This window comes from Leptodactylus fuscus, chromosome 9 (genome assembly GCF_031893055.1).
Source record: "Leptodactylus fuscus isolate aLepFus1 chromosome 9, aLepFus1.hap2, whole genome shotgun sequence".
In the NCBI taxonomy this organism is placed as follows: Eukaryota; Metazoa; Chordata; class Amphibia; order Anura; family Leptodactylidae; genus Leptodactylus; species Leptodactylus fuscus.
In genome coordinates, this window is record NC_134273.1 from 13,682,841 (window position 1) to 13,812,965 (window position 130,125).

General features: G+C 45.0%; 2 protein-coding genes across 3 annotated transcripts; one reads left to right on the top strand and one right to left on the bottom strand.

Annotated features, from left to right (window-relative positions):
• Nucleotides 1-2,208: 2,208 nt before the first annotated feature.
• On the top strand, nucleotides 2,209-35,393 carry TTC39A (tetratricopeptide repeat domain 39A). Of its 2 annotated transcripts, XM_075287673.1 has the most exons (18): nucleotides 2,209-2,313; nucleotides 15,168-15,272; nucleotides 17,577-17,708; nucleotides 19,445-19,521; nucleotides 20,243-20,310; nucleotides 20,812-20,876; nucleotides 23,423-23,522; nucleotides 25,488-25,553; nucleotides 25,815-25,923; nucleotides 26,049-26,116; nucleotides 27,101-27,160; nucleotides 27,586-27,747; nucleotides 28,569-28,660; nucleotides 29,802-29,922; nucleotides 31,175-31,298; nucleotides 32,465-32,579; nucleotides 33,473-33,589; nucleotides 34,972-35,393. In XM_075287673.1, the coding sequence occupies exons 1-18, from the start codon at nucleotides 2,291-2,293 to the stop codon at nucleotides 35,063-35,065; spliced, it is 1,698 nt and encodes a 565-aa protein (XP_075143774.1). In that variant the 5' UTR covers nucleotides 2,209-2,290; the 3' UTR covers nucleotides 35,066-35,393. The 2 variants fall into 2 exon arrangements, with proteins under 2 accessions (XP_075143774.1, XP_075143775.1); XM_075287674.1 differs by lacking the exons at nucleotides 2,209-2,313; nucleotides 15,168-15,272; nucleotides 17,577-17,708; nucleotides 19,445-19,521 and having other exon boundaries at nucleotides 20,298-20,319.
• A 5,609-nt stretch (nucleotides 35,394-41,002) lies between these two features.
• On the bottom strand, nucleotides 41,003-65,556 carry RNF11 (ring finger protein 11). Its single transcript, XM_075287678.1, has 3 exons — nucleotides 65,196-65,556; nucleotides 42,899-43,068; nucleotides 41,003-42,452 (listed from the first exon to the last, which is right to left on the bottom strand). Exons 1-3 carry the CDS (start codon nucleotides 65,316-65,318, stop codon nucleotides 42,281-42,283), a joined length of 465 nt encoding a protein of 154 aa, XP_075143779.1. The 5' UTR covers nucleotides 65,319-65,556; the 3' UTR covers nucleotides 41,003-42,280.
• Nucleotides 65,557-130,125: the final 64,569 nt, after the last annotated feature.

Sequence of the window (130,125 nt, forward strand, 5' to 3'; positions counted from 1 at the left end):
GAGTGCTGTTTTTAGTATGGGAGAATGGGAGTGCTGTTTTTAGTATGGGAGAATGAGGGCGCTGTTTTTAGTATGGGGGAATGGGGGCGCTGTTTTTAGTATGATGGAATGGGGGCGCTGTTTTTAGTATGGGAGAATGGGAGTGCTGTTTTTAGTATGGGAGAATGAGGGCGCTGTTTTTAGTATGGGGGAATGGGGGCGCTGTTTTTAGTATGATGGAATGGGGGCGCTGTTTTTAGTATGGGGGAATGGGGGCGCTGTTTTTAGTATGGGGGAATGGGGGCGCTGTTTTTAGTATGATGGAATGGGGGCGCTGTTTTTAGTATGGGGGCGCTGTTTTTAGTATGGGGGCGCTGTTTTTAGTATGGGAGAATGGGGGCGCTGTTTTTAGTATGGGGGAATGGGGGCGCTGTTTTTAGTATGGGGGAATGGGGGCGCTGTTTTTAGTATGGGGGAATGGGGGCGCTGTTTTTAGTATGGGGGAATGGGGGCGCTGTTTTTAGTATGGGGGCGCTGTTTTTAGTATGGGAGAATGGGGGTGCTGTTTTTAGTATGGGAGAATGAGGGCGCTGTTTTTAGTATGGGGGAATGGGGGCGCTGTTTTTAGTATGATGGAATGGGGGCGCTGTTTTTAGTATGGGGGAATGGGGGCGCTGTTTTTAGTATGGGGGAATGGGGGCGCTGTTTTTAGTATGGGGGAATGGGGGCGCTGTTTTTAGTATGGGGGAATGGGGGCGCTGTTTTTAGTATGGGGGAATGGGGGCGCTGTTTTTAGTATGGGGGAATGGGGGCGCTGTTTTTAGTATGGGGGCGCTGTTTTTAGTATGGGAGAATGGGGGTGCTGTTTTTAGTATGGGGGAATGGGGGCGCTGTTTTAGTATGGTGGAATGGGGGCGCTGTTTTAGTGTGGGGGAATGGGGGCGCTGTTTTAGTGTGGGGGAATGGGGGCGCTGTTTTAGTATGGTGGAATGGGGGCGCTGTTTTAGTATGGTGGAATGGGGGCGCTGTTTTAGTGTGGGGGGATGGGGGCGCTGTTCTTAGTATGGGAGAATGGGGGCTGTGTATTTAGTATGGAGGAATGGGGGTGCTGTTTTAGTATGGTGGAATGGGGGCGCTGTTTTAGTGTGGGGGGATGGGGGCGCTGTTTTAGTGTGGGGGAATGGGGGCGCTGTTTTAGTATGGTGGAATGGGGGCGCTGTTTTAGTGTGGGGGGATGGGGGCGCTGTTCTTAGTATGGGAGAATGGGGGCTGTGTATTTAGTATGGAGGAATGGGGGCGCTGTTTTAGTATGGTGGAATGGGGGCGCTGTTTTAGTGTGGGGGGATGGGGGCGCTGTTTTAGTGTGGGGGGATGGGGGCGCTGTTCTTAGTATGGGAGAATGGGGGCTGTGTTTTTAGTATGGGGGAATGGGGGCGCTGTTTTTAGTATGGGGGCGCTGTTTTTAGTATGGAGGAATGGGGGCGCTGTTTTTAGTATGGGAGAATGGGGGCTGTGTATTTAGTATGGAGGAATGGGGGCGCTGATTTTAGTATGGGGGAATGGGGGTGCTGTTTTTAGTATGGAGAAATTTGGGCGCTGTTTTTAGTATGGGGGCGCTGTTTTTAGTATGGAGGAATGGGGGCGCTGTTTTTAGTATGGGGGAATGGGGGCGCTGTTTTAGTATGGGGGAGTGGGGGCGCTGTTTTTAGTATGGGGGAGTGGGGGCGCTGTATTTAGTATGGGGGCGCCGTTTTAGTATGGGGGAATGGGGGCGCTGTTTGCAATTTAGTAACCAAACCTATAAATGAATTAAAATAAAACTCTTTACATTGAGCTTCATTTTGCAATAGATGTACTGGCTGCTGCAGAACCTCTTGTCACTTTATCTGTGAATCAGTTCTTCGAGTTGTTCTGGTTAGACCGCCTTGTAAAGAGGTTCTGCACAATCTGCCTTGCCAGGATCTTTGCTTGCAGTTGCTCTTTGTTTCTGGTTTTGGAAGTTTCTCCAGATCTCTCGGTTCCTCTTGCACATGCGGCGGGGATCATCTGACAAGTCACTGCTCTTTCTTGCTGCTGTGGCCCAGGAGCTTGCAATCTACGAGTAGGATGGAAGTGTCACCCAGCTGACGTCTAGAAGGCTGGCTGCAGACTGTATGTCAAGGTAGCTCCCAATCAGAGAGCCGTGAGAGGGCAGAGCCAGCCCTGCCCAAGCCCTGTGTGTGACAGTCACTCAGTCCCTGCTGCTGCTGCTGTGTATGTGTCTATCCTCTGCACTCATTTGGGGAGATTGTGCTCAGTGCCGGCCAGCAGCATGTCCAGGGATACAGGTGGAGGGTAAGTACAGAGACCCTACTTACTGACTGCACTTATAGGCTCCTCTGTGCCCTGCCTCGTGTGGGCCTGGGAAGCTCAGCTCTGCACCCTCTGGCATATACGGTGTTAACCCTGATTAATTCCCTGCACCAATCTTAATGTTTTGCTAGTTATTTATTTATTGCATTGCATAATAATAGCTGCGTTATATCCCAAAGCAAGTTTCTCTGATCCTGCGGTGTAAACTACTGCAGCTGGAACATAAACTAATGTCGGATGTATCAAGGATGAAAACTTGCACCATCTGTAACGTGTGGATATGCTGTTGCACGTACAAACGCGACATAAGTGTGCAAAACCATATGTACATTGTAGATTGCAAGCTCTGTGGTCGGTGATGTATTCGGTAGGACTGAACATCAATGATTTTCTATAACGTATTAGGTAGATTGCAAGCTTTGTAGACAAAAAAATAATCCAGATCCTAGATCAGAGCTAATACACACAATATTCTGTGTGTCAATGATAAGTCTCTTCCGAGCAGTTGTCAGGCCTGGGTGTAACTTGAAGGTCCTGGGCACCCAAGCACTGTCCTGTACTTAGGTCCCTACCTATCTCTGGAATAGTGGTATATTTTATGTGGAACAGGGATTTTTGGGACCCTCTTATAGTCCAGGATCTCCGCCGCCCCTTATAGTGACACCCCTGTTGTCCTGTACCATATAATCCATTCCTATAATCAGAGCGGTTAAAGTTATAAGATTTGGGGTCCTGGCCTCACCAGTACAACCCCCGCCTTAGAAATCACATTTAGATCAATGCAAATATTTGGCTGTCTTGGTTAATTTTACAAGAGGAAAATCAGATTGTAGGAAATTGTGTTTTCTGTCTTGACTAATATCAACTTTAAGGGGGTCTCTGCTGTTTGTAAGAAGGTTTCCCCAGCACTAATCTCATCTCAGGGTGTCCTGCTGCAAAGACCTCAAGCGATCAGTTGCAGTCTTTAAGGAAACCTTCAGCAGGTGTTCAATTTTGCTATAGCACCACCAGAGGTAAAATGAAGTATTACACAGTTCCCATTAAAATCCATAAACCTGTTGGGTCCTCCAGAGTAAGAGAGTTTCTATGTAGCTCTGACTAATAGAGGAGGGTCCAGAATTCCTGTTAAAGGGGATGTATCACCAATGACCTACTATTTAAACCAAGTTTCACGTATTTTTTTAAGAATTTTTGATGTTTGCTTTAGTTCACATTTTCCATGTCATTAGCTATAAGAAAAAAATTATTATACCCTGACCACTAAGCCTAATAACAGACAGACAATTGCCAATTCTGTAGTTGTCTTCTCTGCAGCAGTCACTTCATTCACATCACAGACAGCATTACAATAGAAGATAACACCACCGACCCATCATTGTATCCAGTACTGGCAACAGATGACGTCACAACTCATCGACAGAGCGTGTCCGTAGTCCTCAATGAGTCAACTCCAGACTGTTGTCACGAGACTGCTGTAAAGCATGTCACTAAATGCTGTTAACAAAGCTCAGGCAAGATGGCCGCTCCCATAATCATGGACAGAAAGTAGATTTTAAAAATTAAATTAAACCCGATTTTAATTTTTTTAGAATTTATTGTCCTATTTTAATAAACAAATTACAAATTAGCGACAAATTCCTAATAACGTCCCTAAAAGTGTCGCTGCCAATGGTTTCCCTATTCACTATCTTAGATTTTTTTGGAGCTATTTTGAGATGACTTGAGTCATCCCCCAGCCATTCAGGGTGAGTTTGCCCTATATTGCAGCCATACAATTTTCTACTTCGGTTCCTGTTTTCGGCCGTGATTGAGCGCGCTGCATAAACTACAAGGGATAATGTCCCTTATCTCGGTCTCATTAATAACATACGCTTGTGGCTGTCCTGGTAACGGTTCCTATCCCCGAGCCGTGTTGTCTGGTGGGTGTATGTGGGCGCACACTTAGGAGTAATAAGGTATATAAGTACAGATAATGATGAAAGACACCGAAGGGTCATCTGGTGCTGTCAACTGCAAGAGAAAAGTGGCAGCGTGCAGGAGAGCTTGCACTGGCTGCAATGGAAATCAGGGCGCCGGAATCAAGTTATAATCCTGCCGAGCGGCGCAGAATTTTATGTTACATTAAATATGGAAATGCAAACACATTGCAGAAAATATATCATTTTATTAATAAATATGTAAAGTATAAGGCGCTTCTCCAGGAAGATGGAGCTTAAAGGGAGTCTGCAGATAGATAGGTTAGTGTCTCCAGAACCAGCATACCACCCCAGTACTACAGATAGATAGGTTACTGTCACCAGAACCAGCATATCACCCCAGCCCTGGAGATAGATAGGTTAGTGTCACCAGACCCCAGTATATCACCCCAGCCCTGCAGATAGATAGGTTAGTGTCACCAGACCCAGCATATCACCCCAGCCCTGCAGATAGATAGGTTACTGTCACCAGACCCCAGTATATCACCCCAGCCCTGCAGATAGATAGGTTACTGTCACCAGACCCCAGTATATCACCCCAGCCCTGCAGATAGATAGGTTAGTGTCACCAGACCCCAGTATATCACCCCAGCCCTGCAGATAGATAGGTTAGTGTCACCAGAACCAGCATATCACCTCAGCCCTGCAGATAGATAGGTTAGTGTACCATAACCAGCATATCACCCCAGCCCTGCAGATAGATAGGTTACTGTCACCAGACCCAGCATATCACCCCAGCCCTGCAGATAGATAGGTTAGTGTCACCAGAACCAGCATATCACCCCAGCCCTGCAGATAGATAGGTTACTGTCACCAGACCCCAGTATATCACCCCAGCCCTGCAGATAGATAGGTTACTGTCACCAGAACCAGCATATCACCCCAGCCCTTCAGATAGATAGGTTACTGTCACCAGAACCAGCATATCACCCCAGCCCTGCAGATAGATAGGTTAGTGTCAACAGGCCCAGCATATCACCCCAGCCCTGCAGATAGATAGGTTACTGTCACCAGACCCAGCATATCACCCCAGCCCTGCAGATAGATAGGTTAGTGTCACCAGACCCCAGTATATCACCCCAGCCCTGCAGATAGATAGGTTAGTGTCACCAGACCCCAGTATATCACCCCAGCCCTGCAGATAGATAGGTTAGTGTCACCAGACCCCAGTATATCACCCCAGCCCTGCAGATAGATAGGTTACTGTCACCAGAACCAGCATATCACCCCAGCCCTGCAGATAGATAGGTTAGTGTCACCAGACCCCAGTATATCACCCCAGCCCTGCAGATAGATAGGTTAGTGTCACCAGACCCAGCATATCACCCCAGCCCTGCAGATAGATAGGTTACTGTCACCAGACCCCAGTATATCACCCCAGCCCTGCAGATAGATAGGTTAGTGTCACCAGACCCAGCATATAACCCCAGCCCTGCAGATAGATAGGTTAAGGTCACCTGAATCAAATCTTGCTTACCCATTATGAATCGCTGCCTCCATTAATGAAATTCCCCATGTTTTGTCAATAAGTGAGCCAGTTGGAGATATGATGGCACCGCCATTGCAGATGAGTACTTGGCTACAACCTCATTGTTCCAAAGAACTCATTTGCGTATTGACTAAAACAGATATCTTGGCCACAGAGGCAACAATTCTCAAGGAGAAAACACTGTTTGATTCAGGTGACCCTAACCTATCTATCTGCAAGTCTTAAAGGGAATCCATCAGCAGGTTTATGAAACTAAGGACAGGATACTCTGGGCACACATGACGTGCACAGTTAAGAAGGTGTGCAGACCTTGGCTCAATTGGAAAATTGCTCCCTATAACAATCTTATCTCTTGGTAAGTGTTTAAGTTTTTAATTCAAAGGGATTTCCAGGCTTGATAATTAGTGGCCTATCCTTAGGTCAGGTCATCAATTGAAGATATTAAATTGGGAAACTTACATAAGAAGATCCTCCGTGTGAACTTTTAGATGTTCAGCCCTCGTCCTACAGTCATGTGCGTCTTGTTAGAGCTGTGTATAGACTAGCCACACCATAGCTGGCCTTGTAACATATTTAGCTGGATATGATAGAGAAAAGTAACATTCCTGCCCTCCGAGGTCACAAGTCAATTTCATAGTATGTCCGTCTTGTACATCCCTGTATGGTTTTGTGTAATTTCAATTATGCAGCAGAAATAATGAAGTCATACATGTAGTGTCCTTCTGATAACCAGCCATGATGTCCTTATTGTGGTCAGGTTATCTTCTCATACATGTAGTGTCCTCCTGATAACCAGCCATGATGTCCTTATTGTGGTCAGGTTATCTTCTCATACATGTAGTGTCCTCCTGATAACCAGCCGTGATGTCCTTATTGTGGTCAGGTTATCTTCTCATACATGTTGTGTCCTCCTGATAACCAGTCATGTTGTCCTTATTGTGGTCGGGTTATCTTGTCATACATGTAGTGTCCCCTCCTGATAACCAGCCATGATGTCCTTATTGTGGTCAGGTTATCTTCTCATACATGTAGTGCCCTCCTGATAACCAGCCATGATGTCCTTATTGTGGTCGGGTTATCTTCTCATACATGTAGTGCCCTCCTGATAACCAGCCATGATGTCCTTATTGTGATCGGGTTATCTTCTCATACATGTAGTGTCCTCCTGATAACCAGCCATGATGTCCTTATTGTGGTCGGGTTATCTTCTCATACCTGTAGTGCCCTCCTGATAACCAGTCATGATGTCCTTATTGTGGTCGGGTTATCTTCTCATACATGTAGTGTCCTCCTGATAACCAGCCGTGATGTCCTTATTGTGGTCAGGTTATCTTCTCATACATGTAGTGTCCTCCTGATAACCAGCCATGATGTCCTTATTGTGGTCAGGTTATCTTCTCATACATGTAGTGTCCTCCTGATAACCAGCCGTGATATCCTTATTGTGGTTGGGTTATCTTCTTATACATGTAGTGTCCCTCCCTGATAATCTGACCACAATAAGGACATCATGGACAGGTATCTGACAAGTCCCAGACTATAGAAAGTTCCTGCATTCATGGTCTTGTCCATTGGTAACTGATCAAGACAGCAGATTTCACCACTAACATGGAAAGAAGAAACCCCTTTATGTAGGCACCATTATAAGTAAGCTGATTCCCTTGGATTTTCTGACTGCTCACTCTTTTGCTGCTGACATCTGATAATATGATCAATACTGATTAGATCATTGCTAATGAATGCATTAACTCCGTATAGTCATGTCATGCCCATATAAAAATCACTCGCTAAGACATTGCAGCATGGTCAGACCCCGTTCACTGATCAGAGGGGTGCTGTGATGCTCCTGGGTCCCAGTGCAAAATCTGCTATAAATAATACTAGTCTCCAGCACTATAGGAGAGGGGGCCCCCATCAGGCTCCAGGGCCTGGGGGTAGCCGCGGTCTCTGCACCCTGAATAATTACACCCTGGGCGGAGATCTGGAGGGATCTTTAGTTAATGTGATCGGGATGTTTGGTGATATCATGGTATCAGGACTGAGCTAGGCCTGTGCAGTACAAGACATCCTCCTCTTTATATAGCTGTTATTTAGGACTTAACCTTTGTACTCCTCTGTTTATACTGACAAGGAGCGAGAAGTAAGGAGCAAAGTAAATAAGACAGGGCACAAGGAAAGTGACTGACAGGAGACTGGAGATACTGAGAAGATATAACCCAACCATGACCTAGTTGTAGCCTACAGTCATCCAAACTATTCCTGAATACCTATCTACTGTATCTATCCAATATCTATCTATCTATCTATCTATCTATCTATCTATCTATCTATCTATCCATCTATCTATCTCCCTCCTATCTATCTATCTATCTATCTATCTATCTATCTATCTATCTCCTATCTATCTATCTATCTATCTCCTATCTATCTAATATCTATCCGTCTATCTGTCTATCTATCTATCTATCTATCTATCTATCTATCTATCTCCTATCTGTCTATCTCCTATCTATCTAATATCTATCTGTCTGTCTATCTATCCGTCTATCTATCTATCTATCTATCTATCTATCTATCTATCTATCTCCTATCTGTCTATCTCCTATCTATCTAATATCTATCTATCTATCTATCTATCTATCTATCCGTCTATCTATCTATCTATCTATTATCTATCTATCTATCAATCTATCTCCTATCTATCTATCTCCTATCTATCTATCTATCTATCTATTATCTATCTATCTATCAATCTATCTCCTATCTATCTATCTATCTATCTATCTATCTCCTATCTATCTATCTATCTATCTATCTCCTATCTATCTAATATCTATCTGTCTGTCTATCTATCCGTCTATCTATCTATCTATCTATCTATCTATCTATCTATCTATCTAATATCTATCTATCTATTATCTATCTATCAATCTATCTCCTATCTATCTATCTATCTATCTATCTAATATCTATCTGTCTGTCTATCTATCTATCCGTCTATCTATCTATCTATCTATCTATCTATCTATCTATCTATCTATCTATCCATCCATCCAATACCTATCTATTATCTGCTGTATCTATCTTCTTTCTCTTTCACATAGTATTCCTCATTTCATTGTGTACTTATATCACAGATGCCCCATAACTTTTTTACTAGCTCTGGGTCACATTGGGCACATTCAGTGCTTATAACAAGGGCTCGGCTCATTGGACATTTCCAGGTTTTATATGTAACGTGACATGAAGCACTTCACCAATAAACAGAAATGACCATTAAATGTGGAAATAAATCTGTACAAGACCATCATTGCATTGCCTGGACACAGAAAGATAAAGTGCAGAGTTATTGCCCCATGTGCCTTTATTCTTCCCTTGCTGATGGTTTCCGGGTGATTTTTTATTTTTTTTGCCCTTGTACTAAGTGAAAAAAAACAAAAAATGGGATTAAGTTCTTTTACAAGGTCACGAGATTGTACACTGGCTTCTATGGTGGGGGAAATTTCAGGAATAGTGAAACTCAAAGGTGATGTCTAACAACAGACATGTCCTATATGATGACCTCACCCTTTAAAGCTGCAGGGTTCCAATGCAAAATCTGTCATAGGTCCCAGGGCCATTATTTCAGGGGATGCAAAGGGTATACTAGCCAACTTTTGTGAAGTGAGACATGGGAGAATGGTGCAAGACTCCTATTGTCAGAGTTCTGCCTCTTTTGGGACATGGCATGCCCTCTTTTTGTGTATGTAAGGCCCCTTTTTTTGTGCAAGCAATGTGCTGGCCTTCCCCTTTTTTGGGACATGACCAACATATAAAGTGAAAGAAATGAAAGAGAGCCCAGTGGATGCTGAAGCTTGGAGATCTGTCCAATTTTGCGGGAGTCTAGGAGGTGCCCCCTATATTCGGCAGTCTCACAGACATTCTGGGAAAGTTGGCAAGTATGGCAAAGGGTGCAACGGGCCCCGGAGCCTGAAGATGCTCATAAGATGTCTCTTTCCAATATGAAGAGGTCCATACAATAAGTGACACATTACAACTGTGGGGCCTGGTGCAGGTTTTGCATTGCATGTTACACCTCGACCACTAACCATTCGTATGTGGTGGAGGGAACTTGCAGGGCCTGACTGTGATGGTTACTTCTGCACCCCATATATTCATACCGTATGGGCCTATTGATTTTGTTTTATTATTGAGGATTAGTACAGCATGGATCAGTAGTATGGCCATGTCCATAAGGCTTTATGTGCTTGGTATACAGTATATACCAGGGTATACATAGTTAATAGAACGTGTTGAAGGATCAGGATCTGATCCTTTAAGTCACATCTGGCATTGGTTCGCTTCTTTGTGGATAGTAGCATTATCTCCCTTCCGCATAGATAATATACTTCTGGCAGGGTTTTATTACTGCGGCCGATATACTAAGACCAAGCCAAACTCAGGCAAACAGGCGCAGTGTGTATATAGCCCTAAGTGCTCCGACCGTGCCGTCTCATCTAGACCGTGACCTAAACACAGCAACGAGACACCGTCTGTCAACTAAGTCTATATCATCGAAAATAAACAGGAACTGACTTTGTGACAGTTTTGTATAAAAAAAAATATATATAATTTTGTGTATACAGCTCCTATGCAAACTATGGTTACAGACTACAAACACATCTTGTGTCGTCTGATCCCGCAGTTGTGTGTTACTCCCTTCCGTCTTTAGATTGGGAAGTGGAGAAGACAGAAAAGCAGCGGATCACATATGGTAGCGGGAAAGGATTTGGGCACTTCTGGGACAATCCTGGTTAAGGTGTTATTGCTGCCATGTGTTTATTTTCTGCGGTGCACCCTCTTCGGACTGTCTCCTTACTCTGCATCTTGTGTTTTCTTGTAAAGCCCCAATCTGACATCCTTGATACTCATCTTGTGTAAGGAGTAAATCATTTCTGAATAAGCAAGAGAGTATTTGAAGGCACAGAAGCACACAGGTACAAGGCGCAGGTGTATATTTATACATGACCTTTGCTGACTGTCTGGGTGGAGTCGCTCCTTATGACAGGTCATCCTCTTATTTCACATTCACTTTATGTCGCTCGGCATTCTCAGGGCAGCCAGGGCTCCGCTGATCCCAAGTGCTTCCTTTTTACAGACCCTTATTCCTTCAATTTCGGATCACTAAGGAGTCGACCATTGGACTCCCACTGATCATGAGACCAGAGGCCTAAATGTCCCCCAAATGAATGAAGCATCAGTGTACTTGTGACCAGCGCTCAATTCACTTCTATGGAAATCCTGGAGACTGCAATCCTGGAAGGTTCATAGATGTGAATGGAGCGCTGGTTGGATAGTTATAGTATCGCAAACCCTACATAGATGTCAGCCCTTGTGCAGGGGACGTATGCCAGACTCTCACATACTCTGCTACTCAGTGCTATTGTCAGGTTGGATTCAAACCTGCGTACAGAGACTCTGTAGGAGGCTCCGCCATAGAGTCCACCTAAAATTGGAGGAGAGAAGAGTCCTCTTTGCAGGTTATACTGTTGGAAACTGAGTGGAATCCTGGCTGAATCCATTACAGTCTATGGAGTCTGCAGGTAACCACTTTTTAAGCAGACGGGGTCTCAATCTTTCAGGTCCTCATGTGGACCCGAACAACGGAAACCCAAACTCTAGTGTGAACCTCTCATCAGGTGTCTCCCCTTCTAGTTTTCAGGACAAAAAACCAAAGAAGAAAATTTCAGCTCACCATATTTTCACATGCACAAAGGAGCCTCGAGGGAGCCCGGCTTGCAGGTGACTCACAACCCGCCGTCCACAAGAAATATCCAGTACATAAAAATGCCAGCTACATCCAAGAGGTAATCCAAAAAATTCCGCGATAGTAATAAAATATAACTTTTATTGCATCTTCATCTTTAAAAAAGTTACAAAGTAACTGTAAGAGGGTACATCATTAACGCAAGGCAACGCGTTTCGGGAATCGCTGTTCCCTTTTTCTCAGCTCAACTTCCATACCCTCACTAACTCCTTATAAACAATTAGTTAACGAGTCCCCTCCCTTTCCTGTTACATCTCCACACACCTTCTCCAATTAAACTCTCAATAAAAACTTGATGTGGTACAATATGTAAAGATTATAAGCACAAAAAAAAGTTTTTATTGAGAGTTTAATTGGAGAAGGTGTGTGGAGATGTAACAGGAAAGGGAGGGGACTCGTTAACTAATTGTTTATAAGGAGTTAGTGAGGGTATGGAAGTTGAGCTGAGAAAAAGGGAACAGCGATTCCCGAAACGCGTTGCCTTGCGTTAATGATGTACCCTCTTACAGTTACTTTGTAACTTTTTTAAAGATGAAGATGCAATAAAAGTTATATTTTATTACTACCGCGGAATTTTTTGGATTACCTCTTGGATGTAGCTGGCATTTTTATGTACTGGATATTTCTAGTTTTCAGGATAGCCCCTGCTTCCACTGGACTAGCTTCCCTAGGCTTTGCAAAGGAAGGAGGGGTGGAGGGAGGATTACCATTTTGCAACAACAGCTCGAAAGGTTATATCTATGCAACAGAGGCAGCGATTCACAAAGGGAAAACATCATTGGGTTCAGGTGACCCTAACCTATCCATCTGCAGGGCTCAAGTGACGGAATCCCTTTAAAACCAGTTGTCCAAGTTGCACAGATCATCATAGGCCATCTTCCATTCTAAGCGTAATATAGGACCCAGTTCTGAATGTAATCTATGTATGTCAGGGACGTCGGTGACCTCAGGACGCAGTTATCTTGTACTGACCTGTGTTTACCAAGGGCTGGAGTACAGAGAAACACCAGATGACTGTTATACAGTAACATTATCCTGACCTGCACAGTAACATTATACAGCACAGTTATGATAACTGGGCAAACTGGTTTTACAGGAGGACTTATTTTTGGGCAATAGTGCAGAACTAGAAGGAGGACTATCACACCCCCTAGATCCCCTGTCTGCAGTCTGCGCAGGACCGGCACATATCGCGGTTACTATAGAACACCCAACACCGAGCTTGCCAATAGTAGACAAAAGCATGAGGAGGCGTAGCAGGTGACAGGTCAGGTGGCAGTGCCCCATTCTGCTATCTGCTATGACACATTGCAGCTGCCTCAGTTCACACACACCCTCCATTCAGCGCCTCCTCTGTGACGTGACATAATAACAGGTAGATGGTGCAAGGCGCAGACAAAGCAGCTCAGCTGTGATTGTGTCAGTGTTTACAGGAGACATTCCCTCGAGACTTCAATCCGTGGGGGACCGATGCAGCTTGTAATATTGTGTCAGGCACTGCACTGGTTGCCTGTCCACCACAGAATACAGTATAAAATTGTCACGCTCACCTATAAATCCGTCCATAGCGCTGACCTTCCTACATGTCTTCCCTTATTACTGTCTGCTGCCTTGACCGTCCTCTCTGTTGTGCCAACGACCTTAGACTTGTATCCGAACATCCTAAGACTTTGCTCAAGCTGCACCGGTGTTCTGGAATACTTTACCCTGGACAATCAGATTAATCCCCAACTACAGCACCTACAATATGTCCTAAAATGACATCTGTTTAGGCGGCTTATTACATGCCCGGATCATATTATTGCACACCCCGCACACTACACTAATATTTCTTATCCTATCCTATCCTTCCTCCTCTAATCCTCAGATCCTGTCCCCTCCATCTAGAAGTGACCCTGCACTCCCTGCACTTAGTAAATTTTCAGTCTAGATACAGGGGTGCATCATTATTTGCAGCTTGGAATAACTGGGTGTATCGAGGGTCATCTGTTACATGATGAACATGTCTTGTGCTTTGGCTCCCATTTTCGGACGTGACCAACACATAAAGTGCCCAAGTTACATACAAAAGTATGGACGTTATAAAGCAGGAGGAGCTGAACAGAGCCATATATAATTTATAGAAAAAAATTCAATATAACTTGTATTTTTCCATTAAAATTTTTGCTCTTTCTATGCTTAAGAGTCCTGTGGGTGGGGCTACCCAGTGACTGACTGCTATCAGCATGCACAGGGAAAGCTGTCAATCTCTGATTAAGACTGCCCACTGGACTCCAGTGATATAAATGCATCAAACAAGCTAGCCATCTTTTTATGGCACTGAATATTTCAGAGCCCACTGACGTGCCTTGGATCATATTCCAAAAATAATTGTTAAAAATATTGCAAAAACTCTTGACTATGTATATAAACTCCTCTTAAAGGGATACTCTCGCCTCCAACCTTTACGCCACATCCTTTAATGGTCCTTGCACTATAAACCTCAGTGGTATGCGCCGTACAGAATTGATGTTCCCATCAGGGCGTGACTAATCTCATTACACAGATCTCATATTAGTCAGGCCGGGCCGAGCAGGTGACGTTCTCTGTCAGTGCCAGCTTTATGGAACGCCGTCTCTGTCAAAAGATTTACCCTGCACCCTGTATAAATATGACAATGGTTCTGTCCAAGACGCGGCGTCTTAGTCGCAAAGACATTTAGGATGTCTGTTTTAATTGACGTCTACAAAGTGACATCTTGTAAATAATTCTTAATGATTTTTTTGGCTAATGAAGCTTTGCAGGTTTTACATGTGCTGCCATCTAGTGGCCATACGGGATATAGGTTCAACGAGAGCTGCTTACTTTATGGCGTACAGCAAAAGGAAATATTATCAATTTCCAGTAGTCAGTTATTGCCAGAAATCATCGTTGTCCATGTAACGTTACAGACTCGAGCATTGCCAGACATTGTTCTGCCATTAGAATTACATTTTTTACTTTTTCTTTCCAGAAACAGCGCCACTCTTGTCTGTTGGCTGTGTCTGGTATTGCAGCTCAGCCTCATTCAAGTGATTTTCTTTCTGTCACGCTCTTTCCCCTCAAGCCTTGCCCGGGAGGTGTAACTTAAAGCCCCAAAATATATGATGGGGCCCCCACTTACCATGTACTATGTATTATACCGGTGTAGAGATACTATTGGGCCCCCTGAGGCTCCAGGGCCCGGTAGAGATTGCACCCCCTATAGATAGGCCTCTGCTTAGCTTCAGTTCGGCAGCCTGTCACTATATATTGCCGGTTTTCAACGTACATTTCATCCTTTGCATTGCAATGCTATGAATTGTGCACCATATGGTGCGTACGGATTTTCTGCTGCGATATATCTGCAGCGTATCTGCCCTGTGTGGATATGGCCTTATAGTCATCTAATGAAAGTCGTCCATGGATTAGATGCTACAAAGCCCCTGATTTGACCCCCTTGGCCTTTGGCTTACCCATGGCTATGCCAAGCCCAGGATTACTATCAGTATATGATATATATGTATAATACATTTACATTGACCTTGTCTCACCTTGGACTGTCCAGGCAGCAAGACTCGGACCTGAAGGCCTCCTTGACAGAATGTATGACCGCTTTGGATATGTTCTTGAACAACAACTTCCAGGAGGCTCTCAGCTACCTCCAGGCCAAGTAAGTATTACCCCCGGGGGTCATTATAAGCCCAGCCATGTTTAAAGACTACTCAATATTTGTCTTATAGGGTTTATGTCTTCTCTGCATCGTGCACATAGGTCTCCAGTGATCTTGCTTGGCCTACGTCATACAGATGCTAGAATAGACAACGCACTATACTATTTAGGCCTCATGCAAACAACCCTATGCTATATGAACACACGCATGATCATGTGATCGTATATGACCCCATGTGGGGCTGTGATTCTGGGTCTCAAAACTTCTGTCCATTTTGTGGTTTCAGCTTATTCAGTGTATTGGCTGATGGAGACCACGGATGGCACATGGCTGCGATCTGTTCTGTTCTTCATGGTCCTATACGTAACACATGGTGGGGTGCGTGTGCTCTTATGGATGCTCCAGGCTATAATCAATAATGATCCAAGAGCTGATCTCAAAATTTGGATTAGTTCCATCCTTAAAGTGGTTGTATGTTACCTATCAACATTGCGCCACTACGTATCAATACCTATCAATAGGCGCCACTCTACAGATTCTGGCGCAGTTGGAATTTCTTTTCTAGCCCTTGCTATTCCCGAGCTATTAAGGGAGCCTGGACATGGAGTTACACTCCGCTCATTCTGAACGTAAAACTCGTTCAGAATGAGCTTGTTCAGATTGAGCGCGTAAAAACCAGATCCCATTGATTTCTATGGGTGCCGGTATACGCGCGTATCACAGTGAAAGCAATAGGGAAAAAAGCCTCCTATTGATTTCAATGGGGGCGCACGTTTGCCAGCACCCATTCAAGTCAATGAGAGCTGCTTTTTACGCGCTCATTCTGAACGTGTTTTTACGATCAGAATGAGCGCAGCGTAACTCCATGTGAAGCCTCCCTAATTCTGTTATTTTCAGCACCCAATATGGTCATTAGCTTTATCGCTGTCAGGAGGGCGTGTCCTAGACTATCTTCTCTAAAAACAGCACTGCCCACCTAATAGTAGAGAGCCTAATTAGCATATTGGGTGCAGAAACGAATAACACTGATTGCTCAGGAACGGTGTGGGCTAGAGAAAAAAATCCAACTGTGCTGGAATCAGCGGAGCGGCACCTACAGAAGGTTGCAAAACCTGCAGTTGTTTGATGTGGTGAATATTTACAAGGTAAAATCCCTTTAAACCCTCTTCAAAATAACGTCTGGCCCACTGTCCCTTTTCACGTATTAAGGCAGATGTAGGATGCCCCTCATACCTCATGCCCTTTGGAGTGTTTTTTTTGGTTCTAGGCTGTCATCATCTGATCGGCGTTGTCACCCTGAGTATTTTCTTTGGTTTATCCAAATCTGTTCAGCCATTCCAAAGATATAAGCCGTGTTCATATTGATGTAAATTATGGTCTACTAAACAAGTGGCTGGTAACACTGGATACAGTACACAAGGATCCCACACCTAGGGAAGCCACAGTGTTACCACCTGACCGGCTTTATATGAGGATTGTAAATGACCATTGTCATCTGTTTCCCTATAGCAATGCGGTATATTATAGCCTCAGGGACAGCTCCCGAATGCTAATATTAACTTCTTGTCCATACAGTCAGAGTTATATATCCTCATGACTCACTCGCAACTATGTTCCCACCCAAAATTACAGGTTCATTACCTCAACAATGTACATATGGCCCACCTAGCACCTCCCAGATTTGGTATGTGATAGTACGTAAGGCCCAGTCCATGAAGAGAGTGACTGAATAGAAATCCTCCACCAGATCTTTATAGTGAGGGTTGCGCGGCTGCAATGTCTTTATTGGCGAGGTGGCAGGGCAATTATAACACCTTGTTAGACTCGTTCTTAGTGCCCAACCCCACCTAAATCAGTGCTCTGTCCCCCAAACGTTATAATCTTCCAACATTATAAAAAACAATATAAAAACTTCTATAATTGGAATCATTCTTTTCTCCTTTTCTTCAAGTCTGACCCACATTGAAATGACGGCTTCTTCTAGCCACAACGTCACTTTGCAGAGTTCCGGCTTTCCTGATGTCTTTGTCTATTCCTCACCCTCGATATAATGTTACCATCCTTCTGCTTTCTCTGGCCATAATACCGTAGTATAATAGTATAATACATTGAAGATATTTGTCCATAGCCCCCGTGCCCATTGGAATTCTCCTCCTCTCTCTGTATTAGGGATGAATGAAAGTAGGAACAGAATAATAAAGACAATGTTGCGCCCGTTTTTTGCAACCTAAACCTATGGCATGTGAGTGTGACCCTGAGGCTTGTATTCTAATACCTTGATATAACTGTCTTCTAAATTCACAGGTCCAAGGACAGCATGTACCATGTCCTCACCTATGCCACCATACTGGAAATGCAAGCCATGATGACATTCGACCCTCAGGACATATTGAATGCCGGGAACACCATGAAAGAGGCTCAGGCGGTGTGTCAGAGGTCGGTATAAAAACTCAGCTATGTGCGACATATTACACAGGAATAACTACAAATAGCAGCCCATGGTGAGAGTCTGGATAAATGTCAGATTCTAGGAAGAGAAATCTCAGAATAAAAGTTAGGACATTTGCTTAAAGGGGATGATCCATCCTGGACAAAAACAGCTGCAAATAACAGTAAGAATCAGGACTCACCTCTAAGTTCCCTTGTGAGCCAGCGCTGGGGCTCTGATGGTCCTTCTACAATACACAGACTGGCCAGCGTATTAGAGAGCCCCCCCCCTCCCCCATCTGGTACTTTGTTGGGCTTCCTTTGGCCTTCAGAACCGGTGCAATTTGCTGTGGCATACACAGGTATCATCCAGAGGTATCAAAGGACCCAGGATGTGCCAAAAAAAACCTGCCCCCACCATTACACCACTTCCAACAGCTGGAAGGAGTTAGGATTCTCTTGGGTGGGGTTAGGATGCTCTTGAGTGGAGTTAGGATGCTCTTGGGTGGTGTTAGGATGCTCGTGGGTGGGGTTAGGATGCTCTTTGGTGCTACGAAGCTTTTGGGTGGGGTTAGGATGCTCTTTGGTGCTACAAAGCTCTTGGGTGGGGTTAGGATGCTCTTGGGTGGAGCTAAGATGCTCTTGGGTGGAGATAAGGTGCTCTTGGGTGGGGCTAAGATGCTCTTGGGTGGGGTTAGTATGTTCTTCAGTGGAGCTAGGATGTTCATGGGTGGGACTAAGATGCTCTTGGGTGGGGTTAGTATGTTCTTCAGTGGAGCTAGGATGTTCATGGGTGGGACTAAGATGCTCTTGGGTGGGGTTAGTATGTTCTTCAGTGGAGCTAGGATGCTCTTGGGTGGGGCTAAGATGCTTGCTATACAATAATAGTCTCTGTTCATGAAGAAATATGCAGCACAAATGGTTAAACGCTACAACCATTGATTCTATCAATGGCTTCTACATCTACCTTGTTGACTTGAGATGTGAGTTAATCTCTCGCTCTGTTTTTGAAGCAAAATCCCTGGAGAAAACAAAGTGACTCAATGCAATTATGTCATTCAGCTCAAAGACCACGAGAGGCGCCGACGCTCACTTTGTTTTCACTATGACACAGGGCTTTGTTCATTCTCTGCTGTGAATCACATGATACGATATAGCGGTATAAATAATGATACCTCTCATTCTAATAAGTGGATGTTTATATTACTCTATATAATGTCATTACATATCAGCCATACTGTCAATGTGCATTGTTACTTACGAGCCTTCACGTGGCTGATTCATGTTTTATGGATACATAATATAGTTCCTCGGGCTCCGGGTTCACGGGGCTCTGCGTGCAACCTCTGTTTTAGAGATCCGCCTCGCCGTTGTTCAGGTCCCCCAATGGACCCCATTAATTGTGAACCTGGTGTTGGATGGTTACCGAAAATCTTTAAAACTCTGCAAAATTTAGAATTACTTATATTTGCAACTTCAATTGTCTACAAATTCAAGACTTTCCTGAACTACCTTATGGCACGTTGTCCTGATCCGTCACACATGTTCTTGGCGCGTCGTCCTGATCCGTCACACATGCTCTTACAAATTGGATGGTGTCAGACATGGTGACTTCCTTCTTAGAGTCTTGTCCTGGATAAAATCCTGTTTGACTTTCCTTCCAGTGTCTTGTGGTGTTTGTGGAAACTTCAATGTGTGCACTTCACATATCAACGTGACAACTTTGTGTTTCATCTTCCCACCAGGTTCCGGAAGAAATCTACAGTCGCCGACTCCTTTAACAATTTAGTCCATGGCCAAAGTCTCGATCAGTTCACAGAAGGTAACAGTAGTTGAGGCATCCCATGTATCTCACTTGTCATCTCTCCTTCTTTCCCTGGACAGGTTTCTGTTGATAATTAAAGGGATTTTATGGGAATTCTCCTTTCTGACAGTGGAAGGCTGTGTATCATAAATCTTCTCACCAGAGGGAAGGGGGAGTAAACTTGCAATGCAAAGACTAACAGCCATCAGATCCATTCAGAAAGAAGATTACATAAGTTTATCTTTCCCTAGTGTAGTGAGGGTGACCAGTGGGCCCCCTTGGCTTCTGGGCCTGGTTGCCGCTGTGACCATTGCAATCCCTATAGTTATGCCATTGTTGATGTTCTATCCTTAGGACTGGTAAGAGTCTGGTCAGTAACTAAAGGAGCCAAGGCACTCCACTAAGGGCTGCATTCCCTCCGTTTTCCATGCATAGTGCCATTCATTTAGTGTGGCCATAGCTGGTAATGCAGCTCACTGTCACTTAGTCCTGCTTATCCTGGGGGCCATAAATGGCGCAGGACGAATCAGTTGGATCTTCATAGAATAATTAGTAGATACAAGGTTTCCAAAGATATAGAAGGTAGAAGACAATATATACTCATGTCTATAAATAAGGAGCATGGGATTGGCAAGTACTCAGGGCCCCGAGTTATATCCAGCAGATACAGATCTATCATATGATACAACTGGCTCTGATTCATGTAATAACATAATATCATAAATCTTGTGTATTACAGAGGAGATCCACGCGGAGGTGTGCTATGCCGAGTGTCTACTCCTGAGAGCGGCCCTCACGTTCCTGCAGGTCTGACATGTCAGTGTTATGTGTTAGTCATTGCAGATAAGAATCCCATGTGCAGAACTGTCAAGGTCCAAGGGAAGAAGACCCTTCTAGGGTTGTAGATATTAGGATGTGGCCCCTTCCTTCAAGTCATCGCAATCCAAAGGGCCCCAGAACTCAGAGCCTACAGCTTATATATACTATACTATTCTATATATACTATATCATACTATACTATTCTGTATATATTATATCATACTATACTATTCTATATATACTATATCATACTATACTATTCTATATATACTATATCATTCACACATACCGTATGTATGTGGAGCTGACGGGTTCTCTGTAAAGATGAAGACTTCATTACTTGTAATATTATAGCGTATGACAAGGTGAATGGTGACATGACAGATCAGAGGATTTCCCTCGATGTCCATGTAATTGCAAGCAGAAAAGACAATTAAAGTTCTGATGGAAAAAAAAAACATTAATTAATTGCTGATGTAATTCCTGCAGGATGAGAACATGGTCAGCTTCATCAAGGGAGGAATCAAGGTCAGGAACAGCTATCAGACGTATAAGTGAGTATACAGCCTGGACACAGAGCGGGCACAGACACCTAGTAGCAGTGAATATATACACTCACCGGCCACTTTATTAGGTACACCTGTCCAACTGCTCGTTTACACTTAATTTCTAATCAGCCAATCACATGGCGGCAACTCAGTGCATTTAGGCATGTAGACATGGTCAAGACAATCTCCTGCAGTTCAAACCGAGCATCAGTATGGGGAAGAAAGGTGATTTGAGTGCCTTTGAACGTGGCATGGTTGTTGGTGCCAGAAGGGCTGGTCTGAGTATTTCAGAAACTGCTGATCTACTGGGATTTTCACGCACAACCATCTCTAGGGTTTACAGAGAATGGTCCGAAAAAGAAAAAACATCCAGTGAGCGGCAGTTCTGTGGGCGGAAATGCGTTGTTGATGCCAGAGGTCAGAGGAGAATGGCCAGACTGGTTCGAGCTGATAGAAAGGCAACAGTGACTCAAATAGCCACCTGTTACAACCAAGGTAGCCAGAAGAGCATCTCTGAACGCCGCACAGTACGTCGCACTTTGAGGCAGATGGGCTACAGCAGCAGAAGACCACACCGGGGGCCACTCCTTTCAGCTAAGAACAGGAAACTGAGGCTACAATTTGCACAAGCTCATCGAAATTGGACAATTGAAGATTGGAAAAACGTTGCCTGGTCTGATGAGTCTCGATTTCTGCTGCGACATTCGGATGGTAGGGTCAGAATTTGGCGTCAACAACATGAAAGCATGGATCCATCCTGCCTTGTATCGGTAACGGTTCAGGCTGGTGGTGGTGGTATCATGGTGTGGGGAATATTTTCTTGGCACTCTTTGGGCCCCTTGGTACCAATTGAGCATCGTTGCAACGCCAAAGCCTACCTGAGTATTGTTGCTGACCATGTCCATCCCTTTATGACCACAATGTACCCAACATCTGATGGCTACTTTCAGCAGGATAATGCAATGCCATGTCATAAAGCTGGAATCATCTCAGACTGGTTTCTTGAACATGACAATGAGTTCACTGTACTCCAATGGCCTCCACAGTCACCAGATCTCAATCCAATAGAGGAGCATCTTTGGGATGTGGTGGAACGGGAGATTCGCATCATGGATGTGCAGCCGACAAATCTGCGGCAACTGTGTGATGCCATCATGTCAATATGGACCAAAATCTCTGAGGAATGCTTCCAGCACCTTGTTGTATCTATGCCACGAAGAATTGAGGCAGTTCTGAAGGCAAAAGGGGGTCCAACCCGTTACTAGCATGGTGTACCTAATAAAGTGGCCGGTGAGTGTATATATGTATATATATATATATATATATATATATATATATATATTAATATATATATATATATATATATATATATATATATATATATATATATATATATATATATATATGTCTTCCCATCAGTAAAGGATAAGTAATGTAATGTATGTACACAGTGACTGTACCAGCAGAATAGTGAGCGCAGCTCTGGAGTATAATACAGGATAAGTAATGTAATGTATGTACACAGTGACTGCACCAGCAGAATAGTGAGCGCAGCTCTGGAGTATAATACAGGATAAGTAATGTAATGTATGTACACAGTGACTGTACCAGCAGAATAGTGAGCGCAGCTCTGGAGTATAATACAGGATAAGTAATGTAATGTATGTACACAGTGACTGTACCAGCAGAATAGTGAGTGCAGCTCTGGAGTATAATACAGGATAAGTAATGTAATGTATGTACACAGTGACTACCAGCAGAATAGTGAGCGCAGCTCTGGGGTATAATACAGGATAAGTAATGTAATGTATGTACAAAGTGACTGTACCAGCAGAATAGTGAGCGCAGCTCTGGAGTATAATACAGGATAAGTAATGTAATGTATGTACACAGTGACTGTACCAGCAGAATAGTGAGCGCAGCTCTGGGGTATAATACAGGATAAGTAATGTAATGTATGTACACAGTGACTGTACCAGCAGAATAGTGAGCGCAGCTCTGGGGTATAATACAGGATAAGTAATGTAATGTATGTACACAGTGACTGTACCAGCAGAATAGTGAGTGCAGCTCTGGAGTATAATACAGGATAAGTAATGTAATCTATGTACACAGTGACTGCACCAGCAGAATAGTGAGTGCAGCTCTGGAGTATAATACAGGATAAGTAATGTAATGTATGTACACAGTGACTGTACCAGCAGAATAGTGAGTGCAGCTCTGGAGTATAATACAGGATAAGTAATGTATGTACACAGTGACTGCACCAGCAGAATAGTGAGCGCAGCTCTGGAGTATAATACAGGATAAGTAATGTAATGTATGTACACAGTGACTGTACCAGCAGAATAGTGAGCGCAGCTCTGGAGTATAATACAGGATAAGTAATGTAATGTATGTACACAGTGACTGTACCAGCAGAATAGTGAGCGCAGCTCTGGAGTATAAGACAAGTAATGTAATGTATTTACAAAGTTACTTCTGCTAGACCCTACATGCCATGAAGAAAGTGACAATTTATTAACTAGCTTCCTCTTGGTTTGCTCTTTTAGGGAGTTGGATACTCTGCAGAAATGTGCCAATTACATAAAAGGAGAAAATCATTGTCACTTTGAAGGTGGAGTGAAGCTGGGTGTTGGAGCATTTAATCTGGTATGTAAATCAGTGTAGCTCATATTGGGTATATATAATTTTGTGTATATTGGGTATATACAGGCAATACAGTTATTACCTCTATGGGCTGTTCATATAGAAGGAAGACTCCTTTACTAACCCGTCTCTATAGACGAGGATTGGGGGCACAATGGGGCACATTTTTACAAACATTCACGATGGTTAGGGTACCGCTGAGTGCTGTACTTGGTTACTATAGGGTGTCCATTAGAGTTTGACTAGAGCAGCAGTGAGCATGCTCAACCACTGCACCATTCAAATGGGGACAGTATTGTGATCGGAGGGAACCCTAGTGATTGCAGGATAGCAACTGGGATAAATTGCAATCCTGTTAAAACCCTTGTGAATGAAGTATTCACAACCAGATGCTGTTATATTATAAACCGTATGCTCCTGTGCGCCCCCTAGTTCTTTAGAGGTGCACATTGTATAGACTTTAGGGGGGTGCACATTGTATAGACTTTAGGGGTGCACATTGTATAGACTTTAGGGGGTGCACATTGTATAGACTTTAGGGGTGCACATAGTATAGACTTTAGGGGGTGCACATTGTATAGACTTTAGGGGTGCACATTGTATAGACTTTAGGGGTGCACATTGTATAAACTTTAGGGGTGCACATTGTATAGACTTTAGGGGGTGCACAGTGTATAGACTTTAGGGGTGCACAGTGTATAGACTTTAGGGGTGCACATTGTATAGACTTTAGGGGTGCACATTGTATAGACTTTAGGGGTGCACATTGTATAGACTTTAGGGGTGCATATTGTATAGACTTTAGGGGTGCACATTGTATAGACTTTAGGGGTGCACATTGTATAGACTTTAGGGGGTGCACATTGTATAGACTTTAGGGGTGCATATTGTATAGACTTTAGGGGTGCACAGTGTATAGACTTTAGGGGGTGCACATTGTTTAGACTTTGGGGTGCACATTGTATAGACTTTAGGGGTGTACATTGTATAGACTTGGCCTCTTCCCTTATGTAGTGGAGACTGGTCCTGGTGTATTATGAACGTGCATGACGGCGGCCATCATCACCATATACAGTATAAATAGTATCTGCTATGTTAATAAATAAACTTCTATGTGTACAAGGTTCTGCTCCGACGTGTAAAGCTCTGTGTATAGTGTGATGTCACCGCCATATACTGTGTACACAGATCACATGCTGTTGGCTTTTGTCTAAACATAGGGTGACAAGGGAAGAGAGATCTGGCAAACATTTACAGAGCTGGATAGTGATCAGGTCGGGGCCACGAGGAGTCTCTGAGCTGTGACTTAGGTGTCAGCGCAGTCTAAGGCGTCTCTTACGGTTATACTAGGGTTTGTTTTTGAGAATCTTTCAATCCGCCATTGTGTGTGTTATACAAAAACACTAAGCAACAAAAAGTAGAGAACCGCCATTTACATAAAGAACAGCGCAGGGAGGATATTAATTTTTTGGGGTAATAAAGCACGAGTGAGAACAGGCCCCTATTCAGCTCATACCCAAACCATTATTAAAGGATTAGTACATGGCGAGAAGTCACATTCACTGCCCTGCTCCATTCTGATGCAGTTAGAATTTTTTTCTCTAGCCCCCACCATTCCTGAGCAATGGATGAAGTCAGTTTCAGCACCTGATTTGCTAATTTGGCTATCTATTGACAGGTGGGTGGCCCAAGCCTATCTGATCACACCCACTTGACAGTAGAGAGCCCAATTAGCATATTGGGTACTGAAACTAATTGCACTGATTGCTCAGGAATGGTGGGGGCTAGAGAAAAAATTCCAACTGTGCCGGAATCAGCAGAACAGCGCCTATTTCAGGATGCAAACACTGTAGTTGGTGGAGGTGGTGAAGGGTCCTCTCTAAATCTGTCATTTTATTTGTTCATCAGTGTTCTCATATTCCATATGGGATGATGTCCTTATCTCACATGTGTCTTCTCTCCTCCTAGACGCTATCAATGTTGCCCACCAGGATATTGCGGCTCTTAGAATTTGTTGGATTCTCTGGTAACAAGGTGAGAGCGACTTCTATCAGATATGACAATCCCTCCACCCCACCAATATATACCCCGGGGGTGAAGCATGATAGTATTTGCCCCACGTTTATCAGGCCAAGGTCTGATTTGACAACTACATGGCTAAGTCAGAATTATGCTTAGAGCAGTTGTCACAGCCCTTCCCCAGCCCTTCTACTAAGTGTCATGTACTGGTGTATTGTGTATTCAGTGATGTTATGTTCTGTATTTGGCAATGACTTGTGTTTTATTATCGTGCAGGATTATGGACTGACGCAGCTCCAGGAGGGGGCAGCAAACCACAGTTTTCGCGCCTTGCTGTGCACGCTCCTTCTGCTGTGCTACCACACGTTCCTGAGCTTTGTGCTGGGTAAGCGGATATCCTTAATATTAGAGATACATTATTATGACGTCATGTCCCCAGGACAGTATAAAATCACTTTCTTTAGACCTTGCCTTTGTAGATTAAACTGGATCATCCTTCTGCTTCTTTAGGGACAGGCAAAGGAAACATCGAAGAAGCAGAGAAGTTGCTGGAACCGTATTTAAAGCGCTATCCCAAGGTACGGTCAGATATCCTGCGCCGCTCTCTGGGTCTCTTGGCTTTAGCCAGTCAAACACTGTTAGGTCTGGAACGTTCAGCGATCAGTTGTCAATTTCCCTGCAGCGCCATCACAGGTCATAATAAGAATTACACAGTTCTCAATGAGTGAACTGTCCTTGTAATGTAGGGACAGGTCATGTCGTGTAGATCTAGAGGATGCCCCTTGTTGTTGCTCTCTGCTCCGGCCAATAGATTGCAGTGTGATTAATACAGATATACAACCCCAATCTTATCTCACCCTGGATGTGTAGCTGTAGATTGTGCAGCAGTAGCAGCTGCCACCAGGCCCTGGACACTGGGGGGGCCCGGAGGTCCCACTGCCACATAATCTAGATGGCACAAGGTAGGTATGTACGGGCACCATGATAGATTTTGCACTGATGTGCAGGAACTTAAAGGTAAATCTCTGTACTCACCTCTCTCATCTGTAATGGGGTCGCACTCCGCCTCGTATCATACAAATCTAATTACTGTCATGTGAATCAATGTGGTTGGCAAAATGATGAGGCTTTGTGGTTGGCAAAATGATGGGGCATTGTGGCTGGCAAAGTGGGAGGGGGGGTATTGTGGCTGGCAATGCGGTAAAACTGAAGACAGCATAGGAAATATTGCAATACTAAACCTAAGTAAATATAATAGATAATATAATAAAGCTATGTACATATAATAATATATCAGATATGACGCATGTATGTATAATATAATAATCTAAGTCAATAATATAGAATATAATCATGTTATATGTGTATCTAATCAATAATGTAATAACTTATGTAAATAGAATACAACCACATTACAGATATTACCTAGATATGACGCTTATTACATTTTGCTCTTTTTAGTTGCTTTTATTGGCGTCGTTGTCCCGTCTGTGATGATTGTGCTGAGGATACCATTGCCTTCTATCTTCAGGCTTCTCACCGCTCCGTGTTTTTCTCCTCAGGGCGCCATATTCCTGTTCTTTGCTGGAAGGATTGAAGAAATTAAAGGCAATATTGACCTGGTAAATAATCAACTGTGTGCAACCCCATGGAGTCTATAGCTATAGTGAAGGAGATACGTCAGATTCCATCATCATGTATACATCCTGCTCCTACCACAGGGGGCAGCGTTGCTCTAGGGTGACATTCACCACATTGTAATCTCTTTTTTCAGCAATATATCTCCAGTCCTTTGGCAGCTCCCGATGTTTCCTGGCTCCCCTGCTGGTCCCTGTTATCCCGGCCTCTAGCAATGATGTCCCAGTACAGATATGTGACTGGTTGTACTGGAGCAGGGAGAACAGAGACTGGTGAGGGACCCGCGAAGTGTTGGAACAAGACTGGAGGAGAATGGCAAATGTCTAAATTACAAAGTACAATCTACGAAGCTCCAGAGAGATGAATGAGATATTGAGTGTCAGGGTACCGAGCTCTTTTCTTCTTCTAGGCTATCCAGAGGTTTGAGGAATGTTGTGAAGCTCAACAAAACTGGAAGCAGTTCCATCATATGTGTTACTGGCAGCTCATGTGGTGCTTCACCTACAAGCAGCAGTGGAAGATGGCCTATTTTTATGCTGATCTCCTCAGCAAGGAAAGCTCTTGGTCAAAGGTATGTAACGGATGAGAACGGAGACATTAGTCCTGGTCCGGACCTCATAGAACGGCCACATGGTTGTGTGTAATAGTGCACCTATACAATGGTCTTAATCTACTCGGAGTACCAAAGAGTCCTCCAGTGGGCCCATCCGTAAACCCGATAATGTCCTTCAAAGTCCCAGCAGAGGACAACCTCATATGGATCTGATTTGGATCCAGTCACCAGGGTCTATAACTTCTGGATTCACAAGTAACTTTTTAAGTGATGAAAACTTTTCAACAAATTATCCAGACACCATAGACTTCATAGAAAGGGAATCGAATTGTGAAACGAATAAACCCAAAAAAACTTCTTGACTTGGCTTGGCCAGTTATATCACGTCTACGACCTCATGAATTATTCCTTATCATTTAGGGTGCTCAATATAGATCCGATTTCTGAGACTATATAAACTATTTAGTATGATCCGTCTTAGGATAGGGTCACATGGCCAAAATTTTCCCAACTGAATAATTCAGATTCAGGAATTTGAAGCTGAATTTTTCCATTCGACCCCATTCCCTGTCCGATTCTGCACCTGCCAAGTTGTATTTTTCCCCCTCCCATTCACTTCAATTGGATTTATCAAGCATTACTGGCGTGTAGATTAAACATGGCGGTTATTTTTATTCCCCTAACTGGAAAAATCATCGTCTGCCTCCCATTGGAATCATTGCTGGTCTCAAGCAGAATTTGGAGCAGATTTCAGACAGAATCCACATCAAACTCAGAGCCCAATTCCGCCATATGGTTACTCTTATTTGGTGTGAAGACGTGTTATTTTTGCTCCGCAGGCTACATACGTGTACATGAAAGCCGCTTATCTCAGCATGTTTAAGGAAGAAGACACAAAGCCTTTTGGAGAGGACGAAAAGAAACTTTTTAGGTTTGTTTCAATATAACCATATCATTGGGAACGCTGCAGGATCGGGAATATTGGAGGTGATATTCCATCAGAGTGGTTTTACCCCAACAGATGAGTTCTGTTTGCTTTTCTGGGGTAGATCGGTGCCCTTTACTTTGTGCGGGCACTGCCAATATAGTGGGGGCGGCCATCTTAGAGATATGCTTTACAGCAGCCACAGGGACCATAGATAGTTGTGAATTGTTGTGAGCATGCTCTATGACCTGTGCAGAGGTCATTGTGCAGGGAGGGGGAGGAGCAGTCCTCTAATATGATTGGTCCCCTTGTTATCTATATAGATGTTACCTATCATTGTAATCCTGTCTATGCTGCAAAGATAGTCCCTATAGAACAGGAAGAGTCAGGTTATTATTAAGCCTAGTGGTCAGAGTGAGAAGTGCAGAAATGTTTGATATTTAAAAAAAAAAAAAAAATAATATATTTATAGACATGGAAAATATTTCGAAAATTATCAAAAATTTATTTAAAAAAATTATTAAAAAATATGTTTAAAATAAAAACATGATGTTATTTTCTGCTGACACATTCCCTTTAAGGGATTTTTAAGGATATTACATTGATAGCATTTATAGGACATCAATATATGATCCTTAGGGGTTCCCCCAATTTGATCCCTATTAATAATAGAGAGTGGTTCCAGGGCCGCCTGCACTGCCGCGCCTTGCTAAGTAATGTCCATATGAGTGCGACGTGTCCTGGTATTAAAGGAAATGGGTCTGAGACTGGTGGTGCCGCAGCAGTAGTGGGCACACGTATACCCATGTCACTAAAGTGCTGGCTGCCCCAAGTAAAGGGGTACAGACACCCAGTATACGGACAGACCACCAAGGCCCGGATTGTCCTCAGACTTGGCTATTTTTGTAACACTGCGCATGAAATGGTGTTACCGTCTCCGGCAGACGCCTGGTACTGAACGTGTCATCCAGAAAAGTAAGGAGCCGCAGCAAAATAGCTGAGGATTAAAGCAAGTGGCGGGAAGGACCTGGTGCCCTGGATCGTATGGCTGCCGCCTCGCCCAGGATCTCAGTATATTAATATGAGGAGAGGCCGTCCAGCCATGTCTGATGTATATTAGTAACATGCGCTTCTGTTTCCTCTGCAGGCAGGTGCCGAGCTTAAAGGTCAAAATAGCCGGAAAATCTCTCCCAACCGAAAAATTTGCTATAAGAAAATCTCGGAGATACGAAGCCCAGAATCCTGTGCTGTTACCCGTCCCTCCCCTGGTATGAGCTCCATCATGTTACATACAACAATGAACACTAATGGGGATGAATTATGAATTCAGCTCCGGGCAGTATTACAGCACATGTAGTGTATTTACTGTCTATGTAAATTACATCTATAGATTAAGACCAATGATACAACTTCTCGTCATATAGGTGAATATAAGAAACATTATAATATATGTGTCATTCAGTTATTGGCCTGAGTTACTTTTTACATAGAAGTCTATGGAGAGGGGAGGGGACAAAGGAGCTGTTGCTACATTGTGAGCATTGGAGATCTAACAGTGCTGTATGAGACTCTGATAAGATAAGATACTGCTGCACAGAATGAGTCAATATTCAATTAACATCCTCCCCTCTCCATAGACTTCTTTATGTAAGTTTGAGTTTGTGGATGGATTCTATACAAATAAACAGTCTGAGAGAATATAAGTAGTAAGAGGAAAAGGAGAATGAAACAGAATTCTATATAGGAGATATTACAAAGTTTCTTATACTCACCTGTACTATTCATATATGTATAGTACAGGTGAGTATGCGCGGTACATTCCTCGAAGTCTTCGTCGAACTGCTGATACTTACCTGTCTGTACAGACCCTCCAAAGCCTGGATGACTTCACTCGCACATCGGAGGGCCGTACAGATCTTACGGAGCATGCGCAGTATGCTCTGTTTGGCAAAGACTTTGAGGAACGTACTATGCATTGCAGCCTTGGAACTATGGTCACCGGCCGGCATGCGCAGTCGGCTCTACTGGTGTCTCACTGGCAGAGCCAACTGCGCAGGCGTCGGAGGTGACAACGAAAGAAGGGGAGGATCCAGCCGAAGATAGAGGCGTCGCTGGAGCCTGTTCTCAAGCAGCAGTGGGGACGACCCCTTTCGCATTTCCAGCAGTGGGGCCCGCCCCCATCGCTGCCAGAGAACTAATTTGCATACCGGTAAAAACCGGTATTTCTAAGGAACGGCGCGGTGGAGATCCCATCTAAAGGTAAGAGATGCATAGACTTTCTAAAGGCCATTCCGACGTCTTATCCACAAAAAAAAGGGTTTTAATGGTAGAATCCCTTTAAGCAGGAGGTAATACTCTACACCCCGGGCATTGATAGTAAAGACAAGGGTCTGCCCGCGCAGCGCTGTATTATACTACAGGGATTGGCAACCTCCTTGGCATGTTGGGATTCTATTTTAGACCTGGATTATTTTGGCTGCGGTGTCAGACGTGTGACTGTTACTTTCCTCCCTCGGTCAGGAGATGATGTACATCTGGAATGGATATGCTGTTATTGGAAAGCAGAAGGACCTCACAGAAAAGATGCTAGATACATTGTGCCAAGCCGAGCGGCATCTGGAAGCAAGACGGGAAGGATCTACAGGTAGCGAGTGATGTAGCTGCAGGCAAGCGCTCCTTGTCAGGGTGTTTGTGCATGTCGGGAAATGTCACCAACAGGAATCGCAAAAATCCATAGGATGGGGGATAAGTGGTGCAGGCTCACTGCTGGTCTGTATCATCTCTATGGGACTGATGAGGATAGCCATACAGCATACTAGTCTATATGTGTCCGTCCCATAGAGATTAGAGAGGGGGTAGGTGACAAATCGTGATTGAGACACCTCTTTAAAGGCGTTTAGGCCAAAAATATCTAATCTTGCATTGCCAATTTTCAGCTCCTGCAAGGATCATCTGTTTGGGGCTGTGCCGAATCCCCTTACTATACAGTGTACAGAGCTGGAGGCAGATAGACAGTATAATGGCCATGCGGCATTTCTGCAGCTCCCATTGATGTCAGATGTATTAGAGCTGTCCAGTCACTATACAGTGTACAGAGCTATGTCAGTATGACTGTGTACACTGTATGCAGCCCTGAACAGCTGATACTTGTAGGAGGCATTGTCACCCCCATGATCAGATATTTATAGCCCATCCTAGCCCAGCAGCATGAATGGGACTGAGTTGCAGTACCCGGTGGATCCTATGGACAAGAGTGGCGCTGTTCCTGAAACAAAAAGGCAGACCATTACTTTAATATTCCAAACCTCAGACTTCACCTTTAGTGTCCTTATCTCTATGTTTTTCAAAGCCTGGGCAAGTTTTCCTCCATGCCCATGCCTTTAATAAAGTCCCTGACTGGTGCGAGGTAGACCTGGATTATTAGGTGCACCAGTAGGAATGCCAGTCTTCTGATGCCAGTCTTCAAATAAACATGTTGGGCTGAGACGTTCCCACCCGTCTTGCTCTCCGCCCCAGGACGTAAGGTGCAGATTGAATAACTTGGTGCAAGAAAGGGCTGTGCCCCAGAAACGCCCCACAGCTCCCCCCATCTACACCAGCACAAGGGTTAATAAATCCCCCAGCATTGTCACAGTCTCAGATATTTGACCGTTTTCTTACCGTCCCGTAGACGAGTCTTGTAGACACCTCGGATGGCCTTGTAACGCCTCTCCATAGACAAGGCCTCGGCCCTCACTCGGGTACACGGCATTATTGAATGTCTCGCTCAGAAACATAATGGAAATAAATGTGTTTTGTTCTCTTCGGCAGAGCCCGACTTTCAGATGGACGATCAATGTCTGGTGAATCTGCTAAAAGGCCTTTGCTTCAAGTATCTGGAGGAGATCGACAAGGCCGAGAACTGCTTCTTATACGTCTCTGCAAAGTGAGTTATCAGGAGGGGGCGCCAAGGATGATATAGAAAGTGTATGTACGCCGGAGGCCGCTGCTGTATACCAGGTTGTGTAACATTGTGGCCTCCCAGCAGTTACACACAGACACGGCCGGGCCCTATTGACGATAATGGGGTCCCATAAGGTGTCGGCGTGTTCAAACTGAAAGTGATGGAGATGAAAGTCTTTTCTCTCAGCTGATTTTCAGCAATTGCTGCGACAGAGTTTCCGATTCTTAAAGATATCTGTCACCTACTCCACTAATTGGGCCCATTCTGACTGTTTGTATCCAGCCTTACATACAGAAGTCTATGGAGAGGGGAGGAGGAGGCAGCTAATTTATTGCCTCTTTCTATGCAGCGGTAGAGTCTTATCTTACTACATACAGCTCCCTGACTCCAAGTGCAGCAGAGTTAAGCAGTTGCAGCTATTTGTGTGTCTTTTCCTGCAGCCTCCCCTCTCCATACACATCTATGTAAAAAGTAACTCTGTCTGATGAGCAGAGAAGGAAACAGATTTCTTGGATAAGATATACATGCTAGCTAGATAAGCGGGGGGCAGGACAAGTTGTAAATTGCCCTCTAACCTTGAATCAGCCATATATGTATATATAGTTAGGTCAGGCAGCATCCATAAATTGTGTATTGTAATATATATATATATATATATATATATATATATATATATATATATATATATATATATACTGTAGATACAAGTCGCTGTCATTCTATATCAGGGGTAGGGAACGTACGGCTCTCCAGCTGTTGCAAAACTACAACTCCCAGCATGCATACTGGCTCTGCTGTTCTGGGAACTCCCATGGAAGTGAATGGAGCATGCTGGGAGTTGTAGTTTCTATATAATGAATACATTCCCTTTGCAGTGAGAAGAAGATTAAATATGACAACTACCTGGTCCCCAACGCCCTGCTGGAGCTGGCGCTGTTGTATCTTCACACAGACAGGAGGGAAGAAGCCATTAAACTACTTGAAAATGCAAAGTAAGGAGAAATTTATTACAATACCGACATAACACAGAGGACGGACTGACCTATAATTCCGTCACCATACAGCGGTCAGCCAGTACATTACAGTAAAGTGATTGACACTGATGGGTTTGTGACAATGGGGCCGGTCAGATGGTTGGAAAAATGGGCCGAAGTGCGATGGCGAGACGACTGCGGTCAGAGCATCCCCAATATGGCAGGTCTTAGTACCCTCTAGACCAGGGCAAACCTTGTACGGTTCATTTTGCGAGGTTCACCTATCAGTTATGTTTCTGGTCTGTTATTACATAATCTGGTTGTAATAGAGACTTCTGTCCATCAAGTACAAGCACTGGGTGGGAAGGCCGTCACTGGGAGGACAAGTCTCGTCAGACTGCCGAATATGAGCAGAGGACTCTCTTCTGGTGCGTCTTCTGACTTCCGGGATGACATCAGCAGCCCCGGGGTAACGGTGAGGCCTGTGATTGGGCCTCTGTAGTCACATGGGGCATGCTGATGTCATGACCAACGAGACCCAGCCACAGGTTTGATAGGGCCTCAGTGGATCCCCGAGGGTACCAATGTCCCCCCAGGAGACAACATCAGACACTGTAAGGCAGGGGTAGGGAACGTACGGCTCTCCAGCTGTTGCAAAACTACAACTCCCAGCATGCATACTGGCTCTGCTGTTCTTGGAACTCCCATGGAAGTGAATGGAGCATGCTGGGAGTTGTAGTTTCACAGCAGCTGGAGAGCCGAAGGTTCTTTACCCCTTCTGTAGGGAGTCCAGGAGAGGGATATGTGAATGGTCACATACCCTGGGCCTCCACTTATTATACTTTGGGTGCCAAACCTGACATTTTTGGAAAATTCATAATAAAACCAGTTTTTTTGCAAATCGGTTTGTGTGACAACCCGAAAATCAAGACTCAAAGAATCACATCTATCTGGACCCGTGCATAATATCATATAGCAACGGTCACATGATACGAGAGGAAAATCCTCTTGTGCTCAGCACCAGCTATTACTGACTCTCCTGTACACGCCTGATGGCATCGACAAGTGCAGAGATGTTATTAGACCTTGCACTAGAATGAATTTCAGCAGTGCCAAATCCCAAATCGTGACAGTGACCGCCATCGCGCAGGGCCCGGTACAATGCCCGTGAAGATTTACTTGTATCATAAGCGACATGATCTGAAAATTGCTCCTCAGTGCTGTCGAGTACAGAGACGCTGTGTTTAGATCCTCCATATAGGCCAGACCTAATACAACTATTTACAAGGTTGCTTCCTATTATACAAGCATTGTAGTGATACCGAATCTCCCTTCGCCCCTCTACCCCCCCCCCCCCCCCTGTATATGATATTTTAACCTATTTAATGCTTTCTCACCAGACAAAGTTACAAGAATTATTCCATGGAGTCTCGGACGCACTTCAGAATCCAGGACGCTTTACTACAAGCCAAATCCATCCCAAATGGCTGCTGACGAATATCTCTCCCCCCTCCCCCACCCCAGGATTATCCTCCTAGTATTTATTTATCAAGAACTGCTTGTCCCCACAAAGATGGGATAAAGTGAAGGACAATGGTGGGTTGTATGGCGGATTCTAGAAATGATGTGTCCAAAGGTGATTTCTATAGGGTACGTGGTAGCCACGGTCCCATAGGTGGCCGCTACGCCCTACTTTGATCCTACGTTTCATTCACAATTCGTGACGGAGGAATGTGCGCGTTTTATTGATCATGAATCAGGGTTTTCACAATTTATTTATAATGTTTCTACATAGAAAATGTTACTAGAGAATCTGCGAGCGATGAAACCTGAGATCTGCCCGAAAATGACTAAATGCACCGCAACAGGAATTCACAGAGTAGAGCGGGTGCATTCTGGAGTCGAGCACTAGATGGCGCCAGAGCACCCTGCTGACTAAAGTCTGGCCCAACTGGACATTATTCCCTTGTTATTATGGCCGGAGAGGTCTCATACTTGTGTTATGTTCTTAAAGGGGTTTGTTCGCATTAGTAATGGAATATCTGCCGGCACCCCCTGACCTCTCCTGACAATGAGGTGCATGCTCAGCACCGCTACTTTTTTGCAGGATGCACAACTATACTTTCAGCCTCCTGGTGCATGTAAAGCTACAAACACTGGGTTCTTAGAAGTAGCGGGATTCCTAAAAGTCAGACCCCCTCACCCAATATACTAGATCTTAGGATAGGCCATGAATTGATGACCAGTGGGAACTAGGACGATATTTAGCCGGTGCTGTGCTTCTACAAATACAGTAGCCCCTTCCGTCAGCTGATCAGTAGGGTGTCAGGAGAGCAGATCAGTGGGAGCCTGACACCCCAGAACCCCTACTGATCAGCTGATGGAAGGAGCTACTGTATTTGTAGAAGCACAGCACCGTATAGTGCATAGTGGCTGTGTCCGGTATTGCAGCTCAGCCCCATTCATTCAAGTGGGACTGGGCTGCAACATGGTCAGTGCAGATCACACACCCGCCACAAGCTTTGAACAGCTTATTCAATGGGGTGTCAGACTTTAGTGATCTAGTATCGATGGCTTAGCCTAAGAGGAAAGGTGGTCCTTGTTATAGTCGGGTAAAACCCCTTTAAGACATGGGAGATTCAGGCGAGGTCAGGGGACATCTTATTAGGCCGAGGGTATAACACGAATAGACTTCACCAAAAACAAGGCCCAAAAGATCAGCCATGGAGCAGACGATTCAGACAGTGAAGAGGGGCGAGATTATTTTGAGGATGGGTCTGCAAAATAAAATCCTCTATTGAGGAGAGGGGTGAGGCTGAAGAAAGTCACCTTTGCATAGCGGTGGGTAGCGAGGAGCAGGGGAACCTCCATATATACCGACCTGTTGTTTGGAAAATTCAGGGCATTTAACACGACCAACCGGCCCAGGAAGGGTTTGCACAAATCCTCGCCCCTCTTTGGGCTGAAACAAATTACTGGGACTGAGATTGCGACAATTCCAGCAAATCTCGGACTGCTGGCGATCATTGCAGTGTCCCCCGACGGTGGTCATGACTTCCCTGCCCTACACCTAAGGAGGTCGTCTACATGTGCAAGAGGTCACCACTAATCTGAAAAATGTTGCCAAAAATATTCCAAAAACTTTTACAAGTTTTTTAAAGTTTCTATAGAATGTGACGTTTCCTAATGAGAAAACATTCTGTATTTTTCTATTTGTGCAGAAAATAAATGGTCATTTTAATTAAAGTCGCCGCGTCCTCCAATGTGTTACATTATCCATAACAGGGCGGGTATTAACCCCATGCATTTACACAGGAGACTTCCCAGCCATCAGACACCCATCACCTAAACCTTGATAGGGATTACTGTCTCATATTGCACTGCAGCTTTCACTCATTTTTACCTCTAGATGAATGGGGCTGAGCAGCCAAGGATCTGGTGCTGCAGGTTCTGCACCAAGATCGCTGCCTCCCATTCACTACAATGCAAATTTCCTAATTCCATTACAGTGGCCACCAGGGGGCAGTAGAGAGGCTGCGGGAATCCGGCAGACAAGCAAGCAGTGCAGTGCAGTGTACAGTATGATGGTGCAAAGGAGAAGGAAAGCGCTACAATGGGGATGGGGGTCACCCTTGGTGCTGCAGCTGCAACATCTAAAAGCACCTTGGGGGGGGAGGGAAGGGGGGTCACAATGCCTCTCCATTCACTTGCATTGGAGAAGCAGTCACAAGGCGAAAAGGTGATCATTGGTCGCACCCAAAGTTGCCATATAGATCTAACCAAAATTATGCCAAATCTGAGGCAGTGAGGTTAGAACTGCACTAGCAATGTGTATTGACCCAATACCTAGCATGGAAGCCATAGGCTCCCTGCACGGTACACTATACATGTATGACACCATAGGCCTGACCTGTACACTATACATGTATGACGCCATAGGCCTGACCAGTACACTATACATGTATGATGCCATAGGCCTGACTAGTACACTATACATGTACGATGCCATAGGCTCCCTGCACGGTACACTGTACATGTACGACGCCATAGGCCTGACCGTTACACTATACATGTACGACGCCATAGGCCTGACCAGTACACTATACATCAGGGGTAGGGAACCTTCGGCTCTCCAGCTGCTGTGAAACTACAACTCCCAGCATGCTCCATTCACTTCCATGGGAGTTCCCAGAACAGCAGAGCAAGTATGCATGCTGGGAGTTGTAGTTTTGCAACAGCTGGAGAGCCGTACCTTCCCTACCCCTGCTATACATGTATGACACCATAGGCTCCGTGACCAGTACATTATACATGTATGACACCATAGGCTCCCGGACCAGTAGATATACATGTATGACGCCATAGGCTCCCGGACCAGTACATTATACATGTATGACACCATAGGCCTGACCAGTACACTATACATGTATGACACCATAGGCCTGTGGCTGTACATGTAATGTATGTATTCCCATATAAGAGCAGGATCTCCTGTGATCCCCTTCCATGGCGCCCCCTCCCACACCCGTCTGTCTCTCCCCCCGCAGTGATGGATTGTGATGTGCGGATTCTACAGGATTATGTTCTGCAACAGCTGATAATGAATAGACAGTCTAATGCCTGGCAGAGGCGCCCGCACCACTATATACATATATACCCTGTGAGTAGGGGGAGGGCATTGCTTCCTGCTCCTCCATATACTGCTCCTATAAGCCGTGCATGAAATAATCCTCAGGTCCCATTACCAGATCTATTAATGGCGGCCGGCTGGACATAGTCAGGGATAACAAGGCCGCCATCAAGTGGATTATCAGGGATTTAGCCGGACCACAAAGTAACTTTCACCCCGCGGTGATCACATCGCTGTGTACACTAGACTACAGATGCTTAACAGAGGGGTCATTATACAATCCTGCCCTCTACTGTCAGGTGGGCGGTGCTGAGCTGGAGCAGAAAGACAGGGACCGCGCACCTGACAGTAAAAGGCAGAACGGTGTTGAAACCATCTGCATTGATTGCTCAGGAATGGTGAGGGCTAGAAGAAAAAATTCCAACTGCGACCAGACTCCGTGGAGGGGGCGACTATTCTAGGGAGGTGGTAAAAGAGTCGTGGAAAGCCGTTCCCTTTAACAATCCTCCTTTGGTCAGTCAGTCACCAGGATGTCTGCCAGAACGCGCCTCCTGCTGGAAACCAATGCAACTGCACGCCATCATTTCTGTCCTGCGGAGCCTGAAAGACGTCGTCCTAGAGGTTTGTGAAGAAAGAAACCTGCGGTCGCCGACGTCTGAGAAACTCCCGACTTACACAACACGGGAACTTAAGAAAGAAGTGATGACGCAATGTCAGGTGATCACATGGGCACAATCGCAACAGCATACGGTGAAGGAACCTTCAATGAAGGGGAAATTCAGCAGCGGGAAGGTGCTACATACAATAGTGGTGTGCAAAAGTTTTAAGCAGGGGTACAAAAACAAATGGTGCAGAGTAAGAATGCTTCCAGAAATAGAAGGGTTAACAGTTTAACTGAAATGTAAATCCGATTTGGTGTGACCTTTGCCCTTTGGAGGCGGAGTCCTGGAAGTGATGATACGGCCCCCACAGATAGAGCCCTGACCTCATCATCATCCAGTCTGTCTTGGAAGAAATGAAGAGACAGACGGATTGGAGTAAGCCTACATCCATAGAAGATCTGCGCTTAGTTCTCCAAGATGGCGGTGGGAACAACCTCCCGGCCAAAATCTGTCTGATAAGAACTGACGGAGGGCAAAGGTCACACCGATTTACATTTCTATAGTGACAAAAATTATCCATGAACCCTTCTATTTATGAAAATTCTTACTGCACAGCATTCTCCCTTGCCTAAAACTTTTGCACAATACCGTATGTGACACTACATATAGACATATCACCGCTATATACCTACCTTGGTTTGCAGTCTCTGGCTCCTGCAATAGCGATAACGAATAATACAAAGCAGTTTCAATCTTAAACTACACCTTCACCTTACCGGGCATCAGAGGAGTTGTCCCACCATTAAATATATTGTTGTATAAATCAGAAAAATTCACCATATTTGCCTTTTATTTGCTGTTAATATAAGATCCAGTGAAGAGTTATGACATTTACTTACATAGTATGGCGCCACCTGGTGTTCATAGTGTATAGCAATGTGCACGTCCACCCAATGGGCTGGGTGCTGGTGGACGCACATGCTCAGTTGGTTTACTACAAACAGCCAATAGAAATCACTTTCTGCCCCGCTGGTCAGGAAGGAGCAGAGATGGGTACATGGTAAGATATCTGAGGAGGGAAGTAAGACGGGACTATATGGTCAGCTGCCAGAGGGGAAGGAGACTGATTGTGTCGAGAGCCTATTCCCAGCAGGACCGGGGAGACATGGGAATGCATACAATGGCGGAGAAGGTATTCTTTATGCTACAATACTGTTGCTACAGCTTTTCTGGATCCACGGGCTCGATCTTCAGTATCGGATCTTATGGTGGTCCGACACACGGACTCTGCACGGATCAGGACTCCTGGTGCCGGAAGCAGCTCTGCTCAATGTCAAGTAGGAGGTGCAGACCTGCAGTACCACTATTCAGCACATAGGGGTGTGACTCAGTCTCGTCCAGGGCAATAGCTTCAGGTGCCGGGATTAACTGATCGGTGCAGGTTCTGGTGTTGGACCTTCACTGATCAGATACTGGTGACCCCTCTGTACTAAAAGAAGATCTTTCATGTCCTCTAAGATCCGTACTAGGGTTCAGCCGATCTTGAGATTTCAGGATCGTTTTTGAAATCTGATTTTCGATCATTTTCCAGCCAATCCCGATCGTGAGATTTGCTCGATCGCTGATCGGGATCTGATCCTGATCGCTGAACCCCAATCCGTACCATTGCAAAGCTGACAATATACTGAATGCAGCGCACTTCATTCTGCCCCGGTTCCAGGGATGGTTTCGGCCACTAATACTGTCGGAGGGGCCGGTCTTACAGCTCTGCATCACCCATGGGTGGCCCATGTGACAGATCTATCTGAAATGGGGCAAATACAAACAAAACTGACAACGTGCAGATTCTTAAAGGACATGAGAGATTCTCAAGAATTTAGGCTTTTTGGTAAGATGACCATTCCTAGGACCGCCCCTTTAAGCAGGGTTCTGTACCATACGGCCTCCTCCACCTACGTGTAAGATATAAAGACCATCTCGGCTACACAAGTGCGGTCTATAGGTCGATATATGGGCGATCTATATTATACTAGTGATCCAGCCACGGCGCCCACCAGGCAGCGAGGACGCGGGATGTAAAAACGTCACCTACAAACAAGGCCGGGACTGTAACAGAGGCATCAGCACGAGCCGAAACGCTGAGAACGGCGACTATTCAGGGCAGGGTATTAGGCGGGTTGAAGCAGAGCCAAGTCAGGGTTTTAGACCTTCGGTATACACAGCTTTAATCTGATGCTGAGCTAGCAACACCACGCTGAAAGGCCGATGGAAATACAGTCTGATCGGAGACAAAAAAAACAGAAAAAGAGACATATACTGTAGTGATTACATGAACGTAAATGCAACACAAATGAAGGATAATCCCTCCGTAGTCAGCGACTGCCCAAGTCAGTGTGCGGCTGGGTGCCCCCTGACCGGGAAGGGGTTAATCGACACAAACTGGACGAGTGTCTAAAATAATAATAAAAAAAAGTTGACGTCTGGTTAATGGATCATGAATCTAGTCTGCAACACAAAAACCGGTGCTGGCGCTCTAGGGGTACGCGGCACGGCACGGGGTGAGGAGCCTGTCCTGCCATATCAAACTTCACTTTACAGAGACCTAAGGCCATGGAATTCCATTTCCAATGGAAAGAAATAATATAATAATAATAATTATAATAATAATAATAATAAAAGGTGCAAATATTTCCCCCTCCGGCTCTAAGGGAGGAGCCAGAAGCCCCTCCCACGGCGCAGACGTCTCTGGGAGCCAAAGGGTTAAAACCAGTTGCGTGCCAGTTCTCTGTCCGCCAGACCGATTTGGCACGGAGGTGCCCCGACCTCGAGGGCCGCAGTTCGTCCCCCACCCTGTCGAGAGGTACAGTACGATGTATAGGATGGGTCTACGATGGTTGGAGCACCCCCTATTGGCTAGAAAAGCAAGATGTTGGGATGTCCCCGGGTGGAAGAGCAGCTCCTCTGGTGAATGTCCGCGTTGGCGATCGATAAGACGGTGGTTTAGGGTGGATGGCGCCACTTGAGAATGTCCAGAACGAGGCGAGGCTTCACCCCAAACATCGACAGACACGAACCTCCACAAATTCACTTGGGACAACAGGACAGGTTATCACAGGGGGGGGGGGGGGGGTGGAAGGTGCCGAGTGTTGTGGAAAGACGACGGCAGGAAAGGAAATCGTGAGCAGCGGCGGCGGCGGCGGCGTATATCTGACTAGTCAGGCCTTGCGTCCGACACTTGAGGGAATGAGCGTCATAGCTCGTGCATGTGACAAGATCCGAGAGGAGTCGGCCATGATCTGGGTGACTGGAGCTGCTGAACCTCAGGGTCACGTCTGACGGCTCCCTCCAATGTAAGATATTCCGGGTTTGCCAGCAGATATGGGGGTTGTAGGGTTGGTGTGCGTTCTCCTAATCCCTATGGTGTGGATCTCGGGGCTCAAACAGGCCGAACCCTCAGCAGCTATGTCCAGGAGAGGCTCAGTTAGTCTCGTAAGAAGAAAGCAGCGCTGCATCGACCGGCTCCATGCAGGAAGGGCAAGTGAAGGAACGCATTAGCCAGTCGTCTATACAGTCCATGTGGTAAATGTGCATGCAGGGGAGGAACCGTATGGGGTCGCCATACACAAAGTCCATCATACAGATCACGCACCTGCAAACAAGACAAGAGTTAGAAGACAGAAGATGAGAATCTGTGCGGGATCTTGTATTGTCCATTAATGTGGATTTCTGGGACTTCTAGTCTAAGGACAGGTCATTGATATAGGTCCAGGATCTGCGCTGAAGGGGTCACAGTATTTGGCTGAGCGTTGTACTCACTTTACTACAGACCAAGCACAGCATCATACATATTATATAGGCAGCTCAGCCCCATTCACTTGTATAGGACTGAGCTGCTGCTGTACCATGTGATCGGTGACCATAACATCATCATATGTTATATGTTACGCATATGTTCGTTTCGGCTCTGTTCATACAAGTGCAATGAGTTGTAATGCTATAATATCTGGCAGAATACGCTGCCCATGGAGCCGACCTGGAGCGGGCACACTACAGTCACAGTACCAGTGTACATGGATGCTACATGAAGGCACTCACTCTCTTATCTTCTTCTCGGATCCGTCTCTCCCGGGGTCGTACACTCCCTTGGGCAGGTGCTGGATGAGACCTATTCGTTGCGCTATTCTGATCTGTTCCTCTTCTGTTAGCTGGGTCGCTAGTCGGGTCTGGCTTGGCGTTGGGTGATACACGGGCACCGGAGCCTGCTCCTGAAACACAAAGCAAATTATTACCAAATACTGAACAGCAATTGCAACGTTCTCTACTAAGATTTCTGCCACATGTTAAAGGGAACCTGTCTGGTCCATTTGGGATACTAGATCATAGACCGGGGGTTTAGTGTCGCACTTCGCCCTGTTGTAAAGCCATCCGTACCCGCATTCAATGTTATTTTCCATCTTTATACTTACCTGGAGAGGACACGAAACCCCCGATTCAGCAGGGACTGGGGCTGGTTTAGTATCCCAAATTGCTCTGCTAGGTTCTATAAGGCAATATTCACTGTATAGGCCTGCAAACTACCCATAGTATATATTACATCTATTCCCTGGGCAAAGGCCATAAGAGCGTCCCTAGTGCCACTGTGTGCCCATGTACTGGCATCCATTGTAAGTATAATTTAGGTAACCTCCCCACGTACCCCTCTGATGGACACGGCATACATAGTGTAAGTCAGACAAGGCGCCCGCTGCTGTGCACAACTAATATCCAGAATTGCAAAATTCAAGCAAAATTCTGCAGAACAGCCTGCTTGGAGCTTATGCCAAAAACATGTGAACCCGGATCAGGCTGCAATGGATTCTCCATGAAGAACGGCCAAACTGAACGATCCTTGCAATTATTTGCGACCCCACCCCCTCCCCCCAGGATCAGTCTCCGTTCATCACATGGTATGTGTAAGACGTCATACACACAGCACAGCGGCACAAGGCCGTACTTGCACTATATGACGTCGGATGGCGCACACATGAAATCTTAGGCATAAGGAAATACTGACTTCAACTCTGAAAATCCCTGTTCTATAGCTGCAAGACGGTCTGCAGGTCACGTGTTTAATGAAGTCTATGGAGAGGGGCCTCGTGCATATTAGTGCATCTGAACGGTCTGAACATCACGTGGGTGACGGCAGGAGCGGGGCACTCTGTTCTCAGATTCATTGGGAAATCCTTCTAATAAAGACCCTGGCCAAAGCAGACAAACCCTAATGGGCAGTCTCCTGCAGTGTCCTTGGGCAATACAATATGGACACTGGCCCAAGCTGCCCGGTGCGTTACCCACAAGGATGAGGGCATTGCATGGAAAAATCCATATAGCTGCTATCTGGCAGCCCTGGCCTTAGGAATAAGGAGGCTTTGCCTTGTATAAGAGGTAACATACAGGAGCATGTGGTTCTTACACAGTAACCCCCATACTGGAAAGCGTTTCCCAAAGCTTTATTCGTCAGTCTGACCAGCTGCAAAAAGCAATAATCTTTATGCACAAAGACATAAAAGCCCAATCTGCTCCCCACGGCCTGGGTGGACGGTCTGGCCCGATTCGATATGCATCGGCTCAGAGTTTGCACTTTCTAATGGGCCACAAAGGGAGGCTTTACCATGCTGCTGAACACAGCCGTATCCCGGCCAAGTACAGTCACGGCGTCTTCCAACAAAGGCTCGTCGGCGGGTTGGCCGGGCCAATGTCATCTATTGGGTAGGGCGACGCGTTTTCACACCGTCTCTAATGAGTTGATCTAACCGGTATCTATTGTGTCAGGTCTTCGGCTGGAGCGGGATGGAGAGGTCTGACACATCCAATTATCTCAGGAGTCTGCCTGGCCCGGGCAGCCTTGGCTTAAGATGTAATGTGCCAGACAGCAGTGTCTCCTCCCCGGCCAGCTGTCTCCGGAGGCCATGCCAGTTGCTTCTGTCTTACACCATTAAATCACCAGACTGCTGACACACGTGCAATAAAAGAGGCTTCTGCTTGGATATCCCTCCCAGCACTCAGGGCTCTCAAGAAATGCAAGCTCATTTGCCTGTAAAACAGTTGTGTAATTGTCAGGCCCTTAGGAATAGCTTAAGAATACTTGAAAGGATCTCTTCTTCTGGTAAGAAACATAATGTACATGCAATCGCAACCGCCCAAAGGAAAAGCAAGCAGTAAGAGAAGACGGTTAATGGTCGGCGCTCCAGATGTTGCCGAATTGTGCAGAGTCACCAAACGCAGGCTGTGTCCTCCTGAGGACAAGGCGCACGCAGGATGGGACCGGATACGCTCACAGGCTTTACCCTCTACCTACCTATTTTTGTGCTAAACTCCGAAAATCTCTGCTATATCTGACTCTAGACAGAATGCAGGTCACATGACTTAGTTTACATGTGTCTAGAGAAGTCTATGGAGATGGAGGAGTGCGCACATCATCCTTGCTGCCTGCGCAAGATCCCTCACATGTGAAGGCAGCAGAGGAGACTACCAATCCCTGAAGGTTTCGGCCGGGTGCTGCCATAATGAAAGAGCCGGGAGGCCGGGGTCTGGACAGAAGGTAGTGGACCGGCGACTGTCTATGGATGGACTGTGGAGGATGATCTGGCAAGAATTTCCCAAGGGCTTGTGCACACCACACCAAAGGGAGACCGTAATGCCAAGGATATGTGAACTTAGGCTGATGCTGGAGCCAAATAGAAGCTTTACATCATAACCAAAGTCTTCAATCACATCAGTGCAGCTCACTACTTTTCTGCAAGGTCCTGGGTGAGAGAACACGCTATGGAGGAGCTTTTCCTCTACTTACTGTGTGCACTGACAGTCAGCTAGTTTCCCTGCACCAGCTCAGGAAGAACCGCAAACTACAGAAAGTCTGCAGATGGGAAAACTGCTAAAAATGCAAAGTTTAAAACCATAAAACCCAGAAATCACGTTACTCCTGTGCACAGGAGCGAATCCTAAAATGCCAGATGAAAGGCCGGGTATACATAACCTCACCCCTGCAGCAACCCTCAGCAGTAATAAATACTTAAAGGCAGTTTGCTTCATGCCCGGGTTGTGTAGGCCACTTATAATCATACAAGAACACATCTCAGGTATTGTTTGGAGAGATTCTGTTCTCCCAGGGGGATTGTGCAAGTATCCGGTTTTCTCATCTCAAGTGCAAGAAGCTCTTATTACGAATAAGTGAAGGATCCTCTGAACTTAAAGGCGGCAAGAGAGCGACCAGACACAGAGAAGATCTTCAGGACCCTCCATATCCAGGAACTTAAAGTTAGACCCTTTACAATGAACAGGGGAAAACAGATCATTCGTGGTCTGAGTGCTGAGACCCCCACAAGACCCCCATGTATCCCTGTATGAAGGAAGAGGTTGTTTGCTTCTGTTCACTTCTATAGGACTATTGCAGAGAGCCAAATACAGCTGTGCCCCTGGCAGCCCTATATGTAATCCGCGGGGAAGGGCTTGTGCTTGTACACAGCAAACAATCAGAGGTGCAGCATGAAGGAAGGGGAGGGGGCGGAGTCTCTGGTGAGAAATAAAGGGGGCTTACATGAAGGAACTAGGCCAAGATCACAGATCTGATCAGTTATTCTCTTATTTAAGTGTAATATAACATTTTTGCATCTAAAAACTATAAGATATAACTTTGGGTCACTGGAGGTTCCCGCACAGCTTCTCTCTACAATCCCACATAGACTATGAGGATATCATTTTAACGTCTTCCAAAACTGACATTAGCCAAGTCTTTCCAGAAGTTGCAATGCCAGTTATATAACAGGGGGAAAAAATGAAAAAAATCAGAGAGGTAGTGCTTAGTGCAGAGCAGAACCAACACCCACATAACTACTACTTATAGGCCGTGCGGTCAAGAGCCCCGTCCTGTCTGAGCTCCCTCAACATCCTAAAAACAGCATCGATGGGAAACTTTTGTCCTTTTGCTTAAGAAGAGGTTTGCATGCACACACGGCAGTATACAGAACAGGGGTCCACCGAGACCCCTCACAAAACTCAGCGGCCACTAGTCTAAGGGCGAACACGCGCTGGTATGGACAATGCACTGCAGAAAGTCGAGGCCGACCCTTGGATTTGTAGCTTGCTCTGCTGCAGATTGCACCCCGGGTATAATCTAGGTGACTGCCAATATTTCATGGGGAAACCTCAAAAATTGACAAGTCAATCTGTGATGCAGACTGATACCCATGCATGGAAATATCCGTGACATATGGACTACGGTGCAGATTTCTACCGAAAACTCAGATTTTAGTGCAGAATGCCATCCTGCATTGGGCTAGCAGATGGAAGTACCGTATATACGCGAGTATATATAGTATATACACTTTGTAGAGAATTGCCGTCCAGTGGATACGGCCAGAATATGTGATGCATTAGGAAAAAAAAGAGGTCAGTCTGTGTTGGACGGCGGCTCTCGGTGGTAATCCAGGGGATAAAGATTAGAGAAAGATTACAGGGCTCAGCGCGATTGGAAAAAAAAATATAAAACACAGACCGGTCATTGGGAAAAACTTGTTAGAAATCCTAATACCTTAGTAGAAAGTAAAAGAAGCTTCTGCTAAGGAGATAGACTATATGTGTCTGCCCGAAATGTAACCTATGGAGTGGCTAGGACAAGGAAAGGGAATGGCTACGAGGCCCTAAGCGACCCCTGACCGGACCAGGGCTCTTCTAATCTAATATGGGAATGATCATATAACAGAACAAGTCCTTTAGTGACAGCTCTTGTCCAAGACACCATTGTGTTCTGAATATGGACGACCTTCGTACAGGAATCTGATCGGTGGGGGACCAATATCTGGACCCTGCACCAAACGGGTGATCTACTTGCTGGCAGCGGTATACAAAGTAACCTGCCAGCAGTAACTGTATGGGAACAGGGGCTGCAGTGTATGGGGCTCTATCACAGTGGAGTCATGGCACAAGTGCAGCGCCTCCAGATCAGGGTGTAGGACTGGTTAAAACCAAGACATGTCAGAAGAGACAAGGTGTAATGTTCCCCGCACGGCTACACCCACGCCGCTGACGTCAGCCATTCCAGGTTATGGTGTCATTCCCTGCCTTCCACACAGAAGTCTAACAACATGACCTTGTGCAAAGGTAACGCTTGTGACTAATGTCTAGTCCTGGACTTTGTCCAGATTTTCACAACAAACAGGTTGTGTACATTAAATATAGTCAACTAATCCCAATCCACGGCCATACAGGAGAGCAATGCATTCATTGCCCATGAGAGTCAGGTGGCAATAAGCAAACAGCTAGACACTTAAAGGGGATGTCCAGGATTGAAAAGATATAAATGCAGACAGACCGTAAAATTGCAAGTATACTCACCTGTATCCTCCCCTCTGGCTATTTATGGCCCACAACTCATTTCTGGAAAAACCTGTACACATAACCCAATATCTGGGTTGATTCAGACAGCCAGGTTGGGTGCAGAAAAAACTGGAATGGAAAAAGCACTTGCAGATATATATATTATAAGAAGTGCACCGACCTGTCTGCAAAACAGCAGCTACTTCCTCCAGGTAATGTCTAGAGTCGGGAGACCCTCACAAGATTAGGCTAGGCAGCATCACGGTCTCACTAAACCAGGGATTACAGACACTGCCGGACCCTACTGACTATAATGGGGTCCTTTGCCGTGCGGGACTTCTCTCTCCACCGATTTTTGTCAGACTCTATGATAATCTCCAACGCAGATGTGAACCCAGGCGAGTTTTGTGAACATTTGCAAGGTTCATTCAGCAGTTTGGTCCAACCTGGAGTTGCTGTTTTTATATCCTGGTATCTCTTCAGTCCCCGGAGTATAATAAGCAGAGGCCTGGGGGTTTGCAGAAACAAACACTGATCTTCACCTTCCCTCGGCCCCCTCACGGTCCTCTTCTGGCCTCCGGGGTGATGTCACGGGTCCTAGGGAACTGCTCAGGCCTGTATTGGGCTTCAGCCGTCCCCCAGATCCTGTGACATCACCCAGAAAATGACTGGAGGGGACTACGAGGGAGCCCAGTGGAGGGGAAGATCACTGTCAGTGTTTCCGCATATCCACTTATTACACTCTGGGGTCTGAAGAGACTTGTGGGTGGTGAGCCCTAAAGGTTTCTGGTTTGTCTGAACCCTAAAATCCGGTGGACTCTTCTCCAGTACTTCCCTATACTGCAGACCACACAAGCCCCACAGAGGGATCAAACAGCAATGAGATTGTCTTTCGTGTACCTGCCGCCTCCCCCGGCCGTGCTCAATATGAAGGTTACATGAAGAACACAATCCCGGCTTGGCACAACACAGCTGAACAAATAACACAATTCTGCCTTTATGTGTTATCTCTATTGTGCAGCGGTGGAGGATTCATCGAACTTTCATGAGATCTTTATCCTGAGCATCTCCAGGACGCAGCCGCCTTTTATCTTTCTGCCGCTGTGCGGATGTCTGGACGCCTCTCCTGCTGCTTCAGGTGCTTTCTGACACTTCCGGGGTATTCGCAGAGAGGTGTCGGGCACTGCCTGGTTATAAAGAAAAACAAAAAAACACCCACTGTTGGCTCAACAGAGGGTGCAGAGATGCCAAGATGTGCGGGCGCGGGGGAAGATATGGCCTGGAATAGACCACAAGTAATACTGCGAGCACAGACCAGCTCTATCTCTACAATGCAAAGGAGCCCTGAAAATTGCACCTCCCAAATAACTTCTGCAGCCATCCAATGCCAAAAAGTGATGGTCCTCATTTTCTGGGAAGCCCTGGTTAGCTTCTGCAGGATCATGGTGGAAAATGCTGGTTTCTGGACTGACCTTGGTCAATCTACAAGCACCAGTGATCCCCGGCGGGGCAGAGCCCTGACCTATAGGCACGTAATAGGAGGTTTACTATATGGTCAAGGACATTGCAGATGGCCTGTACTAAAGAGGATCTCTCACCTCTCCAGACAAGTCATATCCATGATCATTTTAGAGATATCAGTATTACATTGCTCAGGGTCCAATGTCTAGACCCTGCGCCGATTGGCTGTTCCGCCCCATATACCAGGTATTCTGAAGTGAACGAGAGCCGAGCTGCAGTCCCGGGCGCCACCACCTTAGTGTACGGGGCTCTGATCCGCACAGTATAGTGGTGGCACCTGGTACTGCAGCTCTCATTCACTTGAATAGGTGCAGGACCGATTCCCGCCACATACCTGGTATACAACGTCTGGTAAGCGACACAGCGGAGGGTCCGACAGATCGGATGCAGATTCAGCGGCTAGGTTATCAGTACCCAACTCTGCTATATTCTGGACAATCCCTTTAAGTTTATGCTAAACAGCCGGCAACCACTGTGTATGGAGAGGACTTGAGTCTTGTTAGAATAACACTAAAATTATACATAGAGGGTTAATGCACATTAGGAAAATACAGTATATTGGAGAAAGTGGGAGCCAGGAGAGTATATAATACAAGGCGCATTCCATGACGGTGAGGACATACAAGGCTTCAGGCCTGCAGATGTTTGCACAGTCAAGGAAATAGAAAGGACAATGACTATAGTGTTATGTGTCGATGTGTGACCTATATATCTATACATGTTATCCATATACAAGGAGGAGATCAGGGTGTAACACTCCCCTAAAGTTGAAAGAGCGCGCACAAAAGATTTGTAAGCCAATACATCTCCACCCGACCTCCCAAGGGAGAAAAAAAGGAGAAGAAGAAATCATTGTTTCTTTCTAAGACCGGGAAGTTTCCAGTGAAACAATGGCAGTGATGTAATAGTGACTGTGCAGTCCCAGCGATCACATGAGAACTACACGACAACCTGCCCTGTGAACGAACGCTGCACGCACCAAGCTTATGTCACAGGGCAAAGTGCAGGAGGCACAAAGTCACCTCTGTATACCGGAGCCTGGTGACCTCATCACTGGAGATATACAAGAGCAGGGATAGGGAACCTTCAGATCTCCAGCTGCTGCGAAACTACAACTCCCAGCATGCTCCATTCACTTCCATGGGAGTTCCAAGAACAGCAGAGCAAGTATGCATGCTGGGAGTTGTAGTTTTGCAACAGCTGGGGTGTGGGGCATGTTTGGAGAACAATAAGTGTAGAAGGGATGTGATACTTACCCCCAGCCCGTCCGCCACCAATCTATATCCCATACTAATATTGGTAGAGCCAGAACTGAAGACGCTCATCCAGCCAATCACACGTTGGGTATCAGTGACATCACTGAAGATAAAACATGAAACGGCTGAGGCCACCGATTGGCTACAGGGGGTCACATGAGCGGCTTCAATTCTGGTCCTTCCAGTGCAGGCACAGGACGAAATGGGGGAACCCAATGCTGGAACAAATCAGGGGGTCCTGCTCAACATTAACCCCACCTCTGGATTTTTCCAGTTTGTCCGAAAAACCTCTCTAAAGTCAAAGGGACCCTGAAACTTTTCATCAACCATTGGCTATTGCACTACAGCTAAATGAATGCAATCTTGTGGGCACTTCAAGGGGTGTTCCCAGTTTTCCAATCACCTGCTCTATTGTGACTCCTCGTTTTGATTAATAGTTGAAGTCTGTGGCGCCGTGATGATGTCATCAGGCCAGAGCAGGCACTATAGATACTCAGCAGCTAAGCACAGTCTGCAGCTCTACCGAAATCCTCCTGGGCTCCCGCACGGCCCCGCTGCTGCCTTACAAACCTCAGAGCTGCACAGGGGTTGTCGGGCAAGGAGCAACTGCAATCCCTTTGCACATAAGACAATTCCACAGAGGAATATCTGTTGCATGTTTGGCCACAATCCCGAGGCAATGAAATGAATCTGCAGCAAAAGCTAAAATGTCTGAATTGAGGATTTGTCGCAGATTTTGCAGCCCCTGGACCTCAGCGCTCCTCCCTACTGAATGTACAGACTGTGCCCTGAGCCCGAAGACTGGCTGTCACCACTTTATGGCAGGACAAGGCTATCTTACGTGATTAAACCTGCTGAAACTAAGCAAACAATCATATGTGTACATGTAAACTCATCGGCCATTACACGCAACCTTGACTAATATATAGTGGAGATATAACCTCTGTGGTGCACGGCAGCATTGTCACTGTGTATTATAGTCCAGGGGCACACAAAACTGTGGGTTACATTGGAAGGAGCAACGTCACAAGGCTAGACCATGATAGGCCAGTAAGGATGAACCCACCATACTATGGAGGCCCTTAAAGGGAGTCTGTTCCAAGTATATCACTCCAGCTATACAGATATATAGGTTAGTGTTACCAGAACCAGTAAATCAGCCCCACAGGTACATATGCTGGTTCTGGTGACACTAACCTATCTATCTGCAGGGCTGGGGTGATATACTGGGGTCTGGTGACAGTAACCTATCTATCTGCAGGGCTGGGGTGATATGCTGGGTCTGGTGACAGTAACCTATCTATCTGCAGGGCTGGGGTGATATACTGGGTCTGGTGACAGTAACCTATCTATCTGCAGGGCTGGGGTGATATGCTGGTTCTGGTGACACTAACCTATCTATCTGCAGGGCTGGGGTGATATACTGGGGTCTGGTGACAGTAACCTATCTATCTGCAGGACTGGGGTGATATGCTGGGTCTGGTGACAGTAACCCATCTATCTGCAGGGCTGGGGTGATATGCTGGGTCTGGTGACAGTAACCTATCTATCTGCAGGGCTGGGGTGATATACTGGGGTCTGGTGACAGTAACCTATCTATCTGCAGGGCTGGGGTGATATACTGGGGTCTGGTGACAGTAACCTATCTATCTGCAGGGCTGGGGTGATATACTGGGTCTGGTGACAGTAACCTATCTATCTGCAGGGCTGGGGTGATATGCTGAGTCTGGTGACACTAACCTATCTATCTGCAGGGCTGGGGTGATATGCTGAGTCTGGTGACACTAACCTATCTATCTGCAGGGCTGGGGTGATATGCTGGGGTCTGGTGACAGTAACCCATCTATCTGCAGGGCTGGGGTGATATACTGGGGTCTGGTGACAGTAACCTATCTATCTGCAGGGCTGGGGTGATATACTGGGGTCTGGTGACAGTAACCTATCTATCTGCAGGGCTGGGGTGATATACTGGGTCTGGTGACAGTAACCTATCTATCTGCAGGGCTGGGGTGATATACTGGGTCTGGTGACAGTAACCCATCTATCTGCAGGGCTGGGGTGATATACTGGGGTCTGGTGACAGTAACCTATCTATCTGCAGGGCTGGGGTGATATACTGGGGTCTGGTGACAGTAACCTATCTATCTGCAGGGCTGGGGTGATATGCTGGGTCTGGTGACACTAACCTATCTATCTGCAGGGCTGGGGTGATATGCTGAGTCTGGTGACACTAACCTATCTATCTGCAGGGCTGGGGTGATATGCTGGGTCTGGTGACACTAACCTATCTATCTGCAGGGCTGGGGTGATATGCTGTGGTCTGGTAAAACTATCTCTGTGGAGTTTATGTGACGGGAGTCTCTGCCACAGATGTGATCTTAGCCTTAGATAAGTTGGAGCACCCTGCTTGCACATGGTGACACTAATGATCCCCATACGACAGCCCCTTATCTGGGATGTAGGGGGGTCCTCTAATCTAGGCCCCAACCCTCTGTAGGACATGCAGAGATGAGGCCACGACGTGCACCACACTGTAAAAGAAAAACAAATGGTTGGTATAAAAATAGTAAAACGAGTCGCTGGAGGCTTAAGAGAAAAAAAAAAAATGGAGAAAAAAAAAAGCCACAACAGCCGAGTCCGCAGTCAACATATCAAAAACAGGAAGTGGTAACAATGGGTGACATCATTCACGAGCTTATCGGCCGCAGCACGCCACCCCGTAATATCTCCACCTGTGGTCTGCGCTCCTGGACTGCAGAACGGATAAGACCCCCGAACTATAAATACCCAACATAAAGACATCTTCCAAAAAAATTTGGTGCCGCACGTAAGAGCCATCGTAGCCCAAAGTTTAACCCCTTTATGGTCACTCAGCTTTCCAGAAACTCAATAAACCAATAGTAAAAGTGAAAATAAGAAACTAAGACACTTCATCAGAGAAAACGGGTTTCCCCTCCAGTTCTCTCCTCCTTCCTAAACTGACTTTCACTCTGAAATCTCTGCTAGACAAGACAGACTGGTCTGAGAGGTGTCAGGTGAGAGTGTTACACAGACAAGAGGGGGGAGAAGTGAGCAGGAGCCGAGAGTCACAGACATGGCGCTAAATAGGAAGTTTCTATCTCACCCCAAGTCCTTTATTGATATCACTGCAGGTTAGGACCCTGCCATAATGTCCTATAGGATCCTGCTGATGCTCCGGAGAGAGTAATGGAGCAGATTCTCCTCTACTAGTTTTGTGCAGAGAACATTGCAGCTAGTCACCACCTGAACTGAAAAGTCAATACCGTACATTAATCGAGAAGAATTGGGATATAACCAGCCATTGCCTATTATTGCACTAAGCATCATTTAAAGGGATTAGAAAAACAGGACTACTTTCATCCTGAAACAGCACCCCATCGGGGCCACAGGTTGGGTGGTGTAGTATTGCAATGTAAAAGGGTTATTTTTGCTTAATCATTAGGATGGGTCAATTAAAGATTGTGGGGTTCTCCGCTGTGACCCGACGCCCCCTCCTTCCTGAGCTGCAGCCTCTATAGATCTTACCAGACATCTCTGCAATGGCTGGACTTGGTATTGCGGCTCAGCCCGATGGACGCGACGTCACATGACCAGTGACGCAGATCCGGAGGAGTCAAATCTTCAACTAATGACCTATCCTAAGTTCCCAAATGACCCCTTTAACACTATGCAATACCAGATACAACCTGAGAACACGTGGAGCGCTGTTTCTTGTTCTATTTTTTAACCCTGTATAACCCATTTCAGTTCGTGACATGCACCTTTCACTTCACCTCTGTGACCAGTTTTTCCCTCCGCAGGTTCTGCTAAAAAATACAGGTGATAGAGGGCAAAAAGATTACAAGACTTAAGACTATAGGACTACAAAACAAAGATAAGTGCAAGATACCGACTACTTATTAACCACTTAGCTTCCCTTTAATAACATGTCTCGATGAGGCAACGTGTGCGTTCCAAGCCCCTGAATCAGTATGACTAATAAGAGGGTGATGAGTCAGGACAGCAGGATCTAACGTGTATACAGCTATCATCTATATACTGATTTACAAGTGAGATCAGATCCTGAGTGCGAGTACCCAGTAGTGAGCGCCCATACGTGTGCCGGTACGGTATGACGGTATAGGCGTGCAGCACACGTACGGTAATCTGCTGTGTCATAACACCAGGAAATCTCCTCTCAGTATCGGGGTGGGTGAAGGCTACGCGGATCTTACACTGTACAGATTTCTGACGTCCGGTGCGTTGATATGAATGGTATTAGAGGGAGAGATTAACAAGCCAGAGGATTATTTTTGCACATTCTCTAGTTAAACCTTCTGGATTTTAGGAAAGTGCTCCATGATCCATTGAGAGATCGGGACAAGGAGAGACAGGGACAGAACTAGAGGAGAAGCCAGTGCCAAAAACATTTCATGCCACTGTAGAATACTGAACAATTAAAAAAGAAAAAATCTGGTGGTTGCGATTGGAAACAGACAACAGATTACCTTTACTTTGTCGTCAGACATGGGCTATAGGTGACTGTGGCAGCAACAGATGTCATGCGGTAAGTGAGTGAGGTTGTATGGCGACCGCGAGGTTTCTGCACCGCAACTCTCCAGGTGTCTCGCACTTGCAGCAACGAAACTGCAATCCATCCTTATAGACCATACAAAATATTCCTGGCTATCCCCTTAAAAGGGGGGAGGGGGTGTTGCACGGTCACAAAGTCCTGCATGTCTGACTTTACATGGGTTTTAGAAATGACCGTTGGGAAGCCATCCCCTATCCAGTTTCCCCGGGAAATAGGATGGAGACCCGGCGGGTGGACACGGGTGCAAGTTTGAGCGCCCCTTAATGGGTAATACTTTAAGGGGATAGCCAGGAATTATATTTTTTATGATCTGTCTTAAGGATATGTGACCAGTGGAGAAGGAGGGGGCAACAGGTGACCCCTGCACAGATCAGCTGTATGGGGCTGCACGGTCGTACTGCTCCTGACATCAATGGCGCCCGGGAGCCACCAGGATGGAGTCCAAGACTCATCTGGCCCAAATGACACGATACAACTCCTGAATGGCAGGATTTAAGTTATAACATTTTGGGCCCTTGATCCCAGATGTCTAAGGTCCATGAGGACACCTCAGTCAGAGCTATAGGATGCTGCTCCTCTGTCCTGTATAGCGCGCATGCACAGTCCCTGCAGTTTCGTTCTCATCGCCTTCATCTCGAGGACAGTGGTCACCATGTACTTCCCTTTTTTTGCTTGTACAAGGGACACAACCGAGTGCCGATTCCAAAACTGAACTCACAACAAAGGCCACGTTACTTTCCAGCGTTCCGCGACCATTGAACTTATTGGAATTCCTTGTCTCCTACGGGCGAGAACACGGCGCTGACTGTGCGTTGCGATGCTCCACCTCCCTCTACACATCTACCAGCAAACAAAGCAAAAACTGCTAAAAAAGCAAAAACGAAACAAAAAGAATAAAACTTTATACTCTGCAAATGACTTGGCTTCTTCTGTAACACCAGGGGGTCAGCGACTTGGCCGCTGTACTGAAGAAAAAGTTATGTCTGCCCGGGATGGAGGAGACGAAGACAGTGAGATCACCATCTTGAACATAACAAAGGAAGCTCCTTAGAGGGAACAGCTAGGCCCCGGCCCTGCACCCAAACACCAGAGGCCCGCTGACCCTGGCCTCACCTCCCGGCTGACTAATGTGTTTGCAGATCACAGAGAACGCACATTATCTGCAATCTCGCCATCCCAGCCGGGAAATCCACAATTCACAGTAATTTTCTGGGAAAAATGACCTAATTAAAGGGGATGTTACCAGAAAACGGAGCTTTAACTGCTTCAGTGGCCAAAATAACTAGGGAACTAATAAACCACAAGCAGCTGGCGAGGGTTAGGGCACAGGCACACAGACTTTTTTGATGTGCGCTTATGCATACAGAGGAATTCGGACTGGAACGTCCAAGTCTATACAAACCAGCCCATAGCCCCTGCATTATAGTGACCCCCCCCTCCCCCGCAGCTCTATTGTCCCATACAGGGACTCCAGGCATTACAGATTACTATGCGGAGCCTGGGTCTCCATAATGAGAACAGGCCTGGAGACCCCACCTATGGACAAACTGGATTTTCTGGGTTGGATTCCAGTGTGCAAAAGGCCTCAGGAGTTGCTTTGTCGCAACAGAAGTGAAGCTACATACATTGTAATGTTGGATGACGTGTCCATCTGACGTGCCCCAAATCTCCCGACAAATGATGTTGGAGCAATGTTGTTATTTTACATGCCTACGGCCATGAGACTTATTCCTCTCTTACCATTCAAGACACGTGCATGCTCTGCCAGGGTGCATGATTATACCAGAGCGGGAGGAATAACCCATGCACATAACCACAGTTGCAAACCTGGGCCCTTGTTTTCCATAGACCCCCAACAATAAAACAGAAAATCTGAGCTGCAAAAATAGGACCGGCTCCATTTTTTTTTTTGCAGCTTGGTCCTACCAAAAAAACATATCCGTGTGCACGGGGGGCTTTGCATAGAACAGGTCCATATCTGCAATAATGGATAACACCTAGACCACCGATGTGCACGCTGCCATAGTATGACTGCAAATACATCACGGGCCCCTATCATGAGGTTTGCTCAGCCCTGCAGTCGGGTTGGGATTTGTAATGGGAATACAGATGCTAAAATGCAGCCATCTGAGTGCGGGCGACGAACTGGGCAGGGAATGAAGAAAAACAATTCACACAAAGAAACAAAGCAATGACTGCAATTTTTTTTTTTCCAGGGCACGCTCTTTAATATAAGCGGCCTGATGTGCCAGGCTCAGGTTATTACCAGGAACATAAATACGGGTATTTTGTGTAAGTAAGCGCTGCGTCTAGCACAGAAAGCCCAGGGACTGCTACGGAGGCAGAAGGCTCATTCATCACGGCACAGTGCGCAGCTGTTTGCCTTTCGGAGGCGCGGAGGGGAATGAAAGTCACACATTGTTATGGATGATATTTACTTTATAAATTTGCAGGCCTGCTGGATTTTACACTGTCAAAAGAACATTCACATTCAGATGGGGAACAATAAAAGGCGCATTCAACGACCACGGCAGCACCGGGCACCGAGGAGCAATGACCTCTCTGCTTATGGTATAGAGTCGCCGCCATTAATCTTCATAGAGACGCTGCCAACCTAACAGATCTAAGTGGTCACAAATCACAATGGGGGAGATTTATTATCACCAGGCCAAGGGCACAGGATACACAAAGGAGCCAATCAGGTCGCAGCTCCTGAGCAGGGATCTGATTGGTTGCCGCTGTGTACTACAGAGCCTCCCGAAATGACATACCCTATATAGTAACATACATGGACCGGCCATGAACAAGATACCTGATCGTTCTGCTGACAGCTATTCCTCCCGACCCCCTATGTACCTATATACAGTCACCTCGGCAGAGCATGCATGTGTTTGCAACAGGGATCCACTGCAAGACTCCTCTTCCATGAGAATAAAAGAGGACATGTTGAAATCTAGGCCTCTTATACACATTAGATGATTGCGTGGTCCCAAATTAAGGGGTTCAGTTGACATATAGATGGGGTCCAATGCTCAGCACCACCCAAAGTCCCACACCGTGCAAAATCTAATGGCCCTTAAAGAGGTATCCAGGGAGTCTATCATCACTTACTCCCTCTGAGGTTTTGTATGCCACTTACTTAGGGGACCTGGGCTGATTCGGACCCTGAGTCATGTGATTGGAGCCAGCACCTGCCCCCCCTTGTGCTATGGGTCCATATTTCTCCAGCACAAACCACTATAGTGAAAGAGTAACCAAGATCCCCCTCCCATTTTTTTTTTGCAGACTCTTCCTCATACACGCTATACGATACAGGCCCTTGTCTGCGGTCGGCTGGCACCAGCTGAGCCATGTTGACACAGCCTGTACATACATGTTACACAATGAGACACGTGTGCTGAATGCTGTCATTGCTCCAGACACAACAGTCAGCGCGACTACAACTGGAGCACACCAATCCATCAGGATGTTCTGCAGCTGCCAAAACCCGTCTGCCTGTCTGGCCAGCGTTATGAAAGTAATAAGTCACTGACTACTAAGTACTACCTATGGGACCGAGCGGCACAGGTAGGTCGTGGGTGATGCTCGGCACTACTCCTGCTGCAGCGGGGGCTAAATATGAGACTACTGGGCTACAAGGATGAGAGACAACCAGTCGGAGCTGTAGAACGTGTTGTACAAGTCCTAGAGGTCGCCTATAGTACACCTATAGAGGTCATGTGACTCTCAGCCATGTGCCTATAGTAAATGCCTCCGCCATACACAGTAAACAGCAGCATATTATGGCATGCAGTGGAATCGCCATCACATCCATAGACCATACAGATTATATATTGATGGGTGTGTTGCAACATGGTGGATAATACAGCAAAGACTGAGTGCCACCTTTTCCAGCATCAGGGACCCCAAATGCCCGGACTGTATCACAGACATCCTATTGGGGCTCTTTGCACCCCAACCAATAATACAATGTTAACAGGCCATCAATATAATGAGTCTATCCATGGTACAGAGGACCCCAGACATGACAACAGGGCCCATAGCTATGAACCAGGGTGCACAGGAATGGCCAGTGGCCACCACTCTATTCACCTCTATGGAACTTTGCAAATGGCGATCTCTAGCAACCCTACGAGGTGAATGGAGGACTGGCCGAGCATGCACAATGAACCTCGATATCAACAGTGCATGACCCGGGAGATCAGCAGATTGCTCATCATATAACTCCAGCAGGGACTGAGGTCACCAGGTTTAGGGCCCTAAGGCCAGCAGCATGAAGGCACTCCTGGTTTAGGAACCGCGTACCCTGTACAGACGACTGGTCACCATTAACAAATATATTCCCTCATAGCGTTCTTTTTGGTAGGCCTGTGGTGTGCTGATCCTCTGTATGAGTAAATGGACAGCGGGGTGTTATGGTTGGGGGCTTGGCTCTATACACTATGGCACCACACACTATGGCAGCGTACAACCAGGGCCGACACCAATAGGCTGCAATCCAACATTGTGGACAAAACAGCGCCCACATATACAGATATACAGGTAATACAGATATACAGGTAATACAGATATACAGGTATACAGTGGCATCTGCATGTGGAGGAATATATACCACGTGTAAGGACACGCTGCTCTGGCAAGTGGAATGGTAACACATACACTATACAAACATACGCTAAACAGTATATACTAAGTACAGACAATACTATAAACAGTATATATAACATTCACACCGTATACTATACATTATTTGTACACAAATGCCCCGTTATATACACTGTATTACACACACAAACATATATGATACACAAATACACATTATACTGTAAACTATAAACCCAAAATAGACATGCCCCATATACTGTATATACGCATAGCTATGACCCTATACTGTATACATAGATGTGTACTACATACATGTAGCTATGCCCCCTATACTGTATACACACAGCTATATCCCCTATACTGTATATACACATAGCTATGCCCCCTATACTGTATATACACAGAGCTATGTCCCCTATACAGTATACACAGAGCTATGTCCCCTATACTGTATATACGCAGAGCTATGCCCCCTATACTGTATATACACAGAGCTATGCCCCCTATACTGTATATACACAGAGCTATGCCCCCTATACTGTATATACACAGAGCTATATCCCCTATACTGTATATACGCAGAGGTATGTCCCCTATACAGTATATACACAGAGCTATGCCCCCTATACTGTATATACACATAGCTATGCCCCCTATACTGTATATACACAGAGCTATGCCCCCTATACTGTATATACACAGAGCTATGCCCCCTATACTGTATATACACAGAGCTATGCCCCCTATACTGTATATACACAGAGCTATATCCCCTATACTGTATATACGCAGAGGTATGTCCCCTATACAGTATATACACAGAGCTATGCCCCCTATACTGTATATACACATAGCTATGCCCCCTATACTGTATATACACATAGCTATGCCCCCTATACTGTATATACACAGAGCTATGCCCCCTATACTGTATATACACAGAGCTATGCCCCCTATACTGTATATACACACAGCTATGTCCCCTATACTGTATATACACACAGCTATGTCCCCTATACTGTATATACACACAGCTATGTCCCCTATACTGTATATACGCAGAGGTATGTCCCCTATACAGTATATACACAAAGCTATGCCCCCTATACAGTATATACGCAGAGCTATGTCCCCTATACTGTATATACACAGAGCTATGTCCCCTATACAGTATATACACACAGCTATGTCCCCTATACAGTATATACACAGAGCTATACCCCCTATACTGTATATACACAGAGCTATGCCCCCCATACTGTATATACACAGAGCTATGTCCCCTATACTGTATATACACAAAGCTATGCCCCTTATACTGTATATACACAAAGCTATGCCCCCTATACTGTATATACACAGAGCTATGCCCCCTATACTGTATATACACAGAGCTATGTCCCCTATACTGTATATACACAGAGCTATGCCCCCTGTACTGTATACACAGAGCTATGTCCCCTATACAGTATATACAGAGCTATATCCCCTTATACTGTATATACACATAGCTATGCCCCCTATACTGTATATACACAGAGCTATGCCCCCTATACTGTATATACACACAGCAATGCCCCCTATACTGTATATACACACAGCTATGTCCCCTATACTGTATATACACAGAGCTATGCCCCCTATACTGTATATACTCACAGCTATATCCCCTTATACTGCATATACACAGAGCTAGGCCCCCTATACAGTATATACACAGAGCTATGCCCCCTATACTGTATATACACAGAGCTATATCCCCTTATACAGTATATACACAGAGCTATGCCCCCTATACTGTATATACACAGAGCTATGTCCCCTATACTGTATATACACAGAGCTATGTCCCCTATACAGTATATACACACAGCTATACCCCCTATACAGTATATACACAAAGCTATGCCCCCTATACTGTATATACACAGAGCTATATCCCCTATACTGTATATACACAGCGCTATGTCCCCTATACTGTATATACACAAAGCTATGCCCCTTATACTGTATATACACAAAGCTATGCCCCCTATACTGTATATACACAGAGCTATGCCCCCTATACTGTATATACACAGAGCTATGTCCCCTATACTGTATATACACAGAGCTATGCCCCCTGTACTGTATACACAGAGCTATGTCCCCTATACTGTATATACACATAGCTATGCCCCCTATACTGTATATACACAGAGCTATGCCCCCTATACTGTATATACACACAGCAATGCCCCCTATACTGTATATACACAGAGCTATATCCCCTATACTGTATATACTCACAGCTATATCCCCTTATACTGCATATACACAGAGCTAGGCCCCCTATACAGTATATACACAGAGCTATGCCCCCTATACTGTATATACACAGAGCTATATCCCTTTATACAGTATATACACAGAGCTATGCCCCCTATACTGTATATACACAGAGCTATGTCCCCTATACTGTATATACACAGAGCTATGTCCCCTATACAGTATATACACACAGCTATACCCCCTATACAGTATATACACAAAGCTATGCCCCCTATACTGTATATACACAGAGCTATGCCCCTATACTGTATATACACAGAGCTATGTCCCCTATATTGTATATACACAGAGCTATACCCCCTATACTGTATATACACAAAGCTATGCCCCCTATACTGTATATACACAAAGCTATGCCCCCTATACTGTATATACACAAAGCTATGCCCCCTATACTGTATATACACAGAGCTAGGCCCCCTATACTGTATATACACAGAGCTATGTCCCCTATACTGTATATACACAGAGCTATACCCCCTACACAGTATATACACAGAGCTATGTCCCCTATACAGTATATACACAGAGTTATGTCCCCTATACAGTATATACACAGAGCTATGTCCCCTATACTGTATGTACACAAAGCTATGCCCCTTATACTGTATATACACAAAGCTATGCCCCCTATACTCTATATACACAGAGCTATGCCCCCTATACTGTATATACACAGAGCTATGTCCCCTATACTGTATATACACAGAGCTATACCCCCTACACAGTATATACACAGAGCTATGTCCCCTATACAGTATATACACAGAGCTATGTCCCCTATACAGTATATACACACAGCTATGCCCCCTATACTGTATATACACAGAGCTATGTCCCCTATACTGTATATACAGAGCTATATCCCCTTATACAGTATATACAGAGCTATGCCCCCTATACTGTATATACACAGAGCTATGTCCCCTACACAGTATATACACAGAGCTATGTCCCCTACACAGTATACACAGAGCTATGTCCCCTACACAGTATACACAGAGCTATGTCCCCTATACAGTATACACAGAGCTATGTCCCCTATACAGTATACACAGAGCTATGTCCCCTATACTGTATATACACAGAGCTATACCCCCTATACTGTATATACACAGAGCTATGTCCCCTATACTGTATATACACACAGCTATACCCCCTACACAGTATATACACAAAGCTATGCCCCCTATACTGTATATACACAGAGCTATGTCCCCTATACAGTATATACACAGAGCTATGTCCCCTATACTGTATATACACAGAGCTATGTCCCCTATACTGTATATACAGAGCTATATCCCCTTATACAGTATATACACAGAGCTATGTCCCCTATACAGTATATACACACAGCTATGCCCCCTATACTGTATATACACAGAGCTATGTCCCCTATACTGTATATACAGAGCTATATCCCCTTATACAGTATATACAGAGCTATGCCCCCTATACTGTATATACACAGAGCTATACCCCCTACACAGTATATACACAGAGCTATACCCCCTACACAGTATATACACAGAGCTATGTCCCCTATACAGTATACACAGAGCTATGCCCCCTATACTGTATATACGCAGAGCTATGTCCCCTATACAGTATATACACAGAGCTATGTCCCCTATACTGTATATACACAGAGCTATGTCCCCTATACTGTATATACAGAGCTATATCCCCTTATACAGTATATACACAGAGCTATGTCCCCTATACAGTATATACACACAGCTATGCCCCCTATACTGTATATACACAGAGCTATGTCCCCTATACTGTATATACAGAGCTATATCCCCTTATACAGTATATACAGAGCTATGCCCCCTATACTGTATATACACAGAGCTATACCCCCTACACAGTATATACACAGAGCTATACCCCCTACACAGTATATACACAGAGCTATGTCCCCTATACAGTATACACAGAGCTATGTCCCCTATACAGTATACACAGAGCTATGTCCCCTATACAGTATACACAGAGCTATGTCCCCTATACTGTATATACACAGAGCTATACCCCCTATACTGTATATACACAGAGCTATGTCCCCTACACAGTATATACACAGAGCTTTACCCCCTACACAGTATATACACAGAGCTATACCCCCTACACAGTATATACACAGAGCTATGTCCCCTATACAGTATATACACAGAGCTATGTCCCCTATACAGTATACACAGAGCTATGTCCCCTATACAGTATATACAGAGCTATGTCCCCTATACTGTATACACAGAGCTATGTCCCCTATACTGTATACACAGAGCTATGTCCCCTATACTGTATACACAGAGCTATGTCCCCTATACTGTATACACAGAGCTATGTCCCCTATACTGTATATACACAGAGTTATGTCCCCCTATACAGTATATACACACAGCTATGCCCCCTATACTGTATATACACAGCTATATCCCCTATACAGTATATACACAGAGCTATGCCCCCTATACTGTATATACACACAGCTATGTCCCCTATACAGTATATACACAGCTATATCCCCTATACAGTATATACACAGAGCTATGCCCCCTATACTGTATATACACACAGCTATGTCCCCTATACAGTATATACACAGCTACATCCCCCTATACAGTATATACAGAGCTATATCCCATATCCGCATAGCCCCTGCCCTATATACTGCACCTACACAGCTATATACGTCTGCCTGTATACCTCTGTACATTACCTGGTATGGGGGCGGCGGCTCCTGATCCCCCTCATTGCCATCGCCATAGCTCGCCCGATCAGATTGGGATTCGTGCAGCAGTGAGATATCATCCGATGTGGGTGACTTCAGGCAGTTCCCCATGTCGCCCCCCGGGAGGAGTCTCCTGTATACCGGTCACTCGGGGCCTCCTCTCCTCACACCTGAGCCTTCTAGCAGCTCCTAACAAAGGCTGGTACGGCTGCTCGGTAGGTGCCGCCCCTATTGTGTGACCCGTAGCCCCGGCCGCAGCTTCACTCTCCCGGGCCGGTCAGCCTCTACCTCCGCTGCGCTCCGCCGAGATACCGGCCGCCATTACTGATCCCTGCGCTCACAGACACGGCGTGACGTCACCGCCAGCCGGGAGCAGACCACGCCCCACTGTTTGTGTCTGGGAGGAGGACGGTCACGTGGCCGCGGCACACCCTTTCGCTGCCGGCCGACATCGCGCTGCTCAGAACAATGGGCCTGCGCTTTTGTGTTGTCCCCCGTTCACACCGGACGTTTCCTGTGATGTTTCATGACCGTTATCAGCCATTTCAGACCGAGCAGAGCCATACTGTATGCTTTTGCCTGACAGGAAGCCTCCATTTCCCCATCATCAGATCTTTAGCTCACAAATTTACTGTTGTACAAAAATTTTGAAAAATTTTATATAAAGATGTGCAAATTATTTCCGTCATATCTATACCAAATATCCACAACTGGCGGTGATCGCCACAATCGCCATGTGTCGTCACCTGATCGGCGAGGTCTCCACACCAGCGGCAAATGGCGGCTGTGCGAGGAGGTTATGTCATGGCGTGCGTTATCTGTACAGACAGAGTCTACATGGTGACGCCAGGGCTAGCTCATGGTAGCACACTGATATGGTATGGTATGTACGGACATAAATAGGTAGATAGGTCCATAAGCAATATGGCAGTTGTCACGCCATCTATAATGACCATAGTTTGCTTAGCCTAGGTCGTGGAACTGGTCTGAGACCCGGAACCCCCACCAATCAACCGTCTATACAGTCCGCAGTGGCCTCGTCCCAGTTCAATGACGTCACATGGTACAACGGCAGCTCAGCCCCATTCATAACTCCTACAATATGTACGGGACTGTGCTCGGTATTCATCGAAGAGGCCAAAGCCTATTAAACTAAGGCCCCGTTCCCACAGAGTAACGCACCGCTCATTTAGACACGTATCAGAGTGAGGTGCTTCAAAACAGATCCCATTGACTTCTATGGGTGCCGGATTATGTGCACTACACATTGAAATCAATGGGAGACAGTGGCGTAACTACAGCCATAGCAGCAGAGGCAGCTTCCATAGGGCCCGGGACATTGGGGGCCCGGCGACAGCCGCCATCGCTGCTATCATTATACTCGGGGGTCTTTTCAGACCCCCGAGTATAATGATTGGCGGACCGGGAGAGGTTAGAAACATAAAAAACACTGTTACTTACCTCTCCACGATCCTGCCAGGCCTCCTTCCTAGTCGTCTGACTTCTCTGACTTCACATGAACCCAGCCTGTGTCCCGGGTCATGTGATGTCCGGTGTCATAGAAGAAGGACGACAGCGGAGAAGACAGCGTAGGAGCCGGGGGACAGGTAAGAAACAGTAGGTTTTTATGTTTTTATTCCCCCGGGTCTCCGATTATTATACTTTGGGGTTTGAAAAGACCCCAGAGTATAATAATTGTTTATGGGTGTCCACTAAGGGACATAATAGTGTGTGCAGGGGCCACTATGGGGCATAATACTGTGTGCAGGGGCCACTATGGGGCATAATACTGTGTGCAGGGGCCACTATGGGGGCTAATACTATGTGCAGGGGCCACTATGGGGCATAATACTGTGTGCAGGGGCCACTATGGGGCATAATACTGTGTGCAGAGGCCACTATGGGGCATAATACTGTGTGCAGGGGCCACTATGGGGCATAATACTGTGTGCAGGGGCCACTATGGGGCATAATACTGTGTGCAGGGGCCACTATGGGGCATAATACTGTGTGCAGGGGCCACTATGGGGCATAATACTGTGTGCTGGGGCCACTATGGGGGATAATACTGTGTGCAGGGGCCACTATGGGGCATAATACTGTGTGCAGGGGCCACTATGGGGTATAATACTGTGTGCAGGGGCCACTATGGGGGATAATACTGTGTGCAGGGGCCACTATGGGGAATAATACTGTGTGCAGGGGCCACTATGGGACATAATACTGTGTGCAGGGGCCACTATGGGGCATAATACTGTGTGCAGGGGCTACTATGGGGCATATTGCTGTGTTCAGGGGCCACTATGGGGGATAATACTGTGTGCAGGGGCCACTATGGGGCATAATACTGTGTGCAGGGGCCACTATGGGGGATAATACTGTGTGCAGGGGCCACTATGGGGGATAATACTGTGTGCAGGGGCCACTATGGGGGATAATACTGTGTGCAGGGGCCACTATGGGGCATAATAGAGCGCGCAGAAATGCATAGGAGGGGGTCGGTCGAGGTCTTCAGGGGGGGGGGGGCATGTCAAAAGTTCGCCACGGGGCCCCGCCATTCCTAGTTACGCCACTGATGGGAGGCTTTATAACCCATTGATTTCAATGTGTAGCGTGCCGGCAGCCATTGAAGTCAATGGGATCTATTTTACAGTGTGGCTGTGCTCGGATCGGGATCTATTTTGAAGTGCCTCGCTCTGACACGTGTTTACATGTCTAAATGAGCGGCGTGTTACTCCTTGGGAACGGGGCCTAAGACCCCACTGATAATGACCAGTCTGTACTAAGGAGAGGACATCATTATGCAACTCCTAGCAAACCCCTTTAGGCTAAGCCCCCCCAAATACAAATACACGCAGTGGACATGCTGCGATTTCCTAAAACATTGTGGTTTCCAACAGAGGCATTTAGAATAGTGGTATATTTTATGTAACAGAGGGACCTTTGGCGAACCCTCAGGGTCCAGGGCCCTGTAGCTGCACCCCCTATAGCTACACTTCTGCCCCTGAGGCCCAGCCTACCCCTGCAGCCTGTGATTGGGCCTCAGTGGTCATCATAGATGACAGTCACGGACGTAACGGTAGCAGAGTGATGGACACAGACGGAGCCCTCTCCATTTGTGTCCAGTCCCATTGACTCTTGTGTTGTCCATCACGTTTGTTTATGTAGAAGAACACCAAACGTAGGAGAGAAATGGACACTGAGTAATGGTATTGAGAACTCACCCGTAGGCTGGTTTAATGTAAGTCTGCAAATGGTCCGCAATTGAGGGTTTTCAATTGCGGACACATTATATTTGGTGTGGCCTCTTACACCACCGGATATTTTATCCGTGGTGTGCAGGGCCGCAACCGAGGTCCACAATTTATAGAGCAGGTCCGCAAAGGCCGTGAGTTGCAGCACTGCATGGACTCTCCCATAGAAATCTATGGGTGAGTGCGGCAGGACACGGACATCTGCGGTGTCTATGTTGCTGATCAGCAACTTGTGGACCGTACAATCAATACGGTCATGTAAGACCAGCCTTACATGTCGGGAAAACTTCCAATAATGTGTGTGTGATTTTGTTGCAAAAAGTTGACAAAAACCTTTGTGTACTCTCCAGCATTTGCACAATGTTCTCACTGCAAATATGTCATGACACAATAACGCGCAGTATTACATACAATAACATTGGGCGACTTGTGTCACATGAAAGTTGAGTCCCATGACTTGCACTCTATATGACGCTATCATGCAGGGCACAAGTGGTTGTGTAGTTCCTGCCGTATGGTTTTATGGGAACACCCACTGCCTTGGGGTTACATTCAGCTGAAATACTTCCTTCCCACTCTTATCACCTGCACCTCACATCTCATCTCATCCCTTCCAAAGACTTTGCCCTCTCCAACCCATTCTGAGTCCAGCAGGCAGGCTCACGTATCTGTCCAGCCATTACTCCGATGCCTTCACTCTGTGTCACTCACTGTCTACAGAGATTCTGCAGGACAGTCCCAGATGGGTCCTGTCCCACCGTTCCGGTCAGTGGGAGGAATGTCCCGGCATCAACTCAGTTGGACACAATGGCAAATGAAGCAGGAGCTGTCAGCAGACATCTCCCGCTTCACCGCTGTTCTACCCGTGTGCTCCAGCCTTGGGAACTGTAGGCGCGATATGATGACATCACTACCATCGCACCTACTGCTCCCAGTACACTCTGTGACTGAGAGTGCAGACAGAGGGCAATTTGAAGGGGAACATGATGAAGGGGTCACCTGAAACTAGGGGCAGATGGAGGAGGACATTAAATGTGTGGCAAATGAAGGAAGACATGAAACGGGGCAGATGAAGGGGGACATTATACTGGGGGCAGATGGACAGGGGCATTAAACTGGAGGCAGACGAAGGGGGGGGCATTAAAATGGGGGCAGATGAAAGGGGCAATTAAACTGTGGAGGACATTAAGGGGGAGTTCACACGGAGTAACGTGCTGCGTGATGTGGCATGTATACGCCTTGTGAGATTTACGCAAAATCACAGCCGCAAAATAACGCGGCGTTTACGATCCACGCTCCCATTGAAATCAATGGGAGTGTATACGGCCCACAAAATCTCACACGGCGTATACATGCCACATAACGCGGCACGTTACTCCGTGTGAACTCCCCCTAAGAGGGACATTAAACTGGAGACATTTGGAGGGGGCATTAAACAATGGAGGTTACTGGATGGAGACATTAAGCTGGGGGGCAACTGCAAAGGGATATTAAACAGGGTTCAACTGGAGGAGGACATTAGATCGTGGGAGTAGCTGGGGGGGGGGGCCTGTACTTGCCCCCAGTTTAATGTCACCCACCAGATACCCCTACGGTTTAATGTCCCCCAGTTTAATGTCCTGCTGCAGGTGCCATTAATTTATTGTCCCTCTCCACCTACCTCCACTGTTTATTGTCACCCACCAGCTGCCCCACTGTTCATGCCCCCCTCTGGTTTCCCCCAGCTTAAACTGGGGCACCAGGCGAGGGACCTAATACTGTGGGGTAGTGGGAGGGGAACATTATAATGTGGGGTTGTATAATGTTCACGTGACTGTAGATGCATTATACTGTGTGGGGGCACATGGAAAAATCAATGTGACTGGGCGGAGTCAACATAGAAGTGGGTGGAGCTAAATTTGCCACAGCGCGCCTTGCGAGTTGCACATTTTGTCCCTCTTTCTCATCTTTGAAAGTCGGGAGGTGTAGGTCAAGGGTCAGGCTTTCTTCACATGACCGTAGTTTTTATCCACATATGACCACATTTTTTGCAGCTGTGTGACCGTGCCGTATACAAGGACCGCAAATGATGAAACGTTCTATTTTTGGCCACATTTGTGGCATAGACAAGTATAGGGGGTCATACAAGTCTTTTTGCGGATCCGTAATTGCAGATGACATATTGACATGGTTTTTTTTGCAGATTGCGGATCGGTATTTGCAGACTTATATTGTGTGAGGGCCGCAAGGGCAGCTTCCGTACCATCTTCCGTATATCGCTCTTTGAGGGAACGTCATGAACGCCATCTGACAACACGAATCGGTGACCTAATAGGTTGACACCATGAAGATGCGCCATTCTATGAGAAATTGAGTGAGGACAGGGGTATGTACTGGAAGTCACAAATGGAGGTTAAACCGTTGTCTGGAACGTAGCACATCGCTGTGACATGGGGCTTGTTCGCAGTTCCGTATCCTGAGGAGCTCATGGCTTCCTTCTAGTCAATTTCCTTGTACAAGACAAGCAGACGTTGTCACTCTATGGCGGCTAGGTAACCAACCATCAAGGACCAACGCGGATATTCAGTCCCCAGGAACTGTGGTCCATGATATTGGGAACTATTAGGAACAGAGCACCAAATACATAAACGCCTCATATATGGCCAGATACGCGGGGTTAATTACAAGGACTTGGCAATATTTAGGTCCTATGAATGACCGCGCGGAAAAAATGTGGAAATAAGGAGGCGATGAGTCACGATGAGCCAGCAGTTCGGTCATGGAGGAGTCAACATGGCTTTAATTATCTGCTCGTAGAAATTAGTTGAGCCAGTAGTTTATAAGGGTATCCTTACAGCGCTGGAATCAGCACTTAAAGGGATTTGTAATACCGATCACATATTCTTAAGGAATCTGAGATCCAACACCCCTGCCGTTCATCTGTTCACAGCGCCGCGCATTGAACAGTGGCTGTGCTTGGTATTGCAGCTCAGCCCCAATGACTTGAATGGGACTGAGCTGCAAACAAGCTGCATGATGAGTCAGCGCAACATCACTGGCCTGTAAAGCTGACGTAACGCCCGCATATCTGGGTTTCAGATCTCCATTCAGATATTGATGACTTCTAAAACATGGTAACTAACCCCGAAATACAAAGTATAGTAGAAAGCTGCTTTTGAGATAAGCTACACCTCTAATACAGAAAACAGTCTCATGTCTTGTTCCTGCACCTACAGAGACTGTACCCACTATGACTGGCTGTGAATCTATACAAAAATATTTGTACAACAGCGCCCTCTGCTGGACAGACATGAAATTTACAAAAATTAAACAAGTTTTTAGGCAATGACTAAATTAATATGAGTAATTTATTATAAAAAAAAAAAAGTGCTGCCAACCCGGACACGTGTGAGGGGGCAGACATATTTCACAAATCCTGAATAACAACCTTTGACGCCTCTTTGGTTGGGCCATTGTTCCTGTAGGAACAATATATTTTTTATGCTATAACATTTTTGCGCTAGGTTCTCACCTGGGGGTTCCACTTGGGGACCTCCTGAAAGGAAACCTAATCCGCTAACAAAAGCGGTTAACTGCGGACCCCCTAGACCAGAGGTAGGGAACGTACGGCTCTCCAGCTATTGCAAAACTACAACTCCCAGCATGCATACTTGCTCTGCTGTTCTTGGCACTCCCATGGAAGTGAATGGAGCATGTTGGGAGTTGTAGTGTCACAGCATCAAGAGAGCCAATGTTCCCTAGACCATAATGGGGTCCACGGGGTTTCTGCTTGTAGGACTTTTCTCTCCGCATTTTTCAAGCGGAAAGGGGAACAGAATCCAGCGATGGTACATCCACCCCCAAAGCCAACCCTAGGTTTGCTATAAGTCCTGGACAACCCTGGTACTCTCTAAGAACAGGCAAATCTCCCACATCACCGGATAGCAGTCACTTTTGTGTAACCTGGGCACTTTATCTGCCCATATCATAAAGGTGTGGCTTTGTTATACCCATAGGGAGCATGGCTTTACCCAAAATTTCTGCACATTACATTTTCCTGCACATAGTGCTGAAAATATTGGAGATTATGAGTAAGGGCTCGGTCACTTCTGCGACCGGCACTCCGTTCTGCAGGTTTCCGTTTCCTGCCCAAAACTGGGCAGGAGACGGAAAGCTGCAGGACTCTTTCATACCTATTCATTTGAATGGTTTTGGAAAGTGTCCGGCTGTGAGCGTTTTGAGCTCTCCGCGGCGAAACCATTTTTTTTTTAACCAGACACAGAGTCGGACATGCAGTACTCTGTGTCCAGTTTTAAAAAACGGTTTCGCCGCGGAGAGCTCAAAACGTTCACCGGCGCTCACGGCAGGACTCGGCATGACAGGTTTCTGTCTTCTGCATGCAGAAGACAGAAACCTGAGAACGGAGTGCCGAATGCTGGTGTGAACCCAGCGTTAGACTTGAGATATTCCTTCCACTGTGTATCCATTTTGCATCCATTTCATATCTGTATGTCGTTTTGCATCCATTTTTAATGGACCTTAAAAAACGGATGAATTTTATTCACCTTTTTTTTTTGACCCCGCCCTCTGATCCATTTTTACCCTGAATGTAAACCTGTTTGCATCTCCAACAGGGAATATATTTACTTTTTGTTATACCTGCTATTAGACGATACTTTTGCCAACTCTCCTAAAATGTATGGGTGGCTCCTAAAAAATAGGGCTGACCTCTCAGAGTCCCTGAAGATCTGACAAATATACTGCATCTTGTTCTGGCCTCCCTGTCATTATATATGTAATGTGCTGGTCATGTCACGAAAAGGAGCATGGTTGTCACATTGCATGGCCAAGTCACCAAATAGGTCACAGTCTGACAAAGGGGAGCATCCGCTTCCAAAAATGTTCATGTGCTGTCCTCCTGGATGTTCGTCTCCAAATGTTGGCAAGTATATATTAGACTGAGCTGGGCACTGCACTTATTAACCAAAAGTGAATTGACTTTACCCGTTGTCCCATAGACAGATCTGCTTGGAAAAAGCCCAATTACAAGCCTCGGGGCCCTTATGCACCACCTATAAGATTTCCTCTACTTACCATGTGCCATTTCCGGTGCTGGTGTGTTCTTATGTGACGAGAGACTTTTGGGCACCACCACGACCCTCTATAACTACACTCTTACCAGTCTGCAAAAAAGAGCAAAAAACACATCAGCTATACAACATAATTCACCTTTCACCACCTCCACCAACTCCAACTTTTTGCATCCTTCCATAGGCCCCGCTCCACTGATCCCAGCAAAGTTAGAATTTTTCTCTAGCCCCCTCCATTCCCATGCAGTCTTTTCTGTTAGTTTCAGTGCAACTCTGCTCGCTACTGTCAAGTAGGCGGTCCTGAACTGGAGCTGAAAGGCAGGGACCACCTACTTGACAGTAGAGAGCATAATTCTGCTGAAACTAACAGCAATGATTGCTCAGGAATGGTGGGGGCTAGAGAAAAAATTCCAAATGTGCCAGAATACGCGGAGCGGCGCCTACCGATGGATGCAAAGTGGTGCAAAATCTGCAATCTACAATGCAAAATCTGGCTAATGTCTATGATAACAATGGAGGTTGGATCGGGACCCAAGGCTCTCATTTCTTAGGAGCCCTGTCTCAATTCCCCCCTATCCTAATATATAAGGGTAAAACTATGTATAAGGAGCTTTAATCCTACCTACAGGATGTTTATGGGATCATAGACCTGCTTCAGAATGCCGGTGTTTTTACACATGTATCATGTAATAGTTCAGGCCCTCGGAGGAGAAGCTGCGCCCAGTATATTTTTAGAAATCTGGGTACATTGGCCCTTTTGCCTGGAATGTGCTGTTATCTTTTCATTGGACTTGCTTCAAATAATCCTGCGAACTGTGTTACTACTGTGTAATTTGTACTGTAAGTAATGCCAAAGTAAAGTGTAAGACGTATCTGTGCCCTGTAAGTGAACTACAGTCTAGGTGACTTCCATGGCTTCTTGGCAAAATAAACCTCACGCTTTATGTATAGTAAAAACCAGCGGGAAACCAGTTTTATGGCCGATTTATAAGGTTTGATGTCTACTCACCCCATTTTTACCCTTGAACTTCTCGCGTTTTGGTCAATAAATCATAAATTTTGGAATTCAATAGAGGATGTCGGAGAGCCCTTGTCAGGGTTATATCGTATATGTTGCCTATAGGTAGGTATGGTGTGCACCAGGTCCACTGTAGTTTCCACCCTGGGTAGGGGCGGCTCCATCCTGATCTACCCAAAAAGTTAAAGTTGTCCATTTATTATTTTTTTATCCTTATGATAGATCATTGGGGTCCCTTGATCCCTGCTGATCAGCTCTTGCGAGTGCCGTGACCCCTTCACTGTTTACGTTGCATGCTATCTGTTTCATAGTGGCCATGCAATATAATTGCAGGCTCATCCCATAAAAGTGAATGAGACAAGGCTGTAATTACGTTGCATGACCGCCAGGACACCAACAATGTACAGTGAACAGTGAAGAGGTCACAGCTCTTGTACAAGTGTCACAGCCCCATTTCAACAGTTATTGGCATATATGTGAACCACAAGAAAGCAGTAGCATATGGTAAAATGTTGATCCAGGTGATGATGATTTGAAAGAACATGACAGAGCCCATGTGCCGCTGGTGATCAAATGTCGCGATTGTCCAAGGCACTTGAAGGGTTAATGTTTGCAAACAGAGAGAATGAAGGGACCATAGCACTTCGATGAGAGTCGTACCCACTTCATTGAATACTGGGACACAGCGCCATACAATGTCTAGTGGCTGTGTCTGGTACTGCAGTTTAATCCAATTCTCTTGAATGAGACTGAGCTGCAAAAAGACCATGTGACCAGTGAACATGCCAAGTACCATCATCCCTTTAATCAGTCTAAGTCACCAATATCTATATCTTGGAAAACCCTTGTACACTGAGCCTAGTCTGTAGGTTATCTTCTTTTTTTAACCAGGACAATGTCTAATAAAAATTCTTTTTTTGCAAATTCAATAATGGGAGAGACGTTTAAGAAAATGCTGAGCGATAAAAGACAGGGCTGGCAGGAAGTTATTAGAAAGCAGTGTGGCATCCTGACGGATGTGGAAGTCAATGAGCCGCGCGCTGATTTATGAGGATATGTTAGATCCTGACATGTGCGTTATATTAGGAGTTTAATAAGCCACAGGAAATAATTGGCCGACTGGTGAAGATTCGGCTCGAGGCAACCGCAATATTTTCATACTGAGATTAGCTAATTGCAAATTCAGATAAGACGAGTAATTTGTATGTTTATGAGATGCAATAAAATCTATAAACGTCAATGAATTGCTACAAAGTGAAGAGCTGTCTGGGAATATGCACTGACTACTAAAAGGATATATCAGGAGTCTGAGCTGCAAACCCATCCCTGGGTCACCAATCCAACCTGATAGCAACCACCAAAACTGGGGCCCTTTCAATGTTTTGAGTGCTGATGTAAAAGGCCACCCGATCCCCGCACATCTTGAGTGGCTGCAGTTCACACATAACCTTCAGTGACATTGTTTCCTCTAAGCCTTTGTATCTAGTGAGTGGGGCAGATACAGACCTGGGCCCTGTACAGAACCACAGCTAAGAACTATTAACGTACAGAGCTCAAAAAGGGCGGGTTTACCCAACCGTTATTAATGTCCGTTGCCTGGACAAATACTATTACACAGCATCCAGGTCTAGTGCGGTGAAGATTATTACCCTCATCCCTGGTTGTCGAGGGCAGTGAATGGGTTAATGTCAGTATCCATGATGATCTAAGGTAATGAAGGGGTTAATATCTGCACGCCTGGTGGTCTAAGGCAGCCAAGGAGCTGGTGTCGGCGTGATGGCTCTGCTTGAGTAGTGAAAGAGTTCATATAAAGATCCTTGGATGTCTAGGGCAGTGAAGGAGTCAATATTCCTGGTGGAGGGGTTAATTCTGCCTATCTGAAGTCCTAGCCTGCAAAGATTCTGGTGATGACTGCAAGGCAGAGATAGAGAGAACTGTGCAGCTATAACTGTATGGCTGCACAGTTCTCCCTATGATCAATCACAGGAGTGCTCGGCCTGATCAGTGTCAGTGTGGGGAAAGCGCTCTGTGGCCAACCCTGGCTTAGGAATCCTGCAAAACTTTCACCCCTATATCTAGGTAACTGTCTGTATGTGTGGTCATTCAAGATAATGCAGTTGAGCTGCCGAATCAGGGATGGAGCATGGATAAACAGTGGAAGGAAGCGTACCAGAAAGCGGCAGGACCCCACATGTTCTAACTGGTTCATGTTCTGGGGCTGGACTCATTCTAAGGAGAGGTCATCAATTTTGGAGTAACCCTTTATTAATCTTAAACTAAGAGTGAAGTCTGGTCAGGACCTCAAAGGGTGACTAAATAGGTTTGTCACTGGACTCATCCCTGCAATATATAATCTGACTGGGGCAGGTGAATCCCCAAAAAAACGGGTTATCCTGGACAACCCCTCTAACCGTTTCCTCTGCAGAGACTCTGCCTATCTGATCCGAATGTTTCTTCTGGAGATAAGGGGCGCAGAACTGTGAGGCAGCCCCTTATCCCTATTTCTATAATGTGTACGCAACGGTCAAGGCTCTTAGTTCTTCCCTTATGGGAACAGTCACCTGCAGGGGATTCGGTTTTACTGAGTTATGAACAATCTATGACTAACCTATTAGTATATAGCTGTATACAATTCCTAAATTCTGGGGATCCACCTCCCACCTCCAGCATTCTTCTGGGAATCATGGCGAGGATTTCTGTATTTCAAAGTTTTATGACATGAATGCACAAATGTGTCTTTTGTGTGCTGTGAAGGAGTTAACACAGGAATCAGTTACTGGATTTCATGCCCGCTCCTGAGCTCTGCCAGCCAAAACTGTTTTGCAGCAATCGGTCAGAAAACCATCCAAGTCTCGTGGTAAAATTTCTGCGTAGCGAAAGCTGCCAAGATAACAATCTGGTGTTGTTCGCGCCATTTTCTAAACGGCAATCCCCATAGGAAGCTCTGGTGGCCGGTAGACCTCCCACCCGCTCCCCCTTCTTTCCCGCTTGCTCATATGATTACATGTAATATATCCACAGGCTGAGCAGATACATTGTATATATTCACGACTTGGCCCAGGGTGGTACAACATCAGGACATTACAGCCGCTCAGTGTCTGAGCTTCAAAAGGGGAGGATAAAATTAACTTTTTATTGAAAGAGGCCGAGCAACTGCGGCTGAGCCCGGGCTTTGATGTGGTCGGTGTGAGCGCCGCCGCTGCTTCCAATGTAAGGCCCTCATTGTATTGCAATAACACAGCTGTTCTCCAGCCCCGGCACACCTGTATCACTCTCACTGCTTTCTGGAAACGTATAACCTGGTGTACATCACAGGATGTGTACTGAACATTACACTGAAACATGAACCATCCTCAAAAAGTCAGTGCAGACCCTTATAAAATCCAGATGACATTAATATTTATAGGGAAAGTCGTCATTGCTCTCCTTATAGGTTATACAAACCGCGCTCTAGAGATGAATACACCCTATAGCGGTATAGGTAATAAGTCCGGATACGTCAGCACCTAATATATATTTATTATGCACATTTCAGGGCTCCCTTGTTCATCGTTTGCACAGGTTATTATATGTATAACTTATCACTTTTATTGAGTTTTGTACTTGTCTTTATCCAGGACTTGTTGCAATAACTAGATGAAGATGGAGAAGACAAGTTATAGCGGTGTCAGACTGGCCAACCAGAGTACCTGGATCAGAGCAGGCATCAGCACCGGGCCAACGTTTTGTTCAAGGCCCCCTACCCCCTCCCTACAGCAAATTCTTGATAGTGGCGGTTATAGGGCCACACACAGTATAAAATGCTCCACAGTGGCCAAGATAGTATTATATGCTCAGCAGTGGCCCCACACACAGCTTTATATGCTCCACAGTGGCCCCAATATAGTATTATATGCTCCACAGCCCCCCCACACACAGTATAATATGCTCCACAGCAGCAGCACACACAGTATAATATTCTCCACAGTGGCCCCAGATAGTATTATATGCTGAACAGTGGCCCCCGCAAAGCTTTATATGCTCCACAGTGGCCCCAATACAGTATTATATACTCCACAGTTCCCCCACACACAGTATTATATGCTCCACAGTTCCCCCTGACACACACACACACACACACAGTATAATATGCTCCACAGTGGCAGTACACACAGTATTATATGCTCCACAGTTCCCCTGCCACACACACACACACACACACAGTATAATATGCTCCACAGTGGCAGTACACACAGTGTTATATGCTCCACAGTTCCCCTGCCACACACACACACACACACACACACACACACACACACACACACAGTATAATATGCTCCACAGTGGCAGTACACACAGTATTACATGGGTGTCTTTCCTTTCATAATTTTTCACATGAAGGGGTTTTATTTAGCAAAAGTCTTAAAAGCTATCAAAATGTATGTAAATATGTTGTCACTGTGATTGTAATATCCCTATACCATAGAAAATGGGAAGTATCAGATTATTATTAGTCCTAGTAGCCTGAGTGAAAATTGTAGAATTTAACGATTTAATTTTTTTTTTTTTTTTAAATAAAAACACCCAAAATCCCTTTAAAAATATGGGTTCTCCAGCTTCCAAGAATTAACTGCAAATCCATCCACAGTAGTGTTCCCTTGCGCACCCTTGGTTTCATTATACTTGCTACTTCTGGTATCACTGCTTCACTATTCAGTGAAATTGTAGACAAACTTTATTTCCCATGATTCATCTGACTGCTTTCACTCTCTGCACCCCTACCTCTGTTGTTCACTTTCCCCTGTTTGCAAATTTACTCCCTGTTCCAAGGCCTGTTTTGGGTTACACTGTCTGTCATGTGTCTTCAGTCTGTGCAGCCACACTCTTCTCCAGATATCTGACAGGTAATCAATCATGGACTGGCTTAGCGTCACCGTCTCGGCAGCCTGGCACGGGAAGCGAGCAGTGGATTGGGGAAGCCCTGTGGACGCACCGTTGTTCCACCGGCCTCCCCTCACGCTCAGGCAGAGAGCAGGTCCTCTTCCTGCCTGCTATCGCCGCACTGCCCGCTCCGCCCGCCCCCTTCTCCCCGCCCCCTCCTGGGGGAGGGGGGTGGCTTTCTGTCGTCCGCCTCAAGCAGCATAAAAGGTTCACCCCTGAATAAGGTAACGGGGTACTGCTGTGTAATAAATGCTGCTGTGACTTTTCATTCGCTGGGTGAACTGCTTGCAGGGAGGGGTAGTGTGCTTATAGCTGTGAATAATGACCTGAAAATAAATCTGATAAATAGTTCCAAATTGGATATAGATTAGGTGTGTTTTGTACTGATACCTTCTGTTATTTGGCTCAAATTTTTTATAAACTTATTTATGTTAGGAATTTAAAAAAAAATGTTCAGATTTTCCCATAGAAAATTGAGATACACCTAGTCCAAACTGGTGATGCCCTTCAGGTCTCCTGGAACAGCTTAGGTGATTGGTCGGTTTCAAGACTTGTCTGCTGAGTGCTCTGATGACATCATCACCTCTGTTGTGATGATGTCATGTTTGCTTTGTCTGGATTATCTAATGCCGTATCCTGATTTGTCTTCGTTTTTCATGCAGTGTCCTGAGCGTTTCCTCTCCTCCTGGGGTTTGTGTGCACTTGGTCTCCTCCATGAATGAAATAATCCAGGTCTTGCAGAGTCTCCTGTCGGCTGCGTTCCTGGAGTACAGATGTTTATGTAACTCTTACACACCTGTATTTGAGGAGCTGGTAGGTGCTCCTAATTTTCGGTATGTTTTCAGTAATTTGACACAGCATTTCCATTGCCGCAGGACTTTTCTAGGCTCGGGTTTATTATCATACTGCAACACTCCGCTGCCAACTAAAATTCTACTCTCACCCCTCTGAAGGTTGCAATCAAAGTCTGGATGGGTTCCCAAACCCTGAGTGATGACTGAGGTTTGTTTTTTCGGGAGGTTTTTTTTTTTTTTTGTTAAACTAAAATTGGCAAGGGGAAAGCAGGTAGGAGGAGGCAGGAATGAGACACGGCGAAAGCATCTTTGTCGCAAATACGAGATATGTAATTTGTCTAGACTTTTATCTAATCCCGTAGGAGTTAGCCAATGTGTTATCTCGGCCGCGGAACGGGGATTTGTCTGAAGTCTATGATCATATTTTATGGTCTTAAAGGGGATTATCCAGGATTGGAAAACATGGCGGCTTACGTCTTCTTGAGAAGTGACATCACATCGTTTGGTCACGTGAATAGTCCGAATAAAGTGTATGAAGAAAAGAGAAATCAATATTCGGTGTGACCTTTGTCCTTTGCCTTCCATCAGTTCTTCTTGGTACGGCAGAACTCGGCAGGGAGGTTGTTGCCCTATGGTCAGGAATAGGCGAATCCCCCAGTGGGCCCCTGAGTTACACGGGGCCCCTGACATGGCACAGTGCACTCATTGCACTCCATACAGACACTCTCTGTACAGTATATCAGCCAGTCTATACATGAGTGTAATATACTGGGTAGATTATACCCAGTTTATTTCTATATACTACACCGGGCCCCATTCTGCAGGGCCCCCACTCACAAACACTATATACAGGGCCCAAGTTCCAGGATAGGACCCATGAGAGGCAAGGGCTAGGTGGCAAGCTGAAAAGTAAACGTATATTGGTCACATTTTGGAAATTTGCAAACAAGTGTCAGATAATATCTGCATGTCTAGCGGGCCCTAATAATGAATTATACTGGTGGCCCCGAGCGCCCTGGTCTATGATTAGAATTCCAATAGGATAATTCCTGGATCCGAACGGAACTGGAAATGTCGTAAGTAAATAATACGGTAATTGAAATCCCTGAGTGCTGCGGATATGTCATAAACTCTGAATCAGGAATACCCTGCATTAACCCCTTAAAGACGCAAGGTCGCAAGGTACTTTGTATGTTAATGCTCGGCGACTTTTTTCATATTTTCTTTTTCCATCTTCCAAAATTCATATTTTTTTTTTACTTTTCTGTGGACATAGCTATACGAGGACCTAGGAGCCTGCAATAAATAATATGTAGACAACAGCCGAGGGCCAGAAGTATTGCCTGTGCCGCGGCATACAATAATGGTGCTGCTGCCAACTACGTGCTCAGTGCAATGTAATGTACGGCGCAGGGCGGGAAGGGGTTAAAGGGGTTGTTGAAGAATTTCACAACTCACTGAAAGGTAAAACAGAAAAATCACACGCACCTGTCCCCGGAGCATCAGTGTCTGCCAGAAGTCCTGCACCGCACATGACCACCGAGGCCAGTGGTCTTGTGGCCATTCACTATATACTTAATTACTAGTCTGCCCGTCTCATACACAAGGTCCAGACCTGGGACATTTCTAATGTAAAATTCAATAGCATATCTATAGGGTAGAGCTGTCACAGTGCAGTTCATAGTAAAGTCACAACAGGGTGTATAGATAATTCGACTGGAATCAGGGGCCTTGGGGAACTTTCCTGTATTGTGAATGGAGACCTCTCTGCGCCTACCAATAATCCAATATGCTATATTCACTCTAGCACCCCGTCTCCATTGTTCAGGTCCCCCCAAGAAAGGTGGAGCCAATGGGCCCCACTGACTATAATGTGCTCCTCCGTGCAGGACTTCTACCTCTGCTGATTTTTAGGTGCACCCTGTGACAAGTCTCTGACACAGATGTGAACATAGGTTTATACATGTCATAACAGTTTGTAATATTCGATATATTGATTAAGAGCCGTGCAGCATTTTAATATAATGACAATTTTTTTTTTTATAGCCTACAATAATTTGAGTCTCATTTTAGGGAATGCAACTCATGGATGGGCCTCGTTCCTTTCCAATTAGTTAGGGCTGAAACACAAAGGCAAAGACCTTGCAAATCTAAGACCCCATGTAGTGAAATGCTCCAAAAAAATAGGCATACGCCGCTGCTGTATTTCCACAACATGGAGCCTTAGCCTAAAGTGTAAAGAAGAGATTTCTGCGGCAATAGTTGTTTTTCTGCATTATATGATATCGATTTTGATAGGTGAACTGAACTGATATTACACTCTGTCCACCTGGGGGCGCCAACATTCATTGTTTTATTGTCCTGGTTGCATTAATGGAGGCGGTGAGTGGTATATACTGTACACTCACTAAGCACCAGGATCAGATCTCGTGTATTTTTAGTGTCCTTTTTGCACCTTATCGGGCTCTTCATCTTCTGGGCCCAAAAGATCTTCTAGGATCTCTATCTAGATACTTGAAACCATCTCCAACGTTTATATTAACCCCATCAGGACTGGACTTCTTATTGCAATATGACATTCCAACAGATATAACTTTTTCTTCATTTATATGTATGTTGGATTTTTTTGAGAGATGGGTTGCATTTTTTAATGGTAACATTTTGGGGGGGCTGCATATAACCCAATATTGACTTTTATCAATTCTACAGTATATTAGTGATAGAGGAAAAGTCTGAGGGGTCCCAAAGATCTAAGAGAACATAATAATGCACCAGTATTATACATGGCACATGGTAAGTTGGGACCCTGTTATAAATTTTGCATTGGGGCCCAGGAGCTTCTAGCGACGCCTCTGGTGGTAAACATAGCGCCGCATCCTCAGGGACCCAAGATGGCAGAGATCACGTCCTGTGCTGCGTCTGTGCAGAAAGTATTCATCACAGGAACAGGTGCAAGATGTCTACAGTGATTCAAGATGGCGTGGAACACACTTAGTGCTGGTGCAGGACAGGAAGCAGCTGCGGCCATCTTGGATCCCTGTGGACATAACGCTATATTCATACCACTACCTTGGACAACTGCTCAGAGAGGGATATGATATGCAATGAAGTGGTATTTTACCTTGTCTGGTGTATAACTTTACATATAGCAGGAAAGGGAACCTATAAGAAGATGTCACTATCCCAAACCACGAGCAACATAAAATACTTGCAAGATCTCCTATTGCAAAAGACCTGTCCATTCAAGTGGAAGGAATTCACCAAGACTGGCATAAAGCACACGTTTCGTCTTGAATTAGGCTCATGCTCTGGGCATCCATGTTCCTGGGCTGAAAACTATGCTAGTTATTCAATGGGTCCACCCATGCCCTATTTACTTTGGCAAGGCAGCAAGGCTGACTATTTAGTGGCAAGTAGTGTTACCAAGTCACAGATCACAGATCTGCAGATATGTTACACTACAAATGTGCAAAATAAAAAAATAATAAAATAAGATAATGTTTTAGAGGGGCAGACTCACTAAGAAACTGTCTTACCCGAGGTTCACATTTGCACATTGGTCTCTGTCATTCGGGTCCGCCTGGGGAGAGCCAGATTGCTAAAACAAGGGTTACCCACAAACACCAGCGGACCTCATAGACTATAATGGGGTCTGCTGAGTGTCCGCCGTCTTGATACTGAAACTGGTCGAAAGTTCTCCATCCAGGACTTTTCTCTCTGATGATTTTCTATGGTTTCTCCAGGGACTCCAATGCAGATATGAACCTGGCCTAACATTTTTTTGCATAAAAAAAGTTGCAATGTCATTTGCAACTACAATAGTCACAAGCTAAATTTGCAATTTTTCTCAAAGTGACCCATAAGCAAACCATGGCAGGACCATCGCCACATCTCATTCAATATTATTTATACCACCAGATTTTTGAAATGTGCCTTGCAAAAACTGATGCAAGTGGAATAACACCCAAGAACAGAAGAGGCTCCAAATGTATCAATCATTGTGTGACAGGTCCTGTGTACGTAGGAGTTGGAGTTGCTTACATTACCCTGGGAGACAATGTGACGGAGGAGAAGGAGACTTCCTCCCCACAGGGGTAATGCTGAAGATACCTTGTTACAGACAAGTTAACCGGTTCTTGCATTTGCATTTGCCGCTATACCTGCATTATAGTGGCCTCCATCACGTTAACATAGCGGTCTCGTAGTCCAGATTTTTCATAAAACAGGCCATTTCTACGTATAAAAAGAACACTTCTAATAGCATCTATAAATAGGGAATAATTATATGTTCTATTCTGTAATATAGCTGCTAATATTAGATGCAGATACAACATGCCGTAATATAGAAGATGTCGAAGATGTTTGGGTCATCAAGTAGAAATAACAGATTTCGGACACAAAGGTTATTAAAAACGCAAACGTCTCGTGGGACGGCGAGCTGGCAGAGCGGGGCATTCTTGTGGTTTCCATGATCCCATATATGTTGTAATCCTTCTGCCATGTGTTTGTGTTAGAAGGCGTTACAGGGTCTGGCAAGATATTTTAGCAGACGAAGACAATTCTTGGATAAATAGCAGGTATTCATTTTCTGGTCTATTGTCCAACTGTTCACTATCTCTGCTTGCTGTCATCGGAGCCATATTGGCAGCTTGGCGCCGGGTGTCCAATAGCAGGGATGGCCCCCGCAGCAGTGCATTGCTGTTAATTCTTCCCCCCTGAACGTCATTCATTTATTCAGTCTGTCTTGGACCAGTCACGTGACACACCGGCGTTACAGTAACAAGCTGCGCGCTGGTGTGTCCGTCTCATAGCCAGGGCCCTGCACGTAAACAAAGAACGTTCCTATTGAAGGACAGTAAGCAGAGATCGTGAAAACAGTGAGAGAAGAATATTGGAAACTTTGAAGAACTACAAACCATAGCAATTATTTGCAAAAACCAGAAAATCCCTTTAAGGGCCCACATGGTGTTCTGCAGCAAAAAAGCGCTGCAAAAAAAACCTTGGAAATTTTTGCGGTCAAAATTTTTTTCTATTTTACCATGCATCAGCTCAATATCATTTTTATGTAACAAGTAAGTAAAAATAAAAAATTCCAGCCCCAGAGGAAAAGATAAAGATAAAAAGTAACCTTCACTTAAAAAAATGGATACCATAAAATTGTATCACATGCAAACGCTTACACGCTTACAGGTCTTAACCTTATCTATAGATTTAGATAGAGGGAAAAAAAATCATTTTTTATTGAGGTTTTCTTGAACTAAAATGATAAAATACAATCATTTAAAAAACATTTATATTTTTTTAATAATGTAACAAAATGTAGCAAAATTCTCCCCTTGTTCCTACCTATCTTATTACTGGCTCAGTCCCAATATAAAATACAGGAGATTTAATAACCCCACCATGATATATATTTCACATTTACATCATTGTTTGCAGTGACACAGTGTATAACAAGCACAATACACTCAGGGGCGTAACTACCGTGGTAGCAGCAGAGGCAGCTGCCATAGGGCCCGGGACATTAGGCGCCCGGTGACAGCCACTACCCCTGCGTTTTTTTTTGTTTTTTTTTTAATAGGCCGTTACCGGCTGGAGTTACTCCAGCCGGTAACGGGCCCTATATACTTACCGATCCTGGAAGGGGCCGGGATCAGTAAGTGACGGCGCGGGCCCCACAAGCACTATTATACTCGGGGGTCTTTTCGGACCCCCGAGTATAACGATTGGGGGCTGGGGAAAGGTAAGATAACATAAAAAACTGTGTTACTTACCTCTCCAGGCTCCGGGCAGCTTTGGCCTACTTGCATGAAGTCATATGATCCGCAACGCATGACGATGACCGACAGAGAATGCAACGGAGCCGGGAGATAGGTAAGTAACAGTAGTTTGTTATGTTTGTATCCCTCTGGGTCTCCGATTATTATACTCTGGGGTCTGAAAAGACCCCAGAATACAATATTTGTTCATGGGTGTCCACAATGGGACATAATACTGTGTGCAGGGGCCACTATGGGACATAATACTGTGTGCAGGGGCTACTATGGGACATAATACTGTGTACTGGGGCCACTATGGGGACATAATACTGTGTGCAGGGGCCACTATGGGACATAATACTGTGTGCAGGGGCTACTATGGGACATAATACTGTGTGCAGGGGCCACTATGGGACATAATACTGTGTGCAGGGGCTACTATGGGACATAATACTGTGTACTGGGGCCACTATGGGGACATAATACTGTGTGCAGGGGCCACTATGGGACATAATACTGTGTACTGGGGCCACTATGGGGCATAATACTGTGTGCAGGGGCCACTATGGGACATAATACTGTGTGCAGGAGCCACTATGGGACATAATACTGTGTGCAGGGGCTACTATGGGACATAATACTGCGTACTGGGGCCACTATGGGGACATAATACTGTGTGCAGGGGCCACTATGGGACATAATACTGTGTACTGGGGCCACTATGGGGCATAATACTGTGTGCAGGGGCCACTATGGGACATAATACTGTGTGCAGGAGCCACTATGGGACATAATACTGTGTGCAGGAGTCACTATGGGACATAATACTGTGTGCAGGGGCTACTATGGGACATAATACTGTGTACTGGGGCCACTATGGGGACATAATACTGTGTGCAGGGGCCACTATGGGACATAATACTGTGTACTGGGGCCACTATGGGGCATAATACTGTGTGCAGGGGCCACTATGGGACATAATACTGTGTGCAGGGGCCACTATGGTGCATAATACTGTGTGCAGGGGCCACTATGGGGGATAATACTGTGTGCAGGGGCCACTATGGGGCATAATACTGTGTGCAGGGGCCACTATGGGACATAATACTGTGTGCAGGGGCTACTATGGGACATAATACTGTGTACTGGGGCCACTATGGGGACATAATACTGTGTGCAGGGGCCACTATGGGACATAATACTGTGTGCAGGGGCTACTATGGGACATAATACTGTGTGCAGGAGCCACTATGGGACATAATACTGTGTGCAGGGGCTACTATGGGACATAATACTGTGTACTGGGGCCACTATGGGGACATAATACTGTGTGCAGGGGCCACTATGGGACATAATACTGTGTACTGGGGCCACTATGGGGCATAATACTGTGTGCAGGGGCCACTATGGGACATAATACTGTGTGCAGGAGCCACTATGGGACATAATACTGTGTGCAGGGGCTACTATGGGACATAATACTGTGTACTGGGGCCACTATGGGGACATAATACTGTGTGCAGGGGCCACTATGGGACATAATACTGTGTACTGGGGCCACTATGGGGCATAATACTGTGTGCAGGGGCCACTATGGGACATAATACTGTGTGCAGGAGCCACTATGGGACATAATACTGTGTGCAGGGGCTACTATGGGACATAATACTGTGTACTGGGGCCACTATGGGGACATAATACTGTGTGCAGGGGCCACTATGGGACATAATACTGTGTACTGGGGCCACTATGGGGCATAATACTGTGTGCAGGGGCCACTATGGGACATAATACTGTGTGCAGGGGCCACTATGGTGCATAATACTGTGTGCAGGGGCCACTATGGGGTATAATACTGTGTGCAGGGGCCACTATGGGGAATAATACTGTGTACTGGGGCCACTATGAGGAATAATACTGTGTGCAGGGGCCACTATGGGGACATAATACTGTGTGCAGGGGCCAATATTTGCTATTATAGTGTGACGGGGGGGGGGGGGGGGCATTAGGGGTCAGTTGATCGAGGTCTTCAGCGTCAGTCCGGGGGGAGGGGAAGGGGAGGGGCATGTCAAAAGTTCACCACGAGGGCCCGCCATTCCTAGTTACGCCACTGAATACACTCCATACGTAGAAGAGTGAGCTGGATATATTACTGCCCCATGTTGCTTGGCTTGAGATAATAAAATCTTAATACCATCCATAAAAATATCACCAATGTACAGACTTTGCTAAAATCAGACTTTCAGGCTAGAACTGGTTCTAGGACCTCCAGGCGCAAGTATTGCTGGAATATGAGATCTCGTGACTCAGGTCTGATTTTTCTCTTCAATTCTCTATATTGCTGGTCCACATTAGATAAATGAAAGAAAAGAACAAGAAAATTTACATAAAATGTTCTCATTCATTAAGAGTTGAACAAGTCGCCAAGACTAAAGATGAGTGTCAAATGCAAGAATGCCAATATAGCAATTTTTTTTTTTTTTTTTTTTATAGTAGATCCTCAAAGGGGTTGTCCGGGATAAAATGATCTCTCTAATCTAAGCTATTCCCCATGAAATAAAGATTACAAGTCGAAACCGTTCCAGTTTTTCAGTTACAAAATGCATTTTTTATGTCGCCTCAATGTAGCTTCCTGAATTGGTTCATATAGGAACCACTGGGAGGAATTGACTATTCCATGTCCATCTATGCCAGATAGTTGGTGTACATAGGTTTAGATGTTACGCACATGTTGATGCACAGTCTGGTTTTGCACCAAAGATGTGTCACTTTGCTCTTTTTGTGCCTTACTCGAAGGAAACGGGTAAAGCAGGGCAGGGATCAAGGTGTGGAATGGGGCAGGGATGTCTTGGCCCATCCAAGTGGCATGAGTTATGCCTGAAATATACTCCAAACCGTGCCTGACGTAGATTTCAGTTCTGGTACAGGGCCCTCCTGTTGGGCACCAGAATTTTTAAGGGGGTGGAGCCTTAATTATTCTGGTGCATCTCAGTAAAGCGAGGAAATGGATTAAGACTTGTGTAGAAAACAAGAATTTCTCACATAAATCCACCAACTTCCACTGTGTGCATCAGAGGAGCGGAGAATAGATGAGCGCTCCAGTGGAGAGCACATAACTTCACAGATTTCAATTCTGGTACAGGGCCCTCCTGTTGGGCACCAGAATTTTTAAGGGGGTGGAGCCTTAATTATTCTGGTGCATCTCAGTAAAGCGAGGAAATGGATTAAGACTTGCGTAGAAAACAAGAATTATCACATAAATCCACCCACCTCCACTGTGTGCATCAGAGGAGAAAAGATGAGCGCTCCAGTGGAGAGCACATAACTTGCTAATTTGCTAATATTACACAGGTTCACAGGGGACACTTTTTTTTTTTTTTTTTAATTACTGGGGTGCTTTCTTCACTATTGGGTAGCAAAAAAACAGGCAGGTCTCCCCTTTCCAAAGAATTTGCAAGGTTAGCAAAAAGGGGAGCGGGAAAATGGCCTCAAATACCACGTCCTTCTGTGTTCGGTGGCAGGATCTGGCACCATAATGAAGAGCTTATTCTGTGCTATGGGGCTCTTTGCCTCAGTTCAGACTCATGACTTATTTCCGTGTCTCCTGCAGTCGTATTGACATATCTGGCATTAGATTTGCAAGGTCAATTTCTTGGAAAATGCAGGTGTCACTAATATTTTATGCATTCAGTATGTACGCCGGAGGTTACCATGAGATCTGCCCAGCACAAGGTCAACCTAAACAGCAAAAGTCAGCAAAATTCTTCAACTTCTTTATGATCAGATTTTTTTCCATTATAAATAGCCATGTACTGATGTAGCAAAATTTAACTTGACTCTCCAAGAGTTAAAGGGATCATTCCAACAAACTTCAACTTGACTGTTTCAATGGCTTGTGTTTTAGGTTGCAGGTATCAGGTTCAAGTTGAAGTTTGCTCCATCTGTAGGTGAGAGCGCCGATACAATGAAGATCAATCTATGATAAGAAAAAAGGCAACTATTTAGTCTCATGTGTTCTATAGGAAAAGACAACAGGTCCTAAATAGCCCGATCCTGCCGTCAGCAGCTTCCAAGACCTGAAGACTGTTAGAACAGCTGATCTGTGCGGGGGCCGGGTATCAGACCATGTCAGATCACATACTGTTGATCAATACTGAAAACTGAATTTAGAGATGGAAAATCCCTTTAATTCTGTTGTTGTAACCAATTCCAACCCTGTTATATATTGTAATTCTCAGAACTGAAAACTTGGACTCCCCGGTGGGACCCAACCCATAATATGGCCGTCTGCTTTATTGGTATGGAGATATAACACAATACAAGACCTCTGCACACAGTTTATCTCCGGGCACATGACTTCTCATTGCACAAATACCGAAACTGCATAAAGGCGATTTCTGCTTGAATAATTTCACGGTTCTGTAATTTCTGTTCTGTTATTTGTAACTACAGTAATGACAATGAATGGGCACGTAGGCACAGACATGGCACCATCAGCATTCACAACATCAGGCATAACCAATGGATGGAGGAGGCGCTGTTTCTGGAATTATAAAAAACCCTTCTCAACTGGACAAAATTTAAAGGGTACCTCCAATTATAAAGCACCTTGTCATAAATAAATAGTCCTGGTGAATACAACAACTTTTTAGTATATTTTATTAAAGAAATATGCTTCTTATGTTACTTATGACATAGAAGTCTATGGAGAGGGAAGAGGGAGGAGGAGGCTACTGAAAAAGTCACACTTTGCTACACTGTGAGTGAGGACGCTCTTCTGACACTACTAAGACTCAATCAATTAACAGCTTCCTATTCCCCCTCCCCTCTCCATAGACTTCTTTGTAAGAGGAGACTATAGAAACGGGTTCAATACAAATAATAAACAGTCTGAGAGGAGATAAGGAGTAGGAGAACAACCTAATAAGTGGAGAAGGAAACAGATTTCCATAATAAGATATATTGCAATGTTTCTTAAGTTTACTTGTACTATTCATGTATGGAGAGTGTTTTTTATGATTGGAGGTCACTTTATGATTTGTATCACGTTTTAACCCAATCTGGTCTCTTAATTTAATCTCAATGTGAACCTCCAATTATAAAACAACTTCTCATAAATGAATAGTGCAGGTGAATATAAGAAACTTTGTAACATATCTTATTATAGAAATCTGTTTCCTTTTCCTCTTACACAGAAGTCTATAGAGAGGGGAGGGGGAGGAGCCACTGGAAAAGACACTCAAATAAGTTCAGCTGTGAAGCTCGGCTATATTTTGAGTGAGAGATCTCTTATGGTACTACTGTATCTGCTAGATAAGACTCTACCACTCTACAGCATGAGGCAATAAATCTAGTGCAGCATTCTCCTCTCCCTACCCTCTCCATAGACTTCTGTGTGAGAGGTATAGATACCATACAGATAAACAGTCTGAATGAAGTTCTATGTATAGGCCACATATAAAAATTGAAAAATAGATGAAAACCCCTTGAATCAGGATGGAGCCCCAAATAATTGTGTATGGAAAACGGAATAAAAAAAGCTATCAGAAAATAAAAACGTCAGAAAAAATTAGATCCGTGTTGGTATGGATTTATTAGTCACAAATAATAAGATGACGCACTCTCATGGTAAAATGACTGAATCTGAAACTGAATGGGACACAAATCACTAAAAAACACGTTATTTAGTGAACTGTGAAAGTGTTTTCTGTTTCGGTGTCGATGTAGAAGTCACACCGAATATTTACTAACAATAGGTGCCATGTGAGGGCCCCCGGTGATTGCCTGTCAGCAGTCATGGCCGTCCTTACATGGAGCGCACCAAAACACCCTCTAAATGAATTGAATACAGTAAGAGAAATCTACTTGCATTTTTCCAGAAACAGAACCTCACCAGCCCAATACAACTGTATGAGGTCTTGTTTTTTTGTGGGACAAGTTGTAGTTTTTAATGGCATTGGTAAGCAGTTATTCCCATCTCAGCAAAGCCTCACCAGCCCAACACAGCTACACAAGCTCTTGTTTTTGTGGGACAAGTTGTAATTTTTAATGACATTTATAAGCATTTATTCCAATCACAGCAAAGCCTCACCAGCCCAATACAGCTGCACAAGGTCTTGTTCTTTGTGGGACAAGTTGTAGTTTTTAATGACACTTGTAAGCATTTATCCCCCATCTCGGCAGTGATCTGTCAGATGGGAATAACTCTTTAAAATCCCCTTTAAGTAAGTTGAATAATTTTAGAAAGATACCTGCTTGATTCCAGAATCAATGGCTCACCAGCCCAATGCAACTGCATGAGATCTTGTTTTTCTTGGGACAAATTGTAGTAGTTTAATGGCACTTTTAAGCCGTTATCCCCATCTCGGCAGCGATTTCTGAAATGGGAATAACTCCTTAAAATACCCTTTAAAGGAGTTGAATAGGATTAGAACTGGGCTGGTTAGGCTCTGTTTCTAGAATAAAGCAGGTATGTTTTATACCTGTTTTATTCCAGAAACAGAGCCTAACCAGCCCAATGCAACTGTATGAGGTCTTGTTTTTTGTGGGACCCATAACGCTTTCTTTTTTTTCTTTTTTTTTTTATCAAGACACTTACCTATTATGTGTATGTTTTAATTTCTATTTTTTATTATTGTAATTATTATTTTTTTATTTCGATGGAAAAGAGGGAGGTATAGAGAAGCCACGACAGTCTATATGTTACCTTAATAGGGAACGTCTACCTAGTTCCGCATGTGTCTACTTTCCCACCCTTCATTCCTGTAGCCTGAGATAACCAAAAACAGGTGAGCATGGCTTCCGTTCATTTCTAGGTAGCATTGTTATCGTGAAGCGGCCTAGAAATCCCCTTTTGTCCTTCAGTTTATGCCGTGAGTAATAAAATAAGCCAAAAGATGTGAAATGAGTCATATCTCGAGATATGTGGGCAGTAAACAGATGCTCGGAAGTGTTTGCAGTCAAACAAAACACCAGAACCTTTGAGCAGGTTGTTCGATCTGATCTGTTTACACCTTATCTGGCGGAAAGAAATAGAAAAATATCTGTCTAGGTCATACTGTAAAAATGTAGGCATGGAACAATATTTGACTTTTAGCATACAGAACAAGTACAAAAAATAGAGAATCCTACTTCTGCATAAGAGAGTTTGTCTAGTTAGTAGAAGTGAAAAAGTTACTACCAATGTACAAAATATGTCGCCCCACTCAGAGCGCCCCATGTGATTGAGCCTCATCCGTGACCCCACAGTGTATGACATCACCCAGGTGGCCTGAAGAGGCCAGAGGAGGATCCAAGAGAGGGCAGGACACCACAATGAGGAGGGAAGGTGAGTATAATTTTTGTTATATTTTTTATACCTCCTCTTGACCTAACACCTATTATACCCTGAAGCCTGAAGAGACTCCAGATCCCCTGGTCCTAAAACCTATTATATCCTGCAGTCTGAAGAGACTCCAGATCCCCTGGTCCTAACACCTATTATACCCCGAAGTTGGAAGAGACTCCAGATCCCCTGGTCCTAAAACCTATTATATCCTGCAGTCTGAAGAGACTCCAGATTCCCTGGTCCTAAAACCTATTATATCCTGCAGTCTGAAGAGACTCCAGACCCCCTGGTCCTAACACCTATTATACCCTGCAGTCTGAAGAGACTCCAGATCCCCTGGTCCTAACACCTATTATACCTTGCAGTCTGAAGAGACTCAAGACCCCCTGGTCCTAACATCTATTATACCCTGAAGTCGGAAGAGACTCCAGATCTACTGGTCCTAACACCTATTATACCCTGCAGTCTGAAGAGACTCCAGACCCCCTGGTCCTAACACCTATTATACCCTGCAGTCTGAAGAGACTCCAGATACCCTGGTCCTAACACCTATTATACCCTGCAGTCTGAAGAGACTCCAGATACCCTGGTCCTAACACCTATTATACCCTGCAGTCTGAAGAGACTCCAGACCCCCTGGTCCTAACACCTATTATACCCTGCAGTCTGAAGAGACTCCAGATCCCCTGGTCCTAACACCTATTATACCCTGCAGTCTGAAAAAAACCCAGATTATAATCATTTCAATTCCAGTTCACGGGTGACCAATCCCAATTGGCAGTACATTTTTTTCAGCTTGGCCTTTTGCTGCCTCAGACGCTATTGAAGCTTGAGAGAAAACCCTCAGTCAGTCGGATGACAGCCTTGCATATTCCGTTTCTTGGGTTCAAGACCTGGTTCACACCTCATGTAAAAATCTATCTACAGTCCTATGAAAAAGTTTGGGCCCCCCTATTAATCTTAATCATTTTTAGTTCTAAATATTTTGGTGTTTGCAACAGCCATTTCAGTTTGATATATCTAATAACTGATGGACACAGTAATATTTCAGGATTGAAATGAGGTTTATTGTACTAACAGAAAATGCGCAATATGCATTAAACCAAAATTTGACCGGTGCAAAAATATGGGCACCTCAACAGAAAAGTGACATTAATATTTAGTACATCCTCCTTTTGCAAAGATAACAGCCTCTAGTCGCTTCCTGTAGCTTTTAATCAGTTCCTGGATCCTGGATGAAGGTATTTTGGACCATTTCTTTCTACAAAACAATTCAAGTTCAGTTAAGTTTGATGGTCACCGAACATGGACAGCCCGCTCTCAAATGATCTGAAAACAAAGATTGTTCAACATAGTTGTTCAGGGGAAGGATACAAAACGTCTCAGAGATTTAACCTGTCAGTTTCCACTGTGAGGAACATAGTAAGGAAATGGAAGACCACAGGGACAGTTCTTGTTAAGCCCAGAAGTGGCAGGCCAAGAAAAATATCAGAAAGGCAGAGAAGAAGAATGGTGAGAACAGTCAAGGACAATCCACAGACCACCTCCAAAGAGCTGCAGCATCATCTTGCTGCAGATGGTGTCACTGTGCATCGGTCAACTATACAGCGCACTTTGCACAAATAGAAGCTGTATGCGAGAGTGATGAGAAAGAAGCCGTTTCTGCACGTACGCCACAAATAGAGTTGCCTGAGGTATGAAAAAGCACATTTGGACAAGGCAGCTTCATTTTGGAAACAAAAATTGAGTTGTTTGGTTATAAAAAAAAGGCGTTATGCATGGCGTCCAAAAAGAAACAGCATTCCAAGAAAAACACATGCTACCCACTGTAAAATTTGGTGGAGGTTCCATCATGCTTTGGGGCTGTGTGGCCAATGCCGGCATCGGGAATCTTGTTAAAGTTGAGGGTCGCATGGATTCCACTCAGTATCAGCAGATTCTTGAGAATAATGTTCAAGAATCAGTGACGAAGTTGAAGTTACGCCGGGGATGGATATTTCAGCAAGACAATGATCCAAAACACTGCTCCAAATCAACTCAGGCATTCATGCAGAGGAACAATTACAATGCTCTGGAATGGCCATCCCAGTCCCCAGACCTGAATATCATTGAACATCTGTGGGATGATTTGAAGTGGGCTGTCCATGCTCGGCAACCATCTAACTTAACTGAACTTGAATTGTTTGTCCAAAATACCTTTATCCAGGATCCAGGAACTGATTAAAAGCTACAGGAAGCGACTAGAGGCTGTTATCTTTGCAAAAGGAGGATGTACTAAATATTAATGTCACTTTTCTGTTGAGGTGCCCATACTTTTGCACCGGTCAAATTTTGGTTTAATGCATATTGCGCATTTTCTGTTAGTACAATAAACCTCATTTCAATCCTGAAATATTACTGTGTCCATCAGTTATTAGATATATCAAACTGAAATGGCTGTTGCAAATACCAAAATATTTAGAACTAAAAATGATTAAGATTAATAGGGGTGCCCAAACTTTTTCATAGGACTGTATCTATCTATCTATCTATCTATCTATCTATCTATCTATCTATCGATCTATTCTCTATCTCATATCTATCTACAGTGTGTGTATATGGTATATTGTTTGGGGGACTGAATGGCTTGTCCTGCCCCTGTTCTGGTGCATTTACTCTGCTCTGCTTTCCCAGTATTTCTCTGGCTGTCTGTGCTGCTTCTGAATACAACCTGCTCTCCACTATCCAGGCCAGCGCAGGCTGAGACACATCTTTTTGCAGGTGGATACGGCTTCATGCCAGCAGACGTTTGGGTGATACTCTAAAGAGAAGATGGGTGTGACATTAACCTAAAGTCTTCTTATGTAATGGGAATGCGTCCAATGAAAATGAACATGCAACGCTGTCCTGGTTGTAGCCAGTTCTCAAAGTGTATCTCCGATTATAAAACCACTTTATAGAAACGCATAGTGCAGGCAAATATAAGTAGCTTTGTACAATATCTTATCAAAAACATCTCCTTCTTCTCATTCAGACTGCTTATTTATATAGATTCCTTCTTTATTCAGCTCACACACAGAAGTCTATGGAGGATGTTAAATGATTTATTACCAAATTCTAAGTCTTCTCTTGAAAAATGCAGTGTCAGAAGAGCTTCATCACTCACAGTGTAGCTGAGTGTGTCTTATCCTGCAACTTTAACAGGAGGTCTCCATAGACATCTATGTAAAAAGTAAACTAGCTTGATAAATGGGGAAGGAAACAGATTTCCTTAATAAGATATATTACAAAGTTTCTTATATAGTCACCTGTACTATTCTGGTTTTACAATTGGAGGCTCACCTTAACTGAGCATTCACCTGCTGACTACCTTGGATAGGTAGGGATAGATGGAGCATTTCTAATATGATATTAAAACTGCATCCAATAGTTATGCACTGGAGGAAGAAAGAAAAACAGATGATTCAATCCCATCTATAGCAAGGAAAATGCTGGCAGCAAATCTGCAGCAGATCCTGCACCCATCCAACCTAATGTTATCATGCTATAGTCTCTAAATCATATCACAGAGTTACAGACAAGTCATCAGAATTGGCAGCCGATGTGCAAGGACGCTATTTTGTGATGTGTACTTATGTCATTCTGTACTCCAGCACTAGGTGTGGTGATGCCCGGGGGTAACCAGACAACACATAATAACACATAGTGTATATAGGCTTCATGTATGGACAGGCACAGGTTGTGCGAAACAAGCGTGAGCTGCAAATACAGGTGCATGTGAGATAGATGAGAGATAGATGAGGTTCTGCACGTATAATCAATAGAAGAGGCCACGATCATTCCTCTGAAAGCCCAAAATGTGACTCATTTGTAAGGTAATAAAAAGCCACAAGCTCACCAGTACAAGGATATTAATACCGAGAAGTGATAACATGTGAATATTCATAGAAACGCCACACTTTGATGTTATCTTAGATGTAAAACTATAAGCTCGATATAAACAATGGAGAACATTACTGCAGAGAGACGACGTCCCGGCAGATCAATATCTCACTATCAGAAGGTGAACCCCAAATACGGCCAATGAATTGCCTGTCTAGATGGGTTACACAATAAGTTATGGCTTCGGTAGAGCAGTCGAAACACTCAGAGTCCTTGCAATTCAGGTGAACTAAGCCCAGATCTTCTGTGGACGTTGGCTTGTCCAATCCATCTGTGTCTTCATGTCATCCCAGACAGACTGGACGATGATGAGATCAGGGCTATATCATATCATTACTTCCAGGACTCCTCCTCCAAAGGGCAAAGGTCATACCAAATATTGATGGGATTTACATTTCTCTTTTCTTCAAAAAATAAACTATTAACCTTTCTATTCCTGACTTTGTTGCAATTTTTTAGCTTCATTTTTTGCTACACCTGCTATATTTTCTACTATGTAAGTCAGACGTTTCTCTTGCCGTTGAGTCTTCTGTGTCTTTCGAGGTTTCAGGGTTTCGGGCAATGAATATAATCTGACTTCCAAACGCTTTCAGAACAGGTTGAACTAAAGTTCTCCCCAACAAAGCTGATAGGGCTTTTCTTCTCACCATCAATAATTCTCGCTCATAGACTCTTTCTCTCAAATGTCTCCCACCTCCGCCTGCCAAACTGTCTCACCCTTGAGCAATTCCTATCCCGAAGTGATAACACACAATAACGTTGTGTCAGGCCGGCCGTATCAGACAGATCTCTTCTTAGTATTACCTAAAATACACCTACAGTTACACAAAGGATCCTCTGCCCTCTCCGGCACAGAGGCGCTTTCCTCTAATCCAGCCTGATTTTCCATGATCCAGGCACCGTCAGGAGGGGCGCTGGGCATTTGGTTGGCTTCCAAAAGATGCTTTGTCAGGTATCCAATAAAGAATTCTGCAAGCACACCATGTCACTGGATGGATGGCTGCAGGCTGCGTGGTGCCACGGTGTCTGTCTAACTGGCTGGTCTAAGACTGGAATGAAATGTCAAGTTATGGCCAGGCAGAGACATGCACACGAGTCGGATTGTCCTAGCGCTTACCCTCGAAAGAGAAAAATGTAATAAAAGAGTCCCACAAATTAGAACCACTCAACGTTTGAGGTGATTTCCAGGGCATTCCTGGGCCAGGGCCTATGGATACCAGCATCCATGTGCAAAAATGGGGGGAATAATCTCTAGGGGCCGGGGTTCATGAATGCCTACTCCCTGATTTGGTTGCAGCTTGTACAAGGTCAAACCTGTTCTATTCCAATCATACCCCAATACAGATTGGACCCAGTGTGTGTGTGTTGTAAAAAAATAGATACATTGGCCTCCCTTTGTTAGGCCCATAAGTAGCTGCCTACTTTGCCTACTTTACATCATCCTTGTCTTGACTTTCTCACTATTTTCCGCAAAGAGGACCTTTCATAAACTCCACTTCTTTGCATCCTTCAATAGGCGCCGCTTTACTGATTCCAGCACAGTTGGAATTTTTCCTCTAGCCCCCGCCATTCCTGAGCAATCAGTGCTGTTATTTTTTTTCTGCTAATTAGGCTTTCTACTGTCTATCATGAATGACCGCCCATCTGACAGTGAAGGACCTAATTAGTATATTGGGTGTAAAAACTAAAAGCAATGATTGCTCAGGAATGGTGGGGGCTAGAGAAAAGCTTCCAACTGTGCTGGAATCAGCGGAACAGCGCCAATTGGAGGATGTACATAACTGGAGTTGGTGGAGGTGGTGAAAGGTCCTCTCTAAAATGAAAACAACAAGTTGCACTGGCCATGAGGGTGGCTGAACTTTGTCCATACAGCTTTGAAATCTAACTTCAATGGGGTGGAGAAATGATGGGATAGATCCCAAATGTCTGAAATACGTATAAGATAAGAAAATCCTTTAATAGTCCCACAGTGGGGAAATTTCATATGTATTAGGAGAATGGGCCTTACTCAGCTGTTTCTATAGTTCTCCTAGACTTGAATGTAGAGTGATAAGACCTTGCTGTACATATATCCCATAATCCATCTCAAGCTCTTTCCGTTCTTTGATAGGATCCGATCCATGGACTCTGGCACAGTTGGATTTTTGTCTTTACCTCCCAAAGTTCCTAAGCAATCAATGTAGTTAGTTTTTCATGCCTGATATCTAACTAAACTCCCTAATATCATGAGGGTGGTGTCAGGCAGGGAAAGGGGCATGGCAGTGCTCTGATACTGTCTTCTTCTGATTGAAGATCTGCATCACGCCCCCTTATCTGTTCACACCCAACACCACCCACTTAACATTAGAGAGTCTAGTTACAACATCAGGCATCAAAACTAACTGCACTCATAGCTCAGGAACGGGGGGGGGGGGGGGGGCTAGAGAAATTATTCCAACCGCGCTGTAGTCAGTAGAGGGACACCTAGTAACGGGTGAAAAGAAATGCAGATGGTGGAGGGGGTGAATATTGAGCAATGAAGAGCTCTCGTTGCACAGAAGCGCTGGGTGCAGTAAGACATTACTGTCTTATTACAAAAGAAAGGGAGTCGGTGAAGAGTTTTCTAAGAATTTCTTGAGGTGCATCTGCCTCTGACATCCGGTCACATTCTACTGTTACATTTATCTGACAGATTGTATCAGTTTTGTTATGAGTTGTCACCTCGATGTTCCCCCCAACCACATCATATAATTCACGCACATTTGCTTGAAATGTTAGGTCGTGTTTGATAAAAACCAAAAGTGAAAATTTATAACCAGACTTACATGTGTACGCACCATAGAGCTCCATGACAAGCTAATGTTCTATCAAATATTTTTGGGGTGAAATTCTTAATTTCATTTTTGTGTTTGTTTTATCTCATCATGTTTTTATTTTTCCATTGGCAGGACAAATTATATTCTATAAAGTCACCACTTAATGTTCAGTGCAATAGACTGAGAAGCTGGAAAAAGTTCCGAATGGGGTGGAATTGGAAAAAAAATTAATTATTCTATTTTCTAATGGAAATTTTTTTAATGATTTTTTTTATTATTTATTTATTTATTTATTTATTTATTATTATTATTTATTATTGTTGTTGTTATTATTATTATTATTATTATTATTATTATGTTTTGATCACTTTTTATTGAAATTTTTTTATTCATTGATTTTACCTTTTTGATTTTTTTCCCTACTTTCACTGTACGGGATAAATATTTTTACATTTTTATTAATTGGGGTGTTTTTGCCCACAGGGGTATCTCATGTGTTTTGTTTACTTATTTTTATATGTGGGAAAGGGGCTGCTATGAATTTTGGGATTTCTTGAGTTTTAAAAAATATTTTTAAAAAGTTTTATATTTTTTTCAACTTTTATTTTTTTTGCCCGTACAGTATACTGCAATTTGATTGTATTGCAGTATATTGTAAAATTCCTTCAGTTCTAGAATCTAGGTTTAGGTCACCTTCATTAGGCTCCTGGAGGTCATGGAATCAGATTGCGGACCATTGATGATGGTGATGGGGTGACAATCGATGGTAATATGGTGGTGCCCATGCACTACTTGTGGCTTCCACCCGTGATCAGTGCATGCACAATTTGCAGCGTTTAGTGGCCCGTTCCGGATTTATTCAATGGGTTAGGGCAGGGGTAGGGAACGTATGGCTCTCCAGCTGTTGCAAAACTACAACTCCCAGCATGTTGCTTACTTTGCTGTTCTTGGAGTGAATGGAGCATGATGGGAGTTGTAGTTTCACAGCAGCTGGAGAACCGAAGGTTCCCTACCCCTGGGTTAGCGTATTATAGACGTATTCTCCTACATAGGCATGACTGCATCCATAACACGGTGCCATACAGGGTGAAGCCACCATACGGCCTCCTCCATATGACTCTGCCATGTCTAGTTCAGCTCTATAGCCTAATAGCTGCACAATAGCTTTCCGCCCAGGTCATCCATCCAGGTATTCCCTTTGATCAGCCTTGTGGAGACAACAATAATGAAATCCTGAGGTTAATATCCGGCACCTCTATGGGCAACGTACCAGCACAAAGTGCCCCTAAATACAACTCATTAGCGGCCTCACCCTCAGGGCATCAACCCAATCGTGTTACATGGGACATTGACCAAGAAATGGACCAAGACCATGCAAATGGTTACTGTCAAGTGGACAAGCCTTTAAGATGATTTCTGCCACACGAGGTTCAGGAAGTTAGTAGAGATGAGCGAACAGTGTTCTATCGAACTCATGTTCGATCGGATATTAGGCTGTTCGGCATGTTCGAATCGAATCGAACACCGCGTGGTAAAGTGCGCCATTACTCGATTCCCCTCCCACCTTCCCTGGCGCCTTTTTTGCTCCAATAACAGCGCTGGGTAGGTGGGACAGGAACTACGACACCGGTGACGTTGAAAAAAGTAGGCAAAACCCATTGGCTGCCGAAAACATGTGACCTCTAATTTAAAAGAACAGCGACGCCCAGCTTCGCGTCATTCTGAGCTTGCAATTCACCGAGGACGGAGGTTTCCGTCCAGCTAGCTAGGGCTTAGATTCTGGGTAGGCAGGGACAGGCTAGGATAGGAAGGAGAAGACAACCAACAGCTCTTATAAGAGCTAAATTCCAGGGAGAAGCTTGTCAGTGTAACGTGGCACTGACGGGCTCAATCGCCGCAACCCAGCTTTCCCAGGATCCTGAATGGAATACACTGTCAGTGTATTCCCGTATACCCGATATATACCCCGATACCCGTTCCAACGGTGTGCCCCCCCACCTTCACCCCAGAAATACCCTGCAAGTCCCCTAGCAATAGAATTGGGGCTATATACACCCACAATTTTTACTACTGGTATACAGTGCCATTGTCTGACTGGGAATTCAAAGAATATATTGGGAATACAAATACCCTCATTTCTTGCTACTGCCATATAGTGCCAGTTTCTGACTGGTAATTCAAAGAATATATTGGGGTTACGTGCACCCACAATTTTTACTACTGGTATACAGTGCCATTGTCTGACTGGGAATTCAAAGAATATATTGGGAATACAAATACCCTCATTTCTTGCTACTGCCATATAGTGCCAGTGTCTGACTGGGAATTCAAAGAATATATTGGGGTTACGTGCACCCACAATTTTTACTACTGGTATACAGTGCCATTGTCTGACTGGGAATTCAAAGAGTATATTGGGAATACAAATACCCTCATTTCTTGCTACTGCCATATAGTGCCAGTTTCTGACTGGGAATTCAAAGAATATATTGGGGTTACGTGCACCCACAATTTTTACTACTGGTATACAGTGCCATTGTCTGACTGGGAATTCAAAGAATATATTGGGGTTATAAATACCCTCATTTCTTGCTACTGCCATATAGTGCCAGTTTCTGACTGGTAATTCAAAGAATATATTGGGGTTACGTGCACCCACAATTTTTACTACTGGTATACAGTGCCATTGTCTGACTGGGAATTCAAAGAGTATATTGGGAATACAAATACCCTCATTTCTTGCTACTGCCATATAGTGCCAGTGTCTGACTGGGAATTCAAAGAATATATTGGGGTTACGTGCACCCACAATTTTTACTACTGGTATACAGTGCCATTGTCTGACTGGGAATTCAAAGAGTATATTGGGAATACAAATACCCTCATTTCTTGCTACTGCCATATAGTGCCAGTTTCTGACTGGGAATTCAAAGAATATATTGGGGTTACGTGCACCCACAATTTTTACTACTGGTATACAGTGCCATTGTCTGACTGGGAATTCAAAGAGTATATTGGGAATACAAATACCCTCATTTCTTGCTACTGCCATATAGTGCCAGTTTCTGACTGGGAATTCAAAGAATATATTGGGGTTACGTGCACCCACAATTTTTACTACTGGTATACAGTGCCATTGTCTGACTGGGAATTCAAAGAGTATATTGGGAATACAAATACCCTCATTTCTTGCTACTGCCATATAGTGCCAGTTTCTGACTGGGAATTCAAAGAATATATTGGGGTTACGTGCACCCACAATTTTTACTACTGGTATACAGTGCCATTGTCTGACTGGGAATTCAAAGAATATATTGGGGTTATAAATACCCTCATTTCTTGCTACTGCCATATAGTGCCAGTTTCTGACTGGGAATTCAAAGAATATATTGGGGTTACGTGCACCCACAATTTTTACTACTGGTATACAGTGCCATTGTCTGACTGGGAATTCAAAGAATATATTGGGAATACAAATACCCTCATTTCTTGCTACTGCCATATAGTGCCAGTGTCTGACTGGGAATTCAAAGAATATATTGGGGTTACGTGCACCCACAATTTTTACTACTGGTATACAGTGCCATTGTCTGACTGGGAATTCAAAGAGTATATTGGGAATACAAATACCCTCATTTCTTGCTACTGCCATATAGTGCCAGTTTCTGACTGGGAATTCAAAGAATATATTGGGGTTACGTGCACCCACAATTTTTACTACTGGTATACAGTGCCATTGTCTGACTGGGAATTCAAAGAATATATTGGGGTTATAAATACCCTCATTTCTTGCTACTGCCATATAGTGCCAGTTTCTGACTGGTAATTCAAAGAATATATTGGGGTTACGTGCACCCACAATTTTTACTACTGGTATACAGTGCCATTGTCTGACTGGGAATTCAAAGAGTATATTGGGAATACAAATACCCTCATTTCTTGCTACTGCCATATAGTGCCAGTGTCTGACTGGGAATTCAAAGAATATATTGGGGTTACGTGCACCCACAATTTTTACTACTGGTATACAGTGCCATTGTCTGACTGGGAATTCAAAGAGTATATTGGGAATACAAATACCCTCATTTCTTGCTACTGCCATATAGTGCCAGTTTCTGACTGGGAATTCAAAGAATATATTGGGGTTACGTGCACCCACAATTTTTACTACTGGTATACAGTGCCATTGTCTGACTGGGAATTCAAAGAGTATATTGGGAATACAAATACCCTCATTTCTTGCTACTGCCATATAGTGCCAGTTTCTGACTGGGAATTCAAAGAATATATTGGGGTTACGTGCACCCACAATTTTTACTACTGGTATACAGTGCCATTGTCTGACTGGGAATTCAAAGAATATATTGGGAATACAAATACCCTCATTTCTTGCTACTGCCATATAGTGCCAGTTTCTGACTGGGAATTCAAAGAATATATTGGGGTTACGTGCACCCACAATTTTTACTACTGGTATACAGTGCCATTGTCTGACTGGGAATTCAAAGAATATATTGGGGTTATAAATACCCTCATTTCTTGCTACTGCCATATAGTGCCAGTTTCTGACTGGTAATTCAAAGAATATATTGGGGTTACGTGCACCCACAATTTTTACTACTGGTATACAGTGCCATTGTCTGACTGGGAATTCAAAGAATATATTGGGAATACAAATACCCTCATTTCTTGCTACTGCCATATAGTGCCAGTGTCTGACTGGGAATTCAAAGAATATATTGGGGTTACGTGCACCCACAATTTTTACTACTGGTATACAGTGCCATTGTCTGACTGGGAATTCAAAGAGTATATTGGGAATACAAATACCCTCATTTCTTGCTACTGCCATATAGTGCCAGTTTCTGACTGGGAATTCAAAGAATATATTGGGGTTACGTGCACCCACAATTTTTACTACTGGTATACAGTGCCATTGTCTGACTGGGAATTCAAAGAATATATTGGGGTTATAAATACCCTCATTTCTTGCTACTGCCATATAGTGCCAGTTTCTGACTGGTAATTCAAAGAATATATTGGGGTTACGTGCACCCACAATTTTTACTACTGGTATACAGTGCCATTGTCTGACTGGGAATTCAAAGAGTATATTGGGAATACAAATACCCTCATTTCTTGCTACTGCCATATAGTGCCAGTGTCTGACTGGGAATTCAAAGAATATATTGGGGTTACGTGCACCCACAATTTTTACTACTGGTATACAGTGCCATTGTCTGACTGGGAATTCAAAGAGTATATTGGGAATACAAATACCCTCATTTCTTGCTACTGCCATATAGTGCCAGTTTCTGACTGGGAATTCAAAGAATATATTGGGGTTACGTGCACCCACAATTTTTACTACTGGTATACAGTGCCATTGTCTGACTGGGAATTCAAAGAGTATATTGGGAATACAAATACCCTCATTTCTTGCTACTGCCATATAGTGCCAGTTTCTGACTGGGAATTCAAAGAATATATTGGGGTTACGTGCACCCACAATTTTTACTACTGGTATACAGTGCCATTGTCTGACTGGGAATTCAAAGAGTATATTGGGAATACAAATACCCTCATTTCTTGCTACTGCCATATAGTGCCAGTTTCTGACTGGGAATTCAAAGAATATATTGGGGTTACGTGCACCCACAATTTTTACTACTGGTATACAGTGCCATTGTCTGACTGGGAATTCAAAGAATATATTGGGGTTATAAATACCCTCATTTCTTGCTACTGCCATATAGTGCCAGTTTCTGACTGGGAATTCAAAGAATATATTGGGGTTACGTGCACCCACAATTTTTACTACTGGTATACAGTGCCATTGTCTGACTGGGAATTCAAAGAATATATTGGGGTTATAAATACCCTCATTTCTTGCTACTGCCATATAGTGCCAGTTTCTGACTGGTAATTCAAAGAATATATTGGGGTTACGTGCACCCACAATTTTTACTACTGGTATACAGTGCCATTGTCTGACTGGGAATTCAAAGAATATATTGGGAATACAAATACCCTCATTTCTTGCTACTGCCATATAGTGCCAGTGTCTGACTGGGAATTCAAAGAATATATTGGGGTTACGTGCACCCACAATTTTTACTACTGGTATACAGTGCCATTGTCTGACTGGGAATTCAAAGAGTATATTGGGAATACAAATACCCTCATTTCTTGCTACTGCCATATAGTGCCAGTTTCTGACTGGGAATTCAAAGAATATATTGGGGTTACGTGCACCCACAATTTTTACTACTGGTATACAGTGCCATTGTCTGACTGGGAATTCAAAGAATATATTGGGGTTATAAATACCCTCATTTCTTGCTACTGCCATATAGTGCCAGTTTCTGACTGGTAATTCAAAGAATATATTGGGGTTACGTGCACCCACAATTTTTACTACTGGTATACAGTGCCATTGTCTGACTGGGAATTCAAAGAGTATATTGGGAATACAAATACCCTCATTTCTTGCTACTGCCATATAGTGCCAGTTTCTGACTGGGAATTCAAAGAATATATTGGGGTTACGTGCACCCACAATTTTTACTACTGGTATACAGTGCCAATTTCTAACTAGGAATTCAAAATGCGCAAGGCTCCCGGAAAGGGACGTGGACGAGGCCGTGGGCGAGGTCGGGGGAATGGTTCTGGGGAGCAAGGTAGCAGTGAAGCCACAGGGCGTCCCGTGCCTACTCCTGTGGGGCAGCAAGCATTGCGCCACTCCACAGTGCCAGGGTTGCTTGCCACATTAACTAAACTGCAGGGTACAAACCTTAGTAGGCCCGAGAACCAGGAACAGGTCTTGCAATGGCTGTCAGAGAACGCTTACAGCACATTGTCCAGCAGCCAGTCAGACTCTGCCTCCTCTCCTCCTATTACCCAACAGTCTTGTCTTCCTTCCTCCCAAAATTCCGAAGCTTTACAGAACAATAACCCAAACTGTCCCTGCTCCCCAGAGCTGTTCTCCGCTCCTTTCATTGTCCCTCAACCTGCCTCTCCACGTCACGATTCCACGAACCTAACAGAGGAGCATCTGTATCCAGATGCTCAAACACTAGAGTCTCCTCCATCTCCGTTCGATTTGGTGGTGGATGACCAGCAACCCACCCTCATCGACGATGATGTGACGCAGTTGCCGTCAGGGCATCCAGTTGACCGGCGCATTGTGCGGGAGGAGGAGATGAGACAGGAGTTGGAAGAGGAAGTGGTGGATGATGAGGACACTGACCCGACCTGGACAGGGGGGATGTCAAGCGGGGAAAGTAGTGTGGATGTTGAGGCAGGTGCAGCACCAAAAAGGGTAGCTAGAGGCAGAGGCAGAGGTCAGCAGCTTAGGCGAAGCCAGGCCACACCCGGAATCTCCCAAGATGTTCCAGTTCGTACCCAGCCCCGAAAAACTCCCACCTCGAGGGCACGTTTCTCGAAGGTGTGGAGTTTTTTCAAGGAATGCGCCGAGGACAGATATAGTGTTGTCTGCACAATTTGCCTCTCGAAATTGATTAGGGGCTCTGAGAAGAGCAACCTGTCCACCACTTCAATGCGCCGTCATTTGGAATCCAAGCACTGGAATCAGTGGCAGGCAGCAACGGCAGGACAAAGGCCGACTGCCGTTCACGCCACTGCCACTGCCTCTGCCTCTGCCTCTGCCACTGCCACTGCTGACTGTGCTGGCGATGCACTCCAGAGGACGAGCCAGGACACCACTTCATCTGCCTCCGCCACTTTGTTGACTTCTACCTCATCCTCCCCTGGTCCTGTCTTATCTCCTTCTCCTGCACCATCAAAGGCACCATCAGGCGTTTCTTTACAACAACCCACCATCTCTCAGACATTGGAGCGGCGGCAGAAATACACTGCTAACCACCCACACGCGCAAGCCTTGAACGCCAACATCGCTAAACTGCTGGCCCAGGAGATGTTGGCGTTCCGGCTTGTTGAAACTCCCGCCTTCCTGGACCTGATGGCAACTGCGGCACCTCGCTATGCCGTCCCTAGCCGTCACTACTTCTCCCGGTGTGCCGTCCCCGCCTTGCACCAGCACGTGTCACTCAACATCAGGCGGGCCCTTAGTTCCGCGCTTTGCACAAAGGTCCACTTGACCACCGACGCGTGGACAAGTGCATGCGGACAGGGACGCTACATTTCACTGACGGCACACTGGGTGAATGTAGTTGAGGCTGGGACTGCTTCCCAAACTGGCCCGGTGTACCTCGTCTCCCCGCCTAACATTCCTGGCAGGGACACGAGAAGAACACCCCCCTCCTCCTCCTCCTCTACCGCCTCCTCCTCCGCCACCGCCTCCTCCTCCGCCACCGCCTCCTCCTCCGCTGTTAGATTGACCCCAGCTACGAGTTGGAAACGTTGCAGCACTGGCGTTGGTAGACGTCAGCAGGCTGTGCTGAAGCTGATCAGCTTGGGGGACAGACAGCACACTGCCTCCGAGGTGAGGGATGCCCTCCTCGATGAGACGGCAATATGGTTTGAGCCGCTGCACCTGGGCCCAGGCATGGTCGTTTGTGATAACGGCCGGAACCTGGTAGCAGCTCTGGAGCTTGCCGGACTCCAACATGTTCCATGCCTGGCCCACGTCTTCAACCTAGTGGTGCAACGTTTCCTAAAGAGCTACCCCAATGTTCCAGAGCTACTGGTGAAAGTGCGGCGCATGTGCGCCCACTTTCGCAAGTCGACAGTAGCCGCTGCTAGCTTAAAATCTCTCCAGCAACGCCTGCATGTGCCACAACACCGGCTTTTGTGCGACGTCCCCACACGCTGGAACTCAACGTTTCAGATGTTGAATAGAGTGGTTGAGCAGCAGAGACCTTTGATGGAATACCAGCTACAAAACCCTAGGGTGCCACAAAGTCAGCTGCCTCAGTTTCACATCCATGAGTGGCCATGGATGAGAGACCTTTGTGACATCCTACGGGTCTTTGAGGAGTCCACAAGGAGGGTGAGCTCTGAGGATGCGATGGTGAGCCTTACAATCCCGCTCTTGTGTGTTCTGAGAGAATCCCTGATTGACATCAGGGATAACTCAGATCACACAGAGGAGTTAGGGATAGCATCCGATCCGTCACAGCTGGAGAGTAGGTCCACACATCTGTCCGCTTCACTGCGTTTAATGGAGGAGGAGGAGGAGGAGGAGGAGGAAGAAGAGTTGTCCGATGATGTGATGGTGATACAGGAGGCTTCCGGGCAACTTCGAATCGTCCCATTGTTGCAGCGCGGATGGGTAGACATGGAGGATGAGGAGGAAATGGAGATTGAACTTTCCGGTGGGGCCAGAGGAGTCATGCCAACTAACACTGTGGCAGACATGGCTGAGTTCATGTTGGGGTGCTTTACAACCGACAAGCGTATTGTCAAAATCATGGAGGACAACCAGTACTGGATCTTTGCTATCCTTGACCCCCGGTATAAAAACAACATCTCGTCTTTTATTCCGGTAGAGGGGAGGGCCAATCGCATCAATGCTTGCCACAGGCAATTGGTGCAGAATATGATGGAGATGTTTCCAGCATGTGACGTTGGCGGCAGGGAGGGCAGTTCCTCCAGTAGGCAACCAAGTTCTCACCGGTCCACACAAACGAGGGGCACACTGTCTAAGGTCTGGGACACCTTGATGGCACCCCCTCGCCAAAGTGCCGCCACGGAGGGTCCTAGTGTCACCAGGCGTGAGAAGTATAGGCGCATGTTGCGGGAATACCTTTCCGACCACAGCCCTGTCCTCTCCGACCCCTCTGCGCCCTACACGTATTGGGTGTCGAAGTTGGACCTGTGGCTTGAACTTGCCCTATATGCCTTGGAGGTGCTGTCCTGTCCTGCCGCCAGCGTCCTATCTGAGAGGGTGTTCAGTGCAGCCGGTGGCATCATCACTGACAAGCGCACCCGTCTGTCAGCTGAGAGTGCCGACCGGCTCACTTTGATAAAAATGAACCACCACTGGGTAGAGCCGTCATTTTTGTGCCCACCTGTGTAAAGCACCCCAACATGAAACTCCATGTCTGTACTCAACCTCTCCAATTCCTCCGCATCCTCATACTCATCCACCATAAGCGTTGCACAATTCTGCTAATACTAGGCTCCCTCCACCCTGATTTCCCCCAACTCTGCTGGTTAGAGGCTCCCTCCACCATGAATTTGCCCAAACTGGGCTGTTTAGAGGCTCCCTCCACCATGAATTGGTCCAAACTGGGGTGGTTAGAGGCTCCCTCCACCATGAATTGGTCCAAACTGGGGTGGTTAGAGGCTCCCTCCACCATGAATTGGTCCAAACTGGGGTGGTTAGAGGCTCCCTCCACCATTAATTGGTCCAAACTGGGCTGGTTAGAGGCTCCCTCCACAATTAATTGGTCCAAACTGGGCTAATTAGAGGCTCCCTCCACCATGAATTGGTCCAAACTGGGTTTTTTAGAGGCTCCCTCCACCATTAATTGGTCCAAACTGGGCTGGTTAGAGGCTCCCTCCACAATTAATTGGTCCAAACTGGGCTAATTAGAGGCTCCCTCCACCATGAATTGGTCCAAACTGGGTTTTTTAGAGGCTCCCTCCACCATGAATTTGCCCAAACTGGGCTGTTTAGAGGCTCCCTCCACCATGAATTGGTCCAAACTGGGCTGGTTAGAGGCTCCCTCCACCATGAATTTCCCAAAACTTGGCTGTTTAGAGGCTCCCTCCACCATGAATTTGCCCAAACTGGGCTGTTTAGAGGCTCCCTCCACCATTAATTGGTCCAAACTGGGCTGGTTAGAGGCTCCCTCCACCATGAATTTGCCCAAACTGGGGTGGTTAGAGGCTCCCTCCACCATTAATTGGTCCAAACTGGGCTGGTTAGAGGCTCCCTCCACCATGAATTTCCCAAAACTTGGCTGTTTAGAGGCTCCCTCCACCATTAATTGGTCCAAACTGGGCTGGTTAGAGGCTCCCTCCACCATGAATTTGCCCAAACTGGGCTGTTTAGAGGCTCCCTCCACCATTAATTGGTCCAAACTGGGCTGGTTAGAGGCTCCCTCCACCATGAATTTGCCCAAACTGGGCTGTTTAGAGGCTCCCTCCACCATGAATTGGTCCAAACTGGGGTGGTTAGAGGCTCCCTCCACCATGAATTGGTCCAAACTGGGGTGGTTAGAGGCTCCCTCCACCATTAATTGGTCCAAACTGGGCTGGTTAGAGGCTCCCTCCACAATTAATTGGTCCAAACTGGGCTAATTAGAGGCTCCCTCCACCATGAATTGGTCCAAACTGGGTTTTTTAGAGGCTCCCTCCACCATGAATTTGCCCAAACTGGGCTGTTTAGAGGCTCCCTCCACCATGAATTGGTCCAAACTGGGCTGGTTAGAGGCTCCCTCCACCATGAATTTCCCAAAACTTGGCTGTTTAGAGGCTCCCTCCACCATTAATTGGTCCAAACTGGGCTGGTTAGAGGCTCCCTCCACCATTAATTGGTCCAAACTGGGCTGGTTAGAGGCTCCCTCCACCATTAATTGGTCCAAACTGGGCTGGTTAGAGGCTCCCTCCACCATGAATTTCCCAAAACTTGGCTGTTTAGAGGCTCCCTCCACCATTAATTGGTCCAAACTGGGCTGGTTAGAGGCTCCCTCCACCATGAATTTGCCCAAACTGGGCTGTTTAGAGGCTCCCTCCACCATGAATTTGCCCAAACTGGGCTGTTTAGAGGCTCCCTCCACCATGAATTGGTCCAAACTGGGCTGGTTAGAGGCTCCCTCCACCATGAATTTCCCAAAACTTGGCTGTTTAGAGGCTCCCTCCACCATTAATTGGTCCAAACTGGGCTGGTTAGAGGCTCCCTCCACCATGAATTTGCCCAAACTGGGGTGGTTAGAGGCTCCCTCCACCATTAATTGGTCCAAACTGGGCTGGTTAGAGGCTCCCTCCACAATTAATTGGTCCAAACTGGGCTAATTAGAGGCTCCCTCCACCATGAATTGGTCCAAACTGGGTTTTTTAGAGGCTCCCTCCACCATGAATTTGCCCAAACTGGGCTGTTTAGAGGCTCCCTCCACCATGAATTGGTCCAAACTGGGCTGGTTAGAGGCTCCCTCCACCATGAATTTCCCAAAACTTGGCTGTTTAGAGGCTCCCTCCACCATTAATTGGTCCAAACTGGGCTGGTTAGAGGCTCCCTCCACCATTAATTGGTCCAAACTGGGCTGGTTAGAGGCTCCCTCCACCATGAATTTGCCCAAACTGGGCTGGTTAGAGGCTCCCTCCACCATGAATTTCCCAAAACTTGGCTGTTTAGAGGCTCCCTCCACCATTAATTGGTCCAAACTGGGCTGGTTAGAGGCTCCCTCCACCATGAATTTGCCCAAACTGGGCTGGTTAGAGGCTCCCTCCACCATTAATTGGTCCAAACTGGGCTGGTTAGAGGCTCCCTCCACAATTAATTGGTCCAAACTGGGCTAATTAGAGGCTCCCTCCACCATGAATTGGTCCAAACTGGGTTTTTTAGAGGCTCCCTCCACCATGAATTTGCCCAAACTGGGCTGTTTAGAGGCTCCCTCCACCATGAATTGGTCCAAACTGGGCTGGTTAGAGGCTCCCTCCACCATGAATTTCCCAAAACTTGGCTGTTTAGAGGCTCCCTCCACCATGAATTTGCCCAAACTGGGCTGTTTAGAGGCTCCCTCCACCATGAATTGGTCCAAACTGGGCTGGTTAGAGGCTCCCTCCACCATGAATTTCCCAAAACTTGGCTGTTTAGAGGCTCCCTCCACCATTAATTGGTCCAAACTGGGCTGGTTAGAGGCTCCCTCCACCATGAATTTGCCCAAACTGGGGTGGTTAGAGGCTCCCTCCACCATTAATTGGTCCAAACTGGGCTGGTTAGAGGCTCCCTCCACAATTAATTGGTCCAAACTGGGCTAATTAGAGGCTCCCTCCACCATGAATTGGTCCAAACTGGGTTTTTTAGAGGCTCCCTCCACCATGAATTTCCCAAAACTTGGCTGTTTAGAGGCTCCCTCCACCATGAATTGGTCCAAACTGGGCTGGTTAGAGGCTCCCTCCACCATGAATTTCCCAAAACTTGGCTGTTTAGAGGCTCCCTCCACCATTAATTGGTCCAAACTGGGCTGGTTAGAGGCTCCCTCCACCATGAATTTGCCCAAACTGGGCTGTTTAGAGGCTCCCTCCACCATGAATTGGTCCAAACTGGGCTGGTTAGAGGCTCCCTCCACCATGAATTTCCCAAAACTTGGCTGTTTAGAGGCTCCCTCCACCATTAATTGGTCCAAACTGGGCTGGTTAGAGGCTCCCTCCACCATGAATTGGTCCAAACTGGGGTGGTTAGAGGCTCCCTCCACCATTAATTGGTCCAAACTGGGCTGGTTAGAGGCTCCCTCCACAATTAATTGGTCCAAACTGGGCTAATTAGAGGCTCCCTCCACCATGAATTGGTCCAAACTGGGTTTTTTAGAGGCTCCCTCCACCATGAATTTGCCCAAACTGGGCTGTTTAGAGGCTCCCTCCACCATGAATTGGTCCAAACTGGGCTGGTTAGAGGCTCCCTCCACCATGAATTTCCCAAAACTTGGCTGTTTAGAGGCTCCCTCCACCATTAATTGGTCCAAACTGGGCTGGTTAGAGGCTCCCTCCACCATTAATTGGTCCAAACTGGGCTGGTTAGAGGCTCCCTCCACCATGAATTTGCCCAAACTGGGCTGGTTAGAGGCTCCCTCCACCATGAATTTCCCAAAACTTGGCTGTTTAGAGGCTCCCTCCACCATTAATTGGTCCAAACTGGGCTGGTTAGAGGCTCCCTCCACCATGAATTTGCCCAAACTGGGGTGGTTAGAGGCTCCCTCCACCATTAATTGGTCCAAACTGGGCTGGTTAGAGGCTCCCTCCACAATTAATTGGTCCAAACTGGGCTAATTAGAGGCTCCCTCCACCATGAATTGGTCCAAACTGGGTTTTTTAGAGGCTCCCTCCACCATGAATTTGCCCAAACTGGGCTGTTTAGAGGCTCCCTCCACCATGAATTGGTCCAAACTGGGCTGGTTAGAGGCTCCCTCCACCATGAATTTCCCAAAACTTGGCTGTTTAGAGGCTCCCTCCACCATTAATTGGTCCAAACTGGGCTGGTTAGAGGCTCCCTCCACCATTAATTGGTCCAAACTGGGCTGGTTAGAGGCTCCCTCCACCATTAATTGGTCCAAACTGGGCTGGTTAGAGGCTCCCTCCACCATTAATTGGTCCAAACTGGGCTGTTTAGAGGCTCCCTCCACCATTAATTGGTCCAAACTGGGCTGGTTAGAGGCTCCCTCCACCATGAATTTGCCCAAACTGGGCTGTTTAGAGGCTCCCTCCACCATGAATTGGTCCAAACTGGGCTGGTTAGAGGCTCCCTCCACCATGAATTTCCCAAAACTTGGCTGTTTAGAGGCTCCCTCCACCATTAATTGGTCCAAACTGGGCTGGTTAGAGGCTCCCTCCACCATGAATTGGTCCAAACTGGGGTTTTTAGAGGCTCCCTCCACCATGAATTGGTCCAAACTGGGGTTTTTAGAGTCTCCCTCCACCATGAATTGGTCCAAACTGGGGTTTTTAGAGTCTCCCTCCACCATGAATTGGTCCAAACTGGGGTTTTTAGAGGCTCCCTCCACCATGAATTTGCCCAAACTCTGCTGGTTAGAGGCTCAATCCACCCTGATTTTCAAAACAAATGTTGGTGCCAACCTCAACTTACTACAAGGGCCAAATTCACTGCTGGTGACAAGCTCTCCTCACTGCAAGTGCCAAATACACATGTTTCAAGGTGTTTTCCTACTGTCAGAGAGGTGGTATTGAGTGTGTAAAGTGTGTAGTTGTTAGGCTGTGATGTTGGGGTAATAGAGGGTCTTTGGTGTGTTAGATGCCCCCAGACATGCTTCCCCTGCTGTCCCAGTGTCATTCCAGAGGTGTTGGCATCATTTCCTGGGGTGTCATAGTGGACTTGGTGACCCTCCAGACACGGATTTGGGTTTCCCCCTTAACGAGTATCTGTTCCCCATAGACTATAATGGGGTTCGAAACCCGTTCGAACACACGAACATTGAGCGGCTGTTCGAATCGAATTTCGAACCTCGAACATTTTAGTGTTCGCTCATCTCTAGAAGTTAGGTGAATTTCTCTCTGGTGAGGACAATGCAGACATTTATGAAGATAGATGGAAAAAGTGAGTCCATGAAGCAGCAGGTTTTACCACTTGTAGCATGCACAGGACAGGCAGGTGCAACTATTATCTGTGTATGGAGAATGGAAACTACAGCTCATGGTATGTTATATAAGATATGATAATATGCTAATGCCTTATATTACTAGCCCATAAACATATCCAGGTGTTTTATGAATATAGCCACAGCCCCCCTGTTCAGTGAATATCTTCTTACTGTGGCTGTGCATATTATTTGGGGTTTACATTGTTGCTCCTTCATTGCATAAGGGGTAACACTCTCCCCTTTTAGTCTCATTATTTGGCCTCAAGTCCATGTGGCCAAGCGGGAGCGGCTCCAGACAGTGTTTACAACCTACTGCTGAGCAGGACCTGTATCATGTGACTACGATGCCACCATAGGTCCTAAGACACGGATGCCAGACACAAAGGACCCCGTGAAACTAACACTATATAATCTACATTCTATCTGCCTTCTATCTGTCCATTAATGTCAGTATTGAATTGTAACTCATTGTAGCTAATTTACTCCCCATGAACCAGTCACAAGAGGGGTTATATAGTATTGGCTCTTTTTTTTGTAATTTTTTCGGAGACAACCCTTGCATATTCAATTATACACACACATATATATATATATATATATATATATATATATATATATATATATATATTATACACACACACACACATATATATTATACACACACACATATATATTACACACACACACACACACATATATGCAGTATATATATATTATACACACACACATATATATGCAGTAGTATATAAATAGTATATACATATATTTTGACACCTTATTGATGTCTGTATATTCCTATCTGTGCGTTTCTTAGCTGTGCTTGTTCAGACAGAGAGAGGGTCTATGTATGTTGCACTGTATGTCTTACTGTACAGCAACTAGTGAGAATCTTGTGGTCAAATAAGACGACGGAAAGTTTAGGGATGATTTTTTTTTCCATTCCCCATCATCTAACCAGATGCTATTTATACCCAGACCTCTTTTCACCTCTAACCGCTTTCTCCCTTGTGTTCTCCAGGTCGCCCAATGAGTGGCACCGAGCCGTGCACTGCACTGTAATGACATGCAGGGTGCCTGGGGGTGCCTGGTTTGGCTGGCCCTGATTTGAGGGGGTTACAGCCAAGAAGAACTGGTGGTTCCTTAAGATCCAATGGGAAGAGCAGTTTTCCGAATATAGAGTGTGTGAGGTTATGTGAGGGATCAGCATTCAGGCTGCGTTATTTTGGGGGAAACACTCCAGGGCCGTCTCATTACAGAACCAGGTTCAGTCCATTCAAGGTTTACTACTTAACTACTTGTGTGCCACAGGCAGCAGCGGAGCACTGTGCTATGTCCTAGCAACTGAGAGGTTAACAAAGTAGCATTGTAATAAGATGCAATAACTTCACCGGCCTTGAAGACATATTATATTATAACTATAGGCATAGAGCTTGCTGGGTGACCCCGGGCGCTTGACCTGCAACCATTACTATTACCTACTGATCCTAGGTGCAATCTTTATCTGGCTGTCTCTATGTGACATATTGTTTGCACAGCAGTGTATACATGTTCCTGGGTAAATATATTCCTGGTCTACCCTGATAGAAGCAACAAGTCACTTATAAGTCTGCAGCCATCTCCAGGAACTTACATATACATCTAGTTTATGTATCTATACTCCATGCTAAATACTGATATATAGAACATAGCGGCCCCATATCTGCTCTGAGGAGCAATCTCCCTCTCATACCCACCATGCTGGGACAAATGGAATTGATGTAGAAGATTTTGCAACTGAAAAATCCATCTGTACATGTGAGGTTGTTCCTGTGACATCACAGTACAGAGATAATACACACAGTGATGTCACAGTACAGGATAATACACACAGTGATGTCACAGTACAGGATAATACACAGTGGTGTCACAGTACAGAGATAATACACACAGTGATGTCACAGTACAGGGATAATACACACAGTGATGTCACAGTACAGAAATAATACACACAGTGATGTCACAGTACAGGGATAATACACACAGTGATGTCACAGTACAGGGATAATACACACAGTGATGTCACAGTACAGAGATAATACACACAGTGATGTCACAGTACAGGGATAATACACACAGTGATGTCACAGTACAGGGATAATACACACAGTGATGTCACAGTACAGAAATAATACACACAGTGATGTCACAGTACAGGATAATACACACAGTGATGTCACAGTACAGGATAATACACACAGTGATGTCACAGTACAGGGATAATACACACAGTGATGTCACAGTACAGAGATAATACACACAGTGATGTCACAGTACAGGATAATACACACAGTGATGTCACAGTACAGGGATAATACACACAGTGATGTCACAGTACAGGATAATACACACAGTGATGTCACAGTACAGGATAATACACACAGTGGTGTCAAAGTACAGAGATAATACACACAGTGATGTCACAGTACAGAGATAATACACACAGTGATGTCACAGTACAGGATAATACACACAGTGATGTCACAGTACAGAGATAATACACACAGTGATGTCACAGTACAGGATAATACACACAGTGATGTCACAGTACAGGATAATACACAGAGTGATGTCACAGTACAGGATAATACACACAGTGATGTCACAGTACAGGGATAATACACACAGTGATGTGACAGTACAGGGATAATACACACAGTGATGTCACAGTACAGGGATAATACACACAGTGATGTGACAGTACAGGGATAATACACACAGTGATGTCACAGTACAGGGATAATACACACAGTGATGTGACAGTACAGGGATAATACACACAGTGATGTGACAGTACAGGGATAATACACACAGTGATGTCACAGTACAGGGATAATACACACAGTGATGTGACAGTACAGGGATAATACACACAGTGATGTCACAGTACAGGGATAATACACACAGTGATGTCACAGTACAGGGATAATACACACAGTGATGTGACAGTACAGGGATAATACACACAGTGATGTCACAGTACAGGGATAATACACACAGTGATGTCACAGTACAGGGATAATACACACAGTGATGTCACAGTACAGGGATAATACACACAGTGATGTCACAGTACAGGGATAATACACACAGTGATGTCACAGTACAGGGATAATACACACAGTGATGTCACAGTACAGGGATAATACACACAGTGATGTCACAGTACAGGGATAATACACACAGTGATGTCACAGTACAGGGATAATACACACAGTGATGTCACAGTACAGGGATAATACACACAGTGATGTCACAGTACAGGGATAATACACACAGTGATGTCACAGTACAGGGATAATACACACAGTGATGTCACAGTACAGGGATAATACACACAGTGATGTCACAGTACAGGGATAATACACACAGTGATGTCACAGTACAGGGATAATACACACAGTGATGTCACAGTACAGGGATAATACACACAGTGATGTCACAGTACAGGGATAATACACACAGTGATGTCACAGTACAGAAATAATACACACAGTGATGTCACAGTACAGGATAATACACACAGTGATGTCACAGTACAGGATAATACACACAGTGATGTCACAGTACAGGGATAATACACACAGTGATGTCACAGTACAGAGATAATACACACAGTGATGTCACAGTACAGGATAATACACACAGTGATGTCACAGTACAGGGATAATACACACAGTGATGTCACAGTACAGGGATAATACACACAGTGATGTCACAGTACAGGGATAATACACACAGTGATGTCACAGTACAGAGATAATACACACAGTGATGTCACAGTACAGGATAATACACACAGTGATGTCACAGTACAGGGATAATACACACAGTGATGTCACAGTACAGGATAATACACACAGTGGTGTCAAAGTACAGAGATAATACACACAGTGGTGTCACAGTACAGGATAATACACACAGTGATGTCACAGTACAGGATAATACACACAGTGATGTCACAGTACAGGGATAATACACACAGTGATGTGACAGTACAGGGATAATACACACAGTGATGTCACAGTACAGGGATAATACACACAGTGATGTGACAGTACAGGGATAATACACACAGTGATGTCACAGTACAGGGATAATACACACAGTGATGTGACAGTACAGGGATAATACACACAGTGATGTCACAGTACAGGGATAATACACACAGTGATGTGACAGTACAGGGATAATACACACAGTGATGTCACAGTACAGGGATAATACACACAGTGATGTGACAGTACAGGGATAATACACACAGTGATGTCACAGTACAGGGATAATACACACAGTGATGTGACAGTACAGGGATAATACACACAGTGATGTCACAGTACAGGGATAATACACACAGTGATGTGACAGTACAGGGATAATACACACAGTGATGTGACAGTACAGGGATAATACACACAGTGATGTCACAGTACAGGGATAATACACACAGTGATGTGACAGTACAGGGATAATACACACAGTGATGTGACAGTACAGGGATAATACACACAGTGATGTGACAGTACAGGGATAATACACACAGTGATGTCACAGTACAGGGATAATACACACAGTGATGTCACAGTACAGGGATAATACACACAGTGATGTCACAGTACAGGGATAATACACACAGTGATGTCACAGTACAGGGATAATACACACAGTGATGTGACAGTACAGGGATAATACACACAGTGATGTGACAGTACAGGGATAATACACACAGTGATGTGACAGTACAGGGATAATACACACAGTGATGTGACAGTACAGGGATAATACACACAGTGATGTCACAGTACAGGGATAATACACACAGTGATGTGACAGTACAGGGATAATACACACAGTGATGTGACAGTACAGGGATAATACACACAGTGATGTCACAGTACAGGGATAATACACACAGTGATGTCACAGTACAGGGATAATACACACAGTGATGTGACAGTACAGGGATAATACACACAGTGATGTGACAGTACAGGGATAATACACACAGTGATGTCACAGTACAGGGATAATACACACAGTGATGTCACAGTACAGGGATTATACACACAGTGATGTCACAGTACAGGGATTATACACACAGTGATGTCACAGTACAGGGATAATACACACAGTGATGTCACAGTACAGGGATAATACACACAGTGATGTCACAGTACAGGGATAATACACACAGTGATGTCACAGTACAGGGATAATACACACAGTGATGTCACAGTACAGGGATAATACACACAGTGATGTCACAGTACAGGGATAATACACACAGTGATGTCACAGTACAGGGATAATACACACAGTGATGTCACAGTACAGGGATAATACACACAGTGATGTCACAGTACAGGGATAATACACACAGTGATGTCACAGTACAGGGATAATACACACAGTGATGTCACAGTACAGGGATAATACACACAGTGATGTCACAGTACAGGGATAATACACACAGTGATGTCACAGTACAGGGATAATACACACAGTGATGTCACAGTACAGGGATAATAATTAATTTTTGAGGGCACAGTATATATTATTCATTTCTGGGGTGCAGTGTACATTATTATTATTATTGCTTTTTTAGGGCACACTATACATTATTTCTGGGGTACACTGTATATTATTTATTTCCCTTTGATTGTATTAATGCTGCGGGGTCGATCTGCTGCAAAAATGGCGAGCCAAAGATATCTGGCAGCAAATTCTGCAAAGGTGTATGGAAGCTGTCATGGAGGTCTGGACCAGATGGAGAAGAAAAAGAATAACTCCAAACAGAAAAAGATAAGAGCTATGATAAGGATTCTTATTTATGGGCCATAAATGTGTAAACTGGGGGCCTGACAGTGTGTTTCGGCATGGTATACCATATACTGCATGGAGCTGGAAGCCATAATGCCTGGTAGCCGGAACTGCAACTCAGCTACCATTGAAATTGGTGCAACCAACATAATCTTTCCATCATGTACAGTGTCATACGCTAACAATGTCTATACCACGTGATATCCTGATTTGGCCTTTGATGCCTTCGGGACATGTTGCTTCTATATAGACAAGGAGTAAGAAAGGCTACATTTCTTGGGTCTAGATGTTGTGATGCTGAGACCTGGCGACAGCTCATTGTGACTCCAGTCACCATATAATCCTAGCCACAATGTGCTTTATGTGAAGGTTATGAGCGAAACGTACGGGGATCCATGTATTTACACAATGGGTCACTCCAGTAAGGTTGGGTCTGCCAGTCTTATCGAGGCTGTGTATACAGTAACACAATAGCGATACAAGACTCAAGACTATGTACACAGTTTCTTCTAAGAAGCGATAGCAGGTGTAATGTGAATTGGAATAAACTTCTGACAATTAAAGGGAAATTAATTTCCATGATTAAAATAAGATTTTCTCTAGACTTCAAGGTCAATGCAATAGTAACCTTACAAGACGTCTCAAATAAAATCTGCTCACTTTTATTAGAAGTCGTCAACGTGAAAACATTTAGTATAACTTGTAACTTTATTCATTTCAATCTCTCTGGCTTAGGAGTCCAGTGGGCGGAGCTAATTGATCATTGACAGCCACTACCATTGAGAGTGCGTACAGAGACTGGGTAGGACCACAACTACTACTGGTGGTCGGATCGAGATGTTCCGTCGTCCTTTCTAGATACCATATCTGTTTACATGGCACTAGACTCTGGGAAGGTTTTGGAGGAGCCCAGATTTTGAGGTCGGACACTGACGTTGGATGGGAGGGACCGTTTCACTATCTCAAATTTATTGTATGGGGTTGAGGTGCCAAGATGTTCTTCAGCCCTACTCCAAGACTGCACAGTCCACCACGTCGTGGCTTCATGACCCGTAATCCGAAATATCACAAACTAGTTTATGGCAAAGGTGTCGTCTTATGACGGGGCTATTTATAAACTGCAGATTCTTGTAAATGACATCACTGGTGTCCAGCACTACATAAAAAGCTTTACTATACCGAGACTTCCAGCATAACAGCATCATAAACATTCTTGGACACTACACCGGATGTGCCGGCTGTGGTTTACAAGGGTTTGGCCCTACAGAGGGTTTTCTCCAGATGACAGGACACCCTTCTATGTGCACTGCTGCTATATTACTATTTTGGGTGCTCAATAACCCTATGGTGGGCCTATTTGTGATAAAGAAAGTCATAACACTTGGGCTGGGCGAATCACATCATCACGAGCCACATTCATCAAAACCGAACAATTGGGGATTCGTCTTGGACAAACTAATATGGCCACAGTGACGTATTGTGGTAAATTACTATACGCTGGGGTCAGTGCCGCACCCCCCATGAGGCGACCTGAAGTGACCGCTTCAGGCGGCGCTATGCCAGGGCCCCAGGGAGGGCGGCATTTTTGCTTACCTAAGCCAGTCCAGGACAAGCTGTCCTGGACTGGCTTAGCACTGAGCAGTGGATTGGGGAGGCCGCTGGAATAGCGCTGCTCCAGCAGCCTCCCCTCACGCTCAGGCAGAGAGCAGGTCCTCTCCCTGCCTGCGAATGCTGCTATGCCCCGCCCCGTTGCTTCACCCCACCCCTTCGCTCCGCCACACCCCCTCTGCTCCACCCCCTCCTCCCGGAGGGGGGGGGGCTTTCTGTCATCCACCTCGGGCGGCGAAAGGGCAGGTTCACCCCAGGCTGGGGTCTCTTCAGACATCAGTGACATCACTTACTGCAGTCACTTACCCTTTAAGGACCACCATGCCTGAGCATTTGGTGCTGTTAGTATCAGCCCCTAATATGCTGATTAACCCCTTCCTGACATCCGCCCAAGGACCCAACACTAATGCCCGCAATCAGTACGAGCACTGATCGCGTGCACTAAGGTCCTCAGGGCCTCAGTCAAAAATGACCAAGGTGCCATTTTCCCAACGGTGATCCAGAGCCGATGACAGCGTATTCCATGTTTTTTTTCCCTGTTTCTTCTATTACAAGCTGCTCTATGCAGCCTGTAATAGAAGTGCTGGTATTTTGCAATGCATTGTAATGCATTGCATTATAAATCAGACCCCATGGGGTTCAAGACTCCTGGGGGGTCTAATAAATACAGTATTAAAAAATAAATAAATAAATAAAATAAAAATTCGAATCAAATCACCCCCCTTTTCCTAGAATACGTATAAAAGAAAAAAAAATACCGTGAGACATATACACATTAGATATCCCTGTGTCTGAAAACATCCAGTCTACAAATGTATAAAAATATTTTTCCCGTATGGTGAACGCCGTTGCAGGAAAAAAAATGATTTTTTTTTTTTGCTGTTTCGCCTCTGATAAAAACTTGAATAAAAAGTGATCAAAGCAATAAACAATCCCCAAAATGGTATAACTAAAAAGCACACCTGGCCCCGAATAAACGACGCCCTATACATCCCCATACCCAAAAATATAAAACAGGTACGGATGTCAGAATATGGCGACTATAAGAAAAAATTTTTGCAAAGTTTTGAAATTTTTTTTTTTATAAGAGGTTAAAATTAGAGTTGAGCCGATCTTGAGATTTCAGGATCGATTTTAAAATCCGATTTCCGATCATTTTCCATCCGATCCCGATCGTGAAATTTACTCCATCACCGATCGGAATCCGATCTTTTCCGATCCCGATCGCTCAACCCTAGTTAAAATGTAAAGAAACCTGTATAAATGCGGTAACCACAGAATCACACCAAAACATAGAATACAGGTGAATTGTCATATTTGCTGCACAGTGAACGCCATGAAAACGAAACCCATAAAAAAAAGTCGCACACATGCACCTTTTCTTCAATTTGACTCCATTCTGAATTTTTTTCAGATTCCCAGTACATTGCATAAGATACCATTATGAAGAAAAATTTGTCCTGCAAATATTAAGCCCTCCTATGGCTCTGTGAATGGAAAAAGAAAAAAGTTATGGGGTTTGGAAGGAGAAAAATCAAAATGTCCCTGCAGCGGGAAGGGGTTAATCTCTCTACTGTCAGGTGGGCGGTGCTTAATTTGAGTGTATAGCCTGGAACTGCCCACCTGACAGTAGACACCCTAGTTAGCATATTTGGTGCTGAAACTAACGGCAATCGTTGCTCAGGAATGGTGGGGACTAGAGAAAAAATTACAACTGTGTCAGAATCAGTGCAGGGGCAACTATTGAAGGGTGCAAAGAGTTGGAGTTGGTGGAGGAGGTGTAAGGTCCTCTTTAAGATGACTAGATTGTGGCGATTCGGAAGCCTGTTGTGCACCTTGTGTACTGTATTTGCTTATTAAGCGCTGTTTGCACCGTCAGCATTCGTGTTTACTTAGCATAAATATTTGTAGCTCCTATGTAATGCCAGCGACTCGCAGGAGCAGCCAGGTCAGGCTAGGCTTCTTACATGTCATTAAAAGAATACCACTAAGTCCTAGTTCACACTGCCGTCAAGAGGGTCTTTCTGATCCGATGGCACAAATAGTGCAGCATGCAGCACCATATATATATATATATATATATATATATATATATATATATATATATATACAAATATATACTTTGAAAACTATGGACACTCTAAGGTCCCCCAGCTAGACACCATTATAATGTAAGTCTATTCTATGTACTATACACGTTTGTGACGAGATGTATCTGGTTATTATGATGAGACAATATCTGATGGGAAAGAGTGTTACAGGAATAAGAGCACATAAATCATCAAGATCTGGCTAAAATGGGAAAATTACACATCTATTCAACATTCCAAAAATGTAAGTATGAGGAAACCCTTTAATAAAAAATAATGCATTGAAAATATTTGAGAGTTTAGTCAGATGCAAAACTATGATGAAAACGTTTTAAAATTGAAAAACAAATTGCTATTTGCCCATTCAGGCTCCTGCTCAGCTAAGGTAGCAGATTTTATAGTGGTCTCTTGCCAGTCTTCATGTACCAACTGCCAGAGAGGACCCCTGAACCAATCACTGACCAGCTATAAAACATAGTGTATGACACTGTCAGGGCTCCTAGGAACCTATCTATAAAACATAGTGTATGACACTGTCAGGGCTCCTAGGAACCTATCTATAAAACATAGTGTATGACACTGTCAGGGCTCCTAGGAACCTATCTATAAAACATAGTGTATGACACTGTCAGGGCTCCTAGGAACCTATCTATATAACATAGTGTATAACACTGTCAGGGCTCCTAGGAACCTATCTATATAACATAGTGTATAACACTGTCAGGGCTCCTAGGAACCATCTATAAAACATAGTGTAGAACACTGTCAGGGCTCCTAGGAACCTATCTATATAACATAGTGTATAACACTGTCAGGGCTCCTAGGAACCATCTATAAAACATAGTGTATGACACTGTCAGGGCTCCTAGGAACCTATCTATAAAACATAGTGTATAACACTGTCAGGGCTCCTAGGAACCTATCTATAATACATAGTGTATGACACTGTCAGGGCTCCTAGGAATCTATCTATAAAAGCAGAGAACAAGATACAGAGACCTTCCACATAGGGCATGTACTGACTGCAAGCAGGATACAGAACTATTACAGGGCAATGCATATATGAGACATCTTTCATTTTTCAAGAGACAAACATGAAATGTGCTTTACATAGTGTGATAAGATGTGACCAGGAAGCATAAAAAGTATTTTGCAGGTTAGAATTTGCAAGAACAGTTGTGACAGCCAAACTTGAAGAGTAAATTTGGTACCTGCACCCCACGCTAGCATAGATAGTGCGACTGTTCACGTTCATATATTTGTGCTCTATTCTCTCCTATATATCACTTTGCCCCTTTCTCTCTGGTTCCCTCTGTGTGTAAATACATAGTATATATTTTTAGCAGAGAGTATTCTTATGTACTGACACGAGGAGGATGATATAATGTTTACACGGTTAATCGGGGGATTAAATAATACACATAGCATTCCTAGAATAGTCACTGACTCATCCGCCTGACGGCCAGACATCGCTATTCTACAAATTGGCTTTGCATGAAACCAGATTTTATCAGTGAATTTGATATCAGAGATCAGATAATAAAAGATGGAAGTGATTTATGATTTCTGTGACATCACTTTCCTTTAGAGATGGCGGGAATTACAGGTTATGATATCATTTGATGAGATCATCTTATTAATGTAACAACCTGCAAGATCAGCAACAAAGAAGCAGCTATGGTTGATGAGAATGAATCATTGTGACATCACAGGAGGGCGGCGCAGCGACATTGGTCATGTGACATCACAACGCATAGAAGTCGCCACTGAGCGATCATTTCCCAGGTGCAATTTGGCTCTTAAATCGCAGACGTTACATGGGAGTTGCAGTCACATTCAACTTGAATGGAGATCTATGGCCAAGGCCCCACAATGCGGAATGTAACTAGGGAACACTGCGGAAACATGTCCGCACATTGCAAAATACTATCGCCAATTTAAAGAACCATTGCGTTTCCCCTGTTGCTTTTTCCGTAGCGCTTTTTGGCTGTGGCGCCCTACGTGGGGCCTTATCCTCAATCAATTGGGAAAGCGTGAATGTTTCCGCAGATAAAATTGATATGCTACATTTTCTGCAGCGTTTTAATCTCAGCAATGTGCGGATGGGACGCAACGTAAGGCCTCAGCCTATGCAGGCAAAATTGCGCATTACTTGCAATTTGTGACCATAAATGTAACACATTTGGGTTATTTGGGATTGTGATGTCAACGAACATGTGCAATGTCAAAATGCCACGTTGCGATCTTCACGTCATCAGACCAAAGTCGACCTGTAGCCCCAGCCTTACACTGACACAATGCAATGTAGGTCAGTGCCAGTGCCAGATTTACCAATAGGCTAACTAGGCTTCAGCCTAGGGCCTCAAGATCAAGAAGGGCCTAAATTAAAATTTTTAGCAAAATTAAAATTACACTATTCTAAACACAGTGAACATTAAAACACCGAAAATAAGGAGAAATTCTACGCATATGATATGACTAATAAACAAACAAAAATGTATTGGTTAAGATTGTGGCGGAGCTACCACCAGAGGGCAGCAACAACTTGCCCGCGACATACAAAAACCGGAAGCTGACGTAAGTCACTCTCTCTTCTACTTTGTATTTGACACGGTGAGCAGCAACGAAGGATCGCGCTCTCGACAATAAAGTATTTGTTCAGTTACTTTAGAGTCATTTTTATTTTGTGACCCGGATAACCCGCGATCACCACAATGGTGAGCCAAACAATTTTGTTTTATAGATAGGTTCCTAGGAGCCCTGACAGTGTTATACACTATGTTTTATAGACAGGTTCCTAGGAGCCCTGACAGTGTCATACACTTTGTTTTATAGATAGGTTCCTAGGAGCCCTGACAGTGTCATACACTATGTTTTATAGATAAGTTCCTAGGAGCCCTGACAGTGTCATACACTATGTTTTATAGATAAGTTCCTAGGAGCCCTGACAGTTCTACACTGTGTTTTATAGATAGGTTCCTAGGAGCCCTGACAGTGTTCTACACTATGTTTTATAGATAGGTTCCTAGGAGCCCTGACAGTGTTATACACTATGTTTTATAGATAGGTTCCTAGGAGCCCTGACAGTGTTATACACTACATTTTATAGATAGGTTCCTAGGAGCCCTGACTGTGTTATACACTATGTTTATAGATAGGTTCCTAGGAGCCCTGACAGTGTTATACACTAAGTTTTATAGATAGGTTCCTAGGAGCCCTGACTGTGTTATACACTATGTTTTATAGATAGGTTCCTAGGAGCCCTGACTGTGTTATACACTATGTTTTATAGATAGGTTCCTAGGAGCCCTGACAGTATTCTACACTATGTATTATAGATAGGTTCCTAGGAGCCCTGATAGTGTCCTACACTATGTTTTATAGATAGGTTCCTAGGAGCCCTGAAAGTGTTATACACTATGTTTTATAGATAGGTTCCTATGAGCCCTGACAGTGTTATACACTATGATTTACAGATAGGTTCCTAGGAGCCATGACAGTGTTCTACACTATGTTTTATAGATAGGTTCCTAGGAGCCCTGAAAGTGTTATATACTATGTTTTATAGATAGGTTCCTAGGAGCCCTGACAGTGTTATACACTATGTTTTACAGATAGGTTCCTAGGAGCCATGACAGTGTTCTACACTATGTTTTACAGATAGGTTCCTAGGAGCCCTGACAGTGTTATACACTATGTATTATAGATACTTTCCTAGGAGCCCTGACAGTGTTATACACTATGTTTTATAGATCGGTTCCTAGGAGCCCTGACAGTGTTCTACACTATGTTTTATAGATGGTTCCTAGGAGCCCTGACAGTGTTATACACTATGTTTTATAGATAGGTTCCTAGGAGCCCTGACAGTGTTATACACTATGTTATATAGATAGGTTCCTAGGAGCCCTGACAGTGTTATACACTATGTATTATAGCTAGGTTCCTAGGAGCCCTGACAGTGTTATACACTATGTTATATAGATAGGTTCCTAGGAGCCCTGACAGTGTTATACACTATGTTTTATAGATAGGTTCCTAGGAGCCCTGACAGTGTTATACACTATGTTTTATAGATAGGTTCCTAGGAGCCCTGACAGTGTTATACACTATGTATTATAGCTAGGTTCCTAGGAGCCCTGACAGTGTCATACACTTTGTTTTATAGATAGGTTCCTAGGAGCCCTGACAGTGTTATACACTATGTTTTATAGATAAGTTCCTAGGAGCCCTGACAGTTCTACACTGTGTTTTATCGATAGGTTCCTAGGAGCCCTGACAGTGTTATACACTATGTTTATAGATAGGTTCCTAGGAGCCCTGACAGTGTTATACACTACGTTTTATAGATAGGTTCCTAGGATACCTGACTGTGTTATACACTATGTTTTATAGATAGGTTCCTAGGAGTCCTGACAGTGTTATACACTATGTTTTATAGATAGGTTCCTAGGAGCCCTGACAGTGTTATACACTATGTTTTATAGATAGGTTCCTAGGAGCCCTGACAGTGTTATACACTATGTTTTATAGATAGGTTCCTAGGAGCCCTGACAGTGTCATACACTTTTATTTTATAGATAGGTTCCTAGGAGCCCTGACAGTGTTATACACTATGTTTTATAGATAAGTTCCTAGGAGCCCTGACAGTTCTACACTGTGTTTTATAGATAGGTTCCTAGGAGTCCTGACAGTGTTATACATTATGTTTTATAGATAGGTTCCTAGGAGCCCTGACAGTGTTATACACTACGTTTTATAGATAGGTTCCTAGAAACCCTGACTGTGTTATACACTATGTTTTATAGATAGGTTCCTAGGAGCCCTGACAGTGTTATACACTATGTATTATAGATAGGTTCCTAGGAGCCCTGACAGTGTTATACACTATGTTTTATAGATAGGTTCCTAGGAGCCCTGACAGTATTGCACACTATGTTTTATAGATATGTTCCTAGGAGCCCTGACAGTGTTATACACTATAGATACTGTATATACTCAAGTATAAGCCGACCAGAATATAAGCCAATGCCCCTAATTTTACCACAAAAAAACTGGGAAATTTTATTGACTCGAGTATAAGCCGAGGGGAGAAATGAAGCAGCTACTGGAAAATCAGAGTTTTTCTGTGCAGTAGTTGCTGGGGAAGGGGAGGGGGTGTTTTGGTTGTCTGTCTGCCCCTTCCCTGAGCTTGAGGACTGGGTTTTTTCCCCCCACTTGGAATTCAGCCTGGCTGAATATAGGGGATCTGCAGTGCTCCTATTAACC

Bases quoted from the DNA above. Each gene is read 5' to 3' on its own strand.
- TTC39A (XM_075287673.1), top strand. From the start codon at position 2,291: ATGTCCAGGGATACAGGTGGAGG. The intron at 15,273-17,576 runs GTAAGTATTACC...CTAAATTCACAG, and splicing joins CTCAGCTACCTCCAGGCCAA to GTCCAAGGACAGCATGTACC. The intron at 23,523-25,487 runs GTATGTAAATCA...CTCTCCTCCTAG, and splicing joins GTGTTGGAGCATTTAATCTG to ACGCTATCAATGTTGCCCAC.
- RNF11 (XM_075287678.1), bottom strand. From the start codon at position 65,318: ATGGGGAACTGCCTGAAGTCACCCACATCGGATGATATCTCACTGCTG. The intron at 43,069-65,195 runs GTAATGTACAGA...TTTGTGTTTCAG, and splicing joins AGCCGCCGCCCCCATACCAG to GAGCAGGCTCCGGTGCCCGT. The intron at 42,453-42,898 runs GTGAGTGCCTTC...TCTTGTTTGCAG, and splicing joins TCCGAGAAGAAGATAAGAGA to GTGCGTGATCTGTATGATGG.